The 132,092-nt window shown below is 51.6% G+C and overlaps 1 protein-coding gene across 2 annotated transcripts; it reads left to right on the forward strand.

The window, feature by feature from the left end:
* Positions 1–2,430: 2,430 nt before the first annotated feature.
* Positions 2,431–111,874, forward strand: WSCD2 (WSC domain containing 2). Of its 2 annotated transcripts, XM_070516218.1 has the most exons (10): positions 2,431–2,980; positions 36,305–36,456; positions 59,865–60,643; positions 70,150–70,264; positions 76,503–76,687; positions 86,354–86,475; positions 89,310–89,484; positions 94,390–94,554; positions 102,288–102,488; positions 109,046–111,874. In XM_070516218.1, exons 3-10 carry the CDS (start codon positions 60,265–60,267, stop codon positions 109,396–109,398), a joined length of 1,695 nt encoding a protein of 564 aa, XP_070372319.1. In that variant the 5' UTR covers positions 2,431–2,980; positions 36,305–36,456; positions 59,865–60,264; the 3' UTR covers positions 109,399–111,874. The 2 variants fall into 2 exon arrangements, with proteins under 2 accessions (XP_070372319.1, XP_044631671.2); XM_044775736.2 differs by lacking the exon at positions 36,305–36,456.
* The last annotated feature ends 20,218 nt before the right edge of the window (positions 111,875–132,092 follow it).

Genomic DNA, 132,092 nt, shown 5'->3' on the forward strand with positions numbered 1-132,092 from the left:
GCAGAGACTTGAAGGGCCGAGTGACCGACCCAAGGACACTTGCCTAGCACTCGAGCCTCATCTGGTGATTCCAAGCCTGGGGCTCCTTCCCCATCATGAGCAGCCCCATTCGAATACCCAAGGGGGACCAGGGAGGGGCAGGGGAAGTGGGCTACGGTGGAGGCGGACTGGGTCGTGGCTGGAGGTCAAGAGCACCCTCCTGGACCCCCCCCCAACCTGTGCTTGGCTCCTTGGACAGGTGTCAGTGCCCAGATCTCTGCCCAAAGGAGGTTTGTCCCCAAGGCGGAAGAAGAGGGTTATGAGTTGTGGTGGGAAGAAGAGGGCATGGAAAAGGCACAGCGTCTACCATTTGGCACAGTGCTGGGGGCCGAGCAGGGCGCAGAAGAGCTGGGGTCTAATCCAAGCTCTGCCATGAACTTGCTGTGTGCCCTTGGACAAACAACTTCATCTCTCTGGGCCTCAAGTTTCCTCATCTTTAAATGGACTAATTCCCATACCCGTCACCTAAGTGATTGTAGAGAATTAATGGGAATTGTGCTTGTCATTTAGTGAGGACACAACAATTGGTAGCAATCGATATTATTCAGATCACTTCTCGCTAATACAAGGCAACAGCGGCCATTAATTGAGCACTTACTTGTCTGTATCTCACCTAATCCTCACGACGACTCCAAGAAGTCGGTGTTACTTACACCCCCAGGTTGTAGATGAGAACAGAGGCTCTGAGACGTGGCAGCTGCCCGGGACAGAGCCAGGACTGAAGCCAGGCTGCCTGGACTTTTAAGGCCCCCACTCTACTGCCTCTGTCCCTCTGGGGCCGGCACTCTGGGAACACTTTGCTCATGGTGGGGAGTGGGTGAGGGGCAGGGGCAGGTTGGAAGGTATGTGTGACATCACTAGTCCCTGGACTCCAGAGAAAGGAATGGTTTCATCTTCCAGGAGTGGGGCACAGGATGGGGAGTGGGGAGGGGAAGCGTCCGAGCAGGGTCTGCCCGGTGGTCCCTGGGTGGGATGCACCAATCCCCAGCCTGGTCGGCTTCCTCTTGGGCCAGTGGGGTAACTCCACCTGCGATTGCTGGGCTGGGGGAACTGGAGGTCCGGCCTTAGCAAAGGATTCGTGAGATGCATTTGCCAAGCCCTCCCCGTCTCCTGAGACGGAACCGTGTCCACGGGACGATTCCCTGTGCCCATCGCTTTTATACGGAGGTATAGAAACAAGACTGGAAGGAACTATGGCAAGGTGTTAATAATCATTCTCTCTGGGTGGTGGGAATAGGGTTGATTTGCTTTTCTTCACACTTTTCAGTATTTGCTGAATTATCTACATTAGACAAGAATTAATGTTATAATTGGGAGAACAACGTGCTCTAATAAAAGAAATGCAGATACAAATTCTTGTTCTAGTCCCAGTGAAGAATGCTCTGCTAATGGCCGCTTTAGAGCATCTCCTTGAGTACCAAGCTTACTGGTTTTGGAGTCAGCAAGTCCAGGATTCAAATCCCAGCTCTGCTCCTTTCCGTCTGTGCTAACCCAGGTGAGCCTCTTAACCTCTCTGGTCCCAGTTCCCTCAACTGAAAAATGGAGATGGAACAAGCTGCCTCCTAGGGTTGTTTGAATGACTTAATTAGATGATGTTTAGGAAGCTACACGGCCAGGGAGCTGCGATCAGGCAGCTCCCACTCAGTGGTGGCTTTTGTCACAGGCCACATCACAACATGGGCTCCTTCCCCAGAGATCCACTGGGGACCCTTTGAAGGTGGGCATTAGCTGTCATCCCCACCCTATAGATGAGAATACAGAGGTTCAGAGGAGTGCGAGACTTGACCAAGGTCACACAGCCCAGAAGGAATCTCTGAAACAGGCTCAGAGAGAGGAAGTGATCAGCTGGAGGCCACACAGCCTAAACCTACTGCCTGATAAGACAACAGACTACCAAAAAGCCAACCTGCCCTTCTTCGGGTGTTTGCTATTTGCGAGGCTCCCTGCTAACCGTTTTGAACAGCATCAGCAGCAACAACAAAGACTCTCCCGTGTATTGAGCACTTCCTCAGTGACAGGCAGCGCATCACTTCGCCAATCATCTCAGTTAATTCTCCAAATAACCCCATGACTTGGGTCTCTCGAGCCCATTTTACAGACGAGGCAACTGAGGCTCGGGGACGGAGGCCGTTACCCGACCTCCGCAGCAGGCCTGGCCCCCGGGCCGCCCGGCTCCCGGGGAGGCCGCGGGAGGGCCAGGTGGCGCGCAAGGAGTTAAGCGGGAGGCAGCGCTGTGGCTCCGCGCGAGGAGCGCGCCGGGCAGAAGCGCGCTGCTGGCGGCGGCGGCGGCGGTGGCGGTGGCAGCGGCGCGGGAGCTGGGGCTGGAGACGTGAAGTCCGGGGCGGCGGGCGAGCCAGCGAGGGACGCAGCGAGCGAGCGACAAGCGAGGTGGCCGGAGGCCCGCGCCCCCGCCGCAGCCCGCGCCCCGCGCCCCGCGCGCCGGGAGCCGGGCATCCCCGGGGCGGGGGGGTCTGCGCGGGGGCCTCGCCGCGGCACGGGGCCCCCGCAGCCCCGCCCGCCCGCCGGTCCGCCCGAGCGTCAGGCTCGCGGGAGCCCGGCTTCCACTTCCTCTCGCCTCCGCCTGCCTCCCCGGCTCGCCGGCTGGCGTCGCCACCGCCTCCTCCTCGTCCCCGGCCACCGCTGTCGCCGCTGCTGCAATCCAGGACGCGCACTCTTCCACTTTCCCGCTGGAGGCGCGGAGGATGCCCCTGGCACCACCAGCCCCGGAGAAATAGCCCCGGCCCGGCTGGAGGAGCCTCGGTGGCGAGAAAAGAAATCCAGACTCCTCTTTCCTTGATGCCACTGCAGCAGCTGGCAGCTGGGAAGGCGCCCACGGAGCGGGCGCGCCAAGCGGGACGCGGGAGTCGCAGGGAGAGACCCCAGGCGCCTGCTGGGCTCCGCGGGCAGAGTTCGCAAGTGGCTGAGACACCCTCCCCCCCAGGTAAGGGCTGAGGGGCCTGCACCTGGTGAGAGGGCCCCGCAAGGCAGCGGGGCGCTGGGCGGCTGCGAAACGGTTCGGGGCCCCTCGGCGGCTTCTCTGCAGGCTGCGGCTTCAGCGCCCAGAGCCAGGCAAGTAGAGGACCCCGAGTGGGGACAGCCCAGCTCTGGGTAAATGACAAACTTTCTCTCCTCTGGCGGAGGGGGGAACATTCCGGCTCATCCAGGCGTCCTTCCTCAGGCATCCCGCTCAGGGTCTTGTCAGGCTGAGCTGGGCCGGGAAAGCAGAGAGCCCATTTAATTTGATTCGTGAAGCCCCCGCTTCTTGGCCAGTTCAGAGTTCGCAGGGAGAAGGTCCTATTTTCAAGTTGACTTTACAAGGTGTTTGTGGGGGTGATACTGTGTGAACGAGGTTCCCCATCACCTGGAGCCAGCACCCAGGGCTGCCCGGGCCGTGGGCTTTGTGTGCAGGGCTTTGCAGCCTTGCTCATGTCCCTTCTGGCCTGTGTGTGTGTGTGTGTGTGTGTGTGTGTGTGTGTGTGTGTGTGTGTGTGTGTGTGTAAGGACGGGGGAGAGAACTCAACCAGATCGCCTCCATCCCAGCCTTTCCAGCAGCCCCAAGTGTCCTCATGGGAGCCGCTCACCTCCCCAGCAGAGATTCAGGAGACGTGGGGATCACCTCCAGTTCCTGGCAGCTCCTTAGATGAGCACACCATTTGGGGGAAGTTTCCTGGCTGCTCCATGAGACCATTCAGAGAGGAGCCTGGGGAGGGACAAACTTCGTGCAGAAAAGGGGCTGGATGGGCCTCAGGATTGGGGCTCCCAGCATCCTTGTGCCCAGGTCTGAGGATGTGGGGGCCCCCTCACTCCAGGCCCCTAGGGGCTCTGCCGAGCCCAGCACACAGCTCATGAGCGTGGCCCGATTATTTTTCCTCCTAATGAAAAGCATGCTGCAAAGAGGCCACTTGGTCCCCGAGGATCATTTTGGACCCACCTCTGTGGTCACAGCCCCCTAGATGGCATCCTGTTTCTTTGCTGGGCTCCAGCCTGGGGCTGACTCATCTCAATGGACTGGTTGGTCAGTGAGGCAGGCAGTGGAGGGGCTTCTGGCATGACCCCAAGGTGGCCCTGTAACACCTGCTTGGGCCGTGTGTCCCTCTGGGGACAGCATTGCTGTGAGGTTCTTAGCACGTGGAAGCACAAGGTGGGAGCCTGAGGACTTCCTGCCCTTTCTTGGGACCTTGACCTGGAGCCAGGTTAGGAGCTGCTTCCCCAGGCTGTGGAGACCCGAGGAGTCCTCCAGGATGTTAGCGGCCAGTGCTTGACATCCTAGGGAAACCGCATCTCTGGGTCAGGAGGGTGCCCTTCAAGTCTGCCTTCAATTTGCTGTGTGACTTTGGGCAAATCGCTAGACCTCTCTAGGCCCAGTTGCTGTTTCTGTAAAATGAAGAGATTTCATGTATCCTCAGAGGCCCCGGGTTCAGACACTCTAAGGCTCTGATGAGATTTTCAAATTCCCAGGAGGTGATGTAATTTACTGTTCAAGAGACCTAAGACTCAGAGGCATCTGAATATGACCAGTCACTTCACCCTGCACACCTCGGTCCCCCCACTGTAAGATGGGGAGTTCATGGTTCCCACTTCAGAAGGGTGTTGGGGACTAGCGGAGATGGGGCACGGAAAGCGCTCAGTGTATCTAGTCAAGACTGGACCTCCGCAGACCCAGCAGCAGGGCTGTCTGTTTGGGGACCTTGTGTGTGGGCATCCGAGTGCTGTGTTCCCCAGGGAGGCTGGCCCTGTCCCGCCTGAGCGCCAGGAGATCTTTGAGTTGGGGGCAGGGCCTTGATGGCTCAATCCCCTGACACCTGCAGCCCCCGCTCCTCGCTGCTTCCTCATGAAAGCCCTGCTGGACCAGCAGCTCCCAGTGGGGAGCCCAGGGCCATGTGGGAAGCCTGGATGCATCCAGCTGCTGTGTCGCCATGACAACGGGAGGCGGAGGTGAGCCATCTCCACAGCTTCAACTTTGCAGCTGTGTAGGGACCCAGGCTGTCTGGGTGTTGGGCGCTCTGTTGAGGACGTCCGTGCAGGAGAGGCCGCTGATCCTTGCAGGAACTGCCACGCTGGGGAAAGTGTCTTGCATGTGTGTGGGGAGGGAGGTGGTAGATTGCTCAGTCTTATTTCTTTCTGAGTGGTTCGAGGCTTGGGACATCTATGTCCCTTCCCAAACTAGGGTTCCCTGGGTCCATGCTGAAACCTCGATGCAGAAGGCGGCCCTCACTTTGGCTGACGTGGAGCGAGGTCGTGGGCACGCAGGAGGGCCTGGGGCAGGAGCAATTCCACCAGGTCCCAGCTCAGTCTGTGGGCTTGACTTCGGGACTCCGAAAGGGAGCAATCTGCCTTCCTGTTGGAGTGGGGTGTGTGTGTCTGTGCACATCATGTGTATGAATGCGTGCAGCTGTATACATTCTCGTGTATGTCTGTGCACATGTGCTCATGGGAGTAGGACTTACGTGGAAACCTACAGGGTGTGTGCACACAGGTTAGAATAGTGTCAGTATGGGTGTGCACTTGTGAGATTGTGTGTCCGTGGATTTGTGAGCGTGTGTGTGTGCGTATCTGCAAGAGAAGGTGTGCCTGTGTGTCAGTGTGAGTGTGGGTCGTTGTATTTGCTTGTGAGTGTTAAGCAGTTGTGTGTGTGTGAGTTGGAGGTGTGCCTGTGACCAACAGGTGCTTGGCTGCATGGACACACGCGTGTGCTGGGAGGGTCTGTGCAGTAACACCTGTGTTCGAGAAGCCCGTGCATGCTTTGGGAGGTGTATGTGCTGTTTGCACGTCTTTGTGGCCGTTTGTGAGTGCCTGCATGTGTGTAAGTATACACGTGTGTGTGCTCACAGACCGTGAGCTTGTGGTCTATGCTTACAGGCATCTATCTACATGGTTTTCAGTGTACTCATGTGTGTGTCTCTATGCGCATGTGTGTGTACAGCATCGCACACTTGCTTTCTCTGTGTGTGTGTATGTGAGCGCACCTGTCTGTTGTGGTGTAACCTCTGTGAGTGTCTGTGTCTATGTGTGAGTTTCTGAGCGTGTGTGTCTGTGACAAGAGGGTGCATTGGATTGTGTCTCTGTGTATATGTGTGTTGCTGTGGGTGTGTATCTGTGTGTATTGCCGGGTAAACTGTGCATCTCTGTGTGTACACATGTTTCTGAGGATGTGTGCCTGTGTGTAGCATTGCACGCTTGATTGTATCTCTCTGTGTATTTGTGTGTTTGCGAGTGTTGGTATCTGCTGTGCTGCCTGCAGTGACCATTTAAGCGTGTCTCAGTGTGCGTGTGAATGTCTCTGTGTGTTTCTGGAGCTTAAAGTGTAACATGTGCATGTCTCCTGTGGAGGAATAAGTTTCTGAATGTGTGTCCCTGGGGTGTTGTGTTGCATCTCCTTGCACGTCTCTGGGTGTACGAGGTGTGAGTCTGAGTGTGTTGGCCTGTCTGTAGGGCCGTGTAACTTTGGTGTGTATCTCGTGGATAGCACGTGTGTGTTTCTGAGCGTGTGCATCTCTGCCAGTGTGTCTGAGTGTCCATGAGGATGTGGAGGGGTGTGTGTGGCTGTAAACACAGCTGATATCTTCCAAGCAAAAGATGTCTCTGAACCTTTAAACTCCTCTCCTGCCTGCTCTTCAGGGCTGGACTGTGCTCGTGCTGTGCATCTTCCACGTGGTAGCCCAGCGATCCAGGCCGGCTCTGAGCAGGGTGTCGGGGTGGTGCGTGTTCGTCTTCCCAAGTGCCTTTGCCCGGAAGCCCATGTTCGCTTCCACCCCAGGCTCCCTTGGCCTCGCAACAGCCTGCGTCTCTCTCACCAGAAGCCTGCGCTCAGGACAGTTGCTGAACAAACTCACAGATGTTAAGAGCGCAGGTATAATTTTAGGCAGAAGGTCTGAAAATAGGCAGCCTAGGATGCGCCGAACATCTCGACAGCAGTGTTTCTAATTAGGAGCGACTTGTTTTCCTTAAATAAACAAATCAAGTGAGGAAAGAAATTGCCCAAGATTAATGGCTCCCCCGAGCAGGTCCAGATGTCGGGAGCTGGGGACTGGGTCTCCCCCGACTGCGAATGTTACCGCTCAGGGGCTCTTCCAGATTTCATGAGACCCGGGCAGAGGGTGAGGAGGGCCGGGACGGGGCCCCTTTCTGAGGCCTGGCTGGCCTTTGTTTATCAGGGTGGAGGCATCTCTGGCCCCAGTTCCTCCCTCCTCCCCATCTCCACACCTGAGCCGCTCAACTTTGCTGCTCTGCCCACTCAGGGGGCAGGCGGGGTTTATGCCCCTGCTCCTTCACTTTGCGTGTGGCTAGCTTTGGCCATCAGGGTGAGGTGGAAGTGACAGTGTGTCCATTCCAAGCCGAGGCCTTAGAGAGCCTGGCATGTTTCTGCCCTGGCTGCGAGACGAGCACCCCTGGGGTAGCCGCTCCCCCTCAGCCTGGCCCCAGAACGAGCATATATCGAGCCTCCCTGAGCCCACACCTCAGAGAAGAGGCTCGCTCAGCCAAGCTCCAGCTGGTCAGAAACAGGTTAGCTGAGTAAATGCTCCTCATTGCAATTCCTGGGGTCTTGTGGCTGTTTGTTAGGCAACAATATTGTGATTACAGCTCACGGACGCAGTTCCCAGCAGTCTGTATTTCCTTCTCTTGTTTGATCCCTGGTTCTCATTCAGACATACATAATGAGCACCTGTACTTCTTATCGTCACTATCCCATTCCTACCTTGCGTTTTGCTCATCCCAGCATCAACAGTAATCATCATCATCATCATCAATAACATTTACAGAGTGCTTACCAGATACCACACACATGCCAAGGGCTTTATATGTATCATTTATCACTCACAACAACCCTGGGAGGTAGTTTCTGTTTCCACCTTCTGTTATGATCTGTGAGGCTCAGAGAGGTGAATTGGCTTGCCCAGGTCACACAGCCCGGAAGAGCATACCTGGGATTTACACCCAGATCAACTGATGTCAGAGACCATATTTTTGACCACAATGTCGTTTTGCCTCCCCCAGGCCAGCAGGCCTGTTTGACATAACTGACATCACAGCATACAGTTTCAGCATTTTCCCCTAACTCACCTGGAGGTTGGGTAGGCAAGAATGAATCATGTCACGGAAGTGTGAGTGTCTTTTTGGATGGGGGGGCAGGTTTGCTTTTCATTCATTCATTCATTCATTCATTCGGCATCAGTGTCTGCTGCTGGTCCATATTTGCCAAGAATCTTCTAAGTGGCATCCTCTGTGCTGGGCACTGAAGATACATTGATGAGGGACCCCAGCTCATCCTCAAGGCGCTTACAGTCTGGAGAGGAAGCAGGAGAGCCCAGGGTCCAGCTCCAGCCCCAAGCCCCACCCGGGGTGGTTATGAGTACAGTGAGGTCCTGTTGACAGAGCCCTTTGCACGGTGCCCGGCTCATTGGAAGCCACCACAAACAGCAGCACTCCTTCCTCCTGTCCTTTGTCCTCCTCCTTCTGACAGAGGAAATAGTTGACTGTTGCAGCCAGAGCAACGCGGAGATGGAAGAAACCAGAGGCCACGGGACCCCAGATAGGTGATAGCCATCCTGCTTCCGGAGGAGGTGTCGAACCCAGCCTGGAGCGATATATATCGTGAATGATGGAATGGGGCCTGGTAAACTGCGGTCCACAGGCCGAGTCCCGCCCCCTGCCTGCTTTTGTCAATAAAGTTTTATTGGAACAGGGCCACACCCATTCACTTACATATTGTCTCTGGCTGCTTTCGAGCTACAACTGCAGGGTTGAGTAGTTGCGACAGTGTCCATAGGGCCTGAAGATTTACTGTCTGGTCTCTTATTGAAAAAAGTTGCTGACCTCTGAGCTAAAAAGCCTGGCCAGGGTCAGAGCCTCAGTGGAGAGAGATGAGACAAGAATTCAGTGCCCTTGGCTGAGTCACGGTGGCACAGGTGACGTGGGGCATCCATCCATTGCAGGTGAGGCACCCAGAGGCTCAGGAGAGGGGCAGCTACTCCGGAGACTTTGGGAGCTGGAAGCATTCTTAGATGAGGAGACAGAGGCCCAGAGAGGGCAGGAGACATCCCAAGGCCACCCAGCCAGGGGGAGGCAGGGGACCGTGTCTTAGTGCGTGGAAATCGGGGATGGCAGCTGTGTCCCCCTCCAGCCCCAACCCCAACGCGTGCATCCTGGAGTCCCAGGTGGCAGGAGGGCCCACCCCAGCACGCTTCTCGGGTCCAGATGCTCACGTTTCTAGCTCAGTTCTCAAATATCGTACTGTTCGCTGATTCCTTTCAATTCTCTGTGTTGTGCGAAGGCGGGGTGAGGGGAAGAGCCCCTGGACGGGACGCGGAGAGATCTGGGTCCCCGCTCTGCCACCCATCAGCTCAGTGGCCTTGGGCTAGTCTCTTCCCCTCTCAAGGCCTCAGTTTCCCCATCTGTAGAGTGGGAGAGGAGTTGTGTATAATCGCAGAGGGCTTTTCCCATCTGGCCTTTTATGGTCCCAAAGCCTATGTGCTCGGCCACGCCTCCCTCCTGCCTGCCCCCACTGCTGGGTCGCTGCTGTCGTTCCCAGGTGGAGGTGAGGAGGTATTTTAGAGACCCCTGCAAGGAAGGTTCCCACCTCTCCCTCTTATTTGTTAATGTGGGGGTGACACGGGCCAGGCAGGGTCCATCCTCACAGGCCTAACCATGGCAAACGTGGGTCTGTCAGCAAGGTGCATCTATATGGGCAGCAGTGGCCACAGATGGCTGGAGAAGCCCCCTCTAGGCCAGTGACCGGCAGACGACTCAGGCAGGTCTGGGGCATCAGGGCTGTGTGTGCACCAGGCTTTGGCTTTGCAAGTTCGTGGAAAGTCCTTGGGCCTCCAGGAAGCTGGGGCCACACGACATTTGCCGTGATGAGCTGTGTGGAAGTTTCTGGAGACAGCAGATCACTCGTATTTCTCCCTGTCTTAGGTTGTCCCCAAGGCGAGCCCCGGTTTCTCCCCCACAGAGTGTCCATCGAGAAGCCGGTGCCCAGGATCTTTGCAGTTCGAATGCCTACCTTGTGGGACAAGGAGAAAATTGAGACTCTCCGAACAGTCAGACCTGCTTTCGTTTTCACAAAGCTCTTAGGGGTCTCACCATAATAACTGTAGGCCGTTTCTCCTGTTGACTCAACTATATAAAAGGAAGAAAAAGAAAGTGGTCCCCATGAATTTCCACAGCGTCCGTCTCAGAAAAGAGCCGACATTTTTTTCACTCAGAGCCTGTTAACTCTTACTTTGCACACATTCTGATGAGCTCAGTGCCCTGATTATACAAGGAGCCAATTAGAAGTGTGTAGGATGGTAAGGAAATCACAGTGACAGCAGCTAGAAGAGACAGCCGACAGCCTGAGCACGACGGTACAGATGAAGAGATTATAAAAATAAGAAGCGTGGAAACGAAAGACACACAGCCAGGGGGAATTCAGTGCAGGGGTCAAATGACCCCCTCATCTCGGCAGCTTGTGCGCATCCCAATGTTACAGAGCAATGCCACCAATCGCAGAACAGTGTCATACAACGCACAGTATTCTAGAAGCGCAAAAATGTTGCTGGCTTCTGTGACAGCCCTAAGAAACAGTTAAACCACATTCAGTGGACGGGGCAAAGGGCAAAGAGTAATTCATTGTATAAAATATTTTGATCCCATGGTTAAACTGATAAGTGTTTCCGTGTATGATGTCCTGGGTGTCTGGAAAATTGACTTACGTGGAACTCTTCATTTTTCACAGCATGAGTAAGTGACATTTTACTGGGCTTAGAATAGTGTCTGGAGCGTGGCAGGCACTCAAGAAATAAACATTTTTTGAATCAGACACGTCTGGGCTGGGATCTCAGCCACTTAACAACATGCAGTGGCTCAACCTCTGAGCTCAGTGTTCTCCTCTGTAGAATGGGGACAGTTGCAAATGAGCTAAAGCTGCTGATGAAAACAAAAACACCGCTGTCTGTGCTTGGCGTCTGGCTCGTGACGTTTGCTTCCATCTTTCACATGTTGCGTGGGAGCCGGTCATCTGCAGAAACCAGGCCGGAGAGAGCTCTAAGAAGTGGGGCTCTTACTGTCCAGTGGCTTGCATGCAGGAAGGCCCGCCACCAGGACACGGCTTTGGGAGGGAGCTGGGCGATGAGCCAGCCTGCAGCAGATGCCACAGCCTCAAAGAAGGACAGCAGCGTCTTCATACCTGTGCAGTAGCTGGGCAGGAACGGGGGTAGCCTGTCTAACTCTGGTCCGATTCAGGAGTGGGGACTGAGATTGTGGTTTTGGAGTTGAACAGGCTCGTGTTCAGATCTCAGCTCTGTCACTTACAGACTGGGGCATCCTCGGCGAGTTGCCTGAGCTCCCTGTGCCTCATTTCCCCAGGCTGTAAGTGTTCTGCTGTTCATCTTTCCAGCAGTGGGATGCTTGCAAAGATTTTAAGTACAGGGGATGAAATGATTCCGTTAAACCCTGGCCAGAGCAACAAGAAGAAACCATGCCCCTACGTGAGGTGGGAACCCATTGAAACCCCAACAAAGAGGGAGCTGAGCAGACAGCAGCGATTTCAGGATTTCAGCCTCATTATGCAAAACACCCAGCCTTCCAAGGGAGAGGTGAGCTTTGGGAAAACGATCAACAAATTAGTTTTTTAATCTGCTTTAAGTTGCTAAAATGCCCCTGTTTTCCTTCCATTGTCACCTGATGGCTTGTGAGCTATTTTAACTTTTATTAGAGAAATTTTTTTTAATTAAAAACGTTTTTTCCTTTTGAAAAACAAATTCCAGCCGTATTTTGATAAGATAGAATTGAAAATGGCACTGGGGAAATGCCACTGAAAGCTTTGATTTTTCTCCTTATGGCATCTGAACTGATTTAAATAATTATTACATATTTTTCATCTCGGTGCAGCCTCCTCTCTCCTCTTCCTGTCCTCGCAACGCACCACGATGGTACCAGCCGCTCCAAGTATGTGCTGTTTCCAAAGTCCCCAGCTCTCAGCTCCTGGAGGCAGAGGGACAGCCCTATAAGAGGCTAGGATTTCTGACCTAACAGCCTTAGGTTTAGGGCAAATCTTGCTCAAGTCCAAGTGTTACCAATTCACAGCTGTGTGGCCTTGGGTAATTTACTGCAATCCCTTAGCCTCCGATTATTCACGTAAAATGGAAATAATGATAGTATTTATATTGAGCAGGATTCTTTTGGCTGTAAGAGACAGAAAATCCAACTTAAATATCATTACACTCTTATTCTCAGGCATAAAAGGGAATATTATTGGCACAGGTACCTAGCAATCTAGCTTCAGGCTTGGCTGGATCCAGGAGCTTAACAATGTTACAGCTTGCTCTCCCTCTCCTTCTTTCTCCCTCTTTCACAGCCCTTTGACTCTGCTTTTCTCTGTGTGGACTTCCTTCTCAGGCTGGCCTGGCTCCCTTCTTCTGGGCACAAATGTCCTTCAGTGGCTCCACGCTTACAGTGTGCCAGCTGCAACCTCAGTTCCAGCAAGTCCTAGAATTGAGACCTGGGGCCTCCTGGAACCAAACATCATGGCCAGGGAAATGACTAGGCTGTTTGGCCAGATCTGGGTCATGTGACCAACCCTGGAGCCTTGTAGAGGTGAATCCCTGTTTGCTGCCTTCTTGAGCCACAAAGACCAATAGTGGGAGAGGAATGGGTCCCCAAAGGAAAACCAAGACCCAGTTACCTGAAGAAGGGGGCGTGAATGCTGGTCAGACCCAAATGTCCAATCGACAGGCCGTCTAGTCCTCAGCTCGCGTTTTTGGGAGGATGACATGAGATCAAGCATGCAGGGCCCCAAGCACCAACCCCAGCAGCCAAGCGCTCAGGAAGTCTAGTTATTATTACCACTACTACGATGAGGATGATTATTGGCATGGCCAGTTATACAGACCAGGCATGGGCTCTGCAGGTATTCAGGGCGTAGGGAGACACCCATGACCAGAAGACTCAGCCTGGACATCCCACTGACCTCTGTTAGCCTTGGACCTGTCACTTCCCCTCCCTTTGGTCCCCAAAAGCCGCTGTCCCCACAAGCCCCACCTCCGGTGACCCTCCACCAGCTGAAAGCCGTGATGGCTCAAAGGCTGCAGGGATGAATTGCAAATCCGGATGCCTCCAGGGGCAGGCGGTCCAGTGGGAGGGAGACAGAGCTGAGGGAGGACTAAGTGCCCCGTCTCCGGGGGCGTTTGCTCCCAGCCTCTGCCCGCTGTCACCGACTGTGAGCCCTGCGTGGCCACATCTCTCAATTTTTTTCCCAAGAGAATTCTAGGGTTTTGTGCAAAATCCACCTGATTGTAAGTGTTGGCCACCAATTCAAGCCATTGTCAAACCCAGGACAGACCCAACAAGCATGTAGAGTCAAGTCTCCCCAGTAAGGGGGACACCGAGCCCGTTCTGTCTGAGCTCGTGCTGTGGGTGACCTCGGAAGACGCACTGGCCCATTGTTCCAGAAACCTGGGGCACGTGCTGTGTGCCTCCAGCCTCTCCTTGGACAGCCCGGGGAGCACCTTGTCACTCTGAGCTGTGCCATTTGTAACAGGCCCCGAGGATGGGAGTCAGTGAGAGCGGCCTGTTAGAAGCAGTTCATTTGCTGCCTGAGATTATTAATGTTCCCTCTGATTTCTGCTTCACGCTACTGATTTCGTGGGATAAGACTTCCTCTGCAGAGGCTGACAGATGATCCAGCCACCGTCCCTCCAGGTGAGGGAGGGTTCAATCCCGGCTCTCCCGCTGTCTGCTGTGTGGCTGAGGACAAGTCACTTCACTTCTCTGAGCCTCAGTTTTCTCATCTGCAGCATGGGGATCCTCATAGCTCCTGCCACCTAAGGAGGTGTCGGGCACATAGTAGGTACTCGACAAAGGTTGGCTCCTCCTGTGAAACTCCAGCCCTGGCAGCCTGGGGAGAGGGAGAAAGATGGTCGTGCTCCTGTACATACTGAGCGCTCATTCTGTGCCGGGCCCTTCCCGAACACAGCCCCCTTTTCTGCTCACAGCAGCCCTGGGGCTGGTGGCTTTGCCATCACTGTCCTCGGTTTTGCAGATGAGGAAACCGAGGCTCTGAGCAGCGAAGGGGTCTGCTGAGGTCACACAGTGGCAAAGCTGAGGTTTGAACTCTAGTCTGCCTGAAGGAATCCACAGCCCCTGCCTTCTAAGGGAATCCATTGCGTTCATACAAACCCACCGGCACCAAGGACGCCCCTTAGCAGTGGAGTCCAGACTGCTCTGCTACTAACTTGCTGATTCACCTCAGGAGAATTCCCTGACCTCTCTGGGCCTTTTTCCCCCAGCTCCTTAAACTCACTTGCTCCCTTCCACCTCAGGGCCTTTGCACTTGCTGTACCATCCACCCGGCATGCTTTCATTTCTACCTCCCCCCCCTTCATGGGGTTAATTGCAGCTTCTCCTTCAGGTCTTGGGTGAAGACTCACTTCTGAGAATTCCTCCGGGGCTCCCCTGAACCAGGTCAGTCTCCCCTGCCATGTGCTCGCCAAGCTCCTTACCATTCCTTCAGGGTTTGTAAAGAGAGTGCTGTGTGGTATTAATTGATCTGCATCGCCTTTGTGTCACTTTGGGGGTTCAGGGTTTAGCAGCCTTGCTAGGCTCACACTCCTACCGCGTGCACAAAGCAAAGATTTGTGGTTATTAACTGAAATTTAAGAGGAGGACTGAGGCCCTGGCGGGAGTGTGGGTTGGTGCAAGTGCTTTGAAAAACTATTGACTAAAGTGCCACGATACATCCCTTAATCTGCGATTCCACTTTGAGATATCGACTCAACAGAAAGGAGGATATAAATGCTTTTTTTATCTGTAATAATCATAATCGTGAAAAACCAGAAACTACCCAAATGTCCATTATGGGAGAAGAGACGAGTAAAGCGAGGTTCCGGCACCCCATGGGGTAGTACGCGGCAGTGAAATGAACAAGTACAGCTGCGTGCTGCACAACGGTGGATAGGGCAGACACAAAACAGTGTGTACTATATAATTCTATTTATAAAAAGTTTGAAATAGGGGCTGGCCCAGTGGCATAGTTGTTAAGTTTGCACACTCCACTTCAGCGGCCCGGGGTTTGCTGGTTCGGATCCTGGGTGTGGACCTACACACAACTCATCAGCCATGTTTTGGAGGCGTCCCACATATAAAATAGAGGAAGATCGGCACAGGTGTTACTCAAGGCCAATCTTCCTCACCAAAAAAAAAGTTTTTAAAAAAGTTTGAAATAGAAGGCAAACTCAACTGTAGTGTTTAAGGATGCCTGTACACTTAGGTCGAGACATTATAAAGAAAAACAAGGAGGAAATGACCATAATAGTCAGAGTGGAGGTTTCCTCGGGTGGGGAAAGAGCACAGAAGGGCCTTTGGGGTGCTGGCTATGTTTGATTTCTTGCTCTGGAAGGTGAGTGTGTGTTCATTGTGTAATTCTTCATCAAGTTGTACATCTTTGTTTGTGTTTTCTTCTGTGCAGGGGTCATGGGCCCCCTGAAAAGATCCTATGTCCCCCCAGATACTTAAGCAGGGGGACCCCACCTGGACCATAATGCTTCAGCCTTATGCGCAGAGAACGTCCCCGCCATCCTGTCTTAGGCCAAGCCTTTCTGTCCTTCTAGTGCAAGAAGTCGCTTTTGAGGGGGTTGCGCCCCTCTGTCCTGTGAGCCCCCAGGGTTCCAAATTTACATGAGCAAAAACAACCCACGCAGCTTTTGTCTTGGCACAGAGGCCACCCGGCCAGAGGACACAATTAGCCCCTTTTATCAGAACCGGATAAGGGTGGAGGGTCAATTGCCCCAGAAAAAAGAAAAAAGAAAATACGAAAGAAAGAGAAAAATAAAACCCCAGAAGCGTTTTCAAGTTTCTCATTTTGCAGGCTGCCGACAGACAAGGAGATAAGCTGTCCTCTATGGAGGCTCAGGTGACAGGGCTGGGCAGGGGGTGAGGATAAGGACACAGGGCTCTGAGGCGGGGCAGTGAGCCCCAGGCCCGGGGTGGGCTGCCCTCTCGGTCCAGGAGAATGAGGTCTCTGGCCCACCACCGCGACCTCCGTTTCTGTGCAGGCAGGAGGGTGGGCCCAGACCTGCCCTTGAACCTGGGCCCTTAGCGGGAGAGCAGAAACACTGTGATTTCTATCGGTCCTTGAAGCTTGAAGCTTGGACCGTGGTCCAGGGCTTCCAGAGGCTTCCAGAAGTCTGGCTAATAATTCTGGATTATTAACTCCTCAATGATGAGCTTCATCCATCCATCTAGGAAACGTTTGTAAATCTCCTACTCAGCATTCATTCAACAAACACGAATTGAACTTACCTTGGTCTAGACTCTGCCAAACATGAGGGATGCAATTAGCGTGACCGACTGGTTTTGCTTAGCCTGGGATCCTCCCAGACTTAGTGCTGAAAGTCAGAGCATCCTGGGAGCCCCTGGGTCCCAGGCAAACCTGGACGATTGGTCCATGGTGAACTAGATGCTTCTGCTGCTCCCCCTCACAGAGCTCACAGCCCGGGGGAGGAGGTTGGACATTACAAACCAGCAGCTCAGCGCTGTGGTGGAGGAAGCACAGGGCCCTGTGAAAGCCCAGAGGAGGGTGTCCAGGAAGGCTTCCTGGAGGAGGCGGCATCTGAGCGGAGCCCTTCTAGAGGAGTAGGGTCAAGTGGAAGTGAAGGAGGTGGGGGAGGAAGACAGTGCTCCTGATGGGAGAGAGGCGAGAGCCCAGCATCTTGGAGGAAGTGCATCAGGGGGAGGGGGAGTGGGGTTGGGGCGGGGGCTGGGGGACTTGGAGGCGTCATGTCATGGTAGACCTTTCGAGTCGGGGTTGGGGTGCATTTGGGAGCCCTGGGGGGTTAGAGAAGTGAGATGGAGGCACCAAGTTCCCATTTGCAGATGGCCCTGGCTGCTGGGCAGAGAGTGGAGGCGAGGTTGCCAGTGGAGGGAGAGTTAAGAGTGGGTGTAGAGAGACAGTCGGTAGGGCTGCTCCTTAATCTCTCCCGATGCTCAGGCCAGAAGCCTCGGAGTCGTCTTGGACTCCTTGCTTCCTCTCCCACCCCACGGAAGATCCTCCATAAATGCAGCCCTGCTCACCACCTCCATCCCCATTCCGGGCATCTCCTGCCCCCTCCTGTCTGCCTTTCTGCACGCTCCAGGCCACCGTGTGACGGACTTATTTATTTTGCTTACTTTCTGCCTCTTCCCTCTAGAACAGGGTTTTCCAACCTCGGCGCTACTGACGTTTTGGACCAGGTAATTCTGTGCGGTGGGGGCCGTCCTGGGTGCTGTAGGGTGTGGAGCAGCATCCCTGGCCTCCACCCGCTAGATGCCAGTAGCGTCCCCTCCCCAGGTTGTGACAAGCAAAAGCAATGTCCCCAGACGTTGGCAAGTGTCCCCAGGAACAGAAAGGGGCAAAATCGCCCCCCGCTGGGAACAACTGCCGTAGAATGTAAGCTCCCTGAGGGCTGGGGTTCCTGTTTGTGTCACTGTGTCACTCACCATTGTCCCCCAGAATGGGGAGTGTAAAGCCTGGCTCAAAGTGGGGCTCCCTGAATCCTTGTTGACAATGTGTGAGCGTGGTGGGGGCCCGGGCGGGCAGAGTGGAAGGGAAGTTGGGAAATAGTTAACTGAGAGAACCAATCGATAAATAGAGCTACCATTCTATTTGTTATGACAACAATGTAACAAACGTCCTCTTCGTTATCCTCTCCAGGGCGCCTATGTCATCATATGATGGGGGATGGGGAGTAGGGAACGGGGGTGGGGGCCGAGAGGTTAAGTGATGTGAGTAAAATCTGGCAGGAATGAGTGGTAAAGCTAGGCTAGATACCAAGTTCAGAGTCTTTTCAAGTGTCAGACACTGTCACATCATCGCAAGGACTGCTTGCCAGGCACCGTGCTTTGGATGGATCACCTTGTTGAAGCCTCTGACAACATCATGAGGCTACTATTATCATCCCATTTTTACAAATGAGGACTCTGAGATCAGAGAGGTAGAGTGAGTTGCCCAGAGTCACACAGCCAGGAGTAGATCAAGCCTGTCTGACTCAGGAGTCTGAGGCCGACTTCTAAGCAGGGGACAAGGGGGCACAAGCCTCTCCCCCACTTCAGATCATGGCACCACCCCAAAGGGTCTTTCCTTTCCCTTTTGTCTGCAGAGGAGAAATGATCACAGGATTCCCGCTGACACGTTAACTATGGAAGGCTGCACTTAAGTGTCCTGCGGGGGCCCCTGGGAAATTCACAAAGCCCCCGGCCATGTGAACCCTCCTTCTCGTCAATGGTGATCTCCCAGGCCCGTGGCAGGGACAGGGACTGGGCCGAGAATGGGCGGGTATAACCCCAACAGGACAGTGTTGCCATTATGTGACCTCCCTGTTTGGCTGTGTACTCCTTATGTAGAAATTTAGTGAAAAATTCTTTACTGGGCACCTACTGTGTGCCGGGCGCTGTCCTCAGCGTGGGTAGACATCAGCTCATGTAATGCTCAGCAACCCCAGGAGGTATGAGCTACTATTGCTCTCGTTTCACAGACAAGGCCGTGGAGGCTCATGGAGGTCAAGCAATTTGACCAAGTTCCATACATGGCACATGGTGGAACTGTGGTTTGGACCCAGGCCACCCAGCCCAAGAGTTTTTGTTCTTAAACACTCCCCTAAGGATGGTAATAATAATAATGAAGGATTATTTATTAATAAAGGGCTGGGCATGTTGCAAGGATGATGCAAGGATGTTGCAAGGAAGCTCATTTAATCCTCGCAACAACCTTATGAGGGTGGTCCTATGATTGCCCCCATTTTACAGACGGGAAAACTGAGGCCCCGAGAGGTGAATTGGTCTGCTCAGGGTCATGCTTTGGGGGGCAGAGCCAGCGTTTCAACCTGGGTTTGTCCGAAGCCAAAGGCTGTGCTCTTAGCCACCCTCTCTCCTTCTCCTCTGGCCAGATTTTCAACAAATTCTTTCAGGGAAGCATAATGAATTTTTCCAGTGGGACAGGCTGGTGTATGATCATTGTAAAGGAAGGAGACTCTGTTTCAAGGAGTCAAGAGGGTCTCTCCAAGGAAGAGACGTGGGGGCCGGGATGGGAATGATTAGTGGGAGGGCACCAAGCAAAGGAACGGGGCAGAGAGTGTTCCAGGGCAAAGGAGGGGCTTGAGGAAAGCCTCCCACAGACGGGGGAGGGAATATTGCAGAACCATGTCGGGTTCTGGTCTGGCCAGAGCTCAGAAGCCAAAGTGGAGGGGCAGGAGGTGAGGCAGGAGGGAGGCAGCCGGGCCCTGGTATGCAGCAGGTGCTCAGAACATGCTTGGGAATTGGGTCCTTGCTTCGGGCTTCCCTTTGACGCTCTGCCATCCCCTTCCTGACCCGGGTTCAGAAGCAACACGTGAAGAGCCCCTGTAGAAGTCAGGCCCCAGCCCAGGGTGGGTGGCGTCTGCGGCCGCGTGCGGCCAGGCCGAGCAGGGCCTCCGGGCAGACCTCCCTGAGAGGCTCTGGAAGAAAAGGCCTTTGTCGGAGCCGTGCAGCAGCCTCCCAGTGCAGCCGCCGCAAGGTCTGCCGTCTGCCCCTCCGTGCCTGCCTCTCCGATCCTCCTTTGACCCGAATTTCTCCCTAGACTCAGGGGCCCGCGCTGGCTGCTCCTCCACTCCCCCACCCCCAGGGCCCAGCTTCTGCTCCGCTGGGACCCGGTGTTGTCATCCTTCAGAGCTCCCCTGACTGTCCTCCGCTGTCTTCACGTGCCAGCTCCCCGGATTCTCGCTCCAACGAGGTCCCCCCGCTTGATCTCCTGGTCTGACTTCTGACCTACCTTCCACAGTGGGGTTTCCCCGCCTTGGCTCTGTTGGTGTTTGGGGCTGATAATTCTTTGTCTTGGGGGCTGTCCTGTGTGCCGTAGGATGTTGAGCAGCACCCAGTGCCAGGAACACCCACCCCATAATTATGACAACCAAAAATGTCCCCAGGAGGCAAAATGGCCCCCATTTGCCACACACACTCCCGAATAGAGTTTCTTTTTCTTTCTTTCTTCCTTTCTTCCTTCTTTCCTTCCTTCCTTCCTGTTTCTCTCGCTCTTTCTCTCTGTCTCTCTCTCTTTCTTTCTTTCACATTCCAACAAAACTTCATTACGTTATCTACAAGCACAGGCATCCAGATCTGAGATGTGGTCCTCTGGATGTAGTTTGTATGCCCTTGGAACTAAAAAAACCCTCTCCTCCCTGGGGTAAAATGCTCCCTTTCAGGCAGGCACTGTCATATTTATCTGCCACCTTTTTTCTGTAGTGTTATTCACATAATAGTTAATCCATTTTTTTCATTTTTGCCCCTTTTTTCCAATTTTTTAAATCTTGGTAAAATACATATACAATTTGCCATCTTGTCCATTTTTCCAAGTACAGTTCGGTGTATTATATACATTCACGGTGTCGCGCTACCGTCACCACCATCCTTTTGCCGGATGCTTCATTAGAGTTTCTTGGTCAGAGGCGGACGAGCTAAGATCGTCCGGACCCCCCTCTCAGTTTATGCCCGGAGGGAAAGGGACTTGCAAAGGTACATGGCCAGTTAGAAACAAAGTCAGGATCCGAGTTGGGCCTCGCTCTGTCTCTGCCAGGTGCACCCGCACGCGGCCCTCCCAGACGTCTCCCAGAATGCCTTGCACACAGAGGCACCACGTCAATATTTAGTGACCACACGCTCGCTGGGGACTCCACTGAGGCACTCCCTGGGACTAATCCAGTTCCCTCTCTAATCTCTGAGAGTTTGGGAAATGAAAACCTACTCCACAGGCTAATGGCCAATTAATTGCTCTCTTCGGCCAGATAACACTTCTCATCTTTTGCTCTAGAAATTGCGTTGCCTCCCCTGAGGTCCAGCCAGTACTTGGCAGTAGTTTCCTTCACTCTCTCCCGGCCCTCTCCCTGGCCACACGGGGGCCAGACGTGGGGGGAGCTGCTCTGCAACAAGAAGGCCATCGATCCCCTTTCACAGGCCTCACTGCCCCTCTGGACCCATCTCAAGGCGTCTGGGGCACTTCAGAAAGCTCACAATGAGGGCGTTTAGCTGGACTCTCCTCCCCTGGGAGGCTCAGAGGCAGAAACCGGAGGAAGAGTGAAGAGGAGAAAGAGAGGGAACAAAACCCAGCAGAACTGCCCGTTCCAAAGGTGATGCACTGGGAGAAGGCGGCCCAGCCGACTCTGATTTCAGAGATGGTTTCAGAAGATGCCTCTGCGTGGCTTGTTTTCCCCACTGGCGGGCTGATAAGGGACCATGCCCAAGGAAGGACAAAGTTAGAACCCCGTTCAGGCAAGCCGAGGCAAGGGTCCAACCTGAGCAGGGCGGGGCAGGGGCCGGGGGGAACAAGGGCTCTGTGTTCCTGAGCACGGGGGTGTGAGCCTCCCGCTCCCACTGGCTCCAGCCAGGCGCTGGACGCCATCAGAGATCCACGACGTGGCTGGAGAGATTCGAGGGTGGGGCGGCACCGATGCTGCATGATTGGGCCGTGAGCAGAGCATTTTCACAGTGAGCCGCGTTTGGGACGATGACAAATCCCCCCTCTGGGTGGCCAGGCTCTGCTCTGGGATGAAGATGGCTCCCAGGAAAGAGCCTGGCCCATCCCAGGAGCCCTGAGGGGAGGGCTTGGGGTCTCTTCCTGGAGACACAGAAGAGCCCAGGGAGGGAGTTGGAAATGGGAATGTCCTCAGGGGCCAGGCAGGTGATGTCAGGCGGGTTTGTGGCAGACTGTGGCTATGTGGGAAGCCCATGCCACCTCGAAGGCTCAGTTCACCATAGCTGATCACAGCATAGCTGATTGATAAGCTGGCTTCAGCTCCCAGTTCCTCCACTCTCTAGCTGAGTGACCTCAGACAAGCAATTTAATCTCCGTGCCTCAGTTTCCCCATATTGAAAACCGGGTTAGTGCTAGTGCTTACCTTGTGGGGTTATTCTAAGGATTAAATGAGTTAACACACAAACACACGTAGGCCAATGCTGGCTTCTTTTTATGTTTTAAGAGAAGCAGGAACTCTGGGTTTGTACTCAAAAGCCCGAAACTATTACCTGTCGGCAATGAATTCAAATTGAAAACTAAGTAAATACAGCCTGTCCCCTGGCTGTTTGTAGCCCACAGCCCATGGGCCACCTTGGCAACTTCTGGCCGAGAATTTTGGACAGACCCAGGCTCTCCCGCTGCCTGGTTCTTGACCTTGGACAAGTGACTTAGCTTGTCTGTGTCGTGTTTGCATCATCTGCAATATCAGTCGGGAGCCTGGCAGAAGTGATGGCTCACTCAAATTGAGCAGTGGATGAGAGTTTATTGATGGAGCATGTGATGTGGGGAAATCGCAAGGGACGGCACAGCACCCCAGGGTTAGTACCAGAGGGGAGCTGTTACCACCTCTAGTCATGAACAGGCAAAGGAGCAGTGACAGGGACCTGGAGAAAGTAGCTGTGTGGAGAAGGCCACCTCAGCCAATCTGGTGGCCTCACGGAGAGAGAGATGCTGAGGAAAGGAATGCCCTGGCCTTTCTCTACCCACCTTCCCATTGCCTGCCCTCCTATTGGCCAAACCCAACTGGAAGCCTGAGAACCAGAGAGCCTGTTGATGTGGTCCATGCAGACCACCCCCCAGGCAGAGAGCAGCAGGGCGGAGGAGGGGAGAAGTGGGTGCGGAGGGCAAACAGAGGACAGGTGATGCTCCCACCTGCTCGAATCTGGGAGGCTGTCCTTCATCTAGGTGGAGCATGATGCTCAACACACGGTGGTCGCGATAAGTTGAAAATACCACATCGTTATTGAAAGAGGGAAGGCCGAGGCCCTGGAGGGAGAGTGGAAGGCCCCCGGGTGTCCTCAGAGTGCGTAAATGGCCCCTTAGATGTGTTGAAGGGTCTGTTAGTTTCTCATGGCTGCTGTGACAAATTACCACCAACTTGACGGTGTAAAGCAGCACGCATTTGTTCTCTTACGGTTCTGAAGGTCAGAGTCCAACCTGGGGCTCACTGGGCTAAAATCAAAGTGTTGGCAGGGCTGAGTGCCTCTGGGACGCTCAGGGAACATCGTTTCTCTGCCTTTTCCAGCTCCTAGAAGCTGCCCGCATTCCTTGGCTCGTGATCCCTTCCTTCTTCAAAGCTGACAATCGTATCCCTCTGACCTCTGCTTCTGCTGTCACATCTCCTTCGCTGACTCTGACTCTCCTCCTCCCTCTTAGAAGGACACTTGTGATGACTTGGTGCCCACTGGATACTCCAGAATCACCTCCCATCTCAAGAGCCTTAACTTAATCACATCCACAGAGTCCCTTTTGCCTGGAAGCGAGCAGAGTCACAAGTTCTGGCATTAGGACGTGGACATCTTTGGGGGTCATTATTCTTCCCATCACAAAAGGGTTCTAGGAATCTTCTCGGGGAAAATATCCTCCCAGTGCCATGCCCAGGAATCCCAAATCCCCCCCAGTAATGTCTCTTTTTTGGATTAATGTTCCTAAACTCCAGCACTTCTCCATCGACCTTCAGGAATTTTCCCAGAGCTCCATGTTTATATTTAAATGGATCGTACATCAACCCACTGTTTTACCAGCTTCATCCTAAGTGCTAATACATGTAAAATCAAGGTTCGATGTTCACTTGTAATTTTTCTAACTATTCCCATTAAAATAATTACATAACTACTGACATTTTAAGAGAAGATGATATGTGAGCCGCCTAACAGTGCCTCGTGGAATACCGTGTGTGTATACCGTGCAGTGGAGAATTCTAGATTGCCATGTTAAAAGGCAAATATGTTGCCTGCATGGCAAACACGTCCCAAATCCCAGCCTGCTGCCTACAGAGTGATTGCGTTAGTTAGAATTCTCCGGAAAAACAGAACCGAGAGAGAGAGAGAGAGAGAGAGAGAGACGGAGAGAGACAGAGATCCATTATAAGGGATTGGCTCATGCAATTACGGAAGCTGAGAAGTCTCAAGATTTGCAGTTGGCCAGCTGGACACCCAGGAGAGCCGATGGTGTAAGTTCCAGTCTGGTCCGAGTCTGAAGACGGAAGAAGACGGAGGTCCCAGCTTGAAGACATTCAGGCAGAGTTCACAAATTCTCCATTATTCCCCCTTTTTATTCTATTCAAGCCTCCACGGGATGGGATGAGACCCGCCCATATTAGGGAGGGCCGTTGGCTTTCCTCAGTCTACCAATTCAAACATTAGTCTCATCCAGAAACACTGTCACAGACACAGCCAGAATAATGTTGTAATGACTGGGGCACCCAGTGGCCCACTCAAGTTGACACTTACAATTAACCATCACAGTGCTGTTGTGGGAAGAACTCTGGGAGAGGAGAGGGGAGGCCTGGGTTTGGGTTCTGGATCTGCTCTGTGACGTTGGCCAAGTCCCCTTCTCTGCTGGGGCTCAGTCTCCTCATCCATGTGATGGGGACGATCCCTCAGGCTCTCTGCAGCTCAGATATGCTTTGGTTTTGCTATTAGCCCATTCATCCATGAGTAATCAGACTGGGACACCGAGCAGACAAGTTCTGACATGGACGCTAGAGTATGGGGTACCATGAGGGGCATACCAGGGGTCCACCCCACCCCGGGACCAGCATTACCTGCTCCCAGCACCATGGGCACACATTGATTGTGGCTCTTAGGGGAGAGAGAGTTTTGTTCAGCCTTGTAGCCATCATACCAGGCCTAGAATAAGGGCTCAGTATATTATCTGGTTGTTGAAGAACTGATTGACTGACAGAAGAAAAGGCACTGTGTTGTGCTTGAGAGTCCCAAGAGGTCAACGTGCACTGAAAGGCCCCTCGTAGGACTGGATGCCCCCAGAAAACTTAGGAGTGAGAATGTGGGCTCTGTGAGTCAGGCAGACCTGGGTTCAAATCCCAGAGCCACCACATAGGAGCTGTGTGACCTTGGGCAAGTTACTTCACCTGTCTGAGCTTCAGTGTTCTTATCTGTACAGTGGGGGTGAATTATGCTGAACTCATAAATTTGTGCTGAGATTTAAATGAGATAATCTGTGCAACATGCACAGCCCAGTGCCTGGCCCATGGTTAGTGCTTCATAAATATTAACAACTACAACTGCTATGATAGCTATCATCCTGCCTCCTGCCGTCTGGGGAAGACGCAGATGATCCAGTAAGAGCCCATGCCTCTCCCGGGCCATACAGAGGATGTAGGAAACTGTTGGAGACCCCACATATAAGGAGGCCTGTAGGGGTCTCTGAAATATGCGTTGGCTCCCCCATACCCCACCTCCCCCACCATTCTGCACCAACAACCCATCTTGTGCAGTTCAAATATTGTCCACATGTAATTTTTTGAAACTGTTTTTAAGATGGTTCCTAAAGGCTTGCCAAAACTCTAAAAATCCCACGTGAACAAAAAAATTGTCCATTGGCTTTGTGTCGTGCGAATAGATTGTCAGACGGAGAGAAAATGAAGGCAGTGGTTCGATTCGTCACAGAGAGGAGGAGAAGGAACATGTGCTGGCTGCACCCCCAGCTCGGCCCCTTATGACCAGGTAACCTCGGAAGAGCCATTTGGTATCTCTGAGCTGTTTCCTCCTCTGTGCGATGGGCCTCTCACACATGGTTAACCCATCAGGTTCACTCAGCACCTAGTAAGTCCAACCAATAGTGGCTGTTAAAATTGTTTAAAACAATACTTGTGTAGCAGCTGGCACATAGTAGGAGCTGCATAGATGTTAGTTTCCCCGTAAGCTGGACCCAGGATAGAGGGATCAGTGAATGACTTGGCTGGATTTCGGTGGAGCCTTTCTAAGAATGGGTTGAAATCCAGCCCTGTCTGTATATTTCAGGAGCCAGCACATTTAAGGATCTGGCTTGACAGATGGCTGAATTCCGTTGAGACAGACAGGTGTGGGTGGCGGGCATCAAGGAATCTGTGTGAGCCCACAAATTCAGGTGTACCAGAAACAACTTTCTTAAATCACTTTAAATGAATTCGAATTAGACTTGCAGTCTTTGCTGGGTTGCAAGAAACTTAGCTCCTGTCGTTACTGGGGCTCCCTCACCCCAGGATGGATAGATACCCCTGTCCACCTGCTCACCATCAAACCCCATTCACTCATCCTGCATGTTTCTTCCAAGTCGGGAAACTCTGCTATTTCGGGGCCAAGCTTGGAGCGGGGGAACCCCCACTCCCCTCTGGCACTGTCAGGAATTGCTTGCCACCTCTGGCCTGTTCCCTGTCTCGGAGAAATCGCTCCCTCACCTCCAACCTCCTCCCCAAGCCCACTCTGGCTCTGCTTGGCAGGCTGATCAATGGGCTTGCAACAGAGTTTGCAAATTGACTGTTGTAAGACTGAACGAGGCCCCCAGATGCTTCAGTGTTGCTTGCTGGGTTTGTTTGTTTCATAAATAGACTTTATTTGGGGGGAGGAAGGGCATTTTTAGGCTTACAAAACAATTGAGCAGGAAGTAAGGGAGTTCCCATATACCCTTTCAACTGTTCCCCCACCCTGCCCCCGCAGCTCCCTCTATGATTAATATCTTGCATTAGTGTGGTTATTTGTTACAATTGACAAGCCGATATTGATACATAATTATTACTGTTAGGTCCATAGCTTACATTAGCGTTCACTCCAGGTGTTGTATGTTCTGTGGGTGTGGACGCATGTATAATGACTTGTATCCACTGTCACAGTATCATACAGAACGATTTCACAGCCCTGAAAATACTCTGTGCTCCGTCTATTCATCCTTACTCTGCCCAACCCCAGGCAACCCTCATCTCTTTACTGTCTCCATAGTTTTGCCTTTTCTGTGTTTTCTTAATTAATTAATTTAGCTTCCAAGATTTAAAAAGTGGAATATTTTATATAAAAACCCAGATGTCCAATATCTCTCGAAAAACTAGGCCATCTCTGACAAGTCTGGCCTGGAGCGGAGTACCAGGCGCTGCCTCTAAGAGGGCCATGGGCTCTCCCGTTCTTTTTCCACCGGCAGCCTACATGTGGCTCCTTCTCCCTTCCTTGGCCCCTGGAGGCATTTGAGTTTGCGACCCTGCTCTGGCTTCCTGCAACGACCAGAACAGCCTTTGACCCGTGGGCTGTTTCTTTTTCCTGCCCTGCCAATATGTCCCAGAGGCCAGAGGTCCCAACAGGCCTGGACACCTGCTTGAAATGCAGAGAGTAAGGGAGAAACATACAGGGAAATGAAGCACAAATTAATTCCTCTGAAAATTATCCTGTAACCCGTGCTAGGCTCATCTGAGACCATGCGAACGCCCAGCCGCAGGGCTGTCTGAGGCTGGAACAGGGTCAGCCAACATCCTACAGTAGGCAGATTTCTTCTGCGTTCTCTGCACAGCCTGAACCTACACGCTGTCTGAGGTTGTGGGCCCTGGTGTGGGTTGTGCCCAGAGTCCTTCAGTGGCAGCCTCAGCTCTGGGTCAATAATTTATGCTAATGCCGCAATTCACCCCACTGGCCTCCTTCCTGGAGCATGGCAGGGAACTGGACACCCAGAGATTAAATGGCCCCTGGAGTGGTAGGTAGCAGAGTGGGTGGTTGCAGGCGCACAGTGAGACTATGGGAGGTTCAAAGCCAGAGCATCGCCCACTGAGACACAGCCAGAAAGGAGGCCGGCCCTTTAACTTGGCTGCAAGGTTTTACTTTGGAGAAAAACCTGAGTCTCTAAGCAGGGAAAAGCGACCTGGCATGATATGAGCACGTCCCCATCCTTCCTCCTACAACAAGCCCCTGGATGGTCCTTATGCTCAGGGCCTCCAGGCAAGGCTGAGAAGTGGTCAGAAGAGCACTAGATGCACAGTCCAGTGTCTGCCCCTTCTGTTCTGTGTGATCTTGGGCAAGTTGCTTTGTCTCTCTGTGTTTCCATTTCCATCTCTGGAATGGAGACACAGAGAGACCAAAAAAATAATAAAACAAAAAATAATAATAAAGGTGGCAATAATGCTTGTGTCACAGGAGAATAAACGGGGTGTCGTATCCCAGGGGGTCCTCCACATCTCCTCTTCTGCCTCCCTTGCCACAGCACCAACATCCTGCCATCTGCCCAAGTCGTCAGCCTCAAGTCCTTCCTCTTTTTGCCCTCCGTGTTTATTCATCCGCAAATATTTACTGAGCGCCTACTATGTGCCCGGCACTGTTGTAGGCACTGGGGACACAGCAGTGAACACGAGAGTCCCCAACCCTGCCCTTGTGGAACCAACGTCCCGTCAGTTGCCCTCTTTGTGTCTTTCATGCCTGGACTCTCACCTCCAGTGACCCTGATCGGCCGCCTCTGTCTCTCGCAGCCAGAGTTCTTCCTGAAGCACAAATCTGATCATTAAGGACCTTCCATGGCTCCCCGTTGCCCCTAAAATAAGTGGAAATTCACCACACGCCAGTCTCTCTGTCCCTGCGACCCCCGGAGCCCCATCTCACGTCTGAACGCTTGCCCTCACTGTTCCCTCCATCTGGTTTCCTTTTCTTAATGTGACATCATCTTCTTCTCAGTCGTCGCTCTTGACACCTCGTTCTCCAGCCAGCCCTCCTTAGCCCTCTCTCCTTCCCCGTCGCCGCCCTGATGATAACAACAGCCAACACACACATCCTGCTCTCTGTGTCTCAGACTGTGTCCTAAGCCCCTTCCTCATATGAACTCATTTAGTCCTCACAGCAGCTCTGTGAGGTAGAAACGACCTCTGTGCCCATTTTACAGATGAGAGCACCAAGGCGGAGAGGAAGGTGGCTCTGCTGGGGTTCCACAATCCTGCAGCTGCCTCTGGCCACTCGGTTGTGAGCCCCACGGAACAGAGACTCTGTCTTGCTCATCTCTGTATCCACAGCACACAGGGCCTGGCGCAGGAGGTGCTTAACAGACACTCACTGAACGATGAAAGACTGTCTTGCTGAATAAGTGACTAGTGTTGGTGAACACCCTACTCACACCGCTCGGGACCACCTGACCGTAAGGGGTTCTCACTGTTCCTCTTGGACTGTCAGTTGGTTCTGCTGAGGGAGGGAGGTGTCTCTCCCTGTCCCAGAGATCCCCTGGTGGCCACTGAAGCATCTCTCACCAGGGAACACGGGGGTGGGAGGCAGGTCCCTGCTGCTATCATTTGTTTTTCTCTGTGTTGACTTTTTCCCAGTATGAACCTCCCCTGGCAGGAAACGGAATCCAAAGAGCCAATACCTTTGGGGGGATTTCTGGCTGTGGGGCCTCCCGCATGGAGGCCTGGGGAGTTTGCTTGGCTCAGGCTCTGCCGGGGGCCGTGATGGAGATGTTGGATGCCGGCATGGCAACATGAGAGCCGCAGCTTCATAGTTAATTTAGTGGCTTGGTTGGACCAGGCGTGAGGGCTGCCGGGCCTTCAGAGGCTGCTGAGTGTTAGCTTCTTTCAAGCCCCAGAGAGGAGATGAACCGTGTGGATGCTGCAGCGGTGGGGCTGGTGGGGTGGGCGGGGAAGGGGCAGGGCTGTTCTGCGAGCTCACTTCAGAGCCTGAGGTCCTGGATGGATAGAGCTTGCTTTAAAGCTTTTCCCAGCTACTCAGTCACTAGATAGGATGATATGATATAAAATATAATATCCTGTACCATCCTATGGAATAAGCCCAGGATTTCACAGAAGCGGAGCGGTCAAACGATCAAGAGAACAAATTTGGGAGGCAGGTGTCTGGATCCAAATCCCAGCTCTGCCACTGATGAGCTGTGCAACCCTCAGCTTTGTCCCATCCCCTCTGTGAGCCTCAGTTTCCTCTTCTGCAGAGTGGTAGTGATCACAGAACCCATCTCACTGGGTTCTCAGGAAGACGGATTGAAGCTCAGGCACGAGGGCGTCAGGTGTGCAGTAAAGAGAATGGAGGCTGGAGTTGTGTAGTTGGTGTGCAAATCTCGGTGCCACCGCCGCACATGTGCTGTGTGTGACTTTGGGTGGGTTTTCCACCTCTCTGATCTTCAGTTTCTTCATCTGTAAAATGGAAATATTAATCCCAATCGACCTTGCAGAGCCATGATAACTGCATGTCATGATGCATTTAGCAGCTGTTATGGGTTGAATTGTGTCCTCCCGAAATCCTTATGTTGATATCTTAACCCCCAGTTCCTCAGAATGTGACCTGATTTGGAAATAAGGCCATCGCAGTTGTAATTTGTTAAGTTAGGACAAAGTCACACTCGAGTAGAGTGGGCCGCTTCTCCCGTATGACTGGTGTCCTCAGAACAAGGGGAAATTCGGACACAGACACAGGAAGAGTGTCACGTGAGGATGAAGGCAGAGACTCGGGTGATGCTTCTGTGCACCAAAGAACACTAAAGGTTGCCAACAAACCCCAGAAGCCAGGTGAGAGGCACAGAATGGATTCTTCCTCAGAAGGAACCAACCCTGGCGACACCTTGATCTTGGACTTTACAGCCTCTAGAACTGTGTAAGAATAAATTTATGTAGTCTGAGCCACCCACTCTGTGGTCCTTGGTCAGCAGCCCTAGCAAACTAATGGGGGCTTAGCACAGAGGCTGGCACAGTGAGTGCTCATCGCATAGTGCCCGCTGTTCCTGGATTCCTGGTGTGTTCTGCCCTGTGATTCCTGGGGACCCGTGGTGGGCCAAGAGCCGGTCAGTGCTGGGAGACGTCCATGTTAAGGCCTGCCCTTGACGTGGAGCTCTGGCGAGGGCAGAAAAGGAGGACAGAGGGGTTGGTGGTCTCAGATTCTCCTCCAGGCGTGAAGATGATATTGGCCATGTTGCTTTCATTTCCTCCTCTGGGTTTATCCAGCATCTTCCTTGTGGACCCGTGTCACCGCCTGAGCTCTTGGATCTGGCCGTTCACTGGGGGAGAGATGGGGGAAATGTCGCAAATCCCCCTTCAGCTCCACAGATGGAGTAATCGAGGGCACGCACCTTGGAAGACGGGCTGGGGGGACCTCAACCCCTCCAAGCCACTTCACACTCAGATGAAAGTAACATCCTTGGTCCCCAGGGCTTGCAAAGCTTTCTCATTCCAACTTTATCCACGTGCCCTGCACATATATGAGCCAAGTTCTGCTTTTTGGGAAAAGAAACCAAAAAAAAGCTGTTTTGTTCCACTTCTCGGCATCTGTTTCCCCCAAAAGTGCCAAGGAAATTCCATATCTCATGAACAACAGGCAGCCACCAGAAGAGGTAAGATGTGTATTCCCTGCTGGGGGTGGGAATGTGGCTCAGACCCCCTCCCAGCACCCTGAAGAACACATTCCATCCGCCTTCAGGAGGGCCTGGGGCCAGCCCTTCCCCTTCTCTTCAGGAACGTGTCTGGATTCTGGAGTCAGACAGACTGGGTATCAAGTGCCCAGTTCTTCATAGGTGTCTTTTTCCATCAATATCATTCGTTCATTGAACATCGCTGAATGCACAGGCTGTTCCCCCAGCCCTTCCGGCATGCCAGGCTCCACAGTAACTGCCGACACGTCGCTGCCCCTTCTCCTCCCAGCAACCAGAGGCGGTGCAGGGACACCCCGTTGCGTAGGTGGGGAAATAGAGACTCCCAGAGGAGCTGAGTGACGCCCCCAAGGACATGAAGCACTGTAGTAAGTGGTAGGACAGGTGTCTGAACCCAGGTGGGTCTGACCTGATTCCAAAATCTTTAAAAGTTTCTGCTGCTCTTCTTTCGAAATGTGGGTGGCTGAAGAACGCCTCCTCCCAAACACGTCCACGTTGATGTTCCCTTGTACCCGCCAATACACTTCCTGATACAGTCAAAGGGACTTTGCGGATGCGATTATATTAAGGCTCTTGAGTAAGAAAGATTATCTGGATGGGCCCAGTGTCATCCCAAGGGTCCCTATAAAAAGGAAGGCAGGAGAGTCGGGGTCAGAGAAGGCGATGTGACCACAGATGCGAGACGTGGTGTGATGCGAGGAAGCCTAGGAATGCAGGCGGCTTCTAGAAGCTGAGAAAGCAAGGGAATTCATTCTCTCCTGGAACCTCCAGGGGAACCAGCCCTGCTGAGCGCTTGATTTTAGACTCCCGACCGCCAGAACTGTGATAGCGTAAATTCATGTTGTTTTAAGTCTCTGTGGTAATTTGTTAATGCAGCAATAGGAAATTAATACACCGAGCATAGAGAAAAAAATAAAGAAAAAACTCTAGAAGGATAAAGCATGTCTTGAGAGGTCAGGAATGAAGGAGTGATTTCTCAGTGGTGTTGAAGGAATGAATGAAGGATGCACGGTGACATTAATGCTGGCCTGTGTGACAACCCAGTGTGGTTACAGTTTTCTGCACAGCCCAGGGCCCAGGGAGGGAGTGGTCCACGTTGCCGTTAGACCTAACAGTCTTTCATTTATTTATAGTATTGTTAAATCTCAAATCTTTGGGGAAAACCTTTTTATTGAGGTACAACTTGCATACAGTAAAGTAAAATATCAATACATTTTTACAAATGTAGAGAACCACATAACCATCACCAAGGTCAAGATCTAGAACATTCTCATCACCCCAGAAAGTTCCTTCGCTCGCCCGCCTAATTGATACCCTCAAAGGTAACCCACTGTTCTGATTTTTGTCACCAAAGATTAGTTTGCCCGCCCTCGAACTTCACATAAATGGCATCACGCAGTGTCTTTTCTCTCGTCTCTGCTTCCTTCGCTCCATGTTGTGTCTGTGAGACTTACCCACGTTGTTGCGTGATCAGCAGTTCTCTTCCTTTTTGTCCCATTTTCATCCACTCTCCTGTTGCAGGATGTGTGGGTTGTTTCTCCAGCTTGGGTCATAAGGAACAGAGCTGCTAAGAACATCCTTACGCAAGTCCTGTGGTAGATGTAAGCACTCATTTCTCTCAGGTGTACACCTGGGAGTGAGTTGCAGGGTCCTGGGGTTGGTGGATGCTTAGCTTCAGTAGACCCTGCCGGTCCTGCGGCCTGGAGCTCACTAACCTCAGGAGCGCCTTCCCTCACCACATCAGCTTTCTCTTCAAAAGAGCCACCCTCTTTCTCCACGCTGTGCTGGTAACCAGGACCGTGAGACAGGGAGGCCCGAGGGTCCCTCACACCCCAGCCCAGGAGAGCATCACTGGGCCTGGCAGCTGGGATAGGAGAGGATGGAGAGAGAAGGGGGCCACTCTCCTTTTCACTTGGCTCGTTCTTTCTATGTTGGGCCCCCCATTTCCTGAGTTGCTGGGGCAGAAGTTTCGGATTTGGCTGAGTGTGGTGGAGACGTCTCCCAAACTTAACTCGTCAGCACACCACCTTCGTGATTTGGGGCACATTTACTTCTTTTTCTTTGAATTGACTGATTTTTTGACTGAAAACTACTTAAGAAGTTAACTTACCTACACATATGAAATCAATACAACTTTTCCTAAGTAGAGAATCATCACTATAAACATTACAAAAACAAATGAGGTTGATCAATTCTAACCGGACACTGCTGGTGGCCTGGGGCCTCCCTCTGTCGTAAAAGCAGATTGGCGAGCGTTAGGGAGGTGTTAAAGATCTATTGACACCAAACCGAGACTTTCGTCTTGATGTACTCAGAGGGATTGAAGGAAAATGATGGTGCAGCGGTTAAGTTGGCACGTTCTGCTTCTCGGCGGCCTGGGGTTCACCAGTTCAGATCCCGGGTGCAGACATGGCACCACTTGGCAAGCCATGCTGTGGTGGCGTCCCACATATAAAGTAGAGGAAGATGGGCGTGGATGTTAGCTCAGGGCCAGTCTTCCTCAGCAAAAAGAAGAGGATTGGCAGATGTTAGCTCAGGGCTAATCTTCCTCAAAAAAAAAAAAAAGGAAAATGAAAAGGGAATAGCTTTCTCACTTTGTGATCGAATGCTGTCTAGTGCTGGAATCTTCTCTCCTGCAAGGCCGGTTCTACACTTTGAGAAACACTGAACCAGCTCTCCTGGTCTGAGGCAGATTAGCTCTATAATATTGTCCTAGCTCTATAATGTTGCATTAGCTCTGTGATAGTGGCTCAGTGACCTCACCTCTCGGAGCCTCAGCTGTCTCGTTTGTGCAATGGGATCATCATAACCCTTGCTTCAGAGGCCTGTGAGGTGCCCATTCGATGACTCTGGTCTTCCTATGATCCTGACGGTGACTGCTCGTGAATCTTGCAGCCAGCAGAGGAAACGAACACCCAGGACATGCCTGCCTTGTGATTCTGTGCAGGCTCCTACTTTTACGCAAAGGCATCTTGATTGCTTCGGCAAAATCCGCAGCCATTCTGGGGGAGCGTTTATTGCTCTTGGGATCCTGCCAAGGTTAAGTGGAGAAAATGGTCCTGGCGAAATTCACATATGCTGTCATTTGCTCGCGGGCACAGACATTAAACCCCATCCCCCAGAGGGTAAAGGGGACCTCCCCAGTGCACCTGCTGTCAGGGAGGTGGCGAGGAGTTAGGGGCAGGGGTCTCCCTGTCAGACCTACCTGCGTTCCAGGCCCAGTTCCTCTGCCTACTCACTTCGGTGTGCCAGTTCCCTGTGGGTCTCAGTTTGCTCATCGGTAAATGGGGAATGAATATTCACCCCCACCTCCTTGGGTGGTGAGAAAGAATGGATGCGATAATGCACAAAACACAACAGCCGGATATTTAATAGAGAAAACCCGTTATTATAGTTATTCTTTCCTGAGGAAGCCACGGGCTGCATTTCAATTCTCTGCAGAGCTGATTCCACCTCTTGGACACATGATCATCCCAAATCTTTGTCACACAAATCCCCCCTGCCCCCAGCTTCAATTCCACCCCAGATTTCTGCTTCCTCAGAGCCGCATGGGTGTTCACAAGCCTGGGTGGGAATCTTGAAACAGCTCTGACGCAGGTCAAGTTTTTTTATGCTGAAAGTGGCAAAAACACAACTCAAATGGGCTTTCTCAAAAGAATAATTTATTTTGGCTCATAGACATCAAAATCTACAAATATCTTGCTTCGGATATGGCTTGATCCAGGCTCAAAGACCATCAGATCTTAGTTTCTCTGCATCTCTACCTTTCCCTAGTCTTTGGCTACCCTGAGAGTAGCAAGGTGTCCCCAGGAACCCAAGCTCACTTCTTCTAGATGCCCCAATCCATAAGAAACCAGAACATGTCTCTCCCCAGCCAGTCTCATTGGTTCTGATTAGATTATCTGTCTGTTCCTGAACCAATCGCTGTGGTCGGGGAGGGAGGTGGGCTATGCTGATTGGCTTAGGCCAGTCAGGACCTACTTTTGGAACTGAGTGTGGGGTCAACCCTACTCAGACCACCCTGGCTGGAGGAGATGTGGATTCTGCAGGGTACTGATGCTGGAAAAAGGGGGTGAGGGGTAAAAGGATGCTGGGGCTTCAATCAACCAATGTCCCCACACCTTTCTCAAAGAAACGACGTATTTTCCATTAGAAAACTAGCAATGCGACAAGATTGAAGTGCCTTTGCCTCAACTTGTTCTCAGTGCTGTGGTACCCAAAAATAACAAGGCTGGAGTCAGAGTGATGAGTGGGGCAAGATTGACTTGGCAACTCATTTTGCCTGGAAGCCGTAGCTATTTTGGGCTCCTGCTGAGCCCTGGTGTAGCTTAGCTGGTTAGAGAACAGGGCTCACAAGGTCAAGGGCATGAAAAAGGAGCAGAAACATGGGACTGGAGGCAGAAGTCCTGGGTCCTGATCACACTCAGCCACTTTCTACCTGGAGCCCTCAACTAAGTCACTTACCCTCTCCAGGCCACTGTCTCCCCCAAGCGTCCTTTCCTCCTGCCCCCACCTCCTTACCTAGGCACCCCCTATGCCTCCCTCAGGTCACAGCCCGACTTCTCACCCCAAGACTGAGTGGGATGCACTTCCAGGTGCTTCTATAGCCTTAGGTTCCTGGGTTCTAGTCCCAATTCTCCCAGTTTCTCAATGAATAGCGTGGGGCAAGTTTCTCACCTTCACTGTGCCTCAGTTTTCTTGTCTATAAAATGGGGATAATGTGAGCAGTACCTCTCTCGTGGGGTTTTGTAGTAATCACACTGGATAATTTTTGTATGCATTTAACACTGGGCTGAGCTCAGTCGTGGTGTTTCGGAAATCCAGGTAGAATATCAAGCTAGTGAAACCAGGCTTTTACTCTCTAGTTGTGTAAGATATGTGGCATTGGGTTTTTATATCGTCCTTTCGTCTACCTCATGATCTAGCACCTGGCAAATAGCAGATGCTCAATAAAATTTGTTGAATAAATGTCCCGGTTCATCATGTTCCAGGGATTTCCTCTAGGTCTGTTGAGAGCCCAGAGTTGCACAGTTAGATTTGTTGACAGGTCTCCCCAGAAATGTCAAGGTGGAAAGCCCAGTGTGACCCAGGAGTGGGAGGCTTCCTGTACTGAGTGGTGCTAAAATTGCTTCCTTTCTTTGAAATTCCATTCTCTACTCTCTCTAGTTTCCACCCATCGGGAGCCTTGAAGTTCAGGAAGACGCTGATAACATGCAAATATCTGCACAAAAATCCATTATCACCCTGGTGTGCCTGGCCTTAAAGAGTTCATTAGAAGAGCAGCGTGTGGGGAGGAGGGCGGACTAGACACTGGGCTGGTAAGTTCTGCAGAGTCAGGGGTGGAGGAGTGAAGAAGTCATCAAGAGGCTGCCCCCACGGGTGACAGCAAAGGCGGCCAGAGAGGGAGTCTTTGGTTCTCCCCAGAGCTTGACCTGCAGTGACTCTCCATGAACTTGGTTGGCAGTGGTGCTAACAAGAAATAAATAAAATGCCCCAAACAAGGCCCCGTCTGTTTGGGCAGCCCGTGAAAGACCTGAGGGAGCTTATTTCACTTGGCATGTCCCCCATAGGTGGCTAAGAAGTCAAAGATGGAGGCTGTGCTCCCTGCGCCTTCTTGGACCAGGAAGGAGAAAACAAACTCCGTGGGACCCGTGGTAGGGGACTTCTTTTTCCCTCCCCAAAGGCATTCTCGAAGCTGTGTGCTGGCAGTGTTCTTTGGCCAAAGAAAATGTCCTGGATGTAGGGGTGTGTGGGTGTGTGTGTGTCTTCCAAACAAGAGTCATCTTTCAGCCTTGCCTTTATTTTATGTGTTACTGGTTGGATTTAAGACAATTTATTAGTGCTTAGCCTAGTTAAGAAACTTGCTCAAGGTAGGCTTGGCGACTGCCCAGCACGGTGCTTTGTGCTCACAACACACCTGGGGAGGGAGAAGCTGAGGATGAGGATGAGGATGACAGTGATAACATGAGTGACAATGATGACAAAGATAATGATAATGACAACAACGGCGATGATGATGATGATGATGTAAATGGCCACGTTGATGATGACTGTGATGATGATGGCAATGATGATGGTGATGATGATCATGATGATGATGACTATGTTGATGACAATGATGACCATGATGATGATGACTGTGATGATGATGATGATGCTGATGATGATGCTAATGATGCTGTAAATATTAGCATTGATGATGATGGTGATGATGCTGATGATGCTGTAAACGTCAATGTTCATGATGATGGTGATGATGATGATGATGACAGCACAAAACTACTGAGCACGAACTATGTGCCCAACACTCTTCTAAGTGCTTTAATTTAAGGTACTAATTTATTTAATCCTCACAACCACCCTATGAGAAAGGGTCTATTATCGTTGGATCCATTGCTTGCTAGCTGTGTGATGCTGGGCAAGTTATTTCCTCTCTCAGAGCCTCAGGTTCCCTATCCGCAAGGTAAGGATAAAATAGCACTTCTCTGTGACATACTCAGTCAGTGGTCGACCTAAGTGTTCAAGAGAGAGAAGTGATTCTTACAGTTGCTCATTCAATCCTCCTGTTAACTCTGTAAAGAGGAAGTATTATGATGACTCCAATTTTTCATAATGGTAGGCGGGTTCTCCCAGCTAGGAACCGCGGAGCTGGGGTTCAAAGCCAGGCATGGACTGTCGGTCTCGGTGGCTTACAGAAGCTGTTTTAGTTGTCTCTACAGGGCTGATTCTGATCCATGGGGTGCCCGGGCTGGGGCTGGGCTCCGAGGTCCACATGAGCCCAGATCGGCTCCAGAGCAAGCTGGGCTCAGTCAGCCCCCAGCAGGGCCCCCAGCTGGGTGGCCTCGAGCTGCCCACAGAGCTGGGGGTGGGGATTGAGGGAGGCAGGAAGAGGCTGGAGCTCTGGGCACATGGAATGAGTCACGTGGTACCTGAACTAGTGTGGATGCCAGAGACACATGTGGTCCAGCTCCTCCCCTCCCACGTAAGGAGGCCACGGAGCAGCAGTGATGCCTCTGGATTTGGAGGCAGAAGAATCCGGATACTGTTTCCAGCTCTGCAAATCCGCAGACAGATGTCAGCTCTCCCGAGCTATAGCATCCATGGCGATGGCCGCCAGGCACGTGTGGCTACTGAGCGCTTCAAACATGGCTAGTCTGACTTGATGTGTGTTGTAAGTGTGAAATGCACACCAGATTTTGAAGTCTTGATATGAAAAAAGGCATACAAAATATCCCATTAATAATAATTCTTATATTTGTTTCATGTCGAAATAACAATACCTTGATTTTAGACTTCTGGCCTCCAGAACTGTGAGAAGATAAGTTGCTGTTGTCTTAAGCCCCACAGTTTTGGTCATTTGTTATGGCAGCCCTGTGAAAAAATACACTAGGCATGACACGCTTGCCGCCCCTTCCCTGAGAAAGCCCCCGCTTGTCCCAGGGAGCTGTTGGGCTGTGCCCTCCTCCTGTCCCCAGACCCTCCCGCCAGCCCGTAGCAGCTGCTGAGCCTCCCAGCGGCCCCGCAGGCTCTGGGCTATGAGAACGGCAGGCTGTGGCTCAACTGTGCCATCCCGTCTGCTCCTTGCATTGTGAGCTCTGGCAAATTATTGTTTTCAGTTGAAAAGAGGCTCCAGAGAGTTCTTCAGCTGCTCAGCAGGAGCTGTGATGCTCTTGAATTAACACGAAGTGGAACCTTCTATGGCTGATGGCCCCGAGGCACCCCCTTTTTCCTGTCCCGCGGTCAGGCCTGGGAGGGACAGCGGTGCCTCTTGGGGGTTCCCACAGGGGCAGTTTCTGCTGAGGTCAGATGAATGTTGCCAGTGTTCAGCGTGTCCGTTGAGAAGGGGTCGAGGGATGCTGAATTAGGCTCTGCGGTTCCTGGGGAGTCAGCAGCCTTCTGACGCCCACGTAGAGGGGCCTGAGCGGGCCTCTTACCCAACCTGGCAGGCTGCCCGTGGTCAGCATGCATGGTGGGCTTTTCTCAGGTCCAATCAGAGGGCAGGAGACCATTGAGGCATAGCCAGCTCTTGGCTCACTGTGTGTGTGTGTGCACACGTGTGTGAGGTGGGGACTGTCTGGGACTCAAACACCCTGGCCTTGCTGGTGATTTGACGTAAACTCACCTCTCCCTCTGGCTTCCACCTTAGCTGTGGCCATTCCCCCCCAAAGCCTGTTGTATGCATCCACCCAACCAGTATTTTTTGAGCGTGGGCTATTTTCCAGGCTCCAGTAAGCACTTTACAGTATTTTCTCCTTTAATCTCTACAAAACTTCCGTGCTGAATTATTTTCATTGTCCCCATTTTACAGATGACAAAATCAAGCCCCACTCACTTGCCCGAGTTCACAGAGCTGGTAAGTGGCCAAGTGGAATTTGGATGCTGGTCTATCTTGCACCAAAGTCCACACTCTTTACCGTAATTAATCCTGGCGAGTGCTCTGCTTTTCGACCGCATTCCCTCCCCGCGTGTGTAGACACATGTGTCTGGATCTATTGTTAAAGAAAAATCAGAGCTGGGTGGTAGCTAAAGTGATAAGAACAGATTTTATTCAGGACTATTGCAATAGGGGAAAAGAGACGTCAGGAGAGAGCCAGCCCCGCTCTGAGTCCAGCATTTGCAGCTGGGGATTTATAGCCAAAAAATGGGGGGAGGGGTCAAGGGATGGAAAATTATTAAAAGGAAACATCAGGGATGCGGGCGATTCTGGCTACCCCGACCTAACGGGACTCGAGCTGAAGCCAAGCCAGGTGATCACACGTCACCTGGGGGATGATGGAGGTTGAGGAGCGGGTTAGAAATCGAGGGTGATCAGATATGGAGGACAGCGGTTCTCTGAAACGGACTTAGCGAGATTCTTGCTAAAATTGGACAAGGTGGAGACGCCCACTCCAAGTGGAGTTCAGGGGAGCCCGAGTGGAGTTTGGTTAAGGAGAGAATCTTTGTTGCTATTTATTCCCCATCTTGTCCTGAAAAAAGTCTAAGGCTGCAGCTGCCTTAAGCAGGGTGTGACAATTAAGAGACTGGGCCCTGGCAACAGACATTTCTAGGCTCAAGTCCCAGCTCTGCCACCCCCTGGCTGAATGCCCCAGTTTCCTCGCCTGTAAAATGGGACAGTCATGGACCCTGATCCCGGGGCTGAGTGAGGTGATGTGGGAACAGCCTGGCACATGATTCAAATCCACGCATGGTGGCCAGAGTCTGATTCTGGGCAATGGCCTCTGAACCTAGGCAGCTAGTGACCACCGGCGTTGCTCTGCTGCCATGGCTTAGCTCATCCCACAGAACGTCTTTGACCCTCTAAAGTGTGAACGTGCAGGCACTGTGGGAAGAGCTGGGGCTACAAGAAGATGGAGTCAGCCCTCTCTTTAAGTGGGTCTTGCAAGGCAGAGGGATGCTGAGCTGAGCCTGCACATGCGTCTCTTTGTGTGCGCACCAGTGGTTCTTAACCAGGGCCGATTTTGGCCCCCAGGAGACATTTAGCAACAGCTAGAGACAGTTTTGATTGTCACGACTGGTGGAGGGGCGCTGGTAGGCAGAAGCCAAGGATGCTTCTAAACACCCTACCATGCACAGGATGGCCCTCCCCAACCACGAAACGTCCAGCGCAAAAGGTCGGTCAGACAAAGGCTGAGAAATGCTAGTGTGTGCACAAGTAAGCATGGTAAACGCTTTTGTCACCTCCTCCCAGAGACCCCAGGGCTCCACTGGACTAGGAGGGAACACAGTGTGCGCCACCCTCCTTCAGCCTGCCCTCTCCCGTCAGCTGCTTCCAGCCAGATAATCAGGCCTCCTCGTGTTTAATAGAATCCGGGCGGCTGAGGCAGGCGTAAAACAAAACCTTGTGCAAATGTGTTTTTATGTAAACACAGCGGGGGGGAGCGGCTGCCTGCGGAGAAAGTACCCTGTGGCTTGTGCTTCTCAGAGCAAAAATAACCCTGACTCTTCCTGCGCTTGGAGCCGAGCAGCCGTGAGATGAGGGTCGCGTGGGAACCCAGGTGCTCCTGGGAGCTGTCCCTGCCCCGGCTGAGCCATCTTTCCCCTCCAGGTGAGCGTCCCAGGGGCCCGGGATAGGAAGGGAGCAGGTGTTGATTCTCTCAGAAGCATCCCTTCCTCGGGGCTCAGCCAGCAGAGCGGGGGAAAAAGCACGGTGAGTTGGAGTTTTTTTAAATGTTCTTTATTGAGTATAATTTACCTACAGTCAAATTCACCCACCGTGGTTTAGTTCTGCAGGTTTTAACAAGTGCATTCAGCCACGTAACCATCACCAGAATCAAGACATACGACAGTTCCATCGCCCTTAAAATTCCTGGAAGCCCCTTTGCAGTCAGGCCCTGCCCCCATCCTAGCCCCTGGCGACCACCAATCTGTTGTCCTTTGGCCTTTTCCAGAATGTCATATACATGGAACCATGTAGCCTTTGGAGTCTGACTTCGTTCACTTAGTACAACGCCTCCGAGATTCACCAGTGCTCCTGTGTATCTCAGTAGTCTGTCCCTTTTCGTGGCTGAGTAGTACTCCATTGCACGGATGCACCACAGTGTGTCCATTCGTCCCTCAGGGACATTTGGGTGGTTTCGTTTTTGGAAATTACGCATAAAGCTGCCATAAACAATTGCGTGCGGGTTTTGTGTGAGAGTGGGTTCCCTCTTCCCTTGGTAAAAACACCTAAGAGTAGGATTGCTGGGTCATATGGTAAGTGGATGTTTAATTTTAAAAGAAACTGTCAACCCTCTTTCCAGTGGCTGGACACCCTGTTGCTTTCTTGTCGCCGACGGACGGGAGTTGCGGTCACTCTGCATCCTCTCCGGCACTTGGTTTTGCTGGGGTGTGTAGTCGAGCCCTCCTGGTGGGTGTGAGGTGGTCCCTCGCTGTGGTTTTAATGAGAGCACGGACAGTGGAGGCCTCAGGCCTGGTGCCGCCACTTAGCAGGAGCTGGCGGGAGGAGGCACAGTCAGTGGCTAAGAGCGTGAACTCTGCAAGCAGCCACACTCCATCCCAGCTCTGCTGCCCGCTAGCCCTGTGACCTTCGATGCAGGTCTCATCTTCTCTGAGCCTCAGTTTCCTCCACTCTAAAAGGGGGACAGTGTTAGTATTTACCACTGGTAATACCATACAGTGTGTATATACTCTAGTGTACCTGGGTTGGTAGAAGTCACTGTGGTTTTATTTAATGGGCACTTACTGTGTGTTATAAAAGCAGTAAGTACAGTGAGTAGAATCAAACTACCCAGGTTCAAATCCTGGCTCTGACACGTACACCTTTGCTGTGTGACCTTGGGCAAGTTACTGAACCTCTCTGGGCCTCTTACTCCTTATCTGTACAATGGACATATTCATAGTGCCTTTCCGGGGGGGGGGGGTGGTTTATGAGGGTTAAGTGAGTTTAAATGTAAAAGGCTGGCTTCTTCTGTTCAGCATTGTCCAGCCATGTATGAGGCTCAGGAATACGCAAAACTGATCTGTGGGACAGAAGGTAGACGGGTGACAGCCGCTGGAGGGGGCATTAGCTCGGGGAGCACAAGGGAGCCGCTAAGGGTGAAGGGGATGTTCCGTGTCTTGATCTGGGTGGGGTCACGTGAGTGTGGACATATGTAAGATTCCATCGACCGCGCACTTCAGATGTTTGCATTTTCACCAGACCGAAGGTGGCTTCTCCCACTGAAAAAAAGAAAAAATATCCGAGGTGTTCCACGGAGCACCTGTGCATCAGTGGCTTAGGGCCGCCATAATGAAGGGCCACTCTGAGTGGTTGAAACAACAGAAATTTGTTACCTCACGGTTCCGGATGCTGGAAGTCCAAAATTAAGCGTCGGGAGGGTCGGCTCCGTCCGAGGGCTCCGAGGACCCAGCCCGGCCTCTCTCCTTGGCCGCCCTTCACTCTTCTCACCCCTGCACCTGCCTCTGCCCAGAGTTCTTCTTCTAAGGATGCTAGTCTGTTGGACTAGGGCCCCCAAGGACCTCGTTTTAACTTGATCACCTCTTTAAAGACCCTCTCCCAAAATAAGGTCAGCTTCTGAGGTCCTAGGGGTTAGGACTTCAACACATGAATTTGGGGGAACACAATAAAGCCCAGAAGAGCACAGAAAGATGCTCTCGGATATTGCGATAAAGTGACGCTCACTTAATCCTCACAACAACCTCGGAGGGAGTCACCATCCACTTACACATGTGGAAACTGAGGCTCAGAAAGGCTCCTCGATGGACCCCTTGTCTGGGGGATCCCAGTGGTGGGGCTGGGGTTTAAATCGGGGCTGTTTGTCCCCAGAGGCTGCACCCCCTCCCAGAGGATCAAACCCTGATTTCTCCCAACCTCCTGCAATCTCTCCCACCGGGGCTGCTCTGAATCCCTCGAAAGGAAGGTTTTAGAGTCCGGCCCCTGGACCAGCAGCAGCAGCCTCACCTGGGAGCGTGTTAGAAACGCACATTGTCAGGCCCCACCCTGGACCTGCTGAGTCAGGAACCCTGGGGCAGGGCCCACACCCTCCAGAGGATTCCCACGCATGCTCCAGTTTGAGAACCCCTGCTGGGTCCCCTCTCGGAGGGCCACATGGAAGCACTGGGTTGCCTAACTGCATGGGATCAAAACGCCACATCGGATCCCACACGGGATCCAAAGCTTTAGCCACAGGGGGCTCATGGCCAGTGGCTTTCTCTGGCCGTGAATATCTTCCTTTCTGATTCAGGAGACTTCAGGGACCAACTTGCTGTGAGTAGCACAGAAAAGGCCTCTCCTTGTCTGGCGGGGCTGGCATTTGCACTTGAGATTCCTTCAGGAATGGTGTGCTCCAGACGCTCAACAACCAGGACTTGCTGGAAGGTGCCAGGCTATGAGTCAGCGCCAGAGGGGAAGACTCAGCCTCGAGGAGTGCATACTCCCTCTGGGGAGATAAACTTCCGTACAAGAGGAAGTGATGTCACCAAAAGCCCTTCAGAGCCATCCAGTCTTGGGGTGAAATCTCAGCTCTGCCACTTGTGAGCTGTGTGACCATGAGCAAGTCCCTCAACCTCTCTGAACCTCAGTTTCTCATCTGTATAAGGGGGAGAATAGCACCTACCTTACACAGTCATTGTGAACCTCAGAAATTATGCATTTCAAGGTCTGGAAGCTCAGCAAGTGAAACTCTCATGGTTAGTGCTTGAGACCAACACGGACCCCAAGATTTTAAAAGCTAAAAAATAAGATTGTCATCTTCTAGATGGCAGAGGCCACATCTTCAGGAGTGTATCCACAGCACCTGGCATACAACAGGTACTCAATAAATGTTTGTTGATGAAAAATAAAAGCATGCTGCACCCCTACATTGGGGTTAGGGGAGAGCACTGGGCTCCTGTGGATCAGAGCAGAGGTCTTTTCCCCAGAGATGATGCATTTGTGAAGTTTGCGCAGGACAAACTCTCCCCATGGATAGATGGCCTGGTTCAGGCCAGGCTCGTGGGGCAAACCTGGCTCGACAGGTGGTTGGCACTCAATGAATGTTTGTTGAATCAATGAATGAATGAATGGGTGAATCGTCGATAGAATAGCAGGGCAGTGAGTAGGAGCCTAAAGAAATTTTAAGGTAGTTTGTGTTTTTGTGTTTAACAGAGGAGAAAATGGAGGCACAGAGAGGTTAATCCACTTGCCCTGGGCCACACAGACATAGAATGAGCTTGAAAGGTGGAGTCGGGAGAGGAAGGGAAGTGAGAGGCCAGGCTTGAGTCTCCGTGGGGTGGCCTGCAGGGGGTGGGGCGTTCACAGGCGGGAGCCCCCTTCAACCTTCGCAACCACCCAGGACAGCTACATAATTTGCAGGGCCTGGTGCAAAATGAAAATGCAGTGCCTCTCGTTCAAAATTATTAAGCATTTCAAGATGGTGACGGCAGAGCGTTAGACCAAGTGCAGCATCCTGTGGGACCACACAGATCCCGCTGTGACGAAATGGACCCCACAAGCACTTCATTTACAGACAAGCAAACCACAGCTCAGAGAGGCTGTGCATCTCCCCCAGGGCACGCAGCCTGTCCACAGGGGCGTCAGGATTCAAACCTACGAATCTTAGCGGCCATCTAGGTCACTCCCTCATTGTACTAGCCTTGCCTGTGAGCCCGTGGGCTGAGAATCTGAGTGTCCTGACTCCCTGTCCAGTGCTCTGGGCAGGGAGGAGGGGAGCATCTCTGAGCTTCCCCGTCTGCAGAGGCCTGACTGCAGCAGCCCCGAGCACGCAGCCAGCTGCCCTGCCTCCCTCCTGCTCCCAGGACGTGAGGAGACAGCCTTCCTCCCTCCCACCCCAGCAGATTTATTCCTGGGGACGCGTGGGTGGCTGCGTGTTTGTGTGTGGGGTGTTGGTCTAAATTTAAAGACATCATGACAGCCACGACCTGTCAGTGTTGGGGCTGGCGAGGCCTCCCTTTTAGAGGAATCACAAATAAGTTGAGAGAAGAGGTGCCGCCTCCAGTTCTAACTTCTTCCCCGTCCCGCCCGCCGGGCTCCGTGCCCGCCAGCCCCCTGGCACAGGGTGATAATAGTAAGTAAGGCTCACCCGCTGGTGCCACATGCCTGTGGGGACCTTGAGAAGTGGCGTGTTCATGCCCATTTTACAAGCTGGACAAATGGAGGCTCAAGGGGACGCACCCTCCCGAGGTCTTGAGTTATGAAGTGACAGAGCTGAGCTAGGACATGGATGACGCCAAGACATTCCGGAACCCGTGTGCCTTCAGCCGTGCCACGGATGGCCGCGTTGATTCAAACATGGAGTTAACAATAGTTGTGATTGTGTTGAGACCCAGACATGTGCCTGGCCCTGTGCTAAGCACTGGACATGCATTCCCCAAGGTAACCCCCTCAACGACCCAGCCAGTGGGTACCATCATTCTCATCCCATTTGATGGACGGACGAGGAGCCTGCGGCTTAGAGAGGGTAAGTGGCTTCCTCGCCTTCTTCTTGGTGCCAGGAAGTGATGAAGCCAAGATTCCAGTCCACGTCTTATTGGGCCACAGCCAATTGTGGAAAAAGGAAATACAGACAACCAAAATAATTTTTAGAAGTCACTCTTATACCTACGCTGCAAGAGGTAACATCTTTACGTGCATTGATGAGTTTCGTCCAGCTGTTTCTCTCCGCTGGAGGGGAGGCTCTTGCTCTCGGCAGCTGACCCTTGGTGTTCTCTAATTGCCGAGCAATTTAGAGATGGCTGGAAATATATAATTCATGGGCGCATCTTTCCTCCTGGTCACTGGAAGGCAGCGAGGCGTGGCTGTCTCCCAGGGAGAATGTCAACCTTGCCACGTGGGGAGACTGGAGCCTAGGAGTTTAGAACAGAATTGATTCAGAATCAGAGAACCTGCCAACCTTGAAATGGACCCTAATATCGCTGCATAGAATTCTAGAAGTCGGGGATGCTAGTGTGGAACCCTATAATAAATTCTCGGGATAGAGCACTAGGATAAAATCCAGAATGGGGCTCTAGAACTGGAGATGACAGCTTTGTCAATCTGGAGTCAGGTGGGTCCGAGAGCGGTGTTCCAGTCCACTCTTCTGCTTAGTCATGAGGGCAAGGTCTAGAACAGCGTCTAGAGATAGTTTTTCACTGTTACAACTTGGCGGTGGGGTGCGCTGCTGGCATCCAGGGGGTGGAGGCCAGGGATGCTGCTAGACATCCCGCAATGCACAGGACTGTCCCCCCCCACCCCACACCAACAAAGAATTACCCGGTTCAAAATACCAGTGGTGCTGAGGCTGAGAAACCCTGGCCCAGACTTTTTCAGACATGCGCTAGTTTATTCTTTTGACAGTCCCAGGGGATACGAAACCGTGTCTTGTCAGAACGAGAAGCTTCGGTTTCTAGTTTTACCTGTGACACTTAACATGTTTCTTGGGCAAGTCACATCTCGTCTGCTGCTTCTCATCTGTGAAGAGGGTTGAAGGATTCCTGCCGTGTGCCGTGAAAGGAGAGGGACAAATTAAGGATGGGTGTGCATGCGCATGTGCTGTGGGGCGAGGTGGCAGACATGGGGGTGCACGCGTCCATGCATATGTGTGTCTCTGTTGACACGTGCACGGAGGTGGTCTCATGCCGCCTTCTTGATGGCGTCCAGATGGTGAGCCGAGGGGCTGAAGTTGCCCTCGTGGGAGGGGACATCTCTCTGTCGGATGCCAGCGGAACTCCTTGGGCCACTGAAGGACATGGTGAAGATACCACAGGGGTGTAGGGACCCCTGTCCCTCTAGAAGGGGCTCCTTTTCCTCCTTCCCAGCTGAGGGGCCTTGTGAGGGGCACCGGCTCGCTGAGCAGACTGCCTGGACAAAGGCTCCCTGGGCAGGGAGGGCCTCTGATCGGCCCACTGGCCCAGCGGAGGTCAGGGATGGCGCCGTGGCCAGAGGTGATGTCCCACAGAGGTTACAAGTGAGGTTCTGGAGTCAGACAGGCCTGGGTTGGAGCCCTGCTCTGCCGCTCACCAGCTCGGCCTCCTGGCAAGGTGACTGGCCTCCCCACCTCGGTATTGCCTTGTCTGCAAAGTGAGTATAAAACCAGCCTGCCAGTAGAGCACTGGGGACAGTGAACGACACAGTGTCCCTGCAAGGGCCTGGCACACAGTAGGTAGTTTATCCATTTTCCTTCCTTCCCAGGGAGGGTGCCAAAGCTAAAGCCTGGGGGCCAGGAGGCGGGGGTCTGGGTAAAGTTAGTGGAGGACTCTGGGGCGTCCCTCCACCTTCCCCTTTGGGCCTCAGTTTCCCCATCTGTTGATAAGGAAGCTGGACTGGGGTTTGTGAGGGGTCCTCCCTCCGCCTCTGATGGCCTATGAGCCCACCTCCTGGTCCTGCTCTGAGCCAGCTGTAGGTACTGACAGCCCCTCCAAAGACACTGGGTGCTCTATGCTCTGTGACTGAAGAGAGCTTGAAGCTGTACAGCTGGCAGGGGCACAGAGACCACACACATACACACAGGCTTGGGCAGAAAGACTGGGCTGGGGTGATTTCGGGCTGGGGACAGTGGTTCTTGCTGGGGAAACTCCTCGTGGAAAATTCCTCTCTGGGCAAGAGCTGCAAACGGGAGCTGTCACCGTTCCCAAATTAGAGCCTAATCTTCCATCAGCGTGGAGTGAGCGAGCGGCAATTCGTTCACAGTTGGAGCGGGGGAAGGGTGGGGTTGGGGTGACAGGGGCTGGCAGGGAGCAGTGTGTGCACTGGGAAGAAACATGCAGGGCAGCAGGCCTGGTCCTGGAGCCAACTTGGCCCTGGCCTGGCTGTGTGACCCTGGGCCACTCCTTCAGCCTCTCTGAGCTCTGGTTCCTCATCTGTAAGATATCAGACTTGTACTAGCTGGTTTCTAAGGTCTTTTGAACTCTACGATTCTATGGTATAATAATAATGACAGTAAATGGCTAAAACTTGTTGAAACTTACTTGGGTCCGGGTCCGTGGGAGGCCTTTCACGTAGGTGGGGGTTATTTCATTGAGTTTCTCTAGGCCTCAGTTTCCCTTTCTGTGAAACAAGGCTGTTTCACTAGGTGATGGATGTTTGGGCTTCTTTCCAGCTCTTTGCCTCTTGCTCTAAGAAGATGCTAAGAGACCAGAGAGTGGTCTTTGAGCTCTGCAGGCGGACAGGGTGGCCTCCTCAGTGGCCCTCAGCCCCTCTCCCTGGGAATCTCCACCAGCGGCCTCCACTGTAATGAAGATCAAGGCCGGCAGATGCTTTCTGCAAAGGCCCGGACGGTCCATACTCTAGGCTCTGTGGCCACATGCAGTCTGCCGTGGTGTGTATCCACCTTCTTTGTCACAACCCTCTGAAGCATAGATGCCTTCTTTGGCTCCGGGCCTACAAAGGCAGGCCGCAGGCCAGTGTGGCTGCGGTCATGGTCTGCCGACCCCTGGTAGCAATGAGTACTCTCATTTCATCTAAGAGCTCAGCAGTGTCGGGTACAGCCCCGAGCCTGCCCTTCCAGCCAGATTTGGCCCTTGAGCCCCACCCAGGAAGAAATTCTAGAGTTGCCACTGACCCCTGCCCAGGGCCCAGACCTCGGCCTGTTCTCAGCTCCGCCCGTCAACAAACATTTCTCCACCCCACCTCAGCCTCCTAGAGCCACTGAGACATGGCCAGTGCCCACGGGGGCAGGAAGCGTCTCTGGGGGCCTCCTCCTCCAGCCCCTCGTGGTGCCCTGTAGGAAACAGGCGCGGGTCACACTGCAGGTCAGAAACAGCCCTGAGCAGAATCCATAGGGCCCTGCAGGATGGCGTCCCCAACCCCCTCTCTCCACGCTGACACCCCCCCCCATTCTGGTTTCTAGAATGTGCTGAGCCTTTTCCCACCTCCCAGTCTGTGTTGTGTCCTCTCTGCCTGGGATGGCCTTGTCCCAGATCTTCCCACAGCTGCCTCCTTCTCATTTTTCAGGTCTCAGCTCAAATGCCTTCTTCTCAATGGGTCCTTCTGCAACCACCCCACCCAAAATAGCTCACCCCTCTTGTTTTCCATCACTAGGGCTTTCAAATGATCTTAAGGGACCTACAGTGGGAAACGCATTTTAGGTTGAGATCGAGCAGACACACACAACTGTGATGCTTCTGCTCACTGCGTGTGAGTGGGTAATAACTCACTCCGTTCCTTTCCCCTCCCTTCCGCCCCAGCCCATCCCCCCTTTTCCCTTCCTCCGTCTGTCCGCCCTGTTCCCTGCCACCCCCTGTCGGCCTGCCCCTGTGGGTAAACATTCTGCCCAGAACCCGCAGCCACCCATTATCTCCCCAGACAATTAGCGGCCTATTAAGGAACTCTATGCAAATGTGTGCTAATTGACCCACGACGCAGGAGCTCCCGGAGGAGAAGGATGACTCCAGATGGCATAATGATAGAGATTTAGGGCCTTTCTTTAGGAGTCCCTCATGGAGAGGAAAGTGATCTGGGCTCAGAGAAGGGCTGCCAGCTGCCTGACACGGAAGGCCAGCGGATTAGGTGACCTGCGTCTTGGGCTCCTGTCATCAAACCACTGGACAAGGGGAACCCGCATTTCACCCTTCAGGCCTGCTCCCTCACTCCATCCCTTCCTGCAGCTGGGTCCCTTCGCCCCAGCCCAGAGTTTGGATGGTTCATGGATGCCTACTCCAGTGGATCGCTCCCTTTTCAAGAATATCGCTGCCCCATCTTTTTTTTAATAGACTTTGCTTTTTAAAGCAGTTTCAGCCTCACAGCAAAATTGAGCAGAAAGTACAAAGATTTTGCATATACCCCCTGCCTCTGCACAGCCTCCCCTGCCATTAACGTCCCCCACAGAGGGGGATATTTGTCACAATGGATGAACCTACGCTGAGACATCGTTATCAGCCAAAGTCTTGAGTTTACATTAGGGTTCACTCTTGGTGTTGTCCGTTCTGTGGGTTTGAAGAAATGTGTAATGGCGTGAAGCCGTCATTACAGCATCATACAGAGTAGTTTCACTGCCCTAAATGTCCTCTGTGCCCCCCATTCATCCCTCCCTCCCACTAACCCTGGGCAACCGCTCATCTTTTTACTGTCTCCCTAGTTTTGCCTTTTCCAGAATGTCATATAGTTGGAATCATACAGTATGGAGCTTTTTCAGACTGGCTTCTTTCACTTCGTAATATGCACTAGAGATTCTTCCGTATCTTCTCATGGCTCGATAGCTCATTTCTTTTAGTGCTGAGTAATGTTGCATGGTCTGGACGTGCCACACTTTGTTTATCCATTCACCTAACGAAGGACGTCTTGGTTGATTCCTAGATTTGGCAATTGTGAACAAAGCTGCTGTAAACATCTGTGTGCAGGCTTGTATGTGGACCTAAGTTTTCAGCTCCTTTGGGTAAATTCCAAGGAGCGAGGTTGCTGGACCACGCGGTTAGGGTCGGGTTAGCTGCGGGTGGTTGCCTTTCACGACTAACTGTCGCTGCCTCTTACTGAGTCCCTGCTGTGTACCCAGCACCGAGGGAAGACAAGTACCCGTGTCTTCTCATTCGATGCTGTCTGTAGCCTGGAAGGCCGGTACTTGGTCCACCAAGAGTCAGAAACCCCGGGTCTTTTCAACTCCTCTGTCTGAGTCTCTCCTCTGCTCATCTCCCTTCTTCTTCCCTTCTTTGCAGACTAACTTGTGCTCTTTCTTTGGGCACATGGTGGCAGCTCCTAAGGTTACAAGTCCTTACTCCAAGTGACCAGCAGAGACAAGAATGTCTCAAACCCCAGCTGCATATTCCAAGGGGCAAGAATTGATTGACCAGTTTTACATCTGAGCCCACCTACGGTGCACCCTGGCTCCTGTGGCACTATGCCAATGTCCACCTGTGGCATAGGTGGCCCGAGTCCACCTATGCCAATGCCAATGGGCAGGGCTTTGTGGTACAAACGTGGCCACTGGGGCCCATGCCTGTAAGCAGTGTGTGGGGGGCGTGCACTACACAGACCCCCCCCCCAAGTGTATCCTCCACACCTACTTTGGGTGGTCACCAATCATCACAAAAACTCATTGAATCTTCATCTTTTTCTGAGATGAAGTCTGGGCAAACGGTATTGTCACGAGACGGGAAGAGATGATTTGTTTAGTTGGCCAAAGTTGGAGCAGAGAATGCCTGTCTGTTGAGAAACTGTTAGGCTTAGCAGAGTGCAGGCTCTGGAGCCAGACCACCTGGGTTTGAACTCTGCTCCACCACTTCCTAGCTGTGTGACCTTGCACAGGTGACTTAACCTCTCTGAACCTCAGTTTTCTCAAATGTAGCAAATGAGACCTTTCATGTAGGATTGTTGTAAGGATGGAACTAGTATGTAGAAGAGTGCCTGACATAGTGGGTTTCAATAAATATTACCACATGCTATTATTATGGTACAACGTATTTTAAACACATTAGCTCATTTAACTCCATACTTTCTCAGCGAGGCAGGGTGGATTGGTCCTATTTTGCAGGTGAAGAAACTGAGTCTCAGAGAGGCCACTTGCCAAAGATCAGACAGCCACCATGGGTCTGAGGCAGGTTCCAACCAAGTCTGGCTCAAGATCTAAGCTCCTTCCGTATTTCTTCCCAGCAGTCACTGCTACTCGCTGTGGCCCCGCCTGGTTCTCTGCAACAAGTGAGAATGGCCGTAAAGTTTGCCTGCGGAGCGAGAGGCACTGGAGTCATTACCCAGGGAAACAAAATTTTAATATTTATTTATAATGGGCACCATATGCTCCGTCTGATTTTTTTATTTAATTACATCATGGCAGATGGCTGGGTGTTAAAGGCCGTTAAGCTAATGGCACTTTGCTTCTCATTTATTTTCTCGAGTTTTGGGAAAGATGAATGAAAATGGACGCAGATGGGGAGCCGTGAGCACCGGGGGTGGTGGGCGAGCCCCCTTCCTAGGGACAGGGGGACGGAGGTGTGAGGATTCTTCCCGGGAGGTGGGCGAGTGCGCAGGAGGCGGCGCGTGCTGCGGGAGGACCCTGGAGCAAGGTTTCCCCTGTGTGCATGCTCACGCGTATGCAGAATCGTGGATGCAATGAGCCGCTTTCTTGACCCAGGGAGTAAGTCTCTACATACTGCAGTGTTCATTGCAGGTTTGCACAGAGTGGCCAGAAACCAGAGAAAGCAACACAGCAGTCCATCGTGGATGGGCAGGTCGGATCACCACTCTGTGGACACCCAGGAGTGGAAGGGTGTGTCCCAGAGGGAGTTCACACATTATGTGTGGGTGAAAAATTCTTCCCCAGGGTGAGTCGGGTTAACAAATTCTGGATTCCCAAAGAATACCATTTATAATGGTATTTCTTGGGCTGTTTCCTCACTTCTTTCGTTGGTCAAATGGCTGGTTCAGAAGCAAGATGGATGAGAAGGGACTTTGATTAAAGGCATTGAGCTTTGCTTAAGCTACCTGGAGAAGAAGATTTTGAGGGATGGTTTTCCATGTCTCCAAGCTCAGGAAGGATCCTTCCATTGAGGCTGGGATCCACCTGAGAGATGTAGTGGGTGGAGAGGGGGCTGGACGTCCTGGTGGTCTACTTGGTGTGTGCCATTGCGTCGCACACTGAGACTTCGTTCTGGCCTTGAAATCATGCTCTGCTTCTTGCTAGCTTTGTGCTTGGGCAAGTTACTTCATTTCCATGAGCCTTAACTTCCTCATCAGTAAAATCCGTTTAATTGTGCCTATGTCTCATCGTTGTCGAGAGATCCTATGTTGCCTTCCAGGAATCGGGACAAAGATCTACACACAGGAGGTTAATCACAGCATTAGTTATTTATAAGGGAGGAAAACTGGAAATGTTTTACATGTCTAACGACAAGGAAGAGGTTGAATAAATGGCAGTATTTTCCGAGTAGTCGCTATCATTGGTAAATAGTTTATTTAGGAGGTGAAGAACACACTGGTCCCTTTCATTCCCTGAGTGGGGAAGAGACACAGGGAAGGGAAGAAACCAGCACAGGGTGTGCTGTCAAGTCAGCCACCACTGAGGGGGACCGAGGCTGAATCCCTCAGGGGAAAGTCAGGGAGCCTGTGTAAACACAGCCTCGGGGTTATTCTACCAGAGGGGTGAGGGAGCCGGGGCATTTATCCACCAGCTCCCACCAGTCACGGACTGAAGTTCCTTCCAAATGGCCTTTGAAAGTTAGCTCTATGGGTGGCGCACATCCAGCATCTGTTCCGGATCCACCAGGCTGGCAGAAATGACAGAGACTGACAACATTGAGTGTTGGTGCAGATTTGGAGCAACAGAAAGGCTCCCACACTACAGGATGGAGTTGTCACCATGGCCACTTTGGGAAACAAGCCAGCATTTCTTAGGATCGTCATAAGATGCTCACACAGTAGGACCTCCCCATTGCCCTCCTAGGTATATGTACACCCTACACTAACTCCTGTGCGTGTGTGTCAGGAGCCAGGCATGAATGTTTGCAGCAACTGGTGAGGGGGTTCCATTCTGCCCAAGCCATATGAGCTGGGAATTGATGACAGAGAAGCTCTGTAAAGGGAAATGGGGTCCTTATCCCAGAAAAAGGGGGCACTGGGCAGGCAAACCTCGCATAATCTCAGCAAGTTATTATAATAAGAGGTAACACTTAGATGCCACTTGCATGTATTAACTCATTTGGTCCTCACACCAACTTTGTAAGCACTATTATTTCCCCCATTCTATGGATGGGGAAACTGAGGCCCAGAGAGGTTAATAGCCCTCCCAAAGCATTCTAGTGAGGATTAAATGGTGCAATGGGAATAAGATGCTCAGGACAGTGCCTAATGCAGAGTAAACACTCAAAAAATCCCAGCGATTTCTGATATTTTAATTATTAGGCCAAGACTAAAATGTCATCTCTGGCCTGGGCTCCCAGTTTCTTGGTGATCCCCAGGGGGGTCCCCTGTCCAGAACTGTGAAGAAATCGAACCTTCCCAAACCTGGTTTCTCAGCAGCTATTTCTTGGCCAAGCTTGGATGGTGGGGGTCAGCTGGTCCCTGGGCTTGTGCCTTTAAGTCAAGTTCAGGGGGTTGCGGAGGGAGGGCGGCCCCCTGCCCAACCTCATGGGCCTCCAGCCAGACTTACCTGCCTCCGGGACCTGGATGGGGAAGCACTGTGGCCACTCCCCGGGGGAGGGAGCCGCGCACCGGCTGCGCCTCCTGTTTTCCCTTCCCGCAGGGCAGCTCTGCCCGCCAGTCACTTTCTTGGCAGCTCAACACCAGAGGTTCATTCTGGTGCTAAAAATAGGCTGTGTTTAGACACTCTGAGGCTCCAGCTGGAAACGTGGACTGCGGTAACCAAATGCTGCCAGCCCCGCAAAGGGGGGTCCCTCGGCCTCATCCTTGTGGAAACTCATGCCAGCCCCAGGGAGAGAAGGGAGGGGGGAGGCAGGGTGTGCGTCATCCACCACATTCACAGATGGGGAAACTGAGGCTCCGAGTCTTCTCATGTAAAGTAAAGAGGGATGAAGCGCTGACAGCCAGCTCTTAGCGAGTGCCAACGCCAGCCCTGTGGGCTCTGTCACTGAATCCTCCCACGACCCCCGGAGGGAGATTCTGCGGTGGACCCTCTTTATAGAGAGAAAACTGCAGCTCAGAGAGGGGAAGGCACCTGTTGGGTTTCACGCCTGTGAATGACAGGAGAGGATGCGAATGCGATTATCGTTTCTAACGTGTAACGGGCAAAGGGAAACTGAGAGGCGACGGGGCTTGCTGAGGGCCAGCACGTGCCCCACCCGGGGTGTAGACGCACAATCTGTGGATTGAGGAGAGACAGCACACTGGCCTCGCAGGATGCTGGGAGGAAGGAGCTTGTGAGAATGTATTTGTAAAACCTTTGAACACAGCGTCCGGCATATGGTAGGTGTGCGAGAAAAGGTAGTGGCTTCATTTCCCACTCTTTTTGGGGTAAAATTTCTGTCTGAAAAGAGAGAGAGGGAGAGAGACAGGGGAGAAGGAATAACAGATGGCCACAAGAGGCAGAGAAGTCTTTGAGGTTCCCTTGGGGCATTGAAATGGGACACAAGACGCTGCCTCTGCAGAGCCCTGGGCATGCGATGTTCCGAGGCTGTCCCCTGGGTGTTTGGGCACATGGCACAGAGCCATGGTTGTAGGCTTAAGCCCCGCGGGGTGGGGAGTCAGTCCCTTGACTCTTTCCTCTCATGTCTTCCACTCGTGTTTCTTGAGGGCCTACTATGTGCCAGATGCTGGGACTAATGTGGTGAGAGAGCAGACATAGTCATTCGCATGGGGCTCAGATTCCAGGTGCTCCCCCTCCAGTGACCCCCCCACCTCTCAGCACTGGCACTGAGTGTGGGAGGCTCAAGTCAGCACCTCACTCCCCAGGAGGAGCCCCCACCTCACTCACAGTCCCTTCCCGGGCCTGCCCCCTTCCCTCCCCACACCACTGATGCCTCAGTCTCTTTCTGGTCCCTGCCAGCTTCTAATGAGCTCATTATCCTCTTAAAACCCATTTGGCACCCACTTAGAGAAAAGATGTGTTGAAATATAAAAGAATGAGAAGAGAACAACAAAAGGACTAAACCCAGAAATATCCTGAGAGAGACAAAAAGCCACAGGGAACACACGACAGCCAGAATTTTTATCGTCTCCATGGCAGCAAATGTGTCACCGTGATGGCTTTAAAAGCTGCCCCCATGTGCCCGTGGGAGGGGTGGAGCAGGGGGCTTTCCTTGAGCACCTACTATGTGCCAGGCGCTCTTCCTGCAATTTTTAATTCAGTCCTCCAGCACTGTATTTTTGAGGATGTCAAGATTCCGGTGCCCACTTTACAGGTGGGAGCCTCAGTCAGTGAGAAGAGGTGTCTTGCTCCGGCCACACAGCTGGTGCGTGGAAGAGGCGGGGTCTAAACCCAGGGCAGTCTGCCTCCAGAGTCCACGCTCTTGCCTGCATGCCTCTGGAAGGGCTGGTGCCCCCCCACCCATCCCCATGAGGGCTGCTGCTGGCCTCTACTCATCCTGGTCCAGCTGCAGAAACATCTGGCATGTGTGTGATCTACACGGAATACCACGAGGCACCACCCACAGCCTGGAGGTTTTCAAGCTAATGAGACTGGTCTGTCTTTTGTTTTATTTTTTTTTTTTAAGGAAGATTGGCCCTGAGCTAACATCCACCACCAATCCTCCTCTTTTTGCTGAGGAAGACTGTCGCTGAGCTAACATCCGTGTCAGTCTTCCTCTATTTTGTATGTGGGATGCCTGCTACAGTGTGGCTTGATGAGTGGTGTGTAGGTCCACACCCTGGATTCAAACCAGCAAACCCAGGCCGCCGAAGCAGAGTGCACAAACTTAACCACTGCACCACTGGGCCAGCTCCAGGAAAAAAGCCCCATGGTCTTTTAAAAGTGTCAGTGTGACTGTGAAACTTCAGTGGATCCCCATGGACACTGTTAGAGCACAGCCGGGACTCCTGAGTTTGGCATTCAAGGCTCCCCATGGTCTTGCCCCCTCCACTGCTTAGCTGCATTCTCTGCCCTAACCTCCTTTGCCTCCTCCACCCCGGTGACCTGCCCTTCGTGTGTGCTGTTCCTCCTCCTTGGGGTGTCCTTTTTCTGTTCCCTCACCCAGAAAACCTTGACTCCTCTTGTAAGACCTGCCAGCTCAAGACCTCTCTCCGGGGAAACCCTCTCTGATCCCCCCGGGCAGTTGCAGACCCTCACTTCTCCAGGCTCCCACATTCCAGGGCTTCTCACCCCGGGGTCCACAAACCCCCTAATGTTGTAAGCCATAATCTGAGAGCTTATGTGCAAGGGCTCTTTTCTGGGCACAGTCTCTGTAAGTTTCCATCAGATTCTCAAAGGGATACGAGACAAGAACAGATGCGTGGTTAGGAATATAATCTGTGAATCAGTTGACCTTGGGTTTACAACCCAGCTGCCACTTACCAGCTGTGCAGCCCCAGATAAGTTACTCAATCTCTCTGAGCCTCATTCCTCTCTGCTGTGAAATAGATAGAGATCACCCCCATAGAAGTGTTATAAGGATTAAATCAGAGTATGTATGTGTTTACAGTAGTGTCTGGCACATAATAAGTGCTTAATGAACATTAGCTATTAATCTTAATTGCTGTTCTATATCTCATACATACATCTACTACAGGATTTATCACTGTCTACCTAGTATACTAGTATAGTGATTGTTTAAATTGCCATCTCTCTCAGTAGACTCTGAGTTCTCTGAAAGCAGGAAGTTTGAATTATTTATTTCTGCATCCTAAGCGCACACATAGTGGGCAAGCAACACATGTTTTTAAATGAATGGAGGAATGAGTAGATGAATGGCTGGGTGGAGAGTTGGATGAATGAATGGGCTGCTGCAATTCAGATGAATGGGTGGATGGATGAATGGGTGGATGGATGGATGGATGGATGGGTGGATAAATGGCTGGATGGATGGATGGATGGGTGGATGGGTGGATGGATAGAGGGAGGGAGGGAGGGATGGATGGATGGATGGATGGATGGATGGTTGGGTGAATGGATGGATGGACAGATGGGTGAATGGATGGACAGATGGCTGAATGGGTGGATGGATGGATGGATGGTTGGGTGGATGGATGGATGGATGGATGGGTGGATGGATGGATGGATGGGTGGATGGATGGATGGGTTAATGAAATAGATTAATGGTGGATGGATGGAAGGATAGATAGATTGATGGTCAGATTAAGGAAGGGATGCTGGATGGGTAGACAGGTTACGACTTGATGGATGGTGGACTGATGGATGGATTAAAGGGTGATGGACAGATGGACGGATTGATGAATAACAGATAATTTGACCCCACAAGAACATGAATTTTTTGCTGTTTAGTTCACTTATCTAAGTGCCTGGAACAATAACTGGTGCATAGTAGGTCCTCAGTACTTAGCTCCTGGATGAATGGGATGGCTTATGGAGGACTGGCGGACTCTACTTTGAACCAGTTAAACTCCCATGCTGTTGTCCCACGCTGCCCCTCCCCATTAGGAGGGGCTGTTACCATTCAGATCATTCATTGGCTGACAATTGAATCCCATGTATTGGCTAAAGTTGTCATGGGCCCCCTGCTGGTGGCCATGTGAAACAGCATCAGCCAAATGGAGTTTTCTATTTTCTAATTGACATTCTATTTTCCTCCTGGCTGACGATCCTGAACGTTTATTCACAAAGCAATGGTTTTGAAACCTTTGTGCTCGTTACTGTCACCCGAGGGCACCTTGTTACACCTGTCGTTTCCCCCTCCACCAGAGATTCTGATTGGAGAGGTCGGGAATCTGCATGTTTAACCGAGCTTCCAGGTGATTCTGAATCAGATGCTCTGCAGACCACACTCTGAGGGACCCTGGCAAAGGGTGAGCCACTGCTGGTCACTGGGAGGCAGTGGAGCTGGGCTGCTGCTTCGGGGGCTATCTCAGAATTCCCAAGTGATGTCCAGACCCTGTGGGAAAAGAACAGAGTCCAAAAGGCAGTGGTAGACACTCAATAAATACCGAGTGAATGGATATGTTGCTAAATAATTCTGCCTCCCCTCGTCTGCCTTGGATGGAGGAGGATTGCTATGGACTTCATCTCTCCCACTAGAATGTGAGCCTGTGAGGGGAGGGTCTTTGTTTCTCTGGCTCACAGTTCATCTGCAGCACCAAGGACAGTGCCTGCAACATAGGAGGTGCTCACTAAATTTGTTGAATGAATTTGATCTGGTCCAATGTCAGCCAGGTCCTGCAGGCAGCTCAGCAAAGATAGGAAGTACATTTTGGACTTAAAGTCACCCACAGGGGGCCAGCCAGGTGGCCCAGCAGTTAAGTTCACACATTCAGCTTCTTGGAGGCCCCAGGGTTCGCTGGTTCGGATCCCGGGTGCAGACATGGCACCGCTTGGCAAAAGCCATGCTGTGGTAGGTGTCCCACATATAAAGCAGAGGAAGATGGGCATGGATGTTAGCTCAGGGCCAGTCTTCTTCAGCAAAAAGAGGAGGATTGGCAGTAGTTAGCTCAGGGCTAATCTTCCTCAAAAAAAAAAAAGTCACCCACAAATCAGTGTATATTTAACAAATATAGAGGAAGTGTGGGGCATAAGAACCTGTGCTTGTCCTAAATGAAGCTCCAATAGGAGTCAAGCCCCCAAATTCCCAGTGTAGTTTAAAGAAAAAGGCAGTATTCTAGAAGCCTCCGGACTGGGCTCCTGTCCAGCACTGCTGAGTGCTTTGGGCCATTGGTTTCCTCCCCTCTCTGGACTCTGTATCCCCCCTTGAGAATGTTCAAGAACCTTCGAGCTCAGGCCCCTGGGAGGAGATTTCTTATGCCTGTGTCTGTGCTGTTTTGCAGGGGGCAGCCCTGAGCCCTGATGCTTGAGCGGATGGGGGCCCATCAGCGTCTGCTTCTACGAGGTGGACACGCTGGGGAAGAGGCCAGAAATGGCCCTCAGTGAAATTAGCCAGCCCCGACAGCCCTGAGGAGCCGAGAGAGAAGTGAGCTGCAGTCGCTGGTGACCCAGGGGTCCTCCTCTGATTGCTGTTTTCAAAGTTGTTTGGGAACTCTAGGAGGCGAAGACCAACATGTAGGAAAATGGGACCAACTCTGGGGTGCCCCGAGCTTCAGAACCCCTTTTGCGGCCCAAAGGAGCCCACCGTGACCCCGGGAGGGCTGATGAGCTCTGTCCTCCAATCTCTTTGCCTCAGCCAACCCGCAACCGAGCCCCAGCGAGCCAGTCCGGAATGATCCCGCGATGGCCAAGCTCTGGTTCAAATTCCAACGGCACTTCCGCCGGAAACCTGTACGTTTCTTTACCTTCCTGGTGCTCTACCTGACAGCCGGGAGCCTCGTCTTCCTTCACTCTGGCTTCGTGGGCCAGCACGCCGTCTCCCAGAACCAGGCCAACCCCGCCGCGGGGGTCCCAGCTGAGGGCGCCGAGCTGCCCTTCCTGGGTGATTTGCATCTGGGCAGAGGCTTCCGGGATGCAGGCGAAGCCTCGAGCATCGCCCGCAGGTACGGACCCTGGTTCAAGGGCAAGGACGGGAATGAGAGAGCCAAGCTGGGCGACTACGGTGGAGCCTGGAGCCGAGCCCTCAAGGGGAGGGTCGTCCGGGAGAAGGAGGAGGAGCGAGGTAAGAGGGGTGAGCATGTGGGCGTGGAGGCTGGCTGAGGAGCAGGGAGGCAGAGAAGAGTAATATAATAACAGCTGCCAGTCTCCAGTGTTTGATGGAACCAGCCGTCGTAGTGTGATAGCCACAGATATCAAGAGGTCTCACTATCACCCCCATTTCACAGAGGAGAAATTGAAGCTCAGAGAGATGAGGTAACTTGCCAAAGGTCACACAACTTGTAAACAGCTAAGCTTGGATCTGGACCCTGCATTTATCAGAAGTCAGAGTGTGACCATCCCCTGCGGCCTTTTTTCAGTCCTTGTTAAATACACATGGAAATAAAAACAGCTAGCATCTACTGAGCACTTGCTGTTCTAATCACTTTACATGCATCAAATTATTACAGCTCTATGTGGTAGGTCCTATGAGTCCCATTTTTAGCATGAGGAAACTGAGACGCCAAAAGCCCAAAGTTACATGGCTAGTCGGGGCAGAGCTCCTGCTCCCCCACACAGCCTCCCCTCCACCAGATGGCCTCCCCTCCCCAACACGGCCTCTCCTCCACCTCGCTGGATCCCTTGGTGATGGTGCTTGGGGAACATCATTGCCCTGAGCATATTTTGTTGCATTTTCTTAGCCTTTCAGAGTCCAAAAGGGCTTTGCTTTGTGGGTGCATTACTCTATTTGGTTTTCACTACATTTTGGGGACTTGAACAAGGAATGGGATCCTGTGCCCAGTTAACAGATGTGGAAACTGAGGCTTGAAGAAGTGAAGACACTTGCCCAAGCCCGCACAGCTGGTGAGTAGCAGCCCTGGGGTTCTAGTCTGGTCTGGCTGGCCTGAACGCTTGGCTCTATACCTGTCTCAGAGTCTGCTGACGTCTGCCCATCTGGCCAGCATGCTGGGGGGGACCCTGCAACCTCTGCAATTTATGAGATTGGCACAAATGGACGTTGGCAGAACAGATTGGGGGACGGGTTCCTGTTCCAGCTCCACCCCCACCAGCCATGTGGCTTCACCTTCTCATGCCTCAGTTTTGTCATCTATAAAATGGGAATAGTGACTCCTCCCTTCCAGGACTCTTCTGAGAGTTCAGTAAGACAATGTTTATGAAGGCACCTAGCAGAATGCCTGGCATATGGTAGGTTCTTAGAGGAGACCAGGAAATTCTCGTGGATCTCAGGAAGGGACCCCATCTTTAGGCAGGTGAGGGGTGAGGTGCTACATTTAGGGAGAAATTGTGATGCGGCTTCTCTCTCCATCCTCTCTACTTACCAAGCTCCACCTCACCCCAGCCACTCCAAACTCCACCTGTAAGCCCGAAACTTTGTAAACCCCAAAGTTTGTCACAAGCCTGCACCTTAAGATATGTTCCCATCACACATAGGATAAATTCTAGAGTCCCTGCCATGGCCCATCTCCCCAACCTCATCTTGTAACACTCCCCACGCCCCTCACCACACCCCACCCCACTGTCCTTCTTGCCGTTCATTGAACACACCGAGCCCGTTCCTACCTCAGGATCTTTGTATAGGCAGTTCCTTCCATCTGGGATGCTCTCCCCCCATATCTTTGCATGGCTCCCTTCCTCCCTTCCTTCAGGTCTCCAGTCAAACCTGGCATTCCCATAGAGGCCTCCCTGGACTGTCCCAACCAAAATAGCCCCTCTTCATACCTAGGTACAACCACATTCCCCAGTTTTATTTTTGTCACAGCACTTACCATCTGAAAGCCTCTCGTTTATGTGTTTGCTTCCTTGTTTATAGTCTCTCTCCCTTACTAAACTGCAAGCTCCATGAGGGCAGGGATGTTGCCTGTCCCGGCCGCCTCTGTTGTATCAGCACCTGGGACAGCGCCCAGCACAAAGATGGCGCTCAATACCTACTGTTGAATGAGCGAATGTTGGATGGACCAACGAATGAGTGACCATCCCTCTGCCTGGAGTGCCTCCGAGGGTTAACTCTACTCTTCCTCCTGGTCTCAGCTTAGCTCCCTCCAAGAGCCTGTCCCTGACCCCGCTCCAGTCTTGATCAAATGCTCCTCCTCTGTGCCCCCTGTCATGGTCCTTACATGAATGATACTTGCCTGTGTTTGTCAAGGTTCCCTGATAGAACCTGAATTCTTTGTGGCACAATTGATACGTACAACAATAATATTATAAAATGGAAAGAGAGAAGGGAGAGAAAATACGAAAGAAGCCCGGGGCCCAGAGTTCTCAGCAGGCAGCCTTTGGAATCCGGCAGCGTTATTAGGAAAACACAAATCCAGCCTGTCCTTGATTAACTTATTCAGAGTTCAGCGAGGAAAGACGAAATATTAGATTAAAGCTAATAAAAGTGCGAGGTTTCTCTGAACTGATGCAAAACACCTCGGGTTTTTCTCTGAAGCTGGTGAGGGCTCTGCTTGATGCGGTGACACGGGACTTGAGCTGTAAAGGATTCAGAGCCCCTGTCACGGGCCGGGAGGGGAGGGAGGAGCTGCTCCCAGGCTGGGCTGGGACCGGGTGGGAGTCTGACTTCCTGGGTGGAGCTGGCACCTAAAACGTGCCAGTCATCTTGCTTGTCCTTTACCTCCCCCAGCCTTGCGAGAGCCTTTACTTTGGGCAGCAAATAGAGTTCAAATCCCAGTTCTGCATCTTGTTGGCTGTGCAGCTTTGGGCAGGTCACTCTGCATCTCTGAGCCTCAGTTTCCTTTTTGGGATAAAAAGTATCTAACATCAGATGATTATATAAGAGAAATCGACTATGTGTTCTCTAAGTGCCAGGCAGTGTTCTAAGCACTTGGCGTCTATTACGTCATGTAATCTTCATGGCAGCCCAGTGAGTTGGACATTGTTATTAACTCCATCTTATAGGGAGGAAAATGAGACACAGAGAGGTTAAGTGACTTAGGCAAGGTTATCCAGCTGGAGCTGGGGGTAAACCAGTATTTGAACCCAGGTGGTTTGAATCTTACACTCGAACCTTAACCGCAGCATTGCCTTATTCTCAGTGCACAGAAAATGCTCAGCACAGAGTCTGGCACACGGTGAGCACTGAATGCGTGTCAGCTGTTATTATTAATATTGCGATTCTGCCGGAGAAAACAGAGGTGCACAGAGGTGATGTGGCTTGCCTGAGGTGACACAGCCAGATGGGGGCAGAGCCAGAAGCCAACTCCAGTTTGATTTCAAAGCCTGTGCTGTTTCTGTTCCCCCTCAAATTACAGAGGGGTATACGCTGGGCATGAAGGAGGATATGGGGGGACTTAGTGTGCATTTTGGAAGGGGCAGAAGTCACCGACTCCCCATCTCCTCCTCCTAACCTGAAGGTCCGGTCTCTGCAGGTTATTGAGGGTCTGCTCTGTGTCAGGGAGACTGTGCATCCATACTCTCCTTTCAGCCTCGCATCAGGTAGGAATTATCGAGCCCCTTTCATAGATGAAGAAACAGAGTGTCAGAGTGGTTAAGTAACTTGCCCAATGTCACACAGCTGCTTAGAGGCAGAGCAGACTTCAACCCAATTCTGTCTGAGTTCAGAGCCCTTATTCTTAACCACTAAGCTATACAATCCCCAACTCCATTCATTCATTCATTCCGTATTTATTGCACACCTACTGTGTGCCCTGCCCTATGCTGGGAGGTTGAGACATAGGAATGATTCAAGCCCAGTTTTTCCCTCTGAGGAATATTCACACCCCCCTGGGAGAAGACAGGCAAGTAAAAAGAGAAATTTTATTTTCAAAAAATAACTTTTTTCCTGATTATCAAAGTCACACATTCTCATTGTAGAAAAATTAGAATACATAGAAAAAGAGAAAGGTGAAATAAAAATGGCCCAGCCCCACCATCCAACAACAGCCACAGTCAGTGCTGTTGGCATATCGCCTTCCTATTTCCTTTATGGGTGTATTTCCGAAGCATATATTTTATATACATAGCATTGTATTCTGCTTTTCCCCATTATAGCACTTTTTCATTTTCTTAAAAATTCTTCTACAATGAGCCTAAATTATTTCTAATTTGAAAAGTAATGGACAGTACTTGGAAAATTGTTTAGAAAAGTATTCTGATGGGGTTAGCCAGGGGGCTCTGGGATCACAAGGGAGGGGTCCTGTTCATGCACAGGCTGTATCACGGTGCCTTCCTCGGACGAGATAGTTGAGCTGAGTCTGTGGGATCCCTGGGCCGTGGCCGAAAGGAAAGATGCATCCCTTGTGCCCCAGAGAAGCCTAGAAAGGAGCAGCAAATTCCGTCCCCCGCACGAGGAAACCCAGACGGCACAGCAGTGGTCATCCCGACGGACCACCTTCCAGGATGGCAGCAAATCCCAGCAGGGAAATGACTGTCTCGTGAGTCTCTGCTCTGTACCAGGCTCAACGCAAAAAGGAATCTTGCCTACAGTCCATCTTTAATCCCTTGTATTAGTTTCCCAGGGCTCCTGTACCAAAGTACCATGAACTGGAGGCTTAGAACAACAGACGTTTACTCTCCCACAGTTCTGGAGGCCACAAGTCCAAAATCAAGATGTTGGCTCTCAAAGGCTCCAAGGAGAATCTGTTCCACGCCTTTCTCCTAGCGTCTGGCGTCGCCAGACCCTTGGCATGCCTTGGCTTGGAGCTGCCTAACTCCAATCTGTGCCTCTGTTTTCACGTGGCCTTCTCCTTGTGTGCCTGTGTCTTCATAAAGCCATCTTCTTAGAAGGACACCAGACATACTGGATTGCCCCCCGACTCTCATATGACCTCATAACAATGAATTACGTCTGCAACGACCCTATCTCCAAAGAGGGTCGCATTCTGAGATCCTGGGCTCAGGACTTCCACATATCTTTTTTTTTTTTTACACAATTCAAGCCAGAACACCCCTATTTTTTTATTCCCGCTTTTCAGGCAGGGGAAGTGTGATCTCCAAGAGCTTGAGTAATATACCGCAAGGCTACGGCAGTGTCAGGATTCGAACCCAGATCGGGTTGACTCCAAAAGTGTTCTCCTTCCAGTACACTGTAATGCCTCCTGTTTGTCAACTGACTCACAGACAGTAAACAAGAGAAATACAAATTAGCTCCTGTTTAGCTACCCTTTTAACAAGTTACCATTATTGAAGACAGCAAAATTTTTTGAAAAGGAGGATTAATTGAAGCAAAGGAAAAAAGTAAAGGAAAGAAAAACACACCGGCAGGAGGGTTCATTTCCAGATGGCTGTGCCCTCCTGGGCTCGCCCCTCCCTCACTGGCCTCTGTGCCTGAGGTAAACAGCCCAGCTAGGCGACTGTGCCGTTTCAGCGATATTTGTGGGCTGTGGAGACGAGCTGATAGATGGTGTGAACTCGGCCGTTAATCCACCCTCAAGTGGCTGTGAGTTTGCCCCTGTGGTACACACCTGACCTCTCCCCTCATCTCCAGCCCGGGGGGAGATTCTGCCACCCCCGCGGGATCTGAAGGCGAGGCCCTGGGAAAACGGCTCAGGTGGGCTGGCGGTACCCAGGCTGGTGAGCTTGGCGCTCAGCGGGGTGACCCGATTCTAGAGACAGGGCCACAGCCTGCCCTGAAGGGTCAGTGGGGAGGGAGTCGCCAGCCCTCGCTCAGCACAGGGAGGAAGCTGACTCAGGTCCGTATCCTGACCCACAGAGCTCAGCCCGTTCATCAGGCCACCGTGCGTGCAGACCGCGCCTGTGTTTCTCCAAGCATTGAGGAAGGGTCGGGTATCTTTTTCTCCCTCCTGTTGACAGATGAGGAAATGGAGGGTCATCTGTTCATCAGCAGGTCGTTGAGTACCTGCTGTGTGCGCCCGTCTCAGCCTGAGGCTGGCCCAGTGGGAGGCTAAGAGAGCGCGTAAAAGCTCAGGCTTTGGGACGATGGCCCCACAATCAAGTCCCAGCCCTTTTCCTAAGGGACCCTCCCTCTCCATCTTCCCCCGCGCAGGCCTCTCAGGTGAGGATGGAGATGCCCTCCTCTCAAGCCGAGACTCAGTGTGGTCCATGGGAAGAGGCAGCTTTGGATAGACAGGCCTGCCTGTGGGTTTGGTCCAGACCCTCCCAGCAGGTGGACTCAAGCAACTTAGCTTGAGGATCAGCATATTGGTCAGTGCTCCTTTGGTGGCAAGGGACAAACAACCATGTTGAACCAGCTGGAGCTAAAGGAGAAAATGTATTCTGTCTTGTCACCAAACTCTGAAAAAGGCTGGACTTTCTTTTCTTTTCTTTCTTTTTTTTTTGAGGAAGATTAGCCCTGAGCTAACATCTGCTGCCAGTCCTCCTCTTTTTGCTGAGGAAGACTGGCCCTGAGCTAACATCTGTGCCCATCTTCCTCTACTTTATATGTGGGACGCCTACCACAGCATGGCTTGCCACGCGGTACCATGTCCACACCCGGGATCGGAACCTGCGAACCCCAGGCCGCTGAAGCAGAACATGCGAACTTAACCGCTGTACCACCGGGCCGGCCCCAAGGCTGGACTTTTAAATGAATGGATTGTGCCCTGCTCTCTCTGTTCTCCTCTCTGCTTGTCTCTCTCTGGCTTGGTTCTCCTCCGACACAGACTTGACTTTGGTTCCAGGGATGGTGGCAGTGGTGGCTCTGGGCTTACAGGATGCCAACGTCATGACCCATGGGAGACAGATTTCCTTCTCCCACATTTAATCTATAAGAATCCAGGGAATGGGTCATGGCCCTTCCCCGGAGCAACCAATCACTGTCTGGTGGGGGCGACAATACGATTGGCCATGTCAAGGTCAGCGTCTCCCCATGGTCAAGACCAGACCCCGTGGTCAAGGTCTTTTAATAGGAAAATAGGAGGAAGGGGTGCTTTGAGGGTGTGGATGGTACCATTACAGTCCACGCCCTCCCTGCACAGTGGGCATGTGTACGCATGCACACCCTGGCTCCCATTAATTTGATTAGAAAAATCTCATCTCACACAGTCCAATGTCCCACATAGAGACAAACACACCTACCCGCAGCCTAAGGTGACACCGCCCACAGCCATAGTTCATCCAGATCCAAGCCCGGCGTCTCTGGAGCACGAGCGTTCCTCCCCATCACGTCTCCACGCGGCTCCTTATGATCCTGGGGCCTGTGGGCCGCAAGGAAGTGAAACCTCCCCGAGTGTAGAATGGGTGGAGGACAGGCCTGCGCTTAAATTTTAAGTGAGACGCTGACAAGCTGTAGGCACCTGGGCAGATGCCGTAGCTTCTAATGCTACGTGGAACAGAGGAAGGACAGAAGCAACGTGACGAGTGACCTCACCTCTCAGGTGAGAGCACGTACCCTATGCCAGACCTGAGATTCGCGTCTAAGGCAGACAGATGTCATAGTCACTGCGATCATTTGCCGCATCGATAAAGTGGGTTAACAAGAAGGGTGTGAGAGTCGAATGAAACAAATTAGGCAGGTCCCGTAGCGAAGTGGACAGCACATAGTAGGTCCTCAACACGTGAGAGTTTTGCTCCTCTCTCTCACGCACACACACGCAGTCTGTTGATCCGATGACAGAGAACTCTTGCTGCCAAAGTAGCCTTTTTCCCCTTCCTCTCTCTCTCCATGTCCTCTCCCTCTGTCCCATCCCTTCCTCCCTCTCTCCTCCCTCCATCTCCCTCTTCTTTTTCCCCCTCCTGCTGCCTTACAATGCCTCCTTGGACACTCTGTCCTCCAGTGAACTATTGGGCTAAGGTTGGTGTGCAGCCGTCACCAGTGTGGCCCGTGGACGCTCCCTCTCCCAGCTCAGGTGTGAACAGCACCCATGCCCCAGGTCGCAGGGTGGTGACTCCATCTGTAACAGGAAGGACGTTTGTCATTGAACAAGCCCAGTGACGAGATGCGGGCTTCTCCTGAGCTGTCACCCTCTGATGTGCCCGCTCGAGGAGGCGTGTTTCTTTTAAAGATGGACTGTTCGAACAAATCACCTCCGTCTTATGAAAGAAATTCAAGGTGATCGAGGTCGAGGCGCATCTCCAGCGGGACTGACAAATTCTGCACTTAGCAGCGTGGCATTGAGGCCCACGATCGCTCTGTAAGGAGCCGGCATCCTCTGCCAGACTCTGCTCTCCCAGGGGCGCAAGGCGGGCAGGAAGCCCACAGTTTAAGTAGACAGCTGTCTCGGCAGGGAGAGTGATCAAGTGGCGTGTCGCACTTTCCTCCATCATTCTTTATGACGGCCGTTTAGTTCCAAGGGCTGCTAGGTCCTCCGTCCAACCTCCAGTTACCTCCAAGTGGAACAGTGGAAAGAGAACGGGTGTGGGGCCCCCTAGACCTGATTTAAATCTTTGTTCTAACACCGGTCAGCTGCGGGTCTCGGCCAGGCCGCTTCACCTTTCTGGGCCTCTGTTTGATCATCTAAGAAAAGAGCGCAGGAAAGCCAGTGCTCCCCACTTCACTTGGGTCATTGCAGAGATCCCCAGATTCAAGAAGAAGCCAGCAAGAGTTCAGAACATAGTCTCTGGAGCCGGATTGCCTGCATCCAATCCTGGCTCCACATGTACAAGCTGTGTTTCCTTGGGCAAGTGACTTAACCTCTCTGGGCCTGTTTCCTCTTCTGTATAGAATGGGAATATTAGCACTTACTACATAAGACCATTGTAAGGATTCAATAAGACAATATGTGCAAAGCATTTAGCAAAGTGCATGTCCAAATTAATTATAATAATTGTAACAACATACGGGAAAAGACCTTATAAACTGTAAAGTGCCATCTTCATGTGTAAGAATTACTATTTACCGTGAAGTACAGGAAAATGTTTACTGCTTTAAGAAAACTAAGAAATGGTTTATAATTAGATGGGTGTTCTACATAATTTAAAATTTTCCTTTGAATGGAAGTATTCACCTTGGCCCCCAATATAGGCAAACTGTCAAGTACCTACACTGCATTGTGAATGGCCAGTTTCTTATTCCACTCACCTGAACCTTGTGTCTATTACATGCAAGACACTATGGTAGAAACATTTACACAAATCGTTCCATTTCAACCTCACCAGGTTGGTATTTTCACCCCCTCTGTGGAGAAAACTAGGCCTCAGAGAGGTTAACTGGCCCAAACTCACTAGTCCGGTGCTAGAAAGTAATGAAAGTGAGATGAAAACCTAGACCTCGAGATATCCAAGTACAGTGTTCCTTTCGAGGAAGAATAAATATCTCAAGGCAACTTGTAGAAATGATCCTATGCTGTCAAAAGTTGAGCTTCTCAGAGCTGCCTTAATATGTCTCATCTGCTTGGTGCTTAGGGAATGACCTTGCCTTGGGTTCCTAGGTGCCCAGTTGCTGCCAGTAGAGTCCGGGGGCTTGAGTTTAAGCCTCTCTGCAGGAGGGTCCCCTCCTCCTCTCTGCTGGCCTCCAGGGCCCACAGCCTTACCCATTGGACTCCCCTGCCCTCGTGGGTCAGTTTCTGCCAATGCACATGACCGTCAGTCTCACTTGTTTGTGCCTCTCTGCTCAGAGGATGGGATTGGTAGCCTAAGGTCAACAAGTCCACGTAGCCAGGGGCACACCGGTTACTCCTGTAACTCTTTCAGCTTCGTACCCAGCCAAATCTGACTTTTCTCCTCTCCCCAAAGCCAAGTACATCGGCTGCTACCTGGATGACACCCAGAGCCGGGCCCTGCGAGGCGTGTCCTTTTTCGACTACAAGAAGATGACCATCTTCCGTTGCCAGGACAACTGTGCAGAACGGTAGGGCCTGATGTTCCAGGCTCCATTCATCTCCAACCCCTTCCTCCTCAGGTTCCTGCCTGTCCTGTGGTGTTCTTGACTTTTCCATGGACGGGCATGAGCATGCGGCCACAAGGAGAGAGTGATGCGAGGGGGTGTGTGCACACGTGTGTATGCATGCACACATGCATGCCAGTGAGCAGGACTGTTGGCGAGCTGGTCTGTGGGAGTTTGCAATTGTGCGGTCAAGTGGGGCTGTGCCTGGGGTTGAGTGCGTGGCATGCAGTGTGCAAGGTCAGCTGGTCATGTTTGTGAGCTTAATGCCAATACATAATTATCTCCAAATCATAGTGGCCGTGTGTGCAGGAGACTGTGTGAATGTGTGCAAGCGGCCAGAATGATGCTTGTGTGTGGGAGAAGCACGAGTGGGTGTTGATGTGCGTGCAGGGTGTAAGTCTGAGCGTGAGGCATGTGAGATGCCCGTGGGAGGGGTGAGGCGGAGTTGCCAAGAAGAGAAACCCTTGCTTTTCCCCCAGGAAGAAACACCCACCTGTCCGGACAATGGACAGAAGAAAGTGATGTTCTGGATCGGAACATGCCACAGGGGAGGGAGCTGACTTTCCAAGAGGAGACGAGGCTCCAAAGGACTGGGGAACAGGGACAGGACCCTCATCCCAGGCCTGGGCACTGGCATTGCTGCCCTGGGGGCACCGGGGAGTGAGCTGACCTTCTCCTCCCCTTGTGTCCTGGGTCCCTTGACCTGCAGTGGCTTGTGAAGAGGCCTCTGATAAGCCAAGCCAGATTCTGGCTGCTGGCTCTGGAGGCCACAAGGTGTGAAGGACCTCAGCCACATGACTGGAATGGAAACGGGCAAGCAGGTGGCCGAGGGACTCCCCGCTCTGTCCCTGATTAGGAAGCACTGTCCCCTTTATCATGAGCTGCCTGTGCAGTCCACCACTGTGGTCCTAGCCCAGAACCCACTCCAGCTGGGGAAACGTTCTCAGCCCTTGATGATACTGATTCGTCCATTTATTTCTCAAGCTCTGGGGAGACAGAGGTGAATTCCACAGAGTCCCTGCCATCGTGGGGCTCACAGCCTGGGGTGGGGGGCAGGCGTGAAACCAGAAAAGGGCAGTATAGTGAGATGGGGTTGAGGCAGATTAAATCGCAGACTGTGGAAACACAGAAGAGGCCCTAACCCACCCGGGGTGTCAGGAGAGATTTCTCTGAGGAGGCGGCAGCCAAGGGGATCGTCCATCGGAAGATGAGTCAGATCAACTTGTGTAATTCGGTTCGGTTCAGCAGATATCTATCGGCTGCCCACGTGGGCTTCAGGCGCTGGAGATGCAGAGATGAGTCAGCCCCAGCTCTGCTCTCAGGGCTCTCAGGGGCTCCCCAGCCAGTTGGGGAGATAGAGGCATGGACAGGCTTGGGCCGAAGCAAGCAACAGTTTCCACTTAGTGGGCGCTTGCTCTGTGCCAGGCGCTGTGCTGAGCGCTTTGCAAATATTAACTCTTTAACGCCCACAAGACCCCTACGAGCCAGGAGTGTTATGATTGACATTCCACAGCGGAGGAAACTGGGCTGTGCAGCTATCAAGAGTGCTGGGTGCTAGGCTGGGAGTGCTGGACGAGGTGCAGGGGGGTCATGAAGATTGGAGGAATGGAGGGCTCCACATGGAGGGCTCGGGAAGAGTGACAAAGGTGAGATCTTGAGCCAGGTTTTGAAGGATGAATAGGAGTTTTCTAGGTAGTCACCACAGGACAGAAATAACAGCAAATTCAAAGACCAGAACTCCTGAAACATCCTAAATACTCAGCATCCTCAGGTAGGCAGTGTGGGGTACGCAGAAGGTCCCAGGAGAGTTGTCAGGAGCAGAAGCCCACTGACACGGGGCCTTGAATGCCAACTAAAGCATCGGCCTTGCGGGGAATGGGGAACCACTGGAGAGTATTAACCTGGGGAGTGGTCTACAGTCACTCAACAAATATTTGTTAAACACCCATCATACACCAGGCATTATCCCAGGAAATGGATGTGACCTACAGGGTCGCTGTCATGGAGAATATGATGAGAGCTATAAGAAATAAGTGAGGATGTGGGAAGAGTGCCTGGTGGGGGAGGTGGCATTAGGAGGGCGGTCGGGGATAGCACCTGCAGGTGGGACACAGAGCGCACACCTGGAGGGCAAGAAGGAAGCAACTCATGAAGAGCAGCGTTTGGGTCCCAGGCAGAGAAACAGCAGGGCAAAGGCCTTGAGGCAGGAACGTGCAGTCATGTTTGAGCATCAGGAGCCTGTGACTGTAGCCGAGTCGGCAGAGGGAGGAGCAGTGGGAGGTGAGAATGGGGAGGTGGGTGGGGCCTGGGGAAGACGGGGGACCAGATCGTGTAGGACAGGGGCTCACAACCTGGAGCGTGCATAGCATCACCCGGAATCTTTCGAAACACAGACTGCTGGGCCCCACCCCCACTTTCTGATCCGGCAGGTTTGGGGTGTGGCCCGAGAATTTGCATTTTTAACAACTTCCCAGACGATAAGGATGCTGCTGTTTCTGGGACCACGATTGGAGCACCGCTGCTCTGATTTTTTTTGAGTAGTTATATTGGGATTATAATCCTTTATAACGTTGTGTGATTTCGGGTGTACATTATTGTTTATCAGTTCCTGAATACGCTTCATCGTTCTCACCCCCAGTGGTCTAATTTTTATCCATCACCGTACATACGTGCCTCTCTGTCCCTTTTGCCCACCCCCCAACGCCCTTCCCCTCTGATAACCACTAATCAGTTCTCTTTATCCATGTATTTGTTATCTTCCACATATGAGTGAAATCACACACTATTTGTCTTTCTCTCTTTGGCTTTTTTCATTTGACATCACACCCTCCAGGTCCATCCATGTCGTTGCAAATGGGACAATTTTGTCCTTTTTAATTGAAAGCTGGAGGCATCACACTCCCTGACTTCAAAATGTACTACAAAGCTATAGTGATCCAAACAGCATGGTACTGGCACCAAAACAGACACACAGATCAGTGGATCAGAATTGAAAGCCCAGAAATAAAACCACACAGCTAAGGACAGTTCATCTCTGACAGAGGAGCCAAGAACATGCAATGGAGAAAGGAGAGTCTCTTCAATAAATGGTGTTGGGAAAACTGGACAGCCACACACAAAAGATTGAAAGTAGGCCATTACCTTACACCATGCACAAAAATCAACACAAAATGGATTAAAGACTTGAATGTAAGACCTGAAACCATAAAACTCTTAGAAGGAAATATAGGCAGCACACCCTTTGACATCGGCCTTAGCAGCATCTTTTCGAATACCGTGTCTACCGCTGCTCTGATTTTCACAGCCGACGGCACATTGGAATTACATGGGACACTTCAAAACGTGTGCTGCCCGGGGCCCCCCAGGCCTGTTAAATTAGACTCTCTGGGGTCAGGACCCAGGTGTGGCATTTAAAAAATGTCCCCCAGGTGCTTCTAAGGGGGATCCAGGTTAAAGAATCACTAACAGGGGGCTGGCCCCGTGGCCGAGTGGTTATGTTCACGCGTTCTGCTGCAGGCGGCCCAGTGTTTCGTTGGTTCTAATCCTGGGCGCGGACATGGCACTGCTCATCAAACCACGCTGAGGCGGCGTCCCACATGCCACAACTAGAGGGATCCACAACGAAGAATATACAGCTATGTACTGGGGGGCTCTGGGGAGAAAAAGGGAAAAAAAAATTAAAAATCTTAAAAAAAAAAAAAAAAGAATCACTAACAGGAGGGTTTGCAGGCCGAGCTAAGCCACCTGGGTGTCCGTGTGAGTGCGGTGGAAGCTCTGGGGGTTTTAGGCAATGGAGAGGTGTGATCCATTTTAATTTCTGAAAAAGCCTTCTGGCCAAGGTGACAGCAGTGAGACCCGAGCCAGTAGTCTGGGTCCCTCTCAGGGACGCATGGGTGGCCCTAAGGATATCGAGGCTGCCTCCGTTTCCCTTCCTATCCTTAGTTATCCATTGCTGTGTAACAAATCGTCACCAAATTTAGCATCTTCATACAGCAAACACTTATTACCCCACGTGGCTTCTGAACATTAGGAATTGGGAACTGGGGAGTGGGTTAGTCAGGTGATGAGGCCTCTGTGTCTCTCAGGAGGTTGCGGTCGAGATGTCAGTGGGGGCTGCAGGCTTCTGAGGCCTTGGCGGGGCCAAGGCATCCTCTTCCAGGACGGGCACTCACGTGGCTGTTGGTTGGCGGCCTCAGGTCCTCCCCACATGGGCCTCTCTCCGCGGGCTGCTTGAGGGTCCTCCCAACATGGCGGCTGGTTTCCCCCAGAGAGAGCGATCCGAGGCAGAGAGCAGGGAGGAGGCCCAAACGCATTGCATGACCTAGTCCTGGAAGTCACACAGCATCTCCTCCACCACCTTCTATTCGTGAGAAGTGAGTCACGAATTCCAGCCCACGCTCAAGGAGAGGTGAATGACGCTCCAGCTCTCAGAGGAAGGAGTGTCCGAGAATCTGTGAACACGCTTTAAAACCCCACCCCTCCCGACCTGTGGGGTCTCTTGCCGTAATTGTTTTTTCCCTGGCCAAGCAGCTGTTGAACTCCCTTCTGGATGGGTCTCCCTGCGCCTCCATTCTCCTCCGCCTCAGACTTCATCCTTTCTGCCTCAGAGTGACGGACTGCCACTTGCTTTGGAATTGATAACACCCACTGGGCCTTTTCCTTAGAAAGTGCTCCTTCTAGCAGTGCATCCAATTATACAAGAGGGGCGTCTGAGAACCAGGGCTTGAGAGAGACAGGAGGACTGAGACAGACAGGTGGATGAACGAGGCTGGCCCAGCTCCAGGATTTCCGTGGGGTCCAGGCACCAAGATGCCCACTTAGTTCAAGCTGCTCTTGCTGCAGCTGCCCAGGAGACCATGGGGATCATTGCTACCCCAAGTAGCCAGGGTGTGTGGAGGCACTAGTGTGGGTGGGTCTGTCTCTCCAGCTGACCGCCAGGAGTCCAGAGTGAAGATGTGCGCTGACAGCTCCCATTCGTTCTGCCTCGCGTGGCCTGTGTTTTGCAGGCTGCCCCCCGAGGAGCCCTCGTGGTTCTGGAGAATGCCAGAGGCCACCGTGGGCAAGAGGGCTGAGCAGGGCTGGTCCTACACCCCTCCCTCCGTACCCATCCCCTGGAGCCGGAGCAAGCAACGCCCCTTTCATCTGTTTACACAATGAGTGTCTACTGAGAGTCCTTTTTAGGAAACGATTCCATGGCTCTAAAAAAAAGTTGAAAACCTTGCAGTCCCTGGATTTTTTTTTGTTTGTTTTAGGGGAGGGAATTTTTTACTTGGCTGGGTATGTGACCTCGGTTTTGCCATCTTCCAAAGGGATACGAGAGCCCGCGCCTCCTCCCCTCGCTCCAGCTCCTCTCAAGGGACATAGAGACATCCTTCCTGGGGTGTTTCCTGGAATAAAGGGGCTGGATTCTGGGGCTGTGTTTGGCTCATGGCTCTAAACAGGGAGGAGCAAGAGAGTGGGGTGGGGTGGGAGGACCACAGGATGGGGGGCGGGGTGTCAACCATGTTCTGACGGTGTGTACAGTGGTGTGAACATGGACATGGTGTCTGGGTGTGTGTGTGAAGCATGCCATGTGCTGATGGTGTGTACGATGGTGTGAATATGGACATGGTGTCTGGGTGTGTGTGTGAAGCATGCCATGTGCTGATGGTGTGTACGATGGTGTGAATATGGACATGGTGTCTGGGTGTGTGTGTGAAGCATGCCATGTGCTAATGGTGTGTACGATGGTGTGAATATGGACATGGTGTCTGGGTGTGTGTGTGAAGCATGCCATGTGCTGATGGTGTGTACGGTGGTGTGAATATGGACATGGTGTCTGGGTGTGTGTGTGAAGCATGCCATGTGCTGATGGTGTGTACGATGGTGTGAATATGGACATGGTGTCTGGGTGTGTGTGTGAAGCATGCCATGTGCTGATGGTGTGTACGGTGGTGTGAATGTGGACATGGTGTCTGGGTGTGTGTGTGAAGCATGCCATGTGCTAATGGTGTGTACGGTGGTGTGAATATGGACATGGTGTGTCTGTGTGGGCAGGTGTATGGGGTGTAAGACATCAGCTGGAGGAAGGCAGGTGGGTGATCCCTGGGGGTTCTGGTCCCCAGAGCCCTCCCATCCCCTGGGTCTCCACGCCGGGTGAGTCTCCCTGTCCCTGGGGTCTCCATGGTGGCACCTGCCCTGGCCTGACAGCAGCCTCCCCCAGGGGTTACCTGTATGCCGGGCTGGAGTTCGGCGCCGAGTGCTACTGCGGCCACAAGATCCAGGCGACAAATGTGAGCGAGGCTGAGTGCGACATGGAGTGCAAGGGTGAGCGGGGCAGCGTGTGCGGTGGCGCCAACCGCCTGTCCGTCTACCGGCTGCAGCTGGCCCAGGAGTCGGCCCGCAGGTGTACGTGAGTCGGCCCCTGCCCCTCTCTGCGGCTCCTCCCTTGGCCCGCTGGCCATGACCCTCGCCCACCTGCATGTCTGCCCTGCATCTTCCATGGCTCCCCATCCCTCCAAGCCCTTGGCCGCCCTCCAAGGCCGCCACAGCCCTGCCCCAGCCTCGCCTCCCACTCTACCCCTCGCAGTGACTTTTGCTCCAGCTACTTCGAATGTTTCCACGTGCTCTCTGCTCTCCCTCCCCTCCTGAGCTGCCTTCTGGGCCCGTGCACCCCTCTTTCTCACCCGTCTTCCACCTTGACAAACCAACCTAGAGCCTGATTTTCTGAAAGCAGGTTGTCTCTAATGAGGATGATGGGGGTGACAATGACAATGACAACAGCAAACACTCCTTCCTTTTCTAAGTGCCTTATATGGAATAGCACGTGCAAACCTCACAGTGACCCTTGAAATGGACACTATTATTCCTCTGCTCCCATTTTACCAATGGGGAAACTGAGGCTCAGTGTCACACAGCTTGTAAGCAGCCAAGGGTTCAAGCCAACTGCAGAGCTCGCCTGTTGAATGCTCCCATGGAGAGAATTTACCCCTCACTTATCAGGGATTCAAGCTTGTTGGAAAAAACCTTCAATTTCCAAACTAAGGGAGGGACAGGCATGAACAGGAGAGGATAGGAGCTGGCCCCTCTTCTGTGGACACTGTTCCATTGTCCCCTCTCTGGGTGTCAAGTAGCAGTTAATCTCTGTTTAGGGGGAATCTGCTGTGTGCCTGGCACTCTGCTGAGCCCACCGCAGGCCCGATCTCATTTACCGTCACTACCGCCTTCCAGGTGGTTACCATTGTTAATTATCTCCATTTTACAGTGAGGAAACTGAGGCTTAATGAATTCAAGTAAACCCGCCCAATGTCACACAGTCTAATTAAAGGTGACCCTCTGACCTACAGAAAGAGCTAATGGGCCTTGACGAAAGATGGAGGCTGGGGTTTCTCCTGGTTACCCTTCTGACGCAGTCCAGAAGCAGGAACAGGAATCCACAGCCACATCACTAACCCTTGGCCCAGCGCTTCCCAAATTTGAATGTGCCAGTGAACCCCGTGTGGATCTTGTTAAAATGCAGATTCTGATTCAGCTGGTCGGGGTGAGATTCTGCGTTTCTATGGAGCTCCCAGGTGAGGCTCGGATGCTGGTCCATGGACCACACTTTGAACAATAAGGCCTTAGACCTCAGCCGAGCTGACAAGCCCCACCCAGGATGTAGGCCTGCCCGCACAGGTGAATTTGGCAGAATGTTAACGCCTGTCTGAAGGCAAGGAGACGCCTCTTCCACGCGAGTGTCATTGTTTATAAAAATTCATTGTCAGTTTGCTTGATAATGTTCTGTTTTCCAAATCCCGAGTTTTGGGAACCCCGTTCAAGATTTGCTCTGCCATGGGGTCAAACACGTTGCCCCTTTGCAAAGGGGCTGGTTTCTACAAACGGATGCACCATCTACCTCCCCAGGTCACCCCAGTTCACCCGGGTCTGAAGGCCTGGCTGGCAGAGGGCAGAGGTGCTGTGTGAAATCCAGGCTGGAGGATGTCCACACAGCAAGTTTCTGGTTTGGCCATTAACATAGTGAGGTTTTAATTTGACAGCAGATTTATCATCCTCACCAGGGATCCCTTTACGCCAATATTTATGTTATTTTGATGGTGACTTTCATCATTGGAAGAGATGGCCTTAGAGTAATGGGTATACAGAGGGAATGCAACTGACACTGAAACGTCTAGTGGATGAGATAATAAGAATTGGGCTGTGTACGTCGTTAGCCAGATATTAGCCAAAACTCCTTCTGGTTAATGTTAAGATTGGCTGGGTAATCTGGACATTCTCTCTCTCTCTCTCTCTCGCACACACACACACACACACACACATACTATTATGTGTGATCAATGGTATAGTGACATTGTCATGGACCATCAAAGATTTTTCGATCAGCTGAAATATACAAGCCTCGATGCACAAAGACCACTGGATTCTGCTATAATAGGGTGTGTTTTCCCCTCGCAGCAGGGGAAGGGCTGGGCGGTTGCTGGAGAGTGGCCCCTGAGGCTGGCAGGAATGTTTCTGCACCTCCCAGCTTGCCCACCTCTGCAGTAGCAAAATTACCTCACTGGCATTTTGTTCCATCTGAGAAGGGAATCTCTGTGCTTATGTCCAAGAAGGGGAACACATTCATTCCTACTGAGAGTGGAGTCCTGGGTTCTCTAAGTGCACCCAAGTTGTACTGAATCATCACTGAATAAGGGTTGAAGCTTGGGAACCTTCAGCTGGAGACTAGAAGAAAATCTAAGCCCTATTAACCTCAAGGTTACTGTGGCTGAGATAAGATTGGAGGTCACTTGGATAAGGAGGTGGATGGTTGACAATGTGTCACTTTGGGACTCTTGGTGAGCTCCCAGTTGGCAACATGGTATATGGAGAGAACATGGGGACCATTCATTGAACCAAAACCCTTGGTGGCCTCCCACGTGGATTAGGCTCGGAGAGGATGGATGGAGAATAAAGCAGAGCCCCTGCCCTCGAGGAGCTCACCATCTGGTGGAGAAAGAGACTCAGGACCAGTGGGATCTGTTCCAGCATGGGGGGTACGTACAGGGGGCTCTGTTTGCAGGAGCCAAGGGAGCAACAGAGATTTCCGGGAGAAAGGAGGAACATAGACTCCAGCCATGAGCAAAAGAAATCCGGGCCAGCAAATGTCATGTGTTGAATCTCCTGTTGGAAGCACCCTCCTCACTGATGCCCCATTTTACAGTTTTGCAAACTGAGGCTCACAGAGCAGGAGTGGTTAAATTGACCAGCCCTCAGGGAGGCTCCACAGAGCAGGGCTGTTTGGTTAGGGCCTTGAGGATGCCTAGGACTTTGCCTGATGTAGAAAAGGAGTCTATCCAGACTCAAGACAAGTCACCAAGGGGTTGGAGAGAAATCTAGGCAAAGGAATAGAGTGTGCAGGAGCCTAGAGGCAATTGCAGGAAACAATAGGCAGGCATGGTTTTCCCAAAGTCACAGTGCTTCTTATGGACTGAGCACGGCTGGGACCCAGTCTCTGACTTCTAATCTAGGTGCTTCCTTGCTACAGTGCTATAGACCCCTTGACTTCTTGTATTGGATTCTGAGCCCCATCTCCTCTCTTTTGGGGGAATTCCTTGGCTCCAGCTTAACGCCTTCCTTCCCTGACCCCCGATCTCTCCTTCTGCCTTGTTTCCTGACTCTAAGCAACAAGGAATCTCCAATGTCTCTGCTCCGACCCGGTGGCATCCTTGGCTTTCAGTTCCTGGGATCTGATTTATACACAAATAAATCAGAAAGGGAGGCTTTTCAAGGTACCGGCACATGACACTAGCATGTACTACATCAGGCAGAGAAATGGGAAACACTCCGGGAAACAGGTATGGGGAAACCAGATTCCATTTGTAGAGTCATTAGTTCATGTCAACATGGTGTCCTAATTATGTTTACCTGAGCAGTGTCACAGAACTCTTAATGATTATGAAGATCCAAAGGAGGCTCATTGGCTCCCAAGCACCTCACTGGTGAGGCGTCCGCCTTGCGTAGGGAGCCATCCTACGTGTTTCTGAGGCGATGGAATTCTCCCACAGTAGTGAAGGCATTAAAAGCTTGGCAGAGCAAATGTCTGCAGGCACCCTGCTATTCTGCCTTGACTCAGGCTCTCGGTCACATGGACTCTTTGCCCTTGTTACAAAAGAACCGAGAAATGAACTTTCTTCTTGCTTGGAATACATTTTTCACAGCAGTTTGCTAAATGTGTCGACAAGTGTAGCTCTCCTCCCAGGGGCAGAGGCCTGCTGGTGATTTGAGAACATTATGGCTTTATAGGATGTTGCAAGAAATTTCATTTGCCTGAAAGATTCTTGCAAGATCTGCGTCTCAAGGTTCATTAGACCCGCACGGAACGCATACAAGTCATCCCGAGGGTGGCTGTCCATGGTTCTGACCTTCCTTTAGGGCCGCCGAGCCCCCAGGACTGCAGCCAGGCCTCTCCCAGGGTTCAGCACTTTTCCTCTTGTTTTTTCTTCTCTATCTTGTTCAAAGTATTAGGAAGCTTACATTATCACTGAAAAAAAATACATCCTTGACTCATGCTTCACAATTTACATAGTGGATTTTGTGTACTGCTATCTGGCCATGTTTTGTCTTGGAAAGTTAGAAGAGGAGTTTTGTGCGATACTTGTGCTTCATGCTCACAGACGCTCCATTCTAACCACTTCTGCTGGAGGGGAGCTTCCAATGATGGTGAAAAGTCTCATTGGACGGACGGACCACGTCTAGCTCCTTCTCTGCTGGGCCTAGAGGCCTCTCCTTTCCCTTGATACATGCCTGGGATCCCTGAATTTCATAATTCATATGGGCCTTCATGAGTTCTGCTGTGTAGGGCCAAGAAATGATAGCTAGAAAACTTTCCTTCTGCTACATGATGGTGGGGGAGAATTGGTTTACTCTTTTCCCCTAAACAAAATCCAGGAAGGCTATGGGAGCAATGTAGCTTTTGAAATCAGGCAGACACGGTTTCTAGCCCAACTCTGTCACTTACTCACTGGGTTGACTTTGGCCAGCCACTTGTTTTCTGAGCCTCAAGTGCTTCATCTGTAAAATGGGGACAATTCCAACCTTTAAAGACTGCCATGACCACCAAGTGAGATAAAATCGAGAGAGCACGTGACACAGTGCCTGTTACAGAGTACCTGTGATGCTCCCTTCTTCCAAAAATCAACACTCGTCAGTTGACTCTGCGCAGCACCCAGTTCAAGCTACTGGAAATTCCAACAGCCTTTGGTGATGCCTAAAAATAGCTGGTTTGAATTCTCCTCGGAGAGTTAGGCTTTTTGTGTGATTCAATCTGTCTTTGATTCTAGGGAGCCGTTAGCAGCTCCCAGCTCACTGCCTTTCCTCCTCGCCGGCATCTTTAATGCAGTGGAGCTTGGCCTAATTACCTGGGGGGGGGGGGTGGCCTCTTTCAAACCAAGGAGAACTCTTCCACGCCTGCCTTTAAGCTGATGCCTGGTGACATTTACCTCATTTTTGTGAAGCCCCGGAACAAAGAGATGACAGGACTTCACAGATACTTGTAGCTGGTTCCGGGCTGTTCTTCCTCTGCCCCCAGCAAAGAGAGTTGATGAACAGTTGCTCTGCTCACCTCTTGCTAGTAAAAACCCCAAGCTGCTGAGGTCGTGCACCCTCCCAGCTGGCCTGGCAATGAAGAGCTGACATTATCAGAATGTGGGGCATGGGCCTTTGTGATCCTTGGACCCCTACTGTGGGGCCTGAGAGGGTTTCTGGGAAATTCAGGTGGCTGGCATGGGGTCTCTGGGGCCCAATCACGTTAGGATGGGGCAGGCCTCCCGCAGAATAGCAGAGAGGTGGGAAACTAGGGTGCCATGTCAGACAAGATTGGGGCCAGATCCCAACTCTGCTCCTCACTTGCCGTGTGACCTTGAAGAGCAATCGAATCTTGTTACATCTCAAGATCTCTGCCGGCAAAACAGGATAATAGTATGGGTTGCTGTGAGGGTTAATTGAGAAACAATAAATGTAACACACTTAGCATTGATGACAGACAGTAAATCGCTGATGTTATTTCCGTTGTCGTCATTCTTTAGTAAGCGTTAGTCAGTAGGAAGACACTACCCAGGGTTGTGGCTATTGTCCATGGGCTGTGCACTGCACAACTCCAGGGGGCGCCATTCTCACAGACTATGGGCTGTGAAGAGCAGTGGGCTTGAACTCCATGCTGGATTTCCCTGTGGATTAAACACACCCCAAGATCCAAGATGTTGTAAGTTGGGCTCCCCCAGAGACAAGGATGTAAGCCTTGGTTTGCTTGGGAGGTGACCCCAGGGTGCACCTGTAGGGGAGTGGAGAAGGGGGGCAGGGAAGAGAAGGAGCCAATACAAGCTCCTTTACAAAGAAGGTCATCACTGAGGACGGCTGAAGCTTAATCCCACTGGGGAACCCTGGGACATGGTGGAGAATGTGCTTCAGAGGTGTCCTGCCAGAAGGGCAGGAAACTGCAGTATTCATCCTCCCGCCGTCTCCCATCGTAGGCTGAGGGTGGCTCCCAGGGAGATTAACTCTTTGTAAGGTCCAGCCTGTCCCTCACAGGCCCCAAGGCAGCATCCTGGGTATTTACTGTAGGTCACTGTCAGCCTAGGCTTGAATGGTGAGTGCCAGGAGCATATTCATGGGGCACTGACAGCTCCTGCCATGTAGGATCTCACCACCCTTCACATATCACAGACAAGTGATGGAGAAAGGAGAAAGAAGAGACATTCACTGAGTCCTAGTTAGGTCTCGGGCCCTGTAAATGCCATCGCATGGACTCCCAGCCCAACCATGCAGGGCAGATATGAAGATCCCCATTTACAGATGAGGAAACCAAGCCTCAGGAAGTGAAGACATTTGCCCAAGGACACGTGGCTAAGGAAGTGGCTGAGCCAGGTCTGTCTGAATTTCAAGCCTTTTCCCTTCCTGCTGGACACCAGAGCTTTTTGCAAAGAGGAAGGCATCTGCCTATTGCCATGGAAATCCAAAATTCTTTGTATCACAAAAGAGTGTTATGAAGGTTGAGGCTAGTGAGAGGATTAGATGTCTTGGCTACTGTGCATATTCTCAGTATTCTGATCACCAAGCCACAACAGAGAGCAACCTGCAGAGAGCGATGACCCCCAAGCCGATCCCCAGATCTCTGGGGGGTCCAACCTTCCTGCTGGACATCACGAAGGCCTCTGTGACCATGTGGTTTACCCCCAAAGGCAGACTGGGCAAGACTGTGAGGAGACCCCACATCCAACAGGTTAACTGCTCCTGGAACTGACTTCCCAAGCCCATTCCCCTCCCCGCACGCCTTGACCAGAGAGACTCACGGCAATAGCTCCTGATTGCTCTCTGGCCCTTCAAGGCCTCTGACAACCTCACCTTCTTTGGTGTTCAGGGCATTGACCTCAGCCCTCCTCTCTAAGCTCAGAGGGTCAGGGACTTGTTAGCAGATGCTTAAATGTCAAAGGGAGACCAAGCTCAGCGGAGCTGGGCTTACAGAGTCTGCCTTCCCCTTCCCACCCTTGCAGTCTGGCCTCCTGATGTCCAGCAGGCAGGAGAAAATCACGTGGAAAGAGGCCAAGGAAGGATTCGACTCTCTCCTCCTCCTCTCTTCCGGTTAAGCCTAAGGGCAGGTGGCACGGAGACAGACAGATCCACAGGCCCTTGCCTGCCACTTCCACTGTACTCACAGCTCACCAGCCTCATGAATTCATGTTCATCTCTGAATGGTCCACCCAATATTCATGCCTCCCTTTTAGAGAAGAGAACACTGAGGCTCCAGAAGGAGAGGAAACTTGCCCAAGGCCAATGGTGAGAAAGAGCAGAGCTGCCTGTGGGCATTTGACTGGTGAAGACACTGCGTTCCGGGGAGGAGAAGCCAAGGCGGGACTGGAGTTCTCGTGTCTGCTGGCTGCTTTGCGATGTCTCTGACATTCTTGGGTGGCCTTCTCCTCTATCCTCCCAGTACCCAGGGCACTCTTTCATTGTGGCCCTTATTATTATTAATGTATTCATGTCAGTGTTAATAATACTGATAATCGTGGGCAATTATTGACTGTCTACAATGGGCCCAACCCCGGGACGGATGCCTCATGCTTTTGTAGCTCAGTCTTGGGGTGTGTGCACAGAAGGTGGGTAGGAATTACCCAAAAGGGAAGAGGGGTCCCAGGCAGCTGCCATGGTGAGGGCGAGGAGGGGGGGGAGGGGAGGTATATAGCGTGATGGGTGAATACAACTAGTTTGATGGTGTTGGATGGTGAAAGGGGTGAGGGCTGGGGGTGTGAGGCAGGAGGCGCAGCCAGGACTGGACCCGGCAAAGCCCCTGGAATGCCCTTCTGAGAACTGTGCACGTTATCCTGCAGGCAATGGGCAGGGGGCCACAATTAAATATATGTATTAAGAGACTTATTTAAGGAATTGGCTCATGCAATTGTGGAAGCTGGGAAGCCTGAAAGCTGTAGGGCAGGCCAGCAGGCTGGAAACTCAGGCAAGATTTAATGCTGTAGTCTTGAAGCAGAATTCTTTCCTCTCTGGGAAACCCCAGCTTTCGCTCTTCAGGCCTTCACCTGATTGGATGAGGCCCACCCATATTATCAAGGGTAATCTCCTTTAAGTCTCCTTAAAGTCAACTAATTGTAGATATTAATCACACCTACAAAATGCCTTCACAGCAACACCTAGACCAACGTTTGACCAAACAACTGGGCACCATAGCCTGGCAAGTTGACACAAAACTCAGAGATGATCATGGTTGTTAACATGTTGGTGTATGTCTCTCTAGAGATTTATATTGGGAGATAACTTTTGTATAAAACTGACATTTTATAATACGTGGAGTTTATATGCTCAATTTTTATTTAACATCGTATCTTGAACACATCTTCAGCTCTCCACAGTAACCTTGCACACCATTATTTTTGACAGGGGCGTAGAATCCCATTGTGTTGACATTCTGTGCTTTATTTGTCCAATACTTCTTTGATGGGCACCTGGGTTGCTTCCAGTCTCTCACGTGTTAATTAAAATGAATGCTGCAATGAGCATCCTTATTGATAAACCTTTGTGTCCCTCTGCAGTGGATGCGATGGGTGCCCACCCAATTCCCCTTTTCTGCAGCAACTGTTGGTGGCCAGTGGTCACATCTGCCCTTTGTGTGAAAAATGACCCTTGGCCCAACGGGAGCAGCCTCTCCAAGGACGTTATGTCCCACAGCCAATAACTGACAGACATTGGGGAGGGGGTCACACGGGGCCAAACCCCTTTCCTTAAAGTGATGCCAACCATGTGGTGCAATTTACACTCCAGGCTGGAGGCGGGCCCCCGCTGAGGTCTCCTGCTTGCTTAGCTCCGCCCCTGCCCTGTCAGGCTTTCCCCTCTTCCTGAGAGCACACCCTCTGCAGAACGCTGTCTCAGGTTCTGCTTCCAGGAAACCAGCCTAAGACAACTCCTCTGGGTATTTTGTGGAGGGGCGACTTCTACGGATGGGAGAGCAGTGCCTCCAAATTTTCTATTGTGCAACTGGGATATTTCCAGATGAGGTTATCCTAATGGAAGTCCCTCCGACAGATCAGTCCCTTGTAGCCTGTGGGTGCTCAGCCCTGGGTGGGCAGAGACTCCTGTGGCCCAGAGTGTCCCCCTAATGTCCAGGACAATGGGAGGGCAAGGGGCACCTTGGTGCTGTGAGGAGCGACAGGACAGCCCTGGGCCTTTGTCTTTCTTCAATGCTCAAACGCTCAGCCCTCTCCTGACGAGACCACGAGAACCCTCCACGGCATGTCATTTCCCTGAATGGGGAGCTGTCACCGTTGATAATAAGGAAGCAAGACATAGGAATGCTGACCAAGAAAAGGGGATGATGTGGCCCGGAAAGAACATCTAGTGACCTGGATGGTTGACAAAGATGCCAGGGTTGAGGAGACCATTCTTTGAATTATCCAGCTCATGAGTCCCCACTTTGGTTCACTGTGTGACCTTGGACAAGACTCTTGCCCTCTCTGGGCTTCAACTTGCAAGTGCTTCCTTCAGAAGGTGGTTCTCCTAGCCTAGCTCTGACTGTTCCTTCTCCCTCTGGCTCTCCAGATGGAAGTGCCGTCTTCCGAGGCTGCTTCCGCAGACCCAACAACCTCTCCCTGGCCTTGCCTGTGACGGCCGCCATGCCGAACATGTCCGTGGACAAGTGCGTGGACCTCTGCACAGAGAAGGTGAGCCCAGGGTCCTGCTCACAGAACTCCAGGGAGGGGTGGGGTGGAACCGCTGAAAGAATGGGATGCTTGTCTGGAGAAGCCATTGCTGGGATGAGGGAGGTCATCACTGTGATCTGTGACGTGGGAGAGGGATGCGACCGTTTCCCGTGGATCCAAGGCACAGGAGTTACACAGGGTCAATTGCTTTCCCTTTGAGGCAGTATGTAAGGAATTTTCAGGGATTAAGGTAACATTTGAATGGGGCCTAGAAGCATGAGTAGAAGATTGTGAGTAAGGACAAGGACAATCCCACCTTGGGACAGAGTGAGTTCCCCATCACTGGAGGTGTGCAAGCAGAGGCAGGGCAGGTGTGGCGTCCAGAACTTCTGGCATGGAATAGCAGTTGGACTGGGTCATCTATGGGTCCTTTCTCAGCCTGAGATCCTTGATGGCTGACTGTTTACCCTTCCTCCCTAGCCAGACAGTGAACTCCACAAGATTGGGGCTGTGCCTTAAATATTTTGTGCCCCCTCAATACCCAGCACAGAGCTAAGCACATTACTGGCACTCAGTGATGTCTGAGGAGCTCCATCCTTCACCCAAGACGAGCTAATGGCACGAGGGTCCAATCCCCGCCCACCACAAGAAGGCGGTTGCCCATTTCTTTCATCCACTCAGCCAGCATTTAATGAGAACCGCCTTTGTGCCAGACCCTGTGCTCCGTGCTGGGGATGCAAAGTCAACAAGATATGGTCTGTATCCTCAAGGACACCGGCATTTGCTGGGGGCCTGCCTTGTGGCTCCTCCTGGGTGCTCAGCCTGCGCCCCAACACCTGAACGCCCCCACCCGCTCTGAGTCATCCTGCTTGGCCGTTCCTCTCATTGAGGCTTAGAATCCCTGGAGGATCCCTCAGGAAGACGGAGAGGCTGCAGCATCCCAGAGGCTTCTGCTTCCTGAGCACGTCCTCTGTGCAGCCCTCCGCGCCACAGGTCACACAGCTTACTTTTCACTGCAAGGCTAGGAGTTGGGAATTCTCATCCCCATCCCACAGATGACAAAATCAAGGCTCCAACAGCAGAGTCTCTCACCCAAACTCACAGAACAGGCAAGCGGCAGAGCTGGGACTGACTCCAAATCTATGCTCTTAATTTCTGAGTCACCCTAGAGACCCCACAGAGAGGCTTCCAAGAGCCATTCCAGGGCAGCCAGGTGACCTCAACTCATCAAGCATTTCCTGTGCTTGCTCTGCTCCTAAGAGGCGTCCTGGAAGGCTGGTGAGATTAAAGGAAGTTTGACCATCATTTGGTCCCCCTCTCTCGGGCAGGAATCCCCCCATGGCATCCGCTCCAGGTGGACATTCCTCACTCTCTGAGGCCCCTGAGGGCCTTGGAGGAACCTACAGATCAGCTGGAGGTGGGGGACAAACACACACGCGACAGCGAGGTCAAGGGGCAAACCAGTGTAAGAAAGGGTGGAGCTGTACACAGGACTGGAAGGAAGTGAAGGTGTGTGGGTGGGCAGGAGGAGGAAGAGGAGAGGAAGGCCCCCCTGCAAACTTCCTTCTTCCAGTTTATTCTGATCCCCTAGGGGCCAAAGGAGTGAAACTGAGGGGATTACTAGGCAGGGGCACAGAGTGGCTTGTGCCAAGTGGCAGAGGGTCTGAGGCTTACAGTGTCAGAGAAGGCTCCCATATGTGTCACCACTTAGAAAACGTCCTCAGTCGTGGCCCAGGCTGACCCACCTGAGTCTCAGCTTCTCTCTCTGCTCTGCAGCGAGGGGCTACAGTTCATACTCATTATCTGTTAGGAAAGAAACCAAACCCACCGTGGCAAAGCTCACAGATCCAGCCACATAGGCACGACCTTGGTTTGTTACCAGATTATTCCTGGACCAGCCACCAGGGAGAATTCAGGACTGTGGGCTCGGAATAGAAGCAGAGTGGACGAGGGACATTCCACTGCCCTCCAGACCTCAGGTCCATCCTGCTCCCACTTGGCTGTTCCATAGGACAAATAAACCAATCGCGAGCAGCTCTGCCAACCAAGACTGTGCATACACGTAGGTATCAATATCCTCCTCAGCTTCAAAGAACGAAGTCACACAGCTTTTCCCAGAGCATGGGCTTCATATCGCCATCAGACCAGGGGGCATTTGCCATGGTGCGATGCATGACTGGGAGAAAGGCATTTCTTCTTCAGTTTTCTTTCAAGTCCTCCAGGGAGAAAGCTTCATCTCGGTGCTAAAGTGTCTCTCCCACCTCTCTACCCTCAATTCATCTCCCTTTTGCAGGAAAAATGGACCCAACCCCAGGCTCCGAGTCTTGGCAGGCAGAGTGCCTGGTTAGAATTTAATGACATTGTTGGTTTCTACAGTATTTGCCGTTACCATATGGAAATGTACGGAAATGCTGGTTCTCCACAAGCACTACTTTGGGGAGTGATATCAAGTTTCCTTTAAAATTTAAGTTTCAAAAAGGCAAGTTGACTTAAAGGAAATGAATAAATAATAGTACAGGAAAACAGAAAAGAAAATGGTAACTAAGTGAGGCGATGGATAGGTTGATTAGCTCGATTGTGGAGATTCATTCACAGTGCATACATATATCAAAACATCAAGCTGTGCACCTTAAATATATGCAACTTTTATTTGTCAATTAGACTTCAATAAAGCTGGAAAATGTAAAAGCACAGGGTGTACCTGGATGGGGCAAAATCATAAAAGTAGGGTTCACTCATGAAGTCTGGGGACCCCAGGTCTGGGAGAGTGATGGAGAAGGGAATAAGGGGATGCGTTTGGAGTCCGGGCAGTCCCAGGATGTAGTGACTCTCTTCCTGTCCCACTCTGTCCCCAGGAGTACCCACTGGCGGCCCTTGCGGGCACTGCCTGCCACTGTGGGTTCCCCACCACGCGATTTCCCCTCCATGAGAGAGAGGACGAGCAGCTCTGTGCCCAGAAGTGCAGTGCGGAGGAATTCGAGAGCTGTGGGACCCCAAGTTACTTCATCGTGTACCAGACGCAGGTCCAAGGTGAGCCAGCCTCCCCTAGATGGTCTCCCGATGGCCTCCCTCCAGAGGTGCCCTGGTCAGTCCATTCCATACAGCACCTACTGTGCATGCCGGAGGGCAGAGGGCAGGCCTGGTGAACTTGGCTAGATTAGAGATCCTGGACGGGCAACATGGAGGGCCCCAGGCCAGGGGCGGGGGGTTCTAAAGACCCTCATCTCCATCCCTCATACTGAGGACCCCCTTGGTGGCTCTTTCCATATAATGGAGGCAGCGAGGCTGAGTGGGAAGACATCGGGCTGGGAGTGGGAGGCCTGGGGTCTCCAACATTGATGCCCTGCATAATCCTGGACAAGTCACTTCCCTTTCTGGTCTCAGTTTCTCCATCTGTAAAACACAGCTGTCGATTGTTGATCTCCAAAGGCCCTTCCAGTTCTAGGCTTCTGGAAATCGGTCTATAGTCTCTTCTTCTCTTTCTCTGGCCACTCCTCCTTTCCTCCTCTAGCCTGCCTTTTCTAATGGAACCCACACTTAGTGTAGATCTCCTCTTCCGTCTCTTGGGACTGTGATGATGACGATGGTGGTGATGATGGTGGTGATGGTGGTGGTGGAGCTGGGGTTGCCGGTGGCACTCAGGGTTTCTCAAGGCCGTTCTTTGTGCTAGACTCAGTGTCAAGTCCTTCGTTTGCGTTTTCTTGCTGAATCCCCTCAGCTCTCCTCTGAAGCGGGAACCGTCCTTGTGCCCACTTCACAGGAAGGGAAACTGAGACTTAAAGCAGTTAAGGAACTTGCCTGAGGTCATGCCATTTATAAAATTTCTGGATGGAAACCTTTTCTCCTGATTGAGGCGTCACAGAAGGCGGGTGACACCTGGAGAGGTCCCGTGCTGGGACACTCAGCCCAAAGGAAATCCCTGAAGGGCTCCCAATATCTGAGCATGCTGACCACCTACTATGCACCAGTCTTATGCCAAGCCTCATCTCGTGTAAGGATGTGAAGCCCACAGTAAGCCTACGATCAGGGCAATATCATCCCCGTTTTACAGGGTGGGAGAAGCAACACCCAGAGGGATTCGGAAGTGGCCACAATTACACATCTACAAGACTGATTTGCTTTCATGTCTCTGACTCCGAAGTGCCAGTAGAAACCTTTGCCCACAGTGGGAAGAACCCTCCCCACACCCCTTGCAGCCTGGAGAGCCAACTAAACACCGCTGGGCTAGACCGCCTCTTCATCTCCCAAGAACCAGGCCACGACGTATGGTTGGGCAGGTTGGGCACTGCACAGGCCAAACCTACAGGAACGTGTTTAGCAAGCGTGGCCCTGGGCTGAGTTTCCACTCCAGCAAGGAAGCATGAGCATTTGCTGGTTTTCGGGAAGTGTTGCTGAGTCTGTGCCAATCTGCGCTGCCCCAGCCTGCAGGGAGGGTCACACACAGATTAATTATCCCATGACCGTGAACGGCTCAGATGTGGGCGAAACAGACACTGGAGCCTTCACCACAGCAGACAAAGAGCCCTAATTGATGACTTTGCTCCTTCCCAGTGTCCCGCCCCCGGGCCACGACTGCTCTTCAATTTTTCCATGTCCTGCTTGCAGTCCCTACATGCTGGGGAGGTTAGAGAGTCGTGCGCTCCATCAGGCTGCCTAGAGCCTGGTCCACCATGGCTGGCATTTATTAAGCACCTACTATGTGCCAAGTCCTGATGCTCCTGCCGGGAACCAAATAATTATTGAGCACCTACTGTGTGCCAGGTACTGTCTAAGCCCTTTAGGCTGAATTAACTCGTCGAGTCCACACAACAGTCCAATGACACAGGTGCTGTTATTATTACCATTTGACAAATGAGGCAACTCGGCACAGAGAGGTTGAGTAGCTTGGCCAGAGTCACACAGCTGGGACAGGGCAGAGCTGGGATTCGAACCCCAGGCAATCTGGGTCCTGCGCTCTTAACCACAGCTTCTCGACATCCATTGCAAATACTTCACACACATTATCCATTTAATCCTGTAAGGTTTATTAGCCCCATTCTGCAGGTAGGAAACCGAGGTTCAGAGAGGTGAAGAGCCTTGTTCAATGTCACGCAGCTCGGCCATGACAACTCTGGATGGAAAGCCAGGTCTGTCTGACTCCAAAGCTATAGACAATACCGCCTCCAGCATCTGCTCCGATTTATGGAGCTTAAGCACAAATAAACTTTCTTTTTAGTGCTGAAAAAACATCCTTTACGTCAAAATTGGTCTTGGCCTCCCAGGAAGTCTTTGAATGGAGAATTCTGTTTTCTGAGGAAATTGAGAGGCCAAGTTCTTTCTCCCTCCCAACATGTTACTGTGAAAAAATGTCAAACCTCCAGAAAAAATTGAAAGAATGACCCAGTGCACACCATATACTCAGCCCATAGACTTCCCGTTGGCCAGCCTCTGTTATGTTTACCACACACCCCTCTCCGTTTCTCCATCCCACCATCCTTCTTATTTTCTGCAGCATTTCAAAGCAAGTTGCAAACATCGTTACCCTTTGGCATGCATATCATAAATGATAATTCAATATTTGCATATGATATTTTGAAGTAACATTGACATAGAGCGAAATGTACAAATTTGAAGTGTACTATTTCATGACACCCGGGTGAGCCCCACCCCTATCGAAATATAAAACATAACATACCAGAAAGGTCTCCATCTAGGCTCCTTTTTGCAGTGTGTTCCATGAAAACCATTCCCAGACCAAACAAAGACCGGGTTTATTTTTCCCAAAGTCTGCTCTCCTCGGAACAGATTAAGCGTGGCATGCTGGGAGACCGGAGTTGGGCCTCTGGCTGTAGCAACAATATAATTGATTGACACTGACGGTGCGTGAGTCCTGTGCTGACACTCACCGTGCCTCCTCCACTTGAGCCTCCTAACAACCCCGGGACGTGATCGCTGTTCACAGTCCCATTTTGCAGATGAGGAAACTGAGGCTCAGATCCACCATTTTTCCGAGGTCACCCAGCACACAGGTGGCAGAATTGGAATTTAACTGGAGGACTTCAGACTTTTCCCTGGGAGGGCTGGTGTGAGAATTCAGCGCAGGTCCTGGGAAGATTTCAATAGCGGCAGGTAATGCAGCACAGGAAAGAGCCCTGTAAAGTCTTGGAAGGAATTAGGAGAAGGGGGTGTGATGGGCGGTCTTAGAGGGTGCTGCGTGGTCAGGCGAGATGAGGCTGGGCTGAACACTGGGTGGTCACTGGCGACTTTAGCAGGAGCTGGTGCAGTGCAGGGCGGAGCCCAGAGAGGTGAGAGTTGGAGCCAGGAGAAGGAGGAAACGGAATGGGGTGTGGACACGTGTGCCAGGAGGGTGGCTGAATGGGGTGAGGGCAGAGAGGGCTGCTGGAGGGAGATGTTGTAAGCGATGGAGCTCTTTGTTCATGTTTGAATGCTAATGAGATGGAGCCCGCTGAGAGACAGGGAAGATGCAGGGGGCATGGATGGAGCAAGGAGCTTAGGGAGGAGGAAGGAGGTGGTGGGAAGCCACAAGAGCAGGGGGCGGCCCCTTCCTCCTAGAAGTGGGAGGGGAGGAGAAGAGGATGTGCAGAGCAGCCTCGTGAGCTCAGGGGGCAGGAGATCCAGGGAGGGGAGGGAAGTCTGCCTGCCGTCCCTTCACGGGAAATAAGGGCAGGGGTCATCGGCCCAGAGAGGAGAAGACGGGTTGGGATTGAAAAGCCAGGACTCTCTCTTCCTTTTCCACTGCGGAGCTTGCTCTGCTGGGCCTTCCCTCAGCTTCCCCTACGTGTGCAGGGAGTAGAAGAAATCACCACCGTGCCTTCTCAGCTCCAGGACGGATGCAGTGGGAGGGACTGAGGCACACGCTTCCCATTAGCTCTGTCTGGAGTGGCATCCTGATGGCTCTGTAAAACCAGAGAAACGGGAGTATCAGCATGGTACTCACCTGTGCCCACCATTTTCACAGATGGGGATGTCAAGGGCTAGAGAAAAATAGTAACTACCCTCTTGAGCTCTTTGGTGTATTAACATATTACATGCATTATTTCATTTAATCCTTACAAGAGTCCTACAATTTAGATATTGTTGTTCTCCACCCATCTATCCACCCACCATTGCATCCATCCTTCCACCCATGCATCCTTCCATCCACCCATCTATCACCCACCCATTCACCCACCCGCCTACCCATCCATCCATCTAGCTACCCATCCACCCACCCACCTACCCATCCATCCATCTAACCACCCATTCAGCCACCCGCCTACCCATCCATCCGTGTAACCACCACCCACCCATCTCCCCATCCATCCGTCTCTCTGAGCAACATATATTACAGTACGCATTACACACAGTAATGGTAGCCCGGGGAGTGCAGGGAGGGAGGGAGGAAGTACCAGTTCTAGAAGCAGTCCATCTGGCAAAGGCAGGTAGGGGGCAGTGAGGCCGAGGGAAGAGCACGCCTGAAGGTGCTGGGGCAGGAAGGAGCAGAGCACATGTGAGGAAGGGAAGGGACACCGGATGGCCAGCAGGTGCGAGGGTGGGTGGGATGAGCCTGAGAGGGTGCAAGGGCCAGGCCACACAGGGCTTGGAGGCCAAGATAAGAACCTTGCACTGGATCCCATGTAGATGGATGCCCCTTGAGGAAGAAAAGGGGGGGCAGATATGAGAGAGTGACCACTGTGTCAGAGGGGAAACTGAGGCAGGAGAGAAGACTCATGCTCCTAGCAGATTTTGTTGAATTCCTACTATGTGCTCATCCCTTTTCATACATGATCTCATTCAACCCCCACATCAACCCTGTGAGGGGGGAACCCTCTCCCCCACTTTACAGATGGGGAAGCTGAGGCCCAGAAGGGGTCTCATCATGTGCACCCTGGTCCCTTCCGGACAAGTTATATCTAGCCCTGCCACTGACCCATGTGGGTGCCCTGCCCTTTGCAGACAACCGCTGCATGGACAGAAGGTTCCTCCCAGCCAAGTCCGAGCAGCTCATCGCACTGGCCAGCTTCCCGGGCGCCGGCAACACGTGGGCTCGCCACCTCATCGAGCTGGCCACCGGCTTCTACACTGGCAGCTACTACTTCGACGGTTCTCTCTACAACAAAGGTGAGGAGGTGGAGGGGGGCGGGCGGCTGCCTGGGCTTGGAAGGACCCACTGGGAGGCCATGGGACTACCCCTTCCTGAGCACCTACTGTGTGCCACTCAGCTTGCCCGGGCATGTTTACTGAGACCTACTATGTGCCTGGTACCTTCCCTTCACTTCTATCCCATAAACATTTCTTGAGAAGCATGTGCTGGGTCCCTCACCATCATCCGTTCAATAAGAGAGATGTATCAAGCCCCTACTATGTGCCTGGTACCTTCCCTCCATTTAGAGCACCACAAACCTTCCTTGAGGTACTACTGTGTGCTGGGTACCTCACTACAGACATTATTGACCAGCAACTCTATGCTGTACACAGAGGACATAACTGTGCTCAACGTGGGGACATTTCTGGAGGACCCACTATGTGTCAGATGTCTCATCTATACTGAAGTCCGTGATACTTGCTGTGCAGGTTTCCTGAGCACCGCCGTGTTCTGGATGCACCTTCCTAGTTTCCCAACAGGCATGTATGGAGCGCTGACTGCGTACCAGCACTTTGTGTAGGTTATTGCCACAGACGTTCTCTGGCCATTACTACGTGGCGAGAGCTGTGCCCAGTGCTGCATTCACTCTGCACGGTGACCCTGGGAGGCAGGCTGATGACACCACTTCCCAGATGTGAAAACTGAGGCTTGGAGAGGAGAAATAACTTGCCTAAAGTTACACAGATCTTTTTCAATGGGCTGGTGAGAGATTACACCCCAGCGTTCCCCACTTTCAAAGCCCACAGTCTTATTACTCCATCACACAGGCAAGAAATCCCTGTAGGTTCTTACTGGGGAACTGGAAATCACGGATGAAACGCCCATTGGGCATGAAGCCTTCTCCCACGCGTGGCTGGGGTATCAGGGAAGAGGGACTCTGCCTGTGAGGCAGTTTGAGCCTATATGTGGAGCAGCCCTTGGCTGTGGGTCTTTGTGTCTGCAAACCTGATGAGGACCACTTCCTGGCTGTGTGACTTTGAGTAAGTTACTGCACCTCTCTGATGCTGTGTCATCATGCACAAATTAGAGATAACAGTAGGTGGCTGGTGAGGTTGTTGTGAAGGTTAATGAGTTGATATGTGTAACATGCTTAGCACAAAGTAAGTGTTCAATAAATGTAGGCTGTGAATACTATGGTCTGGGTACCAGGTACTGGCCAGGTGCAGCTTGGTTGACAGAGAGCTGGGTTTTCTCTGAACCCAGTACAGGGAGAGCCAGGAGACATGTCTGTCTGAGGGCGAGAAACAGGAGAGAGGCAGAGAGTGAGGGAGAAAAGGCAAGAAGAGTGAAAAGAGGGAGGTGGAAGGATGGAGCCGGCAGGGGGCAGGGGGTCAGGGGTCTGCCTAGAGTGCTGACTTTTTGTATATTTATTAATGTTTCATTTTGGCTTAAGCGATCATTTGTCAAGCCCCTTCTGTGTACGAGGCGCCAAGCTGTGGGCTTGCATCTTTGTACCAGGATTTAAAGCCAGGCCTGGCTGGCGACGGTATCTCTGCTCCTAACCGCTAGGCTGCACCGCCTTTACGGGAGTTGCTGGGAGGAGCCCAAGCAATTGTGGAATCTCTCTGGCTTGTCCTGGGGCAGCGGCTTGGGAAGTGGGCTCGGAGAGCATCCCATGGCTGGCCCACATCCTAACCTGGCGGTGGCATCAGCCTTACTCATGGAATCTAGATTGTCACAAATAGAAGGGTCCTTCAGGATCATTTAGCCCAGGTCTCCAAAGTGGTCTCATCTCTTGTGTCAGTTCCAATGAATCTCTGCTTTAGGGTGATGTGTTGAGAAGGATTCTGAGGTTCTGTTCTCGCTCAGTAACAAAGTGCCTTAATCCGACAGCGACACCTGCTGAGGGTGTAGAAGGGAGAATGGTGGTCTCCATCCTTGTATTTACCATCTCTGATCTAGCTCAACCTCCTAACTTCAGAGAAAGGGAAACTGAATCTCAAGGTGGAATCAGGAGAATGAGTTTTCAGTCTGAACTCTGTTACTTACCAGCTGTGGGACCTTGGGCAAGATTCCTCACCTCTCTGAGCTTCAGTTTCCACGTCTATAATAATATGGAGATATCAATACCGAAGTCAGAGATTTGGAAAAAAACATAATAAGATAACGTGTATGAGGCTGTGGTGTAAAATGTACACTACTTTTTAAATGACATGTGACCAGGACGGTCGACTATTCAGTCAAAGTCAAGGACGGCTGGTCTCTGATTTCGTTAGCATCACCCAGGGAGATTTCAAAGTCGCGATGCCAGGCTGCTCCCTGGACCGTTCCCGTGAGAGTGTGGGGAGCGGGCCAGGGCGCTGGGATTTTTTAAAAGCTCCCCACGTGATTCCAACGCAAAGTCACAGTGAGACCCTGGCCCTCGGCTGGAGCCCGGCATTCTCACTTCCAGACCCGCAACAGTCCAAAAATTGGTCTTTGCCCTGTGTTTTTTATACTCGAATGTTGGGGGATATCAGGAGTTGATCATTAATGGGGTGAGGTGTCAACTAAAGTTTTAAAAAGAAAGAAAGAAGGAAGGAAGGGAGGGAGGGAGGAGTAGAGAGAAGAAGAAAGGAAGCAAGATCAACCTTCCACGGCGGTCCCTCGGGCTCACCCTAAGTACCTGTCTCCTTCAGTCCCCCTGGGGAAGGCAGGGCTCTGCACGCTGGTCACAGGCAGCTGAGGCTTTGAGCATCACTGCCCTTTCCTTAGGGCCTTAAAAACACTTCCCGTGGCCTGAGACCTTGCCGTTAACAACGAGCTCTTTCTGGGAGCCCAGGGCCGGCAGTGGGGTGCAGGCAAAGAGAGGAACCCACCCCCATAGCATCAGTCAATCTGGCTCACCCCCAAGTGCCCCCCCCCATTGCTTTCCCACCTGAGAGATACTTAATGAAATCTTCAAACCTGGTCCTGGTCCCGGAGTGGGGGGGCGGGAATGGTGCCAGAGGGAGGGATAAAGCTGTGCCCCATCGGCATTTAATTGTGGCCCCCTGCCCCCTGCCCGCAGGACAACGTGCACAGTTCTCACAAGAGCATTCCAGGGGCTTTGCCGGGTCTAGTCCTGGCTGCGCCTCCTGCCTCACACCCCCAGCCCTCACCCCTTTCACCATCCAACACCATCAAACTATTTGTGTTCACCCATCACGCTATGTACCTCCCCTCCCCCTCCTCGCTCTCTGCCCTCACCATGGCCTCTTCCTGGGACCCCCTCCTCCCATTTGGGTAAGTCCTGTCCACCTTCTGTGCACACACCCCAAGACTGAGCTACAAAAACATGAGGCATCCGTCACAGCACTGGGCCCATTGTAGACAGTCAATAAATGCCCACGATTATTAGCATTATTAACAGTGACATGAGTATATTAATAATAATAAGGGCCATGATGAAGGAGTGCCCTGGGTACTGGGAGGATAGAGGAGAAGAACACCCAAGAATGTCAGAGACATCACAAAGGGGGCTGTGACCTGAGGCTGGAGGAGCGGGTCTCCAGGCGGGGACGAGGTCCCAGGGAGGGGACACAGCGCGTGTGAAGGTCTGGCGTGTTTTGGAATCAGAGGAGCTCCTCATTCCTGGAGTCTGAGGGAGAAACAGAAGCACTTCCGCCCGGGGGGTGGGGAGGGGGCCAATGGGACACAGCTTTCACCCCTCCCTCTGGGATCGTGTCCCCCTCCCCTCCCCGAACGCTCCAGGGGAGATGGAGGGGCTTTAGGAGAGAATAGTGTGCTGAGATCTGCATGTGTGACATACCGCTCTGGCCACTGAGGTTGGGTGGGGGGACATTTTGGCTGCAGGTGAGTGACAGTGGTGGACAGAAGCACACAGGGAGGGACATTCAGGAGGTCATTGATTAGACGGGGGTACCTGGGTGATGGGCCCAGAGGGGGTGGTTCTTGTAGGATAAGCTGATCCTCCAGCAACCCTCACTGATTTATTTAAGCCCTTGAGAGTTCCTGCATCCCTGCTCCTAAGCAGCTGGATCACTGGGGGCACGTCCTGCTCCTCCTGAGGCCTCCATCTCCTCCTCTGTCGGGTGGGTGAGCCCCCAGGGCCCTCCTAGGACTGAGGAGCTGCCTGACATTTTCTCCCCTCCTCCACTTTCTCTGCAACCTTCTCTTCCCTCTTCCTGGCAACAGCCCACCCTCCCAAGGGGCTGTTGAGTGAAGGAGGGGAGGGAATGAACCAATGAATGAATGAATGGACCCTCCCTCCCAGAATCTAATCGTCTGTCCCACTTGAGTCCTGCCCTCTCTTCCCCATACTCAGGGAGGTTGGCCATTTGCAAAGCATGGTTTTCTGTGTCTGTGTCCACCTACCCGTCTCTTTCTGTCCATCTGCCTGTCTCTCTTTCTTGGTCTTTTTTTCTCTCTCTGTCTTTGCATCTCTCTGTCGCGTATGGATCTCTGTTTCGGTCTGTCTTTGTGTCTCTGTTCTCTTTGTCTCTTTATCTTACTTCCCTGTCTTTTCTCTCTCTGCTCTTCTCCCTCCCTTTGTCTCAATCCCTACGTCTCTCCATATGGCTGTCCCTTTCTGTCCGTCTCCCCCTCCTCTTTCCCTCGGCTTCATGTCCCTCCCTCTTCCTTCCTTCCCCATCTCGGGGACCCCACAGCCCTGGGTGCAGACTCAAGCTCTGTGGCTGTCAGGACCCAGAACCTGGACTCCTGAGGGAGGGGACACAGTGGAGGGAGGGGCTGGGACAACAGCCCCTAGTTGGGTAGGGGCCCTCTGCGGCTTCTGGGGGCCCACAGAGCAGACAGGAGATGGAGGAGGCAGCCTCTCAGCCCCGCTGACATGTCTGAGGATTTGCCTCCAAACCATCCCCATTGCTCCTGAAGGACCATCGGCCTCCAGCGTGTCCACGTCTGGAGCCAGAAGGGGACCTTTCCTGCCCCAGTAAACTCCAGGGCACGCAGAGATGTGGCGTCTCTGCCCCGTCCTTCTCTGTGCTTGTTTCCCCAACTGCAAAATGCGGAGGCAACTACCATATTGGGAGGTGGGGGGAAGAGAAGGAGAAAAACGTATCTTGTTCTCTCTGTGGTCTGACCCCACAAGGTCATTTCTCCAAATCCTAGGACAGTTGTCCAGCCCCTCAGAGTTTGAGGGTCATGTGGGTGCCCCACACAAGCTGCTATTTTTGTGACCTTCAAAGTAATATGATTTAAATATTCCACGTTGATGTGCAGGGGCTGCTGGGTGCTGTGTGAGGGAAGGATCGGGGGGCTGCACCCTTGGTGGCGCAGTTCAGCAATTCCGCTCTGGCCCTGAGCTTGTATGCCTGATTCCTCTGTGGTCACCTGGAGGGCCCTCCTTAGGGGACATCTGAGCAACCATCCGTTGTTCCTCAGGCCAGCTCATCCCATGTGACTTAGCAAAGACTCCTTTCCAGACATAGACCTCTTCTCTCCCTGGGAGACATTCTGCTAAACGGAATTTTCCCCACTTCCCTACATTTCCAATGCTCCCTACAGACTAAGGCCCCGGGAAACCAAAATCTGGAATCTGGAGCACATCTTTCCCAATGTTGACATTTTTTTCCCTTTTTTTTTTTTAATCTTGATAAGTACGGTGCTAAGTCGACCCCATCGTGGAACAAAGAGAAGGGTGATATAGGTCTCATAACACACGGAGCTGACGTAAACCAGCTGGACCATCCTGACACGTTTCTCACTATTTTTCTTCCCTGAGAATCTGTGTGGGTCCTTGTGTAGCCGCTGCCTACGTCTTTCCACTGTTGTGCTTGTGGAAAAATGTACTTTGGGGAAGATAAAGTGAAATCCTAGATGGGAAGTCCTTTGTCCGTGTCATAAAGAGCTTGCCAATGGAATGCGTGACAGCACGATGGGGAAATTGTCTCCAGTGCCGCCTGTGGGTAAACATTTATGTCCAAGCTCTCTCTCGAGCCCCCACACCCCATTCCTCAGTGCCTCAGGAGGCAGTTTCTCCCATGATGCTGTGCTCTCCGTGGGCCTCCAAGGCTGTGGGTAATATCTTCTACTGGGCACAGGCCTGTGCTAATTTGCAAGGCTAGGCTACTCCTTGCAACTGGACCTGGAAAGTCCCAGGATGGAATCTGACTCAGGAAACCACATTCCACTCCTGGCTCTTCCACCCGCTGGCCCCGTGAGGGGGGCTGCTCCTTTCTGCCACAGAACAGGAGTGGATGCTGTGGCAGCCTCACCTCACTCCTACTTAAAAGCAGGAGCAGAAAGCCCTAGAAACCGTCATGAGTGGACAGAGAAGGAAGAAACCGCTGCAAGCTGTGATGAGACCGGGTGGCTTCTCAGCCCAGGGTTTCACACCGAGACATATTCAGCCCTAGCTCCCGTTTGTTGAAGTCTTACTATGAGCCTCTTAGATTCTTCACAACAGCCCTGTGCAGGAGAAGCAGCATGGCTCCAGTTTACAGATGAGGAAACTGAGGCCCAAAGAGATGACATGATGTCCAGGGTCACCCATGGAGCTGGAAACACAGCCAGTATCTTGACGGTCCAGTACAATAACATCTCTAACTGCCTTTCAAGGTAGCACCCCAATGCCTTAGCTCTCTGAGAATGGGAGGCCCAGATGGTGGAGAGCAGTCTCAGGAGCCTGATGGCTTGGGTTTCAATCTTGGCTCTGCCTCTCGATAGCTCTGTAATTGGGGTGAGTTATTTGATCCCTCTGTGCCTCAGTTTCCTCATCCACAAAACAAAACCCTCATAGGATTGTTGAAAGGATCAAGTTGCCTAATATACATAAAAGGCTCAGACCAATGTCCAGCACAGGGTTGGGGCTATGGAAGCGTTCCTCCACACTCCAGCTACCCAGAACTCCTCTCGGTTCCTCGGTTCTAGAAATGAAAACCTGATCAGGTCCTCCCTTCCTTTTGATTAAATACTTTTAAGGGCTGCTCAGTTTCTCTGGGCTAGCACTGAACTCTTCATCACAACCCTCTCCAGCCTCATGCTCCCCCTTGCTCTCTGCGCTCCCTCAGCAGTCATTCACTGTAACCTGTTTCTTCCCACCCACCGCAGGGCCTTTGCACCTGCTGTTCCCACCACTTTTCCCTCCTCTCTTAGGCTAGTAGATTCCTCCTCATCCTTCAGTTTTAGGCTTAGGCATCTCTTCCTCCAGGAAACCTTTCAGGATGCTGCCTGACTAGGTCGTGATCTTGGCTAGGCTGACTGGGCTGCTTAGCTCCAGACTGCAGGTTGGACCCATGCGTCTCTCCCCAGGGGGGACCAACAGCCCTCCAGGGCATGCTCTTCTCACAGCAATGGCAGAAGCACACAAGAGTGAATAGAAACATGTGGTGCATCTGGAGACTTTGGCAGAGACCCACTTTCCGCTCTCATTCCAAGGGTCAAAGCAACTCATCCGGCCACGCCCAGCATCAGTGGGGTGGGGATGTGGACTCGACCCGGAGAGGAACCCCCCAGCGCATCACCCTCTCATGCACCTAAGCACGAATACTGCTGTCCCGCAGCCCTAACTGTATCAATGAGTCGGCATTCATTGGACAATCTGGATCTCAAAAACACTAAGACCCATGGATGTTTTTGCAACTCATTTTATCCCCAGCGCCCAGCACAGTGCCTGGCACATAGCAGGTGCTCCATAAACATGCGCGTAAAAGAACGGGTGAATGGATGAGTGCATGAGGACCCCGAGGTGGCCCCGAAGGGGTGGGGTGGCTTCTCGCCTCCCCCAGCTCACCTGCCGTGTTCCCTGCCCCCCCGCTGCGGGAAGGGTTCAAAGGTGAGCGGGACCACTGGCGCAGCGGGAGGACCATCTGCATCAAGACGCACGAGAGCGGCCAGAAGGAGATCGAGGCCTTCGATGCCGCCATCCTGCTCATCCGCAACCCCTACAAGGCCCTCATGGCGGAGTTCAACCGCAAGTACGGCGGCCACATCGGCTTCGCCGCCCACGCGCACTGGAAAGGCAAAGGTATTGCTCGGCCGGGGAGGGGCGAGGCGGGGCCCCAGGGGCGCGGCAGGGGCCCATGCTGTCCCCCGTGGGCAGTCCAGGAGGGCGTCCTGGAGGACATGCGTGTGATGCTCCCCTTTCCTGCTCACGGCTCAGGAGGTGCACGTCCCGCATCCCACTACACCCCAAGCATCACCCTCCATGGGCCAGGCTGCTGTCATGGCACAGTGGTTACGGGCGTGGGCTCTGGAGCAAGCTGCCCTGGGTTCAAGTCCCAGCTCCGCCACTTCCTGGAAAAGCCCTGTCACCTCACTCAGCTTAGACCACTCCACCTGGAAAATGGGGATAATAATTGTGGGGCTTGAAGTAAAGTTAACCCTTTCAAAACACTCCGCAGACCGGACTCATTATGGGAGACCCTTATGTAATCGATATAGGATCTATTGAAACAGGTTCACGAGCCCTCTCCTGGGAGTCAGGAGACCTGAATCCAGCCCAAGTTCAGTGGCTGAGTCCTAAGAGCTCACAGAGCATCATTTCAATGAACGCTCCCAACATCTCGGCCTGGGAGGCTCAGAGAGGTTAAGTGACTTGCCCCAGGCCACACAGCTGGGGAAATGTCAGTGTTGGCCCCTAAGCACTGAACTTCATTAAGATGACCTGTGTTTGAGATTCCACTCTGGCACTTGGTAGGTGACAGGTGCGTGGATGAATGTCTCGATGCAGGGTGGCCGCCCAGGGGAGTGGCGAGAGCTTTGAAGTCAGACTCAACTTCTGCCATCTTGAGTCTCTTTAACCCCCCTGGGTCTCAAAATCCCAGATCTCCATGGCTGTAATGAGAGTCACAGCGATGAGTGTTTTTAACCCTCCACAATTAACCCGTTTACAGATGGAATAAGGTAAGCTCAGGGAGGTGAACGAGCTTTTTCCAGGAAGTGGTGGAGGTGGGGGTTGAACCCAGGAAGTCTGGCTCCTGAGCCCATGCCCTTAGCCACTGTGCTGTGATAGTGGACTAGCCAACATGCCAATGGATGCGAATCACCCAGCCCGGAGGCCCTGAGGCCCAGCAGATGCTCTGTAACGTGAGCTCCCCCAACCTCACCTCAACAGCCTCCAGGAACCAGGCTGCCCCAGCCCCAAGCCCGGGGATGCTTCCCACTCCCCCAGATCCTACCCGGGCTCCCAGCTGCTCTGAGGCTCCGGCCCCTCTCCAGAGAGGAGGAGGGTGTGGCAGGATGACGCTAACTCGGGGATCCACCCACCACGCCCTCAACGCTGGTGTCACTGGTTAAAACCCCTGGGCCTGTCTGAGTGACTGTGCCCTGGGCTCCCGCTTCACTCAGAGGCGCCCACCTGTTCCTCCTCCTGCCTGGCTCCCCGTCTCAGTGAGGGGGTGGAAGCTTGGACAGGTCGTGACATTTGTTCCCTTGTCCCCAGGAGTAAAGAGGGCTCTGCCTGATTTATCTGTAGAGCACTCGAAAGTGAACACTGGCCAGCGCCAGGCTGCGAAGTCTGCGGGTACAAAGGGCAGGAAAGGACCAGGGAGATCGCTGAGCCTAGGGGACCTCAGCCCTGGCTGTGCATCAGAAACCCCAGAGGAGTATGGGAAAATCCCAGTGCCCAGGCTGACCCCCAGACCATTACTGGAGAGGAGCCTGACGTCAGTGTTTGTCAACGCTCCCGGCTGCTTCCAGAGCACAGGCAGCGCTGAGAACCACTGACTCCTTCTCTAGTTACTAATGGGAAACTGAGGCCAGAGAGAGGCAGGGACCTGCCAAGGTCACTCGGGACTCGAACCTGGCTCTCCACCTCCCGGGCTTCCTGCTGCCCCTGGTGAAGACGGAGGGGCCTCACTTGGGAAGCTGCTGTGGGACCAGGCGCTAAGCATCCATTACTCACTTAACCCTTGTAATTACCCCAGGAGGTTAGAAAGGCCGCCATAATCATCGGGAGCATCCCACTGCACAGGTGAGAAAACCATCCCAGGGAGGGAGCAAGCCAGGCGGCCGAGGCCCCAGCTGTCGGCTGAGCTGGGATTCAACCCGGGCGTTAGCTGCCGGGCTCTCTCTTACCTGGGGCTGTCACTGACCTTCTGCTGCATTCAGAGCTCCTCCTTTTCTGGCATAGCCCCTCCTCCCAGGTTCAGACAATTCTCCTATTTCCCAGGAGTGGCCTCACCTCTTTTTGCCCTTGCTCAAGACAGCTGGGAGCTTTAAAACCCAAGATAAGGGAGGCTCAGGGCAGGCTGGAAGAGAGGCGGTTCCAGCACACGCGTCTCATATTGGGCGTCTGGGGTCCCCACATCAGTGCCTTCTCCTGGCGCCTGACCCAGGCCTTCGTGAGCTCTGGCTGAGAACCTTCCCAAAGAACCATTCTCCAGAGTCCCTGCCAAGCCCATTCTTCTTATTTGCGTGAACATCTGGCCCCCGTAGGCACTTGAGTTGGAGAGCCTTGCTTTAGGATCAGCATCCTCGGTATCCCTTGGGAAAGAGTTGGAAATGCGAACTCTCAGCCCCACTGCAGACCTGCTGCGTCAGAAACTGGGAGGGGCCCAGCACCCTGTGTTCCGGCAGTCCTCCAGGTGTTTCCGACGCCCACTCCGGTTTAAGACTCCCTGCTTTAAACTCGAGCCACTCAAAGCGTGGCCTGTGGACCAGCGGCATCAACATCCCCTGGGAGAGTTTTAGGAAAACAGACCTCAGCCCCACCCCACCCTGCCCAGGCTCACTGGATCAGAATCTGCATTTTAGCAAGATTCCCCCAGAAGCCTTGTGCACACTTTAAAGTTTGAGAATCGCTGCTTTACGATGCTCTTGGCCTGGAAAATGGAGGTCACCCCCCTGAGAGCAGAGGTCAGCCAGCTGTTGAGCATGTCCACCCCACCCTGCCCGTGTGCCCCCTCCCAGTTATAGCTGAGTCGAGGATCCTGCAACCTCTCCCCGCCCCAACCTCAGCTTTTGGTTCCATGATGTTAATTTCACAGTCTCCCTGGAGTGGGTCCAAAGCAAAGGTTTATGTGGTGTGATTACACAAGGTGAACTGTGTTGGATCTGTTTAATGAAACAGAGGCTGTGTTTAATGACTCCGTAGGGAATTAAGGACAGTTAGGCTATTAATCAGGCCCTTCTTCCTCCCGTCGACAAGAAGATGGAGGGAAGACGGCCAGCCCATGACCGGACAGGCCCACGGGTGTGACAGTCCAGCAGGACCAGCACCGTTTCCCATGCTCCACGGCTCAGAGCGCCTTTATCACCCAACTGGAAGGCAGCGTCCAACTACCGGAAATCCTGAGCTAATCTAGGGCTTTATTTTCATTTTTCTCCTTCTTCTTTCCAAGGAGGTAACTTAGGAGCTTCCAGTGAGGAATCTTTGCTGCGGGAGGAGGGAGGGCTGAGCGAGCATCTGCTGTGGAAACAGCCTGGGTGTCAAAGGCGGTGCTGGAGGGGAAGCTCTGGCCGAAAAGATGGGGCACAGGGGGCGTTTCAGAGACGCCGTGGACCAACATCGAGTAATCGTAACAGCAGACGACACTTATCGAGCTGCTCCTGCATCCCGGGCCCTGCGTCAGGGTCTTTGCGAATCTTTTCCATTCCATCTGCGCAGCAGGTCTGGGATGTGGGTCTTAGCACGGTCGCCATTTTGCAAATGGGTAAACTGAGACGCAAAAGAGATCGACTAACGTCCCCAAGGTCACACAGCTAATGTAGAGAGGAGCTGGTTTTAGGACGCTGGCAGTCTGACTTCAGAGTCATCTGTGAACGGACCCCGTGTCTCAGACCACACCTGAAGGTGAAGGGAGCAGTCAGCGGCCCGGGATCCGGAGCGAGAAGCGTGCTGGAGCGGATCCGATCAGGAGCTCTTCAAGGGTTCACTGGGAGGGCGGGAGCCAGGCTCAGTCTGGGACAGACGTGGCTCCGAATTCTGCCTTGGATGTCCACTGTGTGGCCTTGGGCAAGTGGCTTCGTGCCTCTGAGCCTCCTTTTCCCCGATATGTAAAATGAGGCTAGTATTTCCTCTCTCCAGGCTTCTTGTGGGCACTGCACGAGATAATGCGTGTGAAGTTCCCAGCACCACTCTGACACACAGTAGGCGCTCAGGCAACATACATTCCCACCTCAGGGAGGTCTGAATCAACAAGGATGCCGTGTCATCTCCATCCCACCCGCATCCAAGCTTAGGGGCCCCATCTAGGGGACCCTGGCCACCACGCAGACTGGCCCTTCTTTTTCCTTGAGGACACTGCAGCCCTCCTCCAGCAAACACTTGAGATGGTCGGAAGTGGCCAAGCCTAGAAGTCCGGGTCTGTGTGTCACTGGGTGACCGAGTGCCATCTCCATCTACCCGGGCTTCTGCCATGGCAGTATCAGTCATCCTGAACCACTGAGGACGCTGTGAGGTGACTCAGGAGTGGGGAGATTCTTTTAAAAAGTCAAACAGACTATAGACATGCTACATTTTTCCTAATCACCCAGATACATCTGGCCTTAACCCATTTTAACAGTATGGGCCCAATTAGCCAGATACATTGTAAATAATCTATTTTAAGGGTAAAAAATATCCTTGTCACCAGCATAAATATTTCCCAAGCAGCCGTGGTCTTCCAGGGGGGCAGTGGGGGAGCAGGCGCCTCACCACAGACTCTGATGTGTTCTGCAAAGAAAGCGGAGCCCTTTATCACGTCGCAACTTGGCGGTTGGGAATTTCAATTTAGCTCAGCAACCATTTATTGAGCCCCTGCTGGGTGTAAGGCAGTGGGAGGAAGTGGGAGTGAGGCTGCTGGGGCCTGGGAAAGATCGGGACCTGGAATCAGGCGGGCCTGGTCTGGGTGGTATTTCCCGGCTGTGTGACCTTGGGCAAGTTACTTCACCTCTCTGAGCCTCAGTTTCCTCACTGGCAGTAAGTGAACAGTAGTCCTTTCCTTTCAGAGTAGCCGTTAGGGTTAAATGAGATAATGAGGACCCATCGCCAGCAAGGAATGAGGATTAGCTATTAAGAACCAGCTGGGATTCCCAGACTAGCTTGGGAGACTCATTGAGCCATATTCAATAAACAGAGTCCTCTGGAGGCTGCCGGTGGTGTTGCCCTCTGAGAAGCAGTGGGTCTGGCTTCACGGTTTCAGAGCGCCCGCCCTGTGATTCTCCAGCTGGGGCTCAGAATTGAGCCAGCAGACCCCTCTCTCTGTTCCCAACATCCTCCCAGGCCCCCTCTGCAGTGACCCTGACTGCTCCTTCCACCAGAGTTTCTGCAGCTCCAGGGGCTGGCCGGCCCTTTGAGGTCCTCTCCAGGGCTCCCCAAGGAACTTCCCCCGTTCTGTTGTAGACTGTCTTTCAAGTCAGATGACCCCAAACACACCCTCCCAATTTTGGGGACAATCCATCCTGCCATTTTACCATGGCGAGGTAACAAACAGCAAAAACAGACTGTACATGATCCTTTGATAAAATGTGAAGAGAGGGGCCGCCCCGTGGCTGAGTGGTTAAGTTCATGTGCTCCACTTTGGCAGCCCGGGGTTCACGCATTTGGATCCTGGGTGTGGACCTACACACCGCTTGTCAAGCCATGCGGAGGCGGCATCCCACATAGAAGAACTAGAAACACCTACAACTAGGATATACAACTATGTACTGGAGCTTTGGGGAGAAAAAAAAAAAGAGGAAGATTGGCCACAGATGTTAGCTCAGGGCCAATCTTCCTCACCAAAAAAAAAAGTGAGGAGAGAAAGATGGAACAGAATGGTAAATATAAATAATCCGACTTAAACTCTGCCCTCCGCCCTCAGTGTGTTGGGGAGACAGACAACATACATGAGAGGTCCGGGGATGGGGGCTGGGAAGCCGAGAGGAGGCACCTGAAAGGGCCTGGGGCTGGGGGGGAAGACGACACCTCACCTGAAAACAGAACACCCTCAGTAATAATAATAACCAACACTCACTGAGCACCTACCGGGACCTGGGCACCATGTTCACAACTGTCTATGCTTTTCCACATCCTACTATTATCCTGTGAGTAGATACTGTTACTATACAGGGCACTATTACTACGCAGAGTAACTATCACCTCACAGGATAACTTGGTAGTTAAAGCTCAGCCTTTGAAGCCAGCCTGTTTGGATTCAAATCCTGGCTCTGCTGTGTGTGTTTAATTAGCTGTGTGACCTTGAGCAGGTTACAGAACCTCTCTGTGCCTCCATTTCCTTTTCTGTCAAATGAAGATAACAATAATATCTACGTTGTAGGGGTGTTGTGAGGAATAAGTGGAACTAATAGCAATATTGATATATTTGTTATATTCTATATTAATATGTATTAAAATATAAAAATATAGTAACATATTTAATATAAGGCTGGGCCTGGCATGTAGGAAGCACCGGACAAGTATTACTGTCATCCCCAAAAGAAGGAAGGGCTGGGACTATTGCAGGTGGAAAGCAGCATTGAGGCTGGGGAATCAGCTGAGTTTGGAGATCTAAAAGGAGTTAATCATATTATTAGCGTGAATAACGGGCATCAGCCACCAGCCCATCTGCCCCGCGTCCTCTGAGCCCTCCCTCTGACTCGCGCTCCCCGCTGTCTCCGCAGAGTGGCCGGAGTTCGTGCGGAACTACGCCCCATGGTGGGCCACCCACACGCTGGACTGGCTCCAGTTTGGCAAGAAGGTTCTGGTGGTGCACTTCGAGGACCTGAAGGAGGACCTCTTCGTCCAGCTGGGCCGCATGGTGGGCCTGCTGGGTGTGGCGGTCAGGGAGGACCGGCTGCTCTGCGTGGAGAGCCAGAAGGACGGCAACTTCAAGCGCTCGGGGCTCCGGAAGCTCGAGTACGACCCCTACACGGCGGACATGCAGAAGACCATCTCCGCCTACATCAAAGTGGTGGACGCGGCGCTCAAAGGGAGGAACCTCACGGGCGTCCCGGACGACTACTACCCCAGATGATGCGTCCGAGGGCGCAAGGGGGCCGGGAGTCCTGGCCAAGCCGGCCCCGGGGGACTCGAGACCCCTGGGGACCCCCATCTGTCTGTCCTCTCTTTGGTTTGGGGACAATCCCTTGGCTCTGTTGGCCTTCAATGAGTTTTCTGCATGACAAAGGAGGCTCGGGGGAGAGATTGTCCGGGTACTCCCCACCTGGGCGCACCACCTCTTGGCAATGGGGTGCAGCTGGTTTGGGGAGTTCCAGCCACATGGACCGTTTTCTGTCTCCTGTGTCCCTGCCTCCACCACTCCGGGTTCCACCTGTGGGAGGGAGGGCTGGTGGGTGTCCAGGAGACGTGGGTGCCCCACCGCAGGTCTTGAGGACCTTAATGTGAGAGCTAAAGGGACTATTGTAAGAAAAGTGGCCCCAGACTCTCCTCCCTTCTGGGCTGAGCTTTCAAAGCATCCTCATCTCTTCTCCAGCTGGAAGAATGGGCACCAAGGTTTATCCAGGCCACTGCTGTTTGACAAAAAAATTCCTGGGAAGTTAGTCTGTGGCCTTAGGCTTCCGACGTTTGGGGTGGGGTGGGGAGACAATGGTGCTCGCAGCAGATTCACTGGTACCACCGTGTGGAGTCACTGGCGTCATGAGCCCACCCCCGGGGTCCACACTGCTCCTGAGAAACGATCCGGCTGCTTGTCCACCCCTGTGTGGTGACCTTTGGATCCCTGATCCAAATTCCAGGCTTCCTCAGGCATCCACCGTTATCCCACCAGGATGGCCATGTGCCATGTGCGGAATCTGAGTAAGGAGGAGAGCCCCAGTGACACATCTCTCCACTGTGGGGTCCAACACGTTGATCTTACACTGCCCTCAGACCCTAACCAGTGGGTCCTTTGCTATCCAGATGAGGGAGCAAGAGTAATCCAAATCAGCTGACACCACAACCAAAAGAGACCCCGATACCTTCCCAGATTATCAACCTCCCCTGATCATAGTCCAAGGGGGCAGCTTCCTTTGGGGGCCCTTTAAGGAATGAGATGAATGGAATGGCTCTTCCTCTCCATCCAAATGCTGCTCCCTTGATGCTTAGACACCAAACCAAAGGATTTCCGAGGACCTGGGTCACTGATATCTCTCTTGGAAATCATTGACCCAGGATCCATCTCTTCCCCCATCTTGAATACTGGTGGCTTCACATCTGGCCCACACCTGCGCACCTGCCCCATTCCCCACCATGTAGATGCAAAAGCCATAGGTCACAGCTCTTTGCTGTTCTGCCTGGAGCAGCCCCCCTCAGCAGCCCCTCTTAAGCCTTGGGGTGCAGGTAAATGCTCATTCCCAAATAGCCAAGAGACTATGGAGAAGGCGAGTATAAAGAGATATATTTTTCTAAGAGGAATATGACTAATGCATTCCGCCCCTTGGAACCCGGCCATGCAAAGAGAACGGCCTGGGGATCGGACCTGTGTTTCTCCTCCCTGATCCCCTCATATGTAGGATCTGGGCCACCCCGGGGCCCAGCCAGGGGGCTCTGAATGTATTTTGTACCATGTTTCTTTCCCCCAGGCTAATTTCTAGTCTTCTTTCGTGAAGCCCTAGGGGGCTGGGCCTCCCATCCCACTCAGAGATCCACTCTCTTTGGGAGACTCTTGATCCAAGACCTGGGCCGGCTCCTTGCTGGTGGTCACCTCGGGCCGCAGGCCTCTGTCTGAAGATTCCTCAGGTCAACCCATCATTAAAAGCGAGTTTTGTTGATAATTCTCCCATGCAGTAGAGTGTTGTGTAAGGCAAGTTCACAGATGGGGCATTTTTCTGGGGGGGCGCGGGTGGTGTGTGTGTAAAGAGACAGAGACAGAACGTTCCGGGGCGTACAATTGCTTCTGTGTCTGTGTAACTCTGTAACTGCCTGGGAAGAGCTGTGTGTCTGTGTGTGTAAACTTGTGTTGGTGTTCAACCGCCTTCTGTGTTGGAGACCGTACCCCCTGTTGGCGTGGTGACCGTCCCATTTCTAATGTGTCTGTGTGGGTTCCTGTGTGTGCACTTGTGCACGTGTATGGCCTGTGTGCATGAACGCCATGCAGGAGGAGGTGCTTGTCTACGGGGGAGGGATGTCTTCTGTATATGCCTTTTGTCTTTGGCAATTGTGTGACGTGTGTGACGTGTGTGTGTGCACGCCCGTAGGAAGGGATTACCAGGGTGTTGTGTAAGTGTTCCTGCTTGGGTCTGTGCACGGCTGTGGAAGCGGTTATCTATGGAAGGTGTCCCTTTTGTGTATATTTGTGAGTGTGTGTATGATACAGAGTCCCTGCGTGTGGTGTGCACATGCGTGCATAGGAGGAAGCCGGGGCCCAGAGAAGGCCCCCGTCCCTGCTGGGTGGGGGTGAGTCTCAGTTTCTGAACCTCCACTTGCTCCTGAAGGAGGGCCTTGTGTCCTCTCTCCTCACACGACAGAGGGCTTCTGTGGAGCAATGAAGGTGCCCCAGGAACCATCTCCCAGCTGGAGGGGGGGGACAAGGTTTTCCGTACTGCCATGTAGACGGTGGGGGGGGGGGGCGGTAAACAGAGCTGGGACAGGCAGAGGAAGGGGAGGGGGGCTTCTCCCCACCCAGGGGGACAGCTCAGGAGGACCAGGCGGGGTCTTTCCCCCCAGTCCTGGGTCCCCTGCGTAGGGGAGGGGAAGGAAGAGCTCAGAGATGGGAGAGTGTGAAGCTGTTCCAGGACCAAGGACAGAGGCTTTCTCCTCTAAGTGTTGGTGTTGGCTCCAGAAATTCTTCCCAGATAACTCTCTGGGCCCCAGGCTAGACTCTGACCCCGATCTCAAGCCAAGCCTGACTTAGTCACAGACTGAGCCCCAATCCTAGAACCTTGATCCTGGATCACAGCTAAGCCCTAATCGTGATCACAGACCGAGCCCCGATCCTGGATGTATACTGATCCATGATCCTGGTCTCCCTTGCACATTGAACTGGGACCCTGGCCAGAGTCCCGAATCTGGCCCTACCCATGCTGAGTCTTGACCCCAATCACTGACTGCAGTCCAACCTGGGTCACAGGCTGATCCCTGACCTGTCCCAGAACAAAGGCTGATAGTGTGTCTGGGTTGAGCTTGAATCTCTGTACAGACTGAGCGCTAGTCCCGGTCCTGGATGAGTCCTGATCTTGGTCACTCTGAGCCCTGACCTTGGCCTCAGTCTAAGCCCTCACCTGACCTCTGATCAAGCCTTGACCCTGGTCCCAGGCTGAGCTCTGAACCAATATACCAGTTTCCTTTCTCTTCTCTGAATATTATCTCTAACCAAATTCTCCCTGAGCGGGAGTGAGGGAAGCCATGGAGGGTCTAGCGCCAAGCTCTCTTGGGCTCTCCTCCTCGCATCTCACAGGTTCTGTGCCACATCCTCTTCCCCACCACAGTTCCTCACGGGGCGGCAGTGAGGGGGTCTCACAGCCCTTTAGGCTGGAGCTGGGGCTGATATGGACAGTATAGCAACCTCTGCTTTGGCCGATCACTGCCCCTTTTATCACACTTCATCACCATTTTGATTCAGATCTGTATTTCAGACCCAGAAGGAACCAAGGTAGCTTTCATTCACTCATTTCTTCAACAAATCTGTACGAGCGTCTACTGTGTGCCTGGCACTGCTCTAGGTTCTGGGGATTTCGAAAGGAACAAAACACAAAAACCCCCACCCCTACGGAGTTTACGTTTTACCAAGAATGGAGCAGATCCATGTAAGTGATCAGAAGCCTTTGGGGGAGACGATGGAGGGGCAAAGAAGAAAAAGGGCTTCGGGGGCTCCTGACCAGCCCCAGGAGATGGCATTAACCCCATTTTACTGAGGCTCAGAGACTAGTGGTAACTGGCCCAAGTCACACAGAGATCAATAGCAGAGCTGTGGCCAGTCACTGCCCTCTCCAGAAAGCCCCGTTCATACACAGAGTGACAGTGCCCTTGCACCCGAGGAGGAAGGAAGTCTGGATTCCAGTGGTCATGCAGTGCAGGGGACACACCCGGCTTGGAGGCCAGGACATCTGGGGGCTCCCATCCTGCTGTTACCTCCAGTGCAGCATGGCTCCGGGACTCGAGGAGAACAGGCAGGACGCAGCATCTGCTGATGGCTGGGATTTCCTCCTGGTTTCTCCAGTAACCCCAGAGGCTGCTGCAAACATATTCCCTGTGGACAGTGTGGGAGGGGGAGGCAAAGAGGGTCTGAGGGCAGGTCCCTGGGGACCCATATCCACGCAGGGGCCCAGCCCTCTTCCCTTCTCCTTTCTCTCTTGCATTGGTTTAATTTCTCCCATCGCTCCCCCTTGCTCACTGTTTTTCTTTACACTCCCTCCTGCTCTCAATTTCCCTCTTTGTAGTCTCTTTCATTTCCTCGAGCTGCTCATTAAACCTCTTTGCTTTCTTGTCTTTCTCCTCTCTCCCTGTCTCTCTCTCCTGTCTGTCTCTTTCCCTCTCTTTCTCTTTCCCTCATTTCGTCGTTCTCTCTCTCTTGATTTCTGCTTCTGTTTGTGCAAGCATCTCCCCATCTCTATCTCTTGACCTCTGAGCTCTCTGTCTCCCTGCCTGTCTCTTGCTCCCTCCCTTCTTCCCTATTCCTGCTGTCCTCTCCTGCCTCCTCCTCCTCATCTTCCTGGAGACTGGGGGCGACTCAGCGAGATCCAGACACAGTGAGACAAATGCTACCCAGGCCGGTAACCAAGGAGGTGGTTTCCTTAGCAACAGAATCTGCAGGCACGTGCTCCACTGCCCGTCCCTTAGCTATTACAGTAAGTACTGATGGGGGAGGAGGGCGGCAAGCCTGGAGACAGGGAAGTCGGTAAGGACACTGCTATAGTGACCCTCCTGAGAGGGGACAGTGGTTGCAGACCAGCTCCGTGCCTGGCACTTTGGGGACACTCAGAAACATGAGAGGTGGGGGGCTGTGGGGTCAGTAAGAGGCATATAGTTTGGAGAGAGCTGAGGGAAGAATCCATGCGACTTGGTGACAGACTGGTTGTGGGGAGGGGGAGGTGGCAAAGAAGCCAAAAGGAGCACCAAGATTCTGCCTGCACATCTCTCAGGAGCTGAAGGTCATAGGGCAGAGGAGCTGGGGGTGGGGGGAGGGAGAAAAGTCAGTAAGCTAGCATAGCTCCCTGTCCTCAAGTTCACCATCTAGTTGGGGTGACATTGGCGGAGGGAAGTGGAGGCAGACACAGAAATATCTGGTTCAATTCTCCTTATAAATTGGCGACAAGAACACGGGAGAATAAGCATAGCCCTGAGGGTAGTGAGAGGTCCAGAAGGTAAGCATTGTGCTCAAGAGACACAAAAGTTGGTGACAACCCTTGGATTCGAACCTTGGAATGATCCAGAACCTGTCCCGAACATGGAAGACAGAAGAGGGTCGACTATGGAGAGACAAAGAGGCAGATAAAGAGACAGAGAAAAACAGAAAGAGAGAGAGTGAAATCATTGATTTGGCACTTTTTCCCACTGGGAAAACAAAAATATGTTCAATTTTAGAGAAATGAGACGGGGGGAGGGAGGAGACACAAGCGCCCCCCAGTATGATGGCTTTTGTGGCTATGAATAACTGTCCCCAGAGAAGACACCTGTTGAGATGCATTCATTTCCAGGGAGACGAGTCGTGTCCCCAGCCCAGGTTGATATTTAAGTGACTCAGAAGGGGTGATGGGGTGAAGGGCAGAAAGTTGATCAATGTAACATGGAAGCCTCGCTCGGCTTTTCCCAAAATGCAGTCAAACGTGCAGGCGAGGAGAGCTGTAAACCCAGATGATAATAATATCCATCCTCGCAAAAGCAACGTGTTTATTTATCATCTTTGCACGTCGACTATTTCCCCTCAAATTTACAGTCCACAGTCTGCCGGCGTGCAGCAGGGGAAACATGGAAATGAGAGCAAACTGGCAGAACAGCGAGGAGGAAGAAATGATAAAATATTTATCTCCTCCATCCACCCCACCCCCACCCCCCACCCCAGCTGCCTGAGATCCAATTTCCAACAAAAGTGGCGATTTATCGGAGCGGGGCCGTGTGTCTCTATTTCAGGCCTCTGACGGCTAATTGAAGTGAACAGTCATTATGGAATGGAATGTGTTGCGGCAAAATGATTTTTGTGTATTCTGGAGTCATTTGCTAGACAATTATGGGGAATGAGCAGTTAGCTGGAAGTGAGAGAGAGGGTCGATCTTGGTGGGGACAAACCTCTTGTGTGTCCTACAGTTTGGGACAAGAAGGAGGGGGAGGCAACTAGGGGACCAAATTCCCTCCCAAGACCTGAGTTGGGTTCCCAACCCATAATCATAGTTCCCTGGTCTTCCAAAAGTTGGAATGCCCAGGCCTTCTCTAGAACTTCTGAATCAGATTCCCCAAAAGTTGGAGCCCAGAAGTGGGCAGGAGGGACCCTGCGGGCTTGCAGGGCGGCCAAGATGTGTTTACTGCTGCCTCGTTGATAACTACTTGCCCCACTCTGGGTACCACCACAGCAGAAGAGTACAGAGGATTGTCGACGTCATTCACACACCCATGGCTTTCCATGCGTTACAATCCACGTATCCCTACATTGAGCACAGGACCTGGCACATAGCATGTGCTGAGGAAATGAAGAAATGCTTGTTCATCTTCTGAATAAGTGAATCAAGGAATATTAAAGGATATTCAGAGAAAAGCCACAAGTCATCAGCAGAAGCAGACATGAGTTATGCCCTTGGCTGCCCTGAATTTTCTCTCCAGTAATACTCAATTGTTTTTTTTATCTTCCCACCCGCTCCTTGAACCCCCAAAGCCATTGGTGTGGTGCAGCCCACTCATACTGGCTCTCGAGAGCCGGTTGGGCACATCTCTTCTCCTCAAATTCACACTCAGTGATGTCACATTGGTAGCTTGAAATTGGCCGTGGTGAGGATATTTACACATGGAAACTGGCAAATGCTACAAATCTGGAAGAGTTGCTTTTGTTTGTTTTGGAGAGCCAGTTGTTAAGTATTTAGCAGCACACCACTGCCCAAGGCGCACCGTGCTATTTCTTGTCTTTTCCGTGCCTTTATGCATATTGTCCCCTCTACCCGGCATGCCTCTTTAAGACTCGGCTCAGGCTCTTCCTCTTCTGGGCAGCCTCCCCTGACCACAAAGACCAAATCCAGCTCCTCCTCTAAACTCCTCGATCACAGCTCTGGACATGGCCATCGTGATCACTTCAGTAATCTGGGGAGTCGCTGTCTTTCACTCTCTCTCTCTCTCTCTGTTACCAGGGCACAAGCTCCATTAGGGCAGAAACCTTATGTCTTCATCTCTGGATTTCCATGGCCCTCCTGGCACAGACCAGGTGATGAGCAAATGTTTCGCCAATGAAAGAATGAATACATCAATTATATGTAGCACCCTCCACCAACATCTTAGCTCTCAAAAACTTTGGGGTGAATGGATAGAAGGGTCCCCCTGCCCAGACAATGGCCAAGAAGAAGGGGGAAGGAGAAACTACTCACAGTGATGATAGGAGCTAATATTGATTGAGCACATGCTGGGCACTGTGCCGGGAGCTTCACGTGTGTAACATCAATGAATCATCACCAGAACCCTGGGAGGCAGGGACTCAGTCTCCCCATTTTACAGTCAGGGAACTGAGGCTCAGAGAGGTTAATTAATTTGCCCAAGGTCAAATAGCTGGGAAATGATGGAACTGGACTATGCAGTCAGGCAGTCTAGCTTCAGAGTCCACGTGTTTAACCACTATACTGCATCCTAGGGGGAGAGATGACCCCAGAGCCAAGAGGAAGGGGGGGCGTCTGGCAGGGCAACATGAAGAAGACTGCCGCAGCAGGAGATGAAGGAAGAAAACAAATCATGCAGAAGGTTGGCCTTTCTGGGGCTGAGGACCCACGGGGTGAGGTGAGGGTGGAGACAAGGCTACCCTGTGTGAAGCAGGCTGGGAGATGCTGGCTGAAGACTGGGTTCTGAGTGTCAGAGTTGGTTTATAGGTTCCCATGGCAACTGCCAAGCAAGACTCTGTTCCTCCACAGCTCAGTGAGTCTCTAGAAATTCTTCCCTCTCCCGTCCACTGCCACTCCCCCCAGCCCATGGGTCAAAGGCTTCTTCCCCAGGAGAGACTGTGCTACAGAAGAAAGGATGACCCAAGACAATTTATTATGACAATGGAGGACGGAAATTTGAGTAGGGGCAAAAAAAAAAAAGAGAGAAAGAGGGGCTTACGACCTCAAAGGCCCAGTCATCAGACTGGAAAGGGACTGCAGGAGGGGGTTCTCAGAGCACCTTAAGGATCTCATGAAAACCCTGCATCATCTCCCCAGAGAAATGTGAGCACGCACATGGACCCCTGCACACAGAGCTTTGTGTATAGTTCCAAGGAGCATTTGGACCCCTTGGGACCTAAAGTAGAAAATTAAAAATCATTTAATCCAGTGGTTTCCAAATGAGGGCAACAGAATCCTATCTTTAATCAAAACCAAATGTGACACTCGGATTTCTAATAGAGTCACTCTCAATCAGGAGCAATCTTGAACCCCAGGGGGATATTTAGCAATGTCTGGAGATAATCTGGGTTTCACAACTTGGGGAGGGAGAAGTGCTACTCACGTCCAGTGGGTAGAGGCCAGGGATGCTGCTCAACATTCTATAGAGCACAGAAGGGCCCCCAAGACAACAATGACCCCAAATGTTCATAGCGCCAAGGCTAACAAACCCTGGTGTGATATAATCAAAGGAGAGCTGCTCATTCATTCACTCAGTGAAGTGGGTGGGGGGTGGGGCAGGGAGCTCCTCCAGCATCAGATAGACCTGACGCACATTGAACTCAGCTGTGTGACCTGGGGCCAGCTGCCAAACATCTCTGAGCTTTAGTTTCTTCATCTCCAAAATGGAGGTTATCAGGAAATATAACTGATTTGGGTTATTGTACTGGGCACAGTAGTACATACAAAGGGGAAAAAAGATTAAGGGAATCATTATCTTTATTATCATTACTGTCATTATTAATGGTGGTGTGGAAGATTTCACAAGGGAGGGATTCACTTGTAATCTCTTGGAGAAGTATCCACTGTTGGCTAAATTGAGGGATCAAGGACCGCTACAGACTGAATGTTTGCGTCCTCCCCAAATTTATATGTTGACGCCTCAATCCCCAATGTGATGGTATTGGGGGGGTGCCTTTGAAAGGGGATTGGGATTAGATTAGGCCATGAGGAGGGGGTCCTCATGATGGGCTTAATGCCCTTTTAGAAAGAGGAAGAGACCCTAGATCTTTCTCTCTGTGCCATGTGAGGACACAGGAAGAAGGCCGCCATTTGCAAACCAGGCGGAGGGTCCTCAACAGACACTGAACCTGCTGGCACCTTGATCTTGGACTTTGTAGCCTCGAGAACTGTGAGAAATAAATGTCTGCCGTTTAAGCCCACCAGTCTGTGGCATTTTGTTATATCAGCCTGAACGGACGTGATTAAGCCATGTCTTGTTGAGCTGAAAACCCAGCGTAACAGTGCAATCACGGGACCATTTTCCCCTGTAGCTTGTAAACTACCCCTAAAGTGTATGAACACCTCTCAGCAGTGTCAAGTGGGAAACTTGTCACCTGAGGAAGACAGACAACCCCGCCATGGGCACGTCTCGTCTGGCCAGTTTGTATAAAACTCCACTTTATAACTGTACAGCTACACTTCCTACATTCACCAGTTTGAATCCCAACATTCACCTTTGGGGTGAATCTTGATTCCGGAAATCGAAGTCATGTTTCCTGCCTTAGCTTGAGGTCTCCTGAAAGCACAGCCTGAGGCAAGGATTTTTGTGCAGGTCGTTTAATTGAGAGGCAACCCCATGGGGCAGGAGAAATGAGATGGGGGGAGAAAAAGCAATGCAATATATATTATCAAGGTCTGAGCTGTAGGCTGTGGCAGGAGGAATAGGGGCTATTCCACTAGGACCTCCTGAAAAGTGTACTGAGTGTCTCCTAGGACCATCCACTGAATAAAGTTGGGAGGATTTATCCATCAGCTCTCCACCCTCACTGGTCAAAAGCTATCCACGGGGCTACCTCCCCTTTTATGGGACCACACGAGATGCCGTGAGAGTTCATGGCATGGAAGAGGGCCAAGACCAAAAGTAAGGTGTGTGACATATGCTTGAGGCAAGATGGGAAAGGGGAACTGAATGGAGGGCTGCACAGAACTGTCCACGCCAGTTACAACTGAAATCAGAAGTGAGCTGACAAGTGCAAATCAGAGCACCAGATGAGATGTTACAGCATATAGCATCACAGACGGCTAATTCCCAAAGCTCCTTCTGGATTGAAGTCTCACCTCCACCAAATATAAAACTCTGAGTCTCAGTTTTCTCTTCTGTAAGGCAGAAATGGTGGTGCCTATCTTACAGAGCTGTGGGGAGAATGGGATGAGCTTACGTTTGCAAAGCACCTGGCATACAGTAGATGCTGAGTAAACAGGAGCTGTCACCCTTCTGCCTGAGCAGCAGCCTTGACCTGAAGGCAGTTTTTCTTGGATGTGCCATCTGCTCCATTTTCATGAACCCATCTGACATGACTGATGTCAGGCACAGAAGGAGTTGCTAGGAGGGGAAATTTGGTGACTCTGAGGGACCCTGGCACAAAGGGTGAAATGGAGGACAGGTTATCAGGGGAGGTGGGCAAGTCACCAAGAAGCTTTTTGGGGATTAATTCTGTAATAATGATCTTCACTGGAGGACGTCATTTAGGTCATCCCAGTGCCTGTCAGTGGCTCATGTCCATGGCAGGTCCCAGCTGACACTGGCTCACCTAGGACACAGAAAAATCTTTCTCTTCTAACTCCTACAAACAGAGAAAGCACCAGGCTAGCTTGGGTAGAGGGTCTCAAACTCAACTGCCTAGAAGAGCCAGATGAGTGCCTCAAAGCAGTTAAGGGTGCGTTGAGTCCACATACTGAACACAAAATAATACTCCTCGTTTCCATTAAAAAAATATACTCTCCCCCCTTTAATTTCTTGAAACATGGAGCTCTCATATCCCTTGTTTAATTTTCACACTTTTGACAGAGACATGTATGGAGAAATATTTCTCTACTACAAGAAAAATACACCAGCACAGTATTAGATGGCAGCTAAGTCTGCATTGGAGAGGCAATAAGGAGTGGTGGGGACTGTGAGGAACTGGAGATTCTGTGTCCCAGTGACATCATAGAAAATCATGAAGTAAGGCACTCAAAGAATCAGTCCCTCCTTTGAAATAACCATAAACTTGCAAAGACTGACAGAATCAAGCTTTTTTAATCTCTGGAATCTAATCCAAGACTTATGGCAACTAGGGCAATGCTTGATGAAGAAAAGGGCTTAAGGACTGAATTTCAGCCTTGAAGGAAATCTCTGTCAGGTCTCTGGCTGACCCCTGAGATAACAAAGCAGACACTTCAGTGACCACATATGACAAGGAGTGCAGTCTTTGCAAAAATAATTTGGAAAAGTCACTAAACAAATGAACAGTTGCAGCCCCTGACAATCAATGACAGCAAACCTGGGGAGGGAGGGAGAATCTGATTTCCAGAGTCACCACATTATAATACTTAAATGCCAGATTGTCAACAAGCAGTTACAAGTCAAGCAAAGGGACAGGAAAGTATGGCCCATTCAAAGGGGAAAAAAATTAATTGATGGAATCCATCCCTGAGGAAGCCCAGACATTGAAATTATAGAATGATGATAAATCAACTGTCCCATACATGTCTAAAGAGTTAGAGAAAGCCACAAAGAACTAAAGGAAATCAGGAAAATGACATATGAGCAAAATGAGAACATCAGTAAAGAGATAGACATTATAAAAAAGAACCAAATAGAAATTCTGGACCTGAAAAATGAAAGAACAGCAATGAAAAGTTCACTAGGGGAGTTTAACATCAGATTTGAGCAGCAGGAGAAAGAATCTGTGAACCTAAAGATAGGACAACTGAAATGATCCAGTCTGAGAAACAGAAGGAAAAAGGAATGAAGAAATATAAACAGAGCCTCAGAGACCTATGGGGCACCGTCAAGCATAACAGTGCATGCATTATGGGAGTGCCAGAAGGAGAAGAGAGAAAGAGGCAGGAAGGATATTTGAAGAAATATTGGCCCCAAACATCCCAAATTTGATGAAATGCATGAATCTACATCCAAGAAGCTTAATAAACTCCAAGTTGGATAAACTAAAAAAGATCCACATTGAGATATATTATAATCAAACAAGCAAAAGACAAAGACCGAGAGAGAATCTTGTAAGCAGCAAGACAGAAGCTGCTCATCACATACAAGAGATCCTGGACAAGATTAACAGTGAATTTCTCATTCAGAAAGCTGTGGAGGTCAGAAGGCAGTGGAATGACATGAATACAGTCCTGAAAGAAAAAAAAAAGCTGTCAACCAGAAATCCTATACCCAGAAAAATATCTTTCAAAAATGAAGGAGAAATGAAGACATTCCCAGATAAACAAAAGCTGAGGGAGTTCATTGCCAGTAGATCTTCCCTAAAAGAAATGCTAAAGGGAGTCCTTGGGGCTAAAATAAAAGGACACTAGACAGTAACTCAAAGCCATAAGGAAGGAAAGAACTCTGGTAAAGGTAAGTACATAGGTCAATATAAAAGCCAGTATTATGATTTTTTAATATAATTTATTACCAGAACAACATAAAGATGAAGGGGGTGAAGTGGGCAATGGAGGAATATAAGAGAGTCTATGCCCCATAAGGAGGCAGCCACAACTCCACTTTAGTCAACTTTTTCTACATGAGCCACAGTTTTAGAGATTCCAATTTTTCAAGAGATTCTTAGGTGAAATCTCCTAGCTTTTCATCATTTTTAACACAATGTTGGTCAAACAAAACATACTGTCAGGTCACATGTGGCCCCATGGGTGGCTAGTTTGTGCACGTTGTACTAGAGAAACCAAGAACCACCAGCATTTTCACCTCTAAAAATTATGGCACAGCTACAACACTCCCTCTTCCTGGGAAGCTAGTGAGGCTAGAATTGACCCTGGAGGTGGCAATCAGTGGACGCCCCAAACGGGAGGGAGAATTCTTGCTCTCTCAGAGAGAAAGGCAGGGCTTTGGAGGGGGAGGATCAAGTTGGCTCTCCCCAGAGAAGAGCTCTCAGGGCCACTCTGAACAGGGGTTTAAGGAATGTTCTAGTTCTTTAAGCTCAAAGACAGGTCCTCTGTACGTGGTGCTACAGATTTGGCCCTGCACAACTCTAGGGGGCGCCATCAGCCCAGAGCCAAAGAGACTTATACATTATGACATTTTTCTTGGAAATGGCATTAAAGTGTCTTGAAGAGGGGGTGCCTTTTCTATTTTTCAGAAAGGTGCTGTATGGGCTAGTGGTGTGGCTGCTGGGAGGGACTTCTGTGGTCTGGGGTCTACTCCTCACCCCCAAGCAGGTAAGCATGTAGAATGCTCCCAGAGCCAGGAACTCAGAGCCAGAGGGAGCCTTGGAAACCACTGGCTTCCAACGCTTTTGTTTTATGGGGAGAGACTAGGGCCCTGATAATGTGAAGAACTTGCTTGGAGGAAAATCAATGCCTATGATGAATAAAGAATGGGTGCTATATGTGGTTAAGTTCATGTGCTCCACTTCAGAGGCCTGGGGTTCACAGGTTTGGATCCCAGGTGCAGACCTACACATTGCTTGTCAAGCCATGCTGTGGTGGGGTCCCATATACAAAAGAGAGGAGGATGGACACAGATGTTATCTCAGGGACAATCTTCCTCACCAAAAAGAAAAAGAAAAAGAATAAGTGAGATTAATCGAGAACTGAACCAATACAGTCACTCTAATAAACACTTTATGTAGATGAATGAACTAAATTAATCCTCATGACAACCCTATGGCATTCTACAGATGCGGAAACTGAGGCTCAGGGAGGTGACATCACTTGATGAAAGGGAACAAAGGGCAGAAATGGGATTCAAACCCAGGCGGTCTGACTCCAGGCCCTGTGCCCTTACCAGCTTATGAATTTTTAGTCTGAGCAAGGACAGCTCACCTCTGGTCCCCAGGAACTGGGAGCTAGGATCTTCTGAATGCTCACTCCCTCACACGTCAAGGAGCAAGAATATCTGGAGGATCTCTCTGTCTCCATGTGGTCTCCCACGTGATCTCTCCATCATGGCGGTCAGGGCTCCCAAGGCATGTGTCGCAGGAGGGAACCAGATGGAAGCTGTCTTGACTTTTATGACTAAGACTCTGAAACCACAGAGCAACACTTCCTCCATAGTCACAGTCCCATTCAGATTCAAGGAGAGGGGTCCTAGACCCTCCCTCTCGATGGAGCAGTGTCAACGTCGCACTGTTAGAACAGAACATGGGATGGGAGATAATGGTGTGGCATCTTTGACTAGCACCAGCTGTCATGTTGGGTGATGGGGAGTAGAGACACTTTGAGGAGAGCTGGCCTGTCCCAGCTGGGGCAAGTTTCCTGGGCTCAGCCGTGGTTTGACTTATCATGATTTGTTTCAAGTGCATCCAAGGGGTGGGCGTGGGAATCAGAGGTGGAAGAGACTCGGAAGTGGTGGCCAGTTTCCAGGAGGGGCTGGGTGACATCCGTGTGCCCCTCTGCAGTCATTCTCCTGCATCTCTGCCCAGGAGGCTGACCTGTGTGGGTTGCGTCAGAGGCCCCCCTGTCTAGGTTTCACCAAAGCAGGGAGCTGGCAGGAGATGCAGAGAGGGAAGACCGGAAGGAAGGCATTCCTTCTCCTGGCCCCTCCCTGCAGGCTCTGCTCTGGATCACAGCACTGCTTCTGCTTCTTTGCAAAGACTCTCTCCTTCTGGGTTACAGGGACTGCCCCTTTCCTTCCTCTCTTGGGCCTGTAGATGGTAACAACCTTCTTAGGTACCAGCCCCAGATTACCACACTATCCTATGGGTCCCCACATCCTGGCAATGCCTGTGTAAACGCCCTTTGTAAAGAAACCCTCCTCCAAACATCCTGATCTCCTGCTGAGACACTGACTGATAACACGCTGAGGCTAAGATTGTTAGCTGCCTCTCCAATATCATTCATTCGCTCATCCATCATCCATTCATTTGCTTGTTCACCCACTCCTTGGCAACTCATTGGCTCACACATTTACTCATCCCTGTGCCCCCACTCACTCACTAGTGAGTTCTATTTACCCAACGTACTCCACAAACAGGTCCAGCTCTGCCTCAGATCCAGGCTGTCCCGTGAGCTGTGAGAGCTGAACCACAGAGTGGTGTTTTCAACGACTCCTCCTTCATCCCAGATCCATTCGTTCCACCCTCCCTAATCATGGAAATGAACTTTGCTTCAGAAAGACAACCTACACAAGGCCCCACCCTCTCCAGGCTTCAGTCTCCCCCTCTGTAAAACCAGGGTGCTGGACCGGGCAATCCCCTAAGGATTCAGTCATCCCTGGAACAGAAGACGAGGGGCATATGGCAGGACTGAGAATCACGCAAACCAACCCACTTGGGGAACAAGGCCCAGAGAGGGGAAGGGCCTTGCCCAAAGGCACACTGTATTTCACACCTACTTTCTCTCTTGTCCAAACTATGATTCGGAGAACAGTCACCCATGTGCCCTTTCTCTGCTTGTTGATGAGCTGAATGAACTCAGGCCACTGTGCCCTGAAGAGAGTATGGCAGGAGCCTGACCTGGTAAAAACCACACCCACTCCATCGCCTTGGGTGGCTTTCCTGGAAATCCAGCCCTCCCATCCTTCTCTTGCCTCCCAGGGCTGTGGAAAGTGTTTAATTACGAAACACGCCTTTAAAGCAAGCTGATGTTAAAGAGCAATGTTTAAGTGCTAATTATTGCTATCATAGGCCACTTTCCACCTCATTAAATGCATGGATTTGGTAATTGTTAGCTAATTCCCAAGGAGAAACCAGCGGCCCCTCTGGAGTTAGGATTTCATCTTCCCCAGCAATTGACCCAATTCCCAAGCCACAGGATGGCAAGCTGGTTGGTGTCAGAGCCTGGATGAGGGATCCTGTGGAAAGCATATAGGCTGTGCCTTCACCTTCCAGGGTTCAAGTCCCAGCTTTCCCACTTCCCAACTATGTGGCCTTAGGAAAGTTGTCTCGTGTCTTTGAGCACCAGCTTTCCTAGTCCAGAAAAGGAGACAAGTGTGCGTGGAGTGCCTGACCCATTGAAGGAGGTTAATTATTATTATCATCAATAGTATTTCCTCCACCATGAGTTTAGTGTCTTTTTTTTGTCTTTCAGTCAGTTTTATTAAAGTAGATTTTGCATACGACAAAATTTGCCAATTTCAGGTATATGATTTGATGAATTTTAACAGTCATGATATAATTATGTGACCACCATCACTATCATGCTATATAGAACATTTCCATTTCCCCAAAAAGTTCTTTCATGACGTTTGCAATGGATTCCCTCCCTCCACTCCCCATGGCCCCTAGAAACCACTGTGCTTTCTATCAGTATAATTTTCCAGAATCTCATATAAATGTAATCATACAGTCAGTCCTGCTTTCTTTAGCTGACATACTGTTTTTGAGATTTATCCACGTTGTTGCATGTATCAGCAGTTCATTTCTTTTCCTCGCTGCATAGTACTCCATTGTATGGACATACCACATCTTTTTTTAACCCATTCACCAATTGACAGCAATTGGCTTCTTTCCAGTTTTTGCTTATTAGCAAGAAAGCAGATATAAACATTCATACACATGTCTTTTTGTGGGCATGTGTCTTCATTCTCTTGAGTAATTACCTGGGGGTGGAATTACTGCTGAGTTACAAGGTAAGTAGATGTTTAACTTTATTAAAACTGCCAAACTGTTTTCTAAGGAGGCTGAAACCGTTTTGTGTTTCCACCAGCAGTGTGTGAGAGTTCACATCCTCACCAACGTTGCTATTGTCAGTCTTTTTGCTTTTAGATATTCTACTGGGTCTGAGCAGTATCTCATGGTGGTTTGAATTCACACCTCTCTAATGATGAGTAATGTTTTGCATCTTTTCACGTACTTACTAGCTCTATATTTTCTTTGGTGAAGTGTCTAGTCAAATAGTCTGCCCTTTTAAGAAATTGAGTTGTCTGTCTTCTTATCAATGAATTGTAAGCATTCTTTATATATTCTAGATACAAGTGCTTTACTTCGAGTCTGTGTCTTTCCTTTTCATTTTCCTAACATTTTCTTTCGAAAAGCAAGAATTGTTTATTTTAACAAAGTCCAACTTATCAGTTTTCCTGTTTTAGTTTGTGCTTCTTGTGTCCTATATAATAAATCTGTGTTTAAATTCCACATGCTCTTATGAACCCAGACATATAGAGGCCTCCTAATTCTAGTGCCTTCCAAGAACACCACTGTCTAGCTCCTCCATCCTCTCCCACTCCCCTAATTCCTCCTCCTTGGCCTGGCTTCATGCTTTGTGTTTTCTGTCTCTCCATCTTACCTCATTCTGCCATCAAAACGCATCTACACTCTGCCTCATTCCCTCTCCCAGTTGGTGGACAGCCTGCTAATCTGTCATGAGAAGTGTAACTATCCTTGTATCACTCTTTCTAGTAACTTAGATACCTTTTCAAAGAGACCTGCAGGAGCCAGCTTCTTTCCCCAGGAGAACAGTGCTCACGGAAGCATTTTTTTTCCCAGCCATCACAGGATATCAGTAGGAGCCACTTGGGTCTTCTCCTGATGATGAATTACACCATGCATGTGATGTCTCTGGCGAAGCCTGACTCTGTACTTGGGAATTAGCAGCAAATTGCTGGAAGGTGTAGTGTTGACAGATCAATTTAAAGTCAGTGACTTGTTGATTTCATGGCTATTGTTCCTATATGATGCTGTTGTGTCTTTAGACTGGATTCCACGATCAAAGTGCTGTTTCCTGCACATTGGATGTGCTAGAAGCACCTGATGACATTGCCTTTGTTACTGACCAACCTATAGTCTCCAAGGCTTTGGTAAGCTCTGTGTCCTTTGATGATTTCAGACATACTCAGAAGTTGCATTCTTAGTTTCATTTTGTACATGAGGAAAATGAGGACCGGTGTGGTTAAATAACTTGCCCAGGGTCAGGCAGCCAGGTCTTTGTAATGTGTCACTCATCTTCACATCTCCTCCTCATGACCCCAAGAGTGAAAATGTATGGTGCACTTACTCCATGCAGGCACTCTTTTAAGTGTTTTACACTGTTTGATTTGTACTGGTCAGCCACTGCCTCAATAATGCTGCGTAGCAACAACCCCAAAACTCAGGGATACAAAACAGTAATAATTTATTCTCATGGGTGTAAGTCTGGGTTGCAACTTGGCAGGTCTAGACTGGACTCTAGTCTTTATGTTCTGGACCGAAGTTTGAGTTCAAATTTGTTCCACATATGTTTATTACAGGGCCCAAGCTGAAAAGATAGCAACTACCTGGGGGAAGCTTTGCTCATATGATGACAGAAGCACAAGAACTCATTTCCAAGCATATTTGTAGTCTCTACTTACATCACATCTGCTAATATTCCATGGACTGAATAAGTTATATGGCCAAGCCCAAAGTCAAGGAGTGGGGAAATACACTTTGATTCATAGAATTAGCTGCCAAGTTACATACCATGAAAACAGGTAAGGATGAAGAATCAGGGCCAATAATTCAATCTACCATGGCATTTAACCCTGACAACTGTAGGAGTTAGTTAGGCAGTGTTATGATTCCAATTTTACTGATGAGAAATAGAGGCTGAGTTAAACAGCTGGCGATAGGAGGGAGGGTGGAGTTACACTCAGACATTCTAACCCCAGACTCAAACTCTTAACCACATACCCATCTCTCGATGAAACGGTGCCCTACACAGAGCAACATTACACAACAGGTTTGTTCTCCGTGGCCTGTGCTACAGGCATGACATGTCTACAGGGCGGGGCTCTGTCCGTGGTCCTGAAACATCCTTTATCCCGAGGAACCACTGTTTCTCTTGAGACTCTTGATAACTTCAATCCAACCCTCCTGGGAATTTCTAATCCAAGTGAAAGAAAAGAAAAAGAAAGACATGAATAAAATGAGACACACAAATGCACAGAGGCAGACAGTTCCCTTAAAAGACTGACCAGGTGAAGATAGATATTTTGTTTGGACAAAACTTTCAAGTGGTAGCAGCTCCCAGGAAGGAAGCCAAATATGAGCATGATTATAAAATCAAATACCTGAAGGAGAATGAGAGTATGTGTACTCAGTGGCAGAAAGTTCTGTGGGTAGCCGTACGAATAGACAAGTTCTTGGGGGCAGGAGGGTAAACCAAGCGCCACACTGACAAACACGGCATAATTGGCGTGCCAGCCTCAGTTGGTTACACGAGTATGCTCAGTGTTTTTCTTTTCATCTTGATGAAATTTATGCATCACAGAGCAAGTTGAACTATGACTTAACTTAACTTTCTATGACAATTTCATGTGTGTTTGACAATCCTCTCATGTTTCTGAATTACAAGTCACCCCTCCTCCCCACTTGGGGCAGTTTGGGCTGGGGTCACAAGCTCCTTGATCCTGTTAGTGCAGTGCTTCTGCTCTTATGCTCAAATTTAGAAACATGGATGTGATCAACTGAATCCTCATGATGAGTGGTCATATTTGCAACCACAGGGCTTTCTGATCGACAGCGGGCTGGCCTGAGCATCAGAGAGCTCATAATTTTTTCAACATAAACCCTAAGAAGTAACCCCTAAAACCACGTGGTCCAACCAGTGAAATATAAAATGGCATCTTTTTAAGACAGGGCTTCTGCGGAGTTTTCAAGGTCGTGTGTTTACAATCAGGAGGATTCTCAGAGACCACGTGTTACATTGTACAAGTCTCCCTAGTTCTTCATTCCTCCTTGTGCCCATCACCATGTGACTTTGAAGTGCCCTCCCACTCTGACTCCAGGCTTGGCCATGTGATTTGCTTTGGTCAATGGGATGTTAGCAAATGTGATGTCATCACAGGCAGGAAAAGTACTTGCATGATGAGGCTTGGCCTCTCTCTTGCGTGTCTGCCACTCCTGCTGGATGATGAGAGCAAAGCTTAGTCACCCCAATTGCCCAAGCTGAGGCCATCCTAGATCAACCAACAATCAGCCATCCCCAGATATACGTGAGCCCGGCCAAGATCAGCCAAGCTCCCTACCTAACAGCCCAGATGGGTGAGCAACAAACCCTAATTGTTGTGCGCACTGAAATTCTGTAGTTGTTACACAGCATTATTATAGCAATAGGTAACTGATGCACCACCCATCCCACGGGCTTGAAAATAGGATTCCTCAGTTCCAGAGGTCTATGGAAATGTCCAGAGGGAGATGAGTAAGGGGGGATGGGTAGAATCCAAGCCTCCAACTTTGCTTTAACTAGAGAAGCACTGGTTTCCGTTTCACATACTTCAGTTTTGTGCAGGGTTTCATATGAAAAATCAATCACCTGCCCTATCAGTTTGGAATGCTTTGGACAATAAGGATGTCCAACTCACAGTACTTTATATATGTATCAGTATATGTATATATATCTCATATATATATATATATATATATATATATATATATATACATATTTACTTACAGTACTTTAAACAATAGATCTTATCCCACCTAACAAGAAGACTGGAGGTGGGCCATTCCAGGCCCAGTTCAATGATCCAGTAATGACATCAAGGATCCAGATAGTTTTGGGTTTTTTTGCCATTCTTATTGTGCTCATCTTTTGATGAACTTACATGTGTTGCCTCATCGCCTCAATATAGCTGCCATAGCCCCAGGCATCAATACCTACATTTGAGGCAGGAAGCAAGTGGAGAGGGGCTGCCAGCCAACTCTTCCTTCTCTCAAGCCTGTCCCTTTTAATTAGAAAGCAGAATATCTTTCTCAGAGCCACACTGCTACTTTCCCACAGACTTCTCTTTATACTCTATTGGCCAGAACTAAGGTCGTGTGACCACCGGGGGCTATGAAAGAAACTGAAAAAACAAATATGTAAGAAATGGAAAGGGGAGGGGTATGACAGGCTTAATCGAGTAGGGTTTATCCCTTGGAGCTGGTCATGTTGCTGGCCCAACCAACTCAGAGCTCTGTTGGCAAGGAAGAGGTCAAGAATCTATTGAGGACTCTGGGATGTGCCACCTCTTTCGATCCCTTTACAACAAGGGCCTTGTCCTCAGCTGTCAGCCCCTTCAGAGCCACCTTGCCCAAAGTCCTGCCTTCCCCAGGGCAGTCCACATCCAAAAATCGATTGACATAAGGTTTAAAGGGTTGGAAACCTCAGTCCAACTTGAGTCAACCCCAAAGGGCCATTCTCTCTCTATGGGGTCAGTTGAGGCTGTCATTGAGTCTGCACCACAGATCCTCTTCTCTCTCTTCCTTTCAGCTTCCTTCCCCACCTTCCACAAGTGGTGATCCAACGGCAGGCCCTAAAATGATTTCCTGCACTTTAAACTCAATCTTGAGCCTGCTTCTCTGAAAACCCAATGTGCAACAGGCAGACAGCCAGAAGTGTCCCCTACTTCAGTGAATGAAAGCTTGCATCTCACTGGAGTCCGTCAGTAACTATTTCACGTAGAGGATCAGATAGCAGCTATTTTAGGCTTTGTGGCCGTAAGGTCTCTGTTGAGACGGCTTCATCTCAGTCTTCACAGCACAGAAGCAGCCACAGAAAGTATGTAAACGCATGGGCGTGGCTGTGTGCCAATGAAACTGTATTTGCAAAAACAGGCTGCACACGGGTCCACAGCCTATAGTTGGCCAACCTCTGGACTAGCTCAACTCTCCCATGTTACAGCTGAGCAAACTGAGCCCTAGGGAGGAAAAAACTAACATTTGCTGAGTGGCAACTGTGTGCCAGAAAGTGGGCGTTTTTGTGTAAGTTATCATATGCAATATCTAGCTAAACACTTTCGTGAAAACCACATGTAAAGCCCTTAGTAAGATGCCCTGGACACGGTCTATGTTCAAATTGTGATAATAATATGTTAAGTGAGCACTTAAAATGGGCAGGCACCTGCTCAGAGTTGGGTGTTCATTTTTCACTTAGCCCTCATCACAGTACTTTGAGGGGGTGCTATTACGAGCCCTACTTCACAGATGAGGAATCGAGGCTGGAGCGGTGGGTGATGTCTTCTAAGTCACACAGCTGCTCCGAGGCAAGGCCAGCCCTGGAACCCAGGCCCCGTTCTGATACAGTCAGAGGTACGCTGCAGAGGTTTTCCTACAGAAGGATCCCGTGTGTTAACAAAGCCCCACCACACTGTGTCTGGGGACACTCGCCTCCAGGAATTAATATCCTCAGGTTGAGATGGGGCCCAGAGCAGACAGCACAGTCTCAGAAAGAGCCTGTGAATGAGAGCTCAGCCCAGCAATCGCGTATGACCACTACTCGCTGGAGGAAGCGTAGGGGAAGTCGCTGCTTCCTGCAGCATCAATTTTACTGGAATAGAAGAAGAAGAGGAATATTCATGGAAGGGAATGTTATTTTTATACATGAAAGGCTCAAATACAGCACAGAGTCAAATGCAAAATAGCCATGGAAGTTTAAGGAAAAAATAAGGAAGTGCCAACAAACTTTCCCACCCGGGCTACAAGCTTCTCTAGCCCACCTCTTCTGCTAAACGCCCCAGGATACCTGCTCCCCATCCTCCTGATGGGCTCATGAGAAGTTAGAGCACAGGGAAGAAAGCAGACTTTGAGGGGCCATCCCGGTGGCGCAGCGGTGTTCGCCAGTTCAGATCCCGGGTGCGGACATG

This window comes from Equus asinus, chromosome 8 (genome assembly GCF_041296235.1).
Source record: "Equus asinus isolate D_3611 breed Donkey chromosome 8, EquAss-T2T_v2, whole genome shotgun sequence".
NCBI lineage: Eukaryota > Metazoa > Chordata > Mammalia > Perissodactyla > Equidae > Equus > Equus asinus.

Coding starts and splice junctions, on each gene's coding strand:
- WSCD2 (XM_070516218.1), top strand. CDS start 60,265: ATGGCCAAGCTCTGGTTCAAATTCCAACGGCACTTCCGCCGGAAACCT. Junction 76,688..86,353: donor CCAGGAGTCGGCCCGCAGGT/GTACGTGAGTCG, acceptor CTGGCTCTCCAG/ATGGAAGTGCCGTCTTCCGA. Junction 102,489..109,045: donor CGCGCACTGGAAAGGCAAAG/GTATTGCTCGGC, acceptor CTGTCTCCGCAG/AGTGGCCGGAGTTCGTGCGG.